This window comes from Amblyomma mixtum, chromosome 3 (assembly GCF_055824585.1).
Source record: "Amblyomma mixtum isolate Tamu chromosome 3, ASM5582458v1, whole genome shotgun sequence".
NCBI lineage: Eukaryota > Metazoa > Arthropoda > Arachnida > Ixodida > Ixodidae > Amblyomma > Amblyomma mixtum.
Window position 1 is genome coordinate 396,561,824 of NC_143014.1, and position 144,179 is coordinate 396,706,002.

Here is a 144,179-nt window from a genome sequence, read left to right on the forward strand (position 1 = left end):
ATATCGAGCCTGCATGCCGGCCGGTCAGCCTGGATACCGTCCGCTGGCGTCACAAAAATGAGGTAAAGATTGTTCTTCACGTAAATAACAAACTCTGGGAGCAAGAAGTGTGGAAAAATAGATCATTTTTGAGGATCGTTGAACAATACCGAGTTGCTGGTAGAAGCAGCAACTGTAATACGAGCAGATTTCTTGCCACAACCGCCGCTCAGCTGCCGCTGCCCGGCCGCTGCGGTCTGGCTCGCGCGCCTGGCGTCCGCTAGCTCCGCTACCGAGCGCATCGCAAAAATGACCACACTGTTTGTTGTGAGACGATGCTGCTGATAGTAAAGCGATGCCAAGAGTAGGCATTTTATTCTAACCCAAGCTACCTCCGAAGCCCTGTCCACCGCGGCTTCGATGCGAAACAGGCCTAGCGACGACCCGGGCAGCCAGAGAGCAGTGCAGTTCGTCGCCCGGCGCGCCCGCGTCCAGCGCCGTTGCCGCAAGCGCGCTACACGGGCAGGCATGCTTTGTGGCCGCTCGAGTACAGCAGGCAGTCTTTCTGATAGCAACGCTTTTTTGTTTTTTCTGGTGCGAACTTCGGAAGCCAAGCAGCGCGCAGGCGCTGGTGTGCGGTGCCAAAGTGTTACACCGGCTGTGGGCCGGGCTTGAGTCTAGCGGCGCAGATGCTTGCCGCTCCGTGTGTCCCTGCTTGCAGTAGGCGGCAGTTCGCAAGCGGCGACTGGTGCGGCGCGCCGGCCAAGTTTTCGCACATGTGTCAGCTTAATAGCTAGCAGACTCCATTCTGAGCAGACAACGGTGCAGCTCGCGAAGATCGGTCATTTTTCAATTACCTGCTGACGTGACGTCAGTTTGACGCCACATTCGAGTCAACATAGTGCTTTGACCTCGGTCAACTATGTCTCAACAGGCCTCACTAAGACGCCATGTTGTGTTGACGACAGAAGCCTCTGATTGGCTGCTGATGGATGACGTTTGCTGTGAGTTGAGGGGGACGCGCGCAGGGAAACCGAAATTTAGTTTTTTTCGCTATTCAATCAACCCAGATGATGAAACGAACCAAGGTATACTATAGAATGAAGGGTCAGAATTCCAAATACACACGTCGTTCAAAATTTTCGGAAAACATTTCACGACCCCTTTAAGGATGGGAATGAGACAGCGAGTTGTTTGCTCTGATCCTTCAATTTTCTTGACTCAATTTCTGGCTTGCCTGGCCAGGGCAGGGAGAGCATCGAGATCGCCCAATGCTGCGGCCCCGCTCACGGGATGCCCGACCACCCACCAAACGCAACGGGCTCCGTCCGCCGGAGACAGGAGAACCTAACACGGGGTCAGCTACCTGGGGCCCCTCCACGACAGGGTTTGTTTCCGACCAGCCAGCTACTCCCCGTCTAGTGCTTTTCGCGTTTTTTCAGACACCGGAGGTATGTGTGATGGATCCGGCCAGTAGGGGCTTTGGTCGTCGGCCTAACGGCCACCTAGCCCTCGGCGTGATGACTTAACACCCCCGGGGGGACCCATCTGTGCTTCCAACGAACCAACCAACCATGCACTTATTTTCTCCCCTAGCTTGCTCTTCTCCTACTGAGGAGGGAGTGTTGAACCTTAGCGGCCTTGAACCTTAGTGTACAAGGCCGGGCGACCGGGCCACAAACCAAGAACGTGGCTTAAAGTGAGATGGCCCGGGCCTACTCCGCCTGTACTCCACAACATCGACGGTTTTTACCGGACGCTCTGAGGTCGTACTATGCCCCCATACCTCGGCGTCCCGCAAAGGCCATTACAGCCCTGCGGCAAGCCGTGAGGCCCCTTCCCCGAGGCGTAGTTTCAGAGCCTGGCTACTGTGAACCCCCGCGCGGACCTGACAGAGGTTAGATTGAGCTAGGGGAAAACAAATGCCCTGCCCGCACCGTCCTGCGACTCAACGGGCTGCGACACCTGACAATGAACAGGTTTGGGCGACCTAAAAGGAAATAAAAATAATAAGCCCTTGCCTGCAAATGCGAGTGAGATCAGCTTTTATGAACGCATGGAACTTCTCGCAGACTCCAAACGTAGAGAGGACTCGGATGGCGGGAAAGAGAAGAGCGCCGAGCGGTACTTCCACTGCCAGCGCCGCTGCTACCCTCTGCGGCCTGGCAAGTCCGTGTAGTGCGGTAGGTGGTTTCTGTATGCTTGAATTAAGTGTGAAATTTGCTTAGCGCATCATTACCAGCAGCGTTATAAATCATAATCCGCGGCTCAACTGTACAATTAGCAGATGTATGCCTGCAAGAGCCCTTCACTCTGAGGACAGCTCTTTGTTCCACATAGGCATATTTCTGTTGTTTGATGTATCAGTCTGGACCTTAGAAAACGAGCTTTTTTTTCATGCAGCCTCCGTCCGAATACGGCTCCCACAGCCGGGATCGAACACATCACCTCACGGTGTGTTGCACAACGACATGTATTCCTTGAGCAAAGACGTTGGATTAAATGTCTTCCATCCGAAATCTAAGCAACAACTGCAACAACCACCAGTGCTGCCCACGGCGACGAATGCAGGAAGCAGAGTGCGGAGGAGGTAAGGAAGAGAATCACTTTGTGAAATGCATATGGAAACTGTAGCCATTCTAATGAACTGTTCGCAGCGAGAACCAGTCTCCTGTTTAAGTACACCAACTTTCAGGCATTGAGCTGTTCTTTCTTTTTCGTGCTTAGAACACATCTAATTTATTATTGAGCGCTCATAAACATTGGGTAGTTGACAGGTAGAAAAGGTTCATTTTTTCCCTTTTTGAAAAGAAAGGGACGAGCACATTAGAAGCGAGGGCAAAAGAGAGTTCATGAGTCGCTCTCGTCGTAATTTTTAATTCATAGCCGATGGCGTGAGGGTGAAATACCTGGGAGAGCCTAGGGTACTTCGTGACGTTTCAAGAGATCTGTCGGGTCGGACATGTTTCAGCACGTATAAGGACTAGCCCATAGGCGGTGGTTCTCCATAGGTAAAGTAATACAATATTAATCAGGAACTGTTAAGGCAAGGTGATGCAACCTCTCCAGAGCTACACAACATGCGTTTGCAGGAACTACTCAAGGAATGGATTGTAAGAGCTGTGGATAAATGTCAAGGAGCAACTTTTAGAAATATTCATTTATCTGGAGACATTGCCCACTTAAATGGCTGTGGGGGTGAATTGCATAGCATGATAAAGAATTGAAATACTCAAAGGAGAGCGGTGAGCGAAAAATTGAGATGAAGAAAACCAATGTTGAACAATCAGGGCAATCATGGAGGAAAGGTTTGTGGTAGGCATCGAAGTATTGCAAGCGGTGAGAAAACACATCTATCTACGGCAGGTATTGGCTACATGTGTGGATTATTATAGGGAAATAGCCAGAAAATGAGAACAGGATCAAGTGCATTTGGCAAATACTCCCAGGTCAAGAATAGCATGTTCCCAATAGCAGTGAAAAGGAAATATGTAACATTTGTATTCTCCCAACGCTGACCTATTTGGCAGAAACTTGGAGATTAAAATACAGGCATAAAGAATAAAGAATATAGGTGCAGCTTGTGGGTTTCTAAGTGGACACAGGCCACCACCCACCGCGGGTTCGAGCTTCGCGCGAGCCAAGGGCCCCGATCAGCCGTCACCACACACCACTGGGACACCGCTGCAGCGCACTCAACCTCCGCTGGGAGGAGAGCGATTCGCCGCAAAGAAATAGGCCTCCAAGTTCACAAAGGAGACGTTTATTCACGTCGTCCTTCAGCAGTACACACACACTCAATAGTCACCCCGTCCCGGGGGCGCGCGAGGAGCAAGGCTCCGCTGCGCGCACGAAGCGACTCGAGCAATATGCGCCGCTAGCACGCCGCTGCAGGAGAATGTCCCCGCGGCAGTGCTGTGATCTCTCTCTCGTGTCGACCGTTGGGCCGGTTGCGAGAGAGAGTGGGCAATCAACGCAAGGTACGCCTGTCTGAGGTCGCTGGACCCCGCTGGACAGGCTCGAGCCGCTGCAGGTCAGAGGACACGTGCGGGCGAGCTCGAGTAAGCACTGGTCCGAGCGGCAAAGGCCGGCAGGGACAAACAGTAACGTACGCACCTTTCGCTGTCTCGGAGGGATCTCTCTCTCTACTACTGGTGGCTACGGTGGGGGGGTACGCTCGCATTCTGCCAGATCTCTCTCTCTCTCTGGGCCCCGCTCGGACGGTCGCGCAGCGCGCGGCCGCCCAAAGCGGGTCCCAAATTCCCACCAAAAGGCGCCAATGGCAAAGGCCCTTGGGGAGCCGGGGCGGAGCTGTGGCTAAATGACAGTGATTAGTCACCCAGCCACCTCTCCACCGCCTAAGGCGGGAGCAAGGGAGAGAGGAGAAACAACGCGGGAGGCCGGCACAGCCGTGCAAAGGCGACGGCGGAAAGCCAGGATTCCCACATCCCCCTCTCCTTAAATGCCCTCCTACCCATCGGCAAAGCACGCGGCCAAAATAAAGAAATCAATAAAGAAAAAAATAAGCTACACTTCAGTTCCAAAATAAAGAAATGAATACACACAAAAAAAACTAGCTACACTTCAGTTTCAGCCAGAACAACGTAAAAAAAACAACGCACAGACAAAGAAAAAACAAGGCAAACAACACTTGCATACGCTTCAGTAAATCAAAACAGCTTGCAGATTATATACACGGTACACAAGAAGATGTGAATACAACTGTACAACTATGTTACAGGTGGATGTCAGCCTCAAAGTTCGATGGCGCGGCCCAGTGGGCCGGTCGGCGACTCACCGCTCGCAGACTTCAAGTTGAACGGGTTGGGAGGGCCGACGACTGATGGCGGTCTTCTTTCCGTTGATGTAGGGTGCTTTGATGACGACGGGGCCGCGGCAGAGCACTGACCTCGCGCCCTTGGACACGACATCACGTTCGGGCACAAGAAAGTTAGTGCACCCCTTTCACGCCGGCTGAAACGGGCGAGGACGTTCGGCGGCGTCCAGATGTGTAACCTTGTCCACAGCGAGGGGTCCTTCTCATCCTCGCGCTCACGCAGAAGGACACAACGTCACAACTCACAGGCGTCGCCTTGGCTCATGGTTACGCGCGCACACAGCCACAGCCACAAACACGCATACACCGGCACGTGCGCGGACGCTGGTCGGCGACAACGACCCCCCCCCCATCAGAAGCGTCCAGAGGCGCCGCGGCGAGGGTCAAAGGGTGCACTTTCCGCCCCCCATCGCCTCAAACGCCCCGCCAACTTCCCCTCCATACGGGCCGCACAAAACTCGCACCGCGACACACGGCTCCTTAACGAGCCAACCACCCACAGTCGGGCCGGAAATGAGAAAAGGCGCGCTGTACAAACGACACCTAATCCAATCTATTCCTTCTAGAAGATAAGAGCAAGCACAAGCGGGCTGAAGTTTGCCTATGTACATCTCGGTACGTTAGAACGAAAACAGACGTACAAGCGGGAAACTAAAGTGGCTAGAAACTGACTAAAACAAAATAAATAAATAAACACACAAGGCAGGAACTGAGCATGCTGCAAAAAAAAATCACACACCGTGCTTCGCCTTGGTAGGGCCTGACGAGAAAGCTCGCCAGCTAGCTGAGGCTGCGTGCCTTCGGTTGCGGAAAAGTCCGCCGTCCGGCATCAATCACACCGGTGACCGTCGCCTCAGATTGTACCGGTGCTCAGTACGCTTGCGTTCCGCAGCACCAATTGTGCCTTTGCGCTTGCCTTTGATACCAATGGGTACCGGCGCAAGCTCGTCAGACCGTGACGCGTAGGCCTTCAGGTCTATGAACCCCTGCTTGCTCCTGGGGAAAGGCCCCATCAAATCGCAGGTGGCCATCTGCCACGGACGCACACTGTCAATCGGTTTAATCATTCCAGGCGGCTTGCCGCCCCGTGACTTTACCGCTTGGCAGACATGGCAGGAACGGCATAGCGGAAAATGTCACGCTTCATGCCGGGCCCCGTCACCGATTGACTCAGTTTTTAAAAACTTAGGAGCCACTCAGATGACCGGCCAGTGGTTCGTCATGAGAGAATCTCAACAGTGCGCCTCTCAGACTTTTGGGGATAACCACCTAGAACGGGTCGATGGACTCGTCATCGGTGGCTATGTATTTCAGCACGAGCCCGTCATGGTCCAGCAAATATGAATCCCCGGGGTTCGCCGCGACACACGCTGGCTTCTTCCCCCCTGCGCCCGCTACAATACAAGTAGCGTCACGGCGCTCCGTCTCCCTGAGACCGTCGCTCACCTCGCGACAAAAGGGGTCATTTTGCTGGGCTTTCAGTAGCTCTTACGGCTGAAAACGATTCCAGTCATCCCAGAGGGGAGCATGGTCTCGTCCCCACTCAGGTTTGCAGCCAAAATTTCCGTTCGCGTCGGCACCTCCGAGGCGCTCACGAAGAGCTTTGCCTCTCGTCCGCTTTGCGAAGCGCTGCTCGCCTGGTTAGCGGAATGGGTTAACCCGTTTGCGGGCTCCCCCTCCTTGCCGCCCGGCGGCTCGTCCGCTGTTTCGCCCCCTCCGCCTACAGGCGTCAAGGCGCCGCTGGCGAGTGGGGCACGGGATAGCGCGTCAGCTACCACGTTCGTGCCCCCCTTTCGGTACTGCACGGAAAAGTCGTAATGCTGTATCAGGAGAGCCCAGCGCGCCAGCCGAGCCGCAGGCTCGCGGAGCCGCATCAGCCAACTGAGCGCACTGTGGTCTGTCTGCACCACGAATTGCGTTCCATCAAGGTAGACGTCAAATTTACGCAGTGCAAACACGATGGCGAGGCACTCCTTCTCGGTCACGGAATAATTCCTCTCCGAGGGCAGCAAGGAGCGGCTGGCAAAGGCCAGCGGTTGCAGCTCACCATCGAATACCTGTAGGAGAACTGCTCCTAAACCCAGATCGTTCGCGTCAGTCTGGACTACGAACTGTCTGGCCAGGTCGGGTAGCCTGAGCTGCGCTGTCTCGGCAATGGCACTAGACAGGAGGCGAAAGGATCGCTCTAGCTCGGGCTCCCATCGCCACGCTGCAGTCTTTCCCAAGAGCTAGGTCAAGGGTGCCTGCACGCGGGCACAGGACGATAAAAGTTGGCCATTCCCACACAACGGCGCAGGCCGCGTACGTCCTTGGGCGCGGGAAATTCGAGTATGACTCGAAGTTTCTCCGCATCTGGCTCAATGGAGCCCCGGCCTCAGCGACTGCACCCCTGCCTCAGTGGAGGCTAGGGCGGGCTGCACGAACGAGGGAGGCAAGGCTCCTGGTTGTGGGTTTCTAAGTGGACACAGGCCACCACCCACCGCGGGTTCGAGCTTCGCGCGAGCCAAGGGCCCCGATCAGCAGTCACCACACACCACTGGGACACCGCTGCAGCGCACTCAACCTCCGCTGGGAGGAGAGCGATTCGCCGCAAAGAAATAGGCCTCCAAGTTCACAAAGGAGACGTTTATTCACGTCGTCCTTCAGCAGTACACACACACTCAATAGTCACCCCGTCCCGGGGGCGCGCGAGGAGCAAGGCTCCGCTGCGCGCACGAAGCGACTCGAGCAATATGCGCCGCTAGCACGCCGCTGCAGGAGAATGTCCCCGCGGCAGTGCTGTGATCTCTCTCTCGTGTCGACCGTTGGGCCGGTTGCGAGAGAGAGTGGGCAATCAACGCAAGGTACGCCTGTCTGAGGTCGCTGGACCCCGCTGGACAGGCTCGAGCCGCTGCAGGTCAGAGGACACGTGCGGGCGAGCTCGAGTAAGCACTGGTCCGAGCGGCAAAGGCCGGCAGGGACAAACAGTAACGTACGCACCTTTCGCTGTCTCGGAGGGATCTCTCTCCCTGGGCCCCGCTCGGACGGTCGCGCCGTGCGCGGCCGCCCGTAGCGAGTCCCGATTTCCCGCCAAAAGGCGCCAATGGCAAAGGCCGTTGGGGAGCCGGGGCGGAGCTGTGGCCAAATGACAGTGATTAGTCACCTAGCCGCCTCTCCACCGCCTGAGGCGGGAGCAAGGGTAAGAGGAGAAACAACGCGGGAGGCCGGCTAGCCGCGCAAAGGCGACGGCGGAAAGCCAGATTCCCACATCCCCCTCTCCTTAAATGCCCTCCTACCCATCGGCAAAGCACGCGGCCAAAAATAAAGAAATCAATACACAAAAAAAAAACTACACTTCAGTTCCAAAATAAAGAAATGAATACACACACAAAAAAAAACTAGCTACACTTCAGTTCCAGCCAGAACAATGTAAAAAAAAACAAAGGAAAAACAAGGCAAACAACACTTGCATACGCTTCAGTAAATCAAAACAGCTTGAAGATTATATACACGCTACACAAGAAGATGTGAATACAACTGTACAACTATGTTACAGGTGGATTCCAGCCTCAAAGTTCGGTGGCGCGGCCCAGTGGGCCTGTCGGCGACTCACCGCTCGCAGACTTCAAGTTGAACGCGTTGGGAGGGCCGACAACTGATGGCGGTCTTCTTTCCGTTGATGTAGGGTGCGTTGATGACGACGGGGCCGCGGCAGAGCACTGACCTCGCGCCCTTGGACACGACATCACGTTCGGGCACAAGAGAGTTAGTGCACCCCCTTCACGCCGGCTTAAACGGGCGCAGATGTTCGGCGGCGTCCTGGTGTGTAACCTTGGCCACTGCGAGGGGTCCTTCTCATCCTCGCGCTCACGCAGAAGCACAGCGGCACAACTCACAGGCGTCGCCTTGGCTCATGGTTACGCGCGCACACAGTCACAGCCACAACCACGCATACACCGGCAAGTGCGCGGACGCTGGTCGGCGACAACGATCCCCTCATCAGAAGCGTCCAGAGGCGCCGCGGCGAGGGCCAAAGGGTGCACTTTCCGCCCCCCCATCGCCCCAAACGCCCCGGCAAACTTCCCCTCCATACGGGCCGCACAAAACTCGCGCACCGCGACAAACGGCTCCTTAACGAGCCAACCACCCATAGTCGGGCCGGCAATGAGAAAAGGCGCGCTGTACAAACGACACCCACCGTTTTCTTCTTGAAGATAAGAGCAAGCACGAGCTGGCTGAAGTTTGCCTATGTACAAGTCTGGTACGTTAGAACGAAAACAGACGTACAAGCAGGAAACGAAAGTGGCTAGAAACTGACGCAAGCAACAAATAAATAAACTGATAAACACACAAGGCTGGAACTGATCATGCTGCGAAAACAACAACAACAACAAAAAATAACACACCGTGCTTCGCCTGGGTAGGGCCTGACGAGAAAGCTCGCCAGCTAGCTGAGGCTGCGTGCCTTCGGTTGCGGAAGAGTCCGCCGTCCGGCATCAATCACGCCGGTGACCGTCGCCTCAGATTGTACCGGTGCTCCGTACGCTTGCGTTCCGCAGCACCAGTTGTGCCTTTGCGCTTGCCTTTGATACCAATGGGTACCGGCGCAAGCTCGTCAGACCGTGACGCGTAGGCCTTCAGGTCTATGAACCCCTGCTTGCTCCTGGGGAAAGGCCCCATCAAATCGCAGGTGGCCATCTGCCACGGACGCACACTGTCAATCGGTTTTATCATTCCAGGCGGCTTGCCGCCCCGTGACTTCACCGCTTGACAGACATGGCAGGAACGGCAATAGCGGAAAATGTCACGCTTCATGCCGGGCCACGTCACCGAATGGCTCAGTTTTGCAAAAACTTTGGAGCCACTCAAATGACCGGCCAGTGGTTCGTCATGAGAGAATCGCAAAAGTGCGCCTCTTAGACTTTTGGGGATAACCACCTAGAACGGGTCGATGGACTCGTCATCGGTGGCTATGTACTTCAGCACGAGCCCGTCATGGTCCAGCAAATATGACTCCCCGGGGTTCGCCGCGACACACGCTGGCTTCTGCCCCCCTGCGCCCGCTACAATACAAGTAGCGTCACGGCGCTCCGTCTCCCTGAGACCGTCGCTCACCTCGCGACAAAAGGGGTCATTTTGCTGGGCTTTCAGTAGCTCTTACGGCTGAAAACGATTCCAGTCATCCCAGAGGGGAGCATGGTCTCGTCCCCACTCAGGTTTGCAGCCAAAATTTCCGTTCGCGTCGGCACCTCCGAGGCGCTCACGAAGAGCTTTGCCTCTCGTCCGCTTTGCGAAGCGCTGCTCGCCTGGTTAGCGGAATGGGTTAACCCGTTTGCGGGTTCCCCCTCTTTGCCGCCCGGCGGCTCGTCCGCTGTTTCGCCCCCTCCGCCTACAGGCGTCAAGGCGCCGCTGGCGAGTGGGGCACGGGATAGCGCGTCAGCTACCACGTTTGTGCTCCCCTTTGAACACTGCACGGAAAAGTCGTAATGCTGTATCAGGAGAGCCCAGCGCGCGAGCCGACCCGCAGGCTCGCGGAGCCGCATCAGCCAACTGAGCGCACTGCACCCCTGCCTCAGTGGAGGCTTGGGCGGGCTGCACGAACGAGGGAGGCAAGGCTCCTAGTTCGATGAGCGGCGTGGTTTCCACAGGGAACCGGGCCAGCGCCTCGCCGTTCCCAGAGCAGAATTGACTGCTCGCGGGGCACGGCTGCTGCTGTTCGAAACTGCCGGTTGCGGCAGCGTGACACGAACTGCCTTCGCACTGGGCGGAAAGCGTGCACAGCTGAGGCATGTGACCAGCGGATGCACCGCAGGGTGCTTCCGATACAGCTCCAATGGGAGCCGCGTGGTCGACATTTTGGGTTGTGTCGCCGTAAACCCCAATGGGGGCCGCGGCCAACAACGGTGTCTAGCTGTTCGAAGGAACAGCAGCCAGCGGATAAAACGAGGCTACAACTCCGTAGGGAGCCGACATGTAGCTGCCGAGTGCCCCGCTGGGGGTGTTAGACATGGTGCGCAAGCGTGATCGTCAAGGCGACCTGCTCGGCTAATGTGCCATCAAAGGCGTAAGCGCCAATGACTTAGCACGTTGGGCGCCAGTTGTGGGTTTCTACGTGGACACAGGCCACCACCCACCGCGGGTTCGAGCTTCGCGCGAGCCAAGGGCCCCGATCAGCCGTCACCACACACCACTGGGACACCGATGCGGCGCACTCAACCTCCGCTGGGAGGAGAGCGATTCGCTGGAAAGAAATAGGCCTCCAAGTTCACCAAGGAGACGTTTATTCACGTCGTCCTTCAGCAGGTACACACGCACTCAATAGTCACCCCGTCCCGGGGGCGCGCGAGGAGCAAGGCTCCGCTGCGCGCACGAAGCGACTCGAGCAATGTGCGCCGCTAGCACGCCGCTGCAGGAGAATGTCCCCGCGGCAGTGCTGTGATCTCTCTCTCGTGTCGACCGTTGGGCCGGTTGCGAGAGAGAGTGGGCAATCAACGCAAGGTACGCCTGTCGGAGGTCGCTGGACCCCGCTGGACAGGCTCGAGCCACTGCAGGTCAGAGGACACGTGCGGGCGAGCTCGAGTATGCACTGGTCCGAACGGCAAAGGCCGGCACGGACAAAACAGTAACGTACGCACCTTACGCTGTCTCGGAGGGATCTCTCTCTCTGGGCCCCGCTCGGACGGTCGCGCAGTGCGCGGCCGCCAAAACGGGTCCCGGATTCCCGCCAAAAGGCGCCAATGGCAAAGGCCCTTGGGGAGCCGGGGCGGAGCTGTGGCTAAATGACAGTGATTAGTCACCCAGCCGCCTCTCCACCACCTGAGGCGGGAGCAAGGGTAAGAGGAGAAACAACGCGGGAGGCCGGCTAGCCGCGCAAAGGCGACGGCGGAAAGCCAGATTCCCACATGCTTTGTGCTCACACTGCATTTCGAGCATGCGTTAATTTCACAGTAATCGTGTATTATTTGTACCTGTACTTAAATACAAAATTGAATGCTTTCTGTGCACCCTATGAACAAAACTTTCAACAATAACACAACCGGTCAAAAATACTACTTTTACCCACTCAGTAGATTTCTGACGCAGTAAAAATATACTATATTCAGTTCGGCGTAAAATAGGGTAACAAGTTTATGTTCTCCGACGACGGAAGGAATCACTGAACCGCCGTCACAAGGGTACGGTCGATGACCCTTTTAAAGCGAAATCATTAGGAGGCAGATCCCTAAGAAAGCACGGCATTGTCATCAATGAGGAGGCCGATGATGTCGCAGTGTCACGTGACATCACTTAACCGGGAGAAATGTCGGGACATCACAAGCGGTGGCCGAAACTGTCGTGAGCACACTGCAAGTGTTCCGACACGTGCACTAGTTGGCTTTCCTTATATAGTGCGTGTCTCTCTTAAGACTTTGGACATTTTCTAAAAATAGGCCTTTTCAGCTACAAGAGCGCTTTTTTGAGGCACAGCATTATCAGGAGTGTGGTACATCAAAATACTGCTGAGTCGTGCTTACTAGCAGGCTGGTTAACTAAATAATAAAAAATCAAGTTTTAACTATTACTTTTAGGTTACTTAATTACTGACGAGCATGTTGGCCACCGTAAGTATCATCCATATCTGTATTTAGAATTTAGAAAACGCGGTTACCCTCTGAGCTGTGGCCATTAAATTTCGGCTATTTCGATTAGTTACGTGCACTGGAGAGGTTGCTTTCCCTGCAAGCTTCTCGAAAGTGCATGTATTTTGGCGCGTTGTAGCCATGTTTTGTTGGGCCACAGCGCTTCACGTAACCGCATTTTCGAAATTCTAAAAACTGATGTGGATATTACTTATGGTTTGCTGCACGCTTCCGAATAATTACGGAGCCTAAAAGTAATAGCTAAAAAATTAAGTATTCAATTTGAGTTGACCAGCCTGCTAGTTAGCCCGTCTTATCTATATTCTGTACGGAGCCGCTGACAATACCATGCCGGAAAATGCGCTCTTCTAACTCAAAAAGCCTATTTTTAACAATTGTGTAAAATCTTGGGTGAAACACCCAGCACCTCGCTTCATCCTTTCCAATTATTCTCGCACGGTTAGTGTCTATTTAATAAAAACTAAACTTGGTCTGAATAATCTTGCAGTTCGCAGAAATATTTCACGCCTGAGTCTTTTCCACAGCATCTTCTTTCATAACGAGACACTAAAACAGGACTTCTTTCCTTCTATACCATCATACCTGTCACCACGTGTTGATCATCCGCATAAAGTTTCCATCCCAACTTGTAAAACGAATGTACTTTTTTATTCTTTCATACCAAAGACTAGCACTGAGTGGAACCACCCTCCACCCCACATCGCCTGCATTGAAGACGCGTCATCTTTCAATCCACTTATCACCGAGCATATCATCGAACAAGCGTCTGCATCATGATTTTTGCCTTTTGCCTGTACTTTTTACTATGTATTTTTTCTTTTTTCACCAACACCATCTATAATGCCCTGCGGGTCCTGAGGGTATTGTAATAAATAAATACGCTCCGAGAGAAAATGCATTATTTTGCCCATCGAGAGGTTTCTGGTACGAAGACTGCGCGCCCCGAAATTGTCGCACAACTGCAGGACGAGTGGCGTTCGAACGTGCGAGCAATCTACAACCAGACTGCCAGTCGCAGCCTGCGCCAGGCATCGGTCAGGAGTCGAAATCTCAACTAACGCAAAAAGGGGGCCTTTAGGAGCCAGCCGGCCCAGCGATTGGGGTCGTATTCGATTGCAGGTTCGGACCCGAAGGTGCAGAACACGCACTTTCCGGCCATGTGCTATCACGTCCTTCTCGTGCACTGTAATTAAGCGGTGGTTGTCTCCCCTCTACAAGTTGTCGTAAACGAAGGGACGACAGAATAGGAAGTTTTTATTGACTGTGTCCCGAAACACCGTTTAGAGGACGAAATTTTCCTACGGCAGCTTGTAGTGTGCAGGAAATATGTTCACAAAGACAGCACATTTGTTAGAACTTTAGTATAATTTGTACGGATTAATATCATATTTACGAATGTACAATTTTAAAGCATTCGCAACATGTTTTGTCACGTATTTGAAACGTGCTCGAAACATGCTTTAGGTGGGGTACATATTTACAGCAAACCTTAAGGATACATTTCAAATACTAAGCAAGAAATTTCAGGAACCTCTTTCGTGCGTAGATTTAGAACATTCATGAAGGAAATTATCTTTAAAATGCAATATAAATATCCCGTCGTAAATTCAAAACGCGTTAATTTTCACTAAGGAATACCGTTCTTCTCCTCTTCTTTTCACTCTCAGTCCTCGGAAACACTGACGATTGCGTGCTGCTCAATAACACGTCCGCCTACTTCCTCGGCAGCGTATTGCTCCGCACTGGTAGGGAATGCTGGCACGCGTAGGGAAATTATTGACGTCTGACAAACGGCCATGCTTGGTGGACCTTCTACCAGCTCGGTCGCGGTCACAATCGCAGGCATCGGAAACTGAGCATTGCTGACCTGTGCACTGCTTAATTGCTCAGCGTCAATGTGTGAAGCAGCTGCCGAGCTTGGTGCTGCCTTCTCTTCCTTAGGTGCCCTCACCACAAGGCCTATGCTCAAATCTGCTCCATGTGGCGGACAATGTGGCCAACACTTGCTTTCAGGAACCGTGTCCTCATAGCTGTCCATAAGTGGTGTTCCATCCTGGTCCTCTTCACCCGACGTCTCCACAGTCTCAGCAAGGCTTGACGCTGCAGCTGCAGGCGCTCCCTGGTATAGTGACTTCTTGGATTCTCGCTGAGCAGGCCCGGAAACAGCGGAATTGGCTGCAGTGGGCGAGTGCAGGCGCCTGGCAGCCTCTTGAATCAGGAACCCCGGCAGCACCGCCTTGAGCTCGGGGGCAGATGTCTGACCAGGTACGCGTCCTGGCGCCTTGTTCCCACCAAAATCCTGGTCGGCACTTCTGGGCTGCACACTGGGAGCAGCCAGCAAACTAGGAGCGCTCTGCAAACTGGGGCTAGGTTGCATTGGTGTCGGCTGTGGAAAGCGAACTGTTCCCGGAGTGCAGTTCTGAAGATCAGTGCCTGAGTAGTCGCTGTCCGTGGGTGTCATAAACTGGCTGGATCGGTCACGAGACTCTTCTGTCTCCCTTGAATCGCTTGCCTCATTTTTGCCACTTGCGTCTTCCTCAGGCGAAGGCAGCATGGAGGAGCCTCCTGCGTTCCGGCCAGTGTTGTCAAGGTCAGGGCTAGTTTGCGAACACTTCGAAAGTGACATGACAAGTCTGAGCCTCCGAACTGTTGTATATGGTGTTGGCTGGACGACCTCACTGAGTTCTGTTGGCTTCGGGCAGGTGCCGGCATGTTCTTCCCAGGGGCCCCTTTGATGAACATCTGGCGTGGAAACAATAGGTGGGAGGTCCACGGGTCGCCGTTTCAGGATGGAGGCCACTTCTCTTGTTGATGCGTGCGCCGCAGGGTTTTTCCAGCGTGGATAGCCCTCCCACAGGGTTACGGGAGGCGAGCACAGGATCGATGCTCCACCATCCTCTAGCCGAATTTTCGAGGTGTAGTGGCTGACTGCCGGATTAGACACTGAGGCACACGATTCACTCTCAGCCACCCTGTTGGGAGGAGATGACACAGCGGGTGGCATTGAGAACTCCGTAGCATCTATGGTGGCACTCACAGCAGCCAGGAGGGGCGTGGTGGCCTTGCGAGGCACACGAGTGGGCACCATCACTGGTTCACCTGACGGGCTTCGCCTGCGTGCCGCTGCATTCAGCTGCGATGCTGTCAGTGGCATCGGCCGCATTAAGCTCTGCACAAGCTTTAGTGTGGCGGATACCTCCTGCCGCACCTCGGGAAGGTATGACCGCAGCATGCTGCCCTCCCGAATTGACTTCTGGAAGCAGCCGGTCAGCTGCAGGGCAGCGTGATGATGTGCGCACTGGAGGAAGTACAGCACACTGTGGCGCCTCCAGGTGGGCTCAGCCTGACCGGAGATGAGACTGATCAGCCGCTCTTCGTCCGCGGCAGACGAGATCACATGCAGAAGCAGCTGCAGCTGCTCACGGTTTTCCGGCACTTTCAATTTTCTAGCCGGCGCTATAATGCATACCAGTAGCTGCTCCAGGCTGGACAAGTGACCGTGCCTCCGGATCAGCTCAAGGACGCCGATGACTTGACGGTTGGACAGGAGCACGTCCATACGCAAGGTCTTGTGCTCGTGCGCGGGGGCCATTTGCCGGTTATCGAGGCAGCGCAGGACCAGCTGGGACAGGCAGTGGACCAGCATTTGCACGGTGAGGTCCCACAGAGCGTCCAGAAGCGGTAGCAGTTCAATACTGACCTGCTGCTCCACCTGAGGCACGCTCTCCACCCCTTCGTGATGGTTGCCATTATCGACGCACCAGATTCCCCGGTAAAGGCGCCGCACGTCAGTGCTCAGGACAGAAGCAGATGAGAAGGGCTTCAGATTTTCCTTGACCGGTGGATAGCTGTGGAAGACGAATGAGGAGATGCCTAGCAGGACGCAGTAGGAGGCGACCTCAGGCCCCCAATGCTCGAGTCCACGTATGAGATATATGTTGGTGGCTGTGTGTATGCTTGGTGGCGGGTAGCACACTCGCAGGGGACGGCCAGGATCGGCTGCATCTATGAGGGTCGCCTTTACCAGCACGTTGTAGATCAGCAATTTTCTTCTCTGGTCACTCGCCTGCTGGCACCAGTTGTGGAGGGTGGTGTACGGGTAGGCCAGACAGCCGTCGCTCACCGGGTGGTCTAGTAGCACCCCGGACGGCCACAGAACGAGCAGCACCGACAGGTCTCCGAAAAGGAGGCCCGCTACGCCGTGCAACACAGCCACCAGCTCTGACTTGGTCCTTTGCATGCCCCGGGCTTCCGCCAGCAGCCGGTGCATGATGCGAAGCTCCGCAAGGTGATTCGGGTTGCGCTGATCGGTCGTCACGTCGTCCTGACCAGAATAGTTAAGCAGCAGCTCGCGTATTCCTGTAGCAGCGCTACCGCTGGACGATGAGAGCCTGCGAGGAAGACTAAGTGACACGAGCCGCGTGGCAGAAAGGCTCGGGCTCCCGGTCGGCTCGAGATCAGAGTAATAAATGGCGGCTGGTTTAGCATTGCACGAAATATGTGAAGGCAGTTTTTGCAGGTGGACACCACTGCCCCGGACAGGTGCGCACAAAAGTTTTCGGAACGCCGAAGTCACGGAAAACGTCATTTTCCTAACTTGCTAGAAGCGCAGCCATGCACTCAGGGGTGCATTGCGCAAATCGCGCTGAGAACTGCAAAACACGGTTCACTTCACTGCGGCATCCTTACTGTGCGGATTAATTGGGCTTTGTGGTAATTTTCGTGTTTCCAAACTTTTCCGGGCACCTTTACCTTAGAGCGCGATTGAGCAGAGCTTCGAGTTCTTCAAAGGTCCTGCAAGTCTAGGTGGCTTCGGCAATATCTGCTGATAATGCGAGTTGTCGCATACTTTTTATTGCTTGTCGGAAATGAGCGTCGAAAATCATCGTTGGAATGAGCAAATGCGGAATAGGACAACTCCGTTTCAAGTAGCGGTTCAGGCTGCATTCCTCACTTCAATGTGACTAGAGAAAAGTGATTTCCCAAGCGCTTTGGCCGGCATCGTTCGCACTCAGCAGGAATCGGGGTGCGGAAGTATCATTTGCACACCCATGAAGATCGTCCGGTAGAGCCAGCCAGGAAAAGAAAGTTCATGAAGAACTGAGAGGATACAGACAAATTTACGAGAGAAATTTTACCACCACCCATTTGTGACGTCACCTGTTGAACGTCACCTGGTGAAGGCGCTTCAGGGAATGGGGTCATAGAGTTTCTTACTATTACCTAGACGGAAAGCTGGCGGCGCTGCACTTCAGCCACCATGGACGCTCAAAGCATCATGGGGCGGTTGCGAGACAGTCGTAGTTTTTCGGGAACACGAAGTGGCACTACTGAGATGTTTCATTCCGAAAACGCTGTTCGTGTGTGGGCAGACGACTTTCGCGCGAATACAGTGTGTAAAAACCATAGTAGTGAAACCGCCACGACACACAACGCGAATGAAAGGTTTCACTTTTCCAAAATGTTATTAAAAAACCTTTGAAGTATATAAGCAACTAAATTTTTTTAAAACATATTTCCTTTGAAAAGCGCAGCTGTTGAGCACGAAATATTAGTTTTTATAATGTTCAATACCTGGCCAATAGGAGAGCTAGCCATCCCTTATTTTGGGCGAACTTTGCACTTAAAGGCTTTTCTGCTCGTTTATTGCAATTTAGAGACAGGATATTTAATGTTAGGACATTCGTATTTATCGAACAGCTTTATTTTTGCATTATTTTTTGGCCAAAAGTTGTAGTTCTGCAGTCAGTAGCTCACCGCCCCATGATGCTTTGAGCGCCCATGGTGGCTGAAGTGGTCACGAGGGGCCTCTATGCAAACTCCCATAGACGGCTCGCCAGCTTTCCCTCTAGGTATAAGAAACTATGAATGCGGTAGTGGTGGAGGAACTTCATCTCACCTCTACTGTTATGAGGGCTATGAGCGCATGCGCACTGTTGTTGTAGCAGCCGATGCGCGGCTGGGGGCGTTGTCTGCTTTCCACGGCGCCATGAAATGAAAATTGCTCTTTGAAAATTGGTTTTTGGGGAAAGGGAATGACGCAGTAATTGTCTGAAATCTCGGTGGAAACCCGAACCGTGCCGAAAGGGAAGAGAGCAAAGTTGGAGTGAAAGAATAAAGAGAGAAAGAGGTGCCGTAGAGGAAGTCTCCGGAATAAATTCCGCCACCTGGGGATCTTGTGTACTGACATTGTACAGCTCACAGGCACCTTTGCGTTTCGTCTCCATCGAAGCGCAGCCGCCGCGGCCGGGTTCGAACGATTACTCTGGCTGAGTAGCCGAGCGCCGCAAAGCAGTTCGCGCTGCTAGCGAGCGCTGTAAGTCCGTCACGTTGCTGCGCATTTGCGCCAAATTTGCAGGCGGCTGTACAGAAGCGTCCGTTTTACCACCACTGCGACACGCGCCTTGCCATGGCGGGTGTCGTGTCAACGGCATCTGAAGAAGAAATTTTTAGATTACATTTGTTGCATTTAAAGAAGCAAAAATGCGCGGAGATCTCGCAACGCGTTTGTGGACCTTGGGCCTCGCCTCTGCATAACTTTCTAGACTGAGCACCCTTGAAGGAATTTGTGAGTGCGAATTATTAAAGCTGCATGCATGCCTCTTGACATTGAGCTTGCGCCGTCGAGTCAGCTTACAAGATGTACCCTGAAAGGATATGCGGCGTGCACCCCGAACGTCTTTGGCGGTATTACGAAGCAATTAAAGGACACTATCGCGATGAAAAGAAATGCCAACACGGAACGCGTAGCTTACGGCACAATCAGCGCAGCCTCGAACCGCTAGTCCGAGATTGCGCCCCACGCGGAGCACGAATGCATGCAGTATTCGTGCGCAGTGAATGCCCAGTCTGAAGTATCGGCGGCAACGATGAGGTCGACGATCTCATCATCGCCGCACTTCAGCTCCCTATATAGCGACATCCCTCTTGCCCAGGAGGACGTCCGTGAGGTGTTCCAGGGTCACCTCCGTCAGCAACACCCGGATACACGCTTCGTGCAATGACAGCGCATCCCTGTCATTGGCGCGCGCATAGAGAAAGATATTGGTAAAGAGCGGACACTCCCATAGGGCCCAGCGGCCCATTTGACTGCAGCGCACCAAGCGGGCGGAGTCTCATAACATCCGGTTTCGGTTTCAACGCGCGCAGTTTGAATGGCTGCATGCGCTGCGCCTCGCTGCCTGGGACGACTTCCGGTTCCGGTTTCAGGGGCGCGCGGTTTGAATGTTAGCATACGCCGCGCACCGCTGCGCCGTTGGCAGCGTATAATTAAATAGATTTCGAGTGCTTTTGACCAGCCATGAACGCAGCTGCATCACAGCCTTTGCCAAATATTAGCACTCCACAAAAGACACCAGGTTTTGAGTGAAATGAGAACATTTATTTTGTGCAACATAAACAAAGCCGTGGGATGCGGAAGATGGTTCCTGGCCTCCTGCTCATGGTGATCCTGTTGCGGCACCACGGCACACAGCAGGTGTTGCCGACGGGTGGCATCACCTGAAAAATTCGCAAGTATGGTCATTCTCAGTCACCTTATATTGTAACTCTGTAAACAGTGAAAAGGTGCGAAAGCGGCGAGGGAACGAAATTACGAGCGGAGTAAACATGTTTTTGCGAAACTCGCGTGCTGAACGTCGTTGCGCAAAGTACAATACACATACCGTACTACACGGCAGATACCAATCAGCTTTTTGCAAGCATTTCTACATTCCCCGACGTTATTGTCTACCTTCTAAAACCTAGGTGGACAGCAGAGTACGCGGTTTGTTCGAGAATATTTCGTACAAAGACGGCCACAACACGGACTACGAACCAGAAGTACACAATGTGTTAGGGGCACTGAGAAATACACGGGTGCAACGTATGTTTTAAGAAGCATAGAAAATTAAACTATCGACGCAACAGTTCTTGGTTTTCAAGCTCTTTAGAGTTTAGAAAGCCCGACGCGTTGCCTTTTTTTGCCGGTTTTCAAAAGCGCATCCCTGTGTTGTCAATGCACGGGCGAAATGTGCGTTTCCACAAGCGCAGATAACGGACTCTTTCACACGTACTACATACATACATACGTACTACAAGAGTAAGGTTTTTGAGCTTTTCGTGCGTCATCTTTTTTTTCCACCAGTCTTGAAAACTACGGTCCCGTACTTGCTGCGCGGGAACGGTCGTCTTCGCCGTTCGCCCACTTTCAAAAAAGTACATTTTAACCTTACACCGACAAATGTCACCCATAAGAAGTTACATATTGTCGGGGGCCATACAAAAACGTGACGTCCCGAGAAAGCGCGAAACCAAGCAAAACTAACCGCTAGGCACAGCGCGTCGGGCCACAGGCCGTGGGCAGGTTTTTTTTTTGTTTCTACGCACCGACCGGCGAGGCTGCATCATGCAGCATCATTCCTCCCGCCGCTCCCGCCACGGCGTAGCATGACACAGCGTGCGCGCGCCCTTCACAACTGCGCCGGCGTACTAAGCTAGAGTGCTCGAAATGCAGCGTAATTTTGCATAAAGTGCTTGAAATGTAGCGTACTTTTGCAAAAACAAAACATTCCTTCCTTGACGTTGTCACAAACTGCAAGAATGCCGTGAAGAACAGCCGGCTGGCCACAGAGCGAGCGCGCCGCTTCACGAACTGCAGACAGGCAACGGCGGCCGGCGCGGCCGCCTAAATTGCATGCAATACAGCGTACTTCCACAAATAAACATTTCTCACCTTGCCGCCGTCATAAACAGGAGGAGTTCTGCGTCTAAGGGCAAGAGAGACGAAAAAAATTGCGGTCTGCCCGCACGAACAAATACGCCGCACGCTTTCACGCGCACAAAACAGCCCCCACGACGCTCCGTTGTCTGCCACTCGGATGGGTCTGAGACGCCGCGCCGGCTACCCGCCCGCGCGGGCGCGCACGTTTAGAGACTGGTGGCGCCATCCTGGAGTTGGAAGATTATCTAGTGGAGGAGGAGGATTGCGCGTCATTTCCTGGGGCCAGATTTCGCCGAGTGTCCGCTCTTTACCAATATCTTTCTCTATGGCGCGCGTTCCAAAGGATGATCATTCGAATGCGCGTAGGCTGCTCGTATCCCGGGGAAAGACGGGTAAACCATGGACTTTTGCCCAGCGACGGGGGCAATGGTCGAGGTGCAATATAGATATTAAGGCGAAAGCTTTTATGGGCTCACGGGTCGGCAAATTTGAGCTGGTTTTGTTCGTCCTCAGAAAGTATCCGCGCATTCTGTCAATGACACTAGAGTTACGATTTAATTAGCAATTCATGAAGAGATAAGTTTTGTTTATAACGAAATTCCAGATATAGAGAAGACGTAGTAGGTCGTAACGCGAAATTACCACGTGATCAGCACATGCGCATGTGACGTCACAAAAGACGTCGCAGGTGGGGTGACTGATGACGTCACGGGTGGCTCCACTGCTCCTTAGCTGCGCGCGCGCTCGTCACTCCCAGAGAGCAGATGTACTCAGTCGCTCCACTCACGAAGTATTCGCGCCTGCCGACGTTACCGTCGAGCTCAAGCCTTCGCCGCGCCCGGCCGCACCTCCTGCCTGCCCTTTGGACGAACTCGAGGAACCCCGCGCGCGGCCACCCCATCGGCCGTCGGCCGCTTCGGCGGCCGTGTAGTCTACGCCTACCGGGACAGCTTCTCCGGGTCGTCGTCGTCAGCTGCAGCGGCGGCGGCCCCTTCTTCCTGCATACTCCCAGAAGCTGGCACAGCGGACACCGATGGCGGCGGCCTGCCCACCACATCAAAGACTGCTGTGTTGATCATGCATGCGAGAGCGGCCTTCCTGCTGCCCTCTACCCATCCCACGCGCACTGGTGGACCTCATCGCGCCGCTATTCAAGGCGGTTTCCAGCGAGTTCATTCTGCTGCCCCCCTGGTGCAGCCTCCAGCGGACTACCCGTATTCTGTGCTCCTGCTACAGCCCGCTGGCCCTCGTTGTGCTAGCTTCCTAGCGCCACTGCTGTGTCCACAACCCCCTACGAGCCGGCAAAAACGCCGGTACTCAGCGCCCCCCGCCGCGCTACTACATTGGAGCAGTTTTCTGCGGTCTTCACCTGCTGTCGCGCGGACCAACCAACGTGACAGCTACATGTTGACAGCCCTGGCTGCCCTGCAATCCTTGTTGCGCCTCTGGCTAGCCTTGCGGCTGGTTGAAGGCCATGCTGCTTGCTTCCAGCAAGCCCCCGACGCGCGCGCGCCCCTCCCAGCGCGCTGCCGTTCATCTCCTCCCCCCCCCCCCCCTCCCCCGGTGCTGATCCTTCTGTGGCTGCGGTTGGCCTGGTGGCTGCGGAGAGCCAGCTGTTCGAGGAGCCCTGGATTTCAGCAAGCTCAGCGACGATGGAGACACCAATCCCCCTAACCACACCCACCTCCCAATTCCCTTGCCCCTGGTGCCAAGAGTGATGCCATTAACTGGCCAACATACGTCGGGACCAGTATCCCCCCCCCCCCCCCCCCCCCAGAATATCCAAAGTATCCACCATCAACGCGTATATTGGCTCTGGTCTCTCCTCGGTCGGCCCCCGGACTGAACGAACGCTCGATGGAGTTCCAGTGTCTCCTGCGACCAAGCGCGCTCGTGATGCAGAACGGGAACGACTGAAACGCCAAGAACAACGTGCTTCTGGTAAGTAAACGACTACCTCAAACATTAAAAGCGGCACGAAGGTACGTGTCAGAAAGGTTTTCGCCTAAACGCACGTAAGGTTACTGAAGTGCTCCCCTGAGTTTTTTGGAGCACCTGCTCCTGTGCAGATTATCATCCTGTCTATAGTCTCAAGGCGGTCTTGACTTTCCACTTGCTCATTGCCAGGAAGTGCGCGCGTGACGTGAACACTCCGTGTGTGCTACCTGGATGATATGCGGCAGGACGCCTCAACCAGCGCAGCTTATGCAGTGTGCCGCTCGCGCGATTTAGAGACAGGACGCTACTTCCGCGCGGCTTTATATATACGCGCAACGTTTTTCCGCGCTGTGTAAATATGGGCTGTGATCGCTCGTGCACGGTTATGCTTTGGACAGTACCTGCAGACTCTCACGCGCGGGCTGTGCGAACTTGCTCAGCTTTTGCACTTTGTAAATACTGCACATTGCTCTCCCACTTCTCCTCGCTGTCCCCTACCAGCCACTTTCATTTTAGACGGCGGCAGTTCCAGTGCACAAGATACAGAAAGCAATTGCCGCGGCCGGCAGCGCTGTTTCCTTTCCTTTCGTATTTTTCTTTCAGTAAACCCCTAGAGCGCGGTGCTGGAGGGGAGCGGCGGAGTGCTCGCGCTGCGCAAATAAATGCAAATTAGAACAAAATTCATACGAATGCAAAAAAAAAAACTGTGCGCTCTGAGGCTCCGAGAAGCGTGGAGAACTCCGCGTATAAGTCACTGCTTTTGTGTTTGCAAAGCCATCCATGCGATCCGGTAACGCTCACTACCTACGTGCGTATCAGGTAACGCCGCCACAGAAGCAGACGACTCCACTCTCTCAGCCTTCTCTCCTGGCGCTGCTCAAGTAGAATGCTCAAGCACACGGCTTTAACTTGCGCAGGGCATGCTACAAGCCCCATGAACGGCTATGGGGACTCGGGAGGCAGACGACGCGCCTGGCCGTGCATCCGTTGCTATAGCAACGCGGCGCATGCGCAGAGAACAGTGGAGGAAGTGATGAAAACCTCTCCCGCACCAGGGACTCGTCTTCTGCCATGGAGGAATGTCTTCTGCGTTCTTCCGCTTGACGGGATTGCTTTTCGGGAGCATAATCTTCAAGAGGAACTTTTTGCAGGACAGCATATCGAGCGCGATTTGAAGGTGATCACTTCATGCTTAAACTCCTTATATTAAACCGCTCTAAAGTGGTTTATTTTCTCTTTAAAGCTGCGGATAATATATGAGCGTTGCTAGGCGAATGATCCTTCGATCATGCGCAGCCATATTTGTTGCGGACTAAATGACCGTCAAGGCAGGAAAAAATTGTTTCATCCCGAACAGCAGCATCGTTTTGGATCCTTGAAGATACACGACCTGTTTAGCATCGAACTCGGAAGCCTTGATCAGCCTTGGTTATGTACCAGAAGGACAAAAACCGTGCGATATTGGGAACCTAAGTATAAAATGCTGCACAGCGAATAACTGAGGTGCATCAAGTCATGCTATAACCGAAGACATTGATGAAGCGGCTTGAAGACACGCTGTTTCTCGGGGGCTTTCGTTGAGGTATTTACGTTTTATTTGAAGTCATCTGTGCTTGCCCATGGGAACCTCTTTTTGGTGCAGCGATCAAGTCTATGCATAAGGTCCAGCGTAGCAGGTGCTCTTGGCAACATTTTTAAAGCTTTGTTGACAGAACCATAGCTAAGTGCTCAAGGGACTTGTTTCTAAGGGCATTCCGATACGCGGATATAGTCGACGACTGTGAGAACTTTGTTCGTATTGTGATCGACATATTGTGAAGTTATAACGCTGTTTTTTCTCTCGGTGCTAATTTCGTGCAGCCATTTTTAAGCATGAAATGCTTTTAGCTCCCGTTGTCGGCAGTGTGGTGACGTCACGCCGAGACCGAGAGCCATCATCCGGGTACTGAAATCCACTCATCCGGGCACTGAATTCCAGTCATCCGGGCACTGAAATCCACTCATCCGGGCACTGAATTCCAGTCATCCGGGCACTGAATTCCAGTCATCCGGGCACTGAAATCCACTCATCCGGGCACTGAATTTCAGTCATCCGGGCACTGAAATCCACTCATCCGGGCACTGAATTCTAGTCATCCGGGCTCTGAAACGAGAACATCCGGGCACCGTACGAGACTTAACGAGATTTAACGAGACTCTCTAAGCCCTCCTACGCGACCGGCATGCAAGCGCCGGTTGGTCTCCAAATGAGACAAAAAATAACTGCTGCCAGTGCCTTCTCAATGTTTATCAAGATATCAGTGGAGCTGTGGGTTTGATAATGCACGGAATTATAATTTCCGATTTCTAATAACGCGTGCAAAAAGCACATAAATGCCACGTTACACTTCGTTGTCATACGTGATCCGGGGGAGAAGCGCTGCGTTCAAAGGGCAAGGCATCGCGCCGAACGGGTGGTGGCGTTCCTCCCTTCCTTTACTGTGCGGTTCGGGTGTCCACCGAGATGGCAGAGAATTACTGCGCCATTTCCTTTCCTCAAAAAAACCTTGCGTTCAAATGGCAAGGCATTGCGTTGAACAGGTGGTGGCGTTCCTCCCTTCCTTTACGGTGCGGTTCGGGTGTCCACCGAGATGACATTAGGCCCGTAAACATTTCATGCTTACTCTACTCTCGTTTACGGGAGAGGCAGAGATTTTTTTTGCGATAGTTTTGTTTATTTTGACCGCGTTTTTTGTTTCGTTAGTTGGTTTGGTTTATTGGGGTTTAACGTCCCAAAGCGACTGAGGCTATGAGAGACGCCGTAGTGAAGGGCTCCGGAAACTTCAACCACCTGGGGTTCTTTAACGTTTGGTTTTGCAGTTTTGAGACTTATAAATGTCTTGCATGAAATTTTCTTCTCAGTCTAAACATGCGTACGGCAACTACATCGCAAAAATTCGTACCTGAATATTTCCGCTTTCCAGGAAAAAAATGTACGCAAGTCTTGACCTGTAGCATGCCAGTAAAAACGCAAATAATGCTGAACCGACCTTCTGCCACTCGTTGACTCTGCTGACTTTTCACAAAAATCAAGGGAAAAGGTGTATCGTATAAAAAAAGTTGAGATATAACAATGTCATTTTTCAAAATAGCAATATTAATATTTCTATCAGCTGAAAAGTTATTGCACAAAATCATCAAGAAATAAAAAAAAAATATGTTGAAGCAGCTGCAAAAACGCAAGTTAAACGAATAAGCTAGGCCACGGACGATCGACGACGGTCGTTGTGAAAGTGGTCTTAACCACAATGCATCCTAATTCCTCACGCCCTTGGGTATAGGAAACTCTAGTTTATTTTTCGTTTGCGTATTGCATGTTGGAGGGTGGTGCCGCAGGCTATGACACTGTGTGTGCTGCCGCATTTTTTTTAGTCTTCATCTTTTCTTGCGTTCTTCGATGTGGAAAATGGTTCGACCGATCTTCGTCGTCGTCGCCAGTGCGCCCTACGAATGGACGTTCGCCACGTCTCAGTCACCTCGAGGGCGCGCGTTCCGCTGCCTCGCGCCCACGCATTCGGGTTCTGATTTCTGATTCGTGAGCCAGCGCAGCTCGTCCGGCGTGCAGCCGTGCTCGCAGTCCTAATGCATTTCGAGAAAGCCGACGTGGAAGGTGGCCCGGGACCGTCGCGTGTTGGCGTAAGCCGCCATTCTTCTAGATTCGCCGCTAACCGTCGCCGACGCTCCTTCTGTTTTCCCCCTCTTTTTTCCTGCAGTCTTCGCACCGCGTGGGGGACGAGGTCTGCCGCACTACGGACGAGGTCTCCCGCACTACGGACTCCGAGAACGACGAACGGGATTCAGCAGCGGGTGAGTGAAACTTAACGGCGCGCTCAAGCCAGCACTGAGTGCGGTGACCGGGGTCGCGCGTCGGGCGCAGTCAGCTGTTCGGACACTCGAACGCGGGCTCTCTGGCATCGGCGAGCTCAAACAGCCCGGAAGACCGCCGACCATACCTCAGGGACTCTCTGCAGCCAATAGGTCGCTTTGGTGGAATTTCGCGACGCATGCCTCCGTCGTGGTATTGGCGAGCTGGTGTGTACGAGAGCGCGCGTCGACCCGACTTGGGGCGCCGCTGTGTTCTGCTTAGCCGCGCGCGCAGTGCGACGCAGCGGTGCTACAGGGGAGGCTCGGCAGAAGTGCCGATGAGAGAGGACGTTTGCGGATATTCTAACAAGCCGACGGCACGCTCCCTGGTCGTGGACCGGCGCGTGTAGACCTTGGCGCTCGCGCCTTCTCGGCCACGGCGCCGCGTCCTTACACGAGACGGGAAAGGCACGCGGCTTCACCAAAGGGCGTTCTCGAGCCGTGGGTTCCACAGTTATGAATTTGAACGGGCTGGTGCTGCGGCAAGCCAATGCGCGTTCACGCTTTGAAGCCACGGGTCAGGTCTGTCGCGGCGCATGTAGCGAAACCGACGCGCCCGCTCTCCTTTACAGCTAATCTTATCCACAGGCGTGACGTGTGATTACGTACGTGTAATTCGAGCCGCTCCTTGCTGCCGGACTGACTCGACTCGGCTACTCGACTCCCGGACACGACTCGATGGCGTTTACATGAACCCGGTAATTGGTTTCCTACTCGGAAGACTTAACTCGACCCTGTCGATTTCGTGTAAACGCCGCTAGCGGTCGGGGCGTATGGGGCACATTCCCTGGTACTACTGCTGGAAGTTTGTTAACAGCAACGATTAGAGGCGCCCAGTCGGAGGTTTCAGACACTCGTCTGGTGGTCGAGGTCTGGAACACTCAGACGCAGTACGACATCACAGAGAAGCTTTCCGTTAGCAGCGATTCCCCCGACGATTACCTTCCCTTGTCTGCTCCCTCTTTATAGATTGCGATTGACTTGTTCGGTACCGGCTCATCGTTCCACAGGTGTAGCCAAGCCTGAGGGCTCCCCTTTTGAAATATCGTGAGCTGTACGCGCAGGTTTTTGCGTATCCCTAATTGCCTATATTTGCGACCATTTCTAGCCAAGGCCCCGATGGAACGCCGGAGAGGAAGTGTCATCGCCGTTGTTAAGTGCTGGCGAACTTTTTCTTGCCTTTCAAAAGCACTCTCATATTTTTAGGAATAGCTAGCGGCGCCTTTGTTTCCGCTGCTCACGGCCGCCTCATACGATCACATACCCTGTGCGCGGAACACAGGTTCCGTTTCTAGCAACGCATTGGGTAAGCGTATACGCACAAAAGGGAGACGCACAAGCGTTGCTTCCAACTAAAGTCTGGTTCGCAGTAGCACATCTTTGTCGTCTTAGTTCGTCTCGATGCCTGATGGGATTTGGCTTGCGCGAACTGCGGGGGTATGTGATCCCGCCAGATTTCATTGCTCTTTGTCGCGGATCACTGAGGCCAGTGTATAACACCACTGTCCACTTCCATACGGGGATCACGGAGTCCCTTTCGGGTTCAATCTCACGAGTTTGAATTGAATGGCGAGAAAAGACTGTTCCATTTTTAAGTCCAATTTTCTCAGCCGAATAAACATCGACATAACAAAATAAAAACCACAGAATCAATTTTTACTGAGAACACATTGGACGAGTTCTCCTGAGCGTCTCCTCAAAGTTATCGTTTTCTTTGGCCTCCGAGTGTTTTTGCTTCCTCACTAGTGCTCGGAGAAAAGCACGTGCTGCCGATATTTTTATGAATTCTCGGCAGGTAGCATTTGCAGTAACAATCCCGTCCTTGCATTTATTTTCTTTTGTGATCAATTGGACTCTGGTCCTAGTCAGCGCGAGACCACGGTCTGAACTACGACAGACACTCAAGAGAGAAGCGGCCAGTGCGCCTCACAGGACTCTCCACTTAATGGCATCGACCTATTGTAATGATCATCAACCGGCTTGCACCTGACAAAGGCAACTGCCGGATGGTTGACTGCGACGTCATTGACAACAAGCAGCGCGGCCATTGGTTGGAGGGTGTATTTTGAGGACCACTTTAAGATTGAAGTTCAGAATGGCGCAAAAGACACACACACACAGGAAAAAAGGGAATGACAGAAAGAGCGCCAACTACCAACTGAGTTTATTGCGGAAACACCCTCTTTTATAAGGCAAGCCATATCAACCACGAACCGGAAGCAGAAAAAACACATATTCATGGTTTGAATTCACATTTGAAACACCATCGGCAGAAAAAAGCCACAAGAACAAAAAAGCAGAATCTAGAACTACACGTGGCCGTCTAAGAAACCCAGCTCCAGGCGGCAGAGTTTAATCGATGAGGTGCTAATGCAATTGGACCCAGCTTTCTGTATATGATATGCTTCTATAATCTCTCTTTCAAACCTTTCCCTGCCTCTGCCGATAAACGTTGCCTGTTCCAGCATCGGTCCGCAATCTCTGCATTCCCTACAGTGATCCGGCAGGTTGCCCCTGTCATTGTTTTTAATTGTTCTTCTGTGCTCGCTAGCTCTCTCGTTGAAACACCGGCCAGTCTGGCCAATGTAGGCGGATCCACATCTGAGCGGTATGCGATATACGACTTCGGACTTGCATTCAGTGAAGCGTATCTGATGTTTGATAGCGCATCTTCGGGGTCGTCTGTTCATCATGGAGCAAATGTTTGCAAGCTTGCATGGTGCTGAAAACAACACATTTACACCATATCGACCCCCTACCTTCTTGATATTGTGCGCTATCTTATGCATGTACGGAATTACCACCATAGGCCTCTTGTCTTCCTGCTTACTTTGCGTATCACCGCTAGAAGTGACCTTGATTCTTTGTAGCAGAGGTTCACATATCGCTGTTATCATCAGATACGGGTAGCCAGCGCTACCCAGTCTCACTAGCTGCTTGTCAAAGCCGGCCTGCACACAACGATCGCAGGATTTCGAGAGCTGCGTGTAGGCACGTGATGGCTATGCTGCGTTTAACCAGTTTGGAGTGGGCACTCCTGAACGGCATGAGGTTTTTCTTAGATCGGGGGTTGTACACCCAACGCACATGGTCATTTTTTTGAGAAATCAAACAGAATGTTCAGGAACTGGATTTTACCCTCTTGAGGCAGTTCCCAAGTAAAGGTAAGGCCTTGAGAACTGTCTCTAAAAATGTTAAGAACATCAGCAACAGCGTCGTCAAAGATAAAAGGAGAGGTCCCGTCAAAAAGAATAAAATAATCATCAACAAAGCGGAAAACCCGTCTAACAGGTGTTCCGTTCAACTGCGCACTAATGCGCTTGTCAATAAATGATAAAAAGATGTCGGTTAAAATAGGGGCAATAGACGAGCCAATGCATATTCCATCTCTTTGCAAATAAAACTTCTGGTTAAAAACAATGACAGTAGAGTGCAGATAAAATTCTAGCAACGATATAAAGTGGTCACTGGTTATGCCACAGCCGTTTTGAAAATCGACTTCATCAGACTCGTTTAACTTCTCACGAATAGCTGTAAAGAGGCCATCGTGAGGAACAGAGTAATAAAGGTTTTCTACGATGGCCTCTTTACAGCAGAGATTTGGGACCGATGCTGGAACAGGCAACGGTTATCGGCAGAGGCAGGGAAAGGTTTGAAAGAGAGATTATAGAAGCATATCATATACAGAAAGCTGGGTCCAATTGCATTAGCACCTCATCGATTAAACTCTGCCGCCTGGAGCTGGGTTTCTTAGACGGCCACGTGTAGTTCTAGATTCTGCTTTTTTGTTCTTGTCGCTTTTTTCTGCCGATGGTGTTTCAAATGTGAATTCAAACCATGAATATGTGTTTTTTCTGCTTCCGGTTCGTGGTTGATATGGCTTGCCTTATAAAAGAGGGTGTTTCCGCAATAAACTCAGTTGGTAGTTGGCGCTCTTTCTGTCATTCCCTTTTTTCCTGTGTGTGTGTGTGTCTTTTGCGCCATTCTGAACTTCAATCATGAACCAACTAGTTGCTCGCCGTCCTTCCCGTATGAGGAGTGGTCCGGAGAGAGCGATTGGAACACTGTAGGGCGTGACTCTCACGACAAGGTGCACTAGCACCGAAAGAAGTTAAGCACTGGGGTGAGCCACGACACAAGACGGCACTGGACAGTAGAAGAGTTATGCACTGGGGTGAGCCAGGAAACGATACGACACCACACGGCACATGACAAAAAGAGCAGAACACTGCAGTGGAGGGACGACTATGGGGGGCCAACCACTCAAAGAGCAGTGGCCGGTCGTGAATGGGGTATGTTCCAATGGTGGCGAAAGGAGCACTGTGGGCGTGACACTTAGGGCGAGGTATATAGGATAGGATATTGTCACGTAGTGGTGACTGCAGTACGGCTAACAGGAAAACAGCGAGAACGTCTTCGAAACGAAACGCTTTATTCGGGCTGACTTGCGGCCGCAAGGAACTGAATCACTCGGCGACGTCGGCGTAGCAACAAGCGTGCTCGGCGGTCGTCGAACAGAATGCCCGCCGCTGTCGGCCGTGCTCTTTTTAAAGCCGGTAGCGAATCTTCGAGATAAAGCTTTAGAAGTTACTAGAACATTCTGGCACAAACTAGAGTCGGCTCCGTCCGGATGCGATCCATCGAGATAATTCTAGGCGCGTCTTGCGTCACAAACGAAGCGATAAAGCGGCGTGCCGGCAGCCTTGAAGCATCAACAAATAAACACAACAAACAAACGCTACAAAGACTCGCGGCATTACTCCCCTCTCAAAGAAGCATCGCCTCGATGCTTTAGAAAATAATGCGGCTATCAACAATCAAAAACGGATTGTGCAAAAATAAACACCGAATGTGGAAACACAGCGTCCTTTAGCGTGCATGATAGGGCTTTAGGCGTACGACATGGACTAGTTCGGGTCGTACGTGGCGTCGCTGGGATGCAGTCATTTGGTCAGGGACGACTTCATAGTCCAATTCACCTAGCCGACGAAGAACCTTGTACGGGCCGAAATAGCGTCGCAAAAGCTTTTCGCTCAATCCTCGGCGGCGAATGGGCGTCCAAACCCAGGCTCGGTCTCCTGGCTTGTATTCCGCGTTGCGTCTTCGTAGGTTGTATCGTGTGGCGTCGGTACGCTGCTGGTCTTTTATTCTTAATCGGGGAAGTCTTCGGGCTTCTTCTGCGCGTTGTAGGTAGGCGGCGACGTCGACGTTATCTTCTTCGGTAACGTTCGGCAGCATGGCGTCCAGAGTGGTCGCGGCCTCTCTGCCATGGACGAGCCTAAAAGGCGTCATCTGGGTGGTCTCCTGCACTGCGGTGTTGTAGGCGAAGACTACGTAAGGCAAGATGACGTCCCTGGTCTTGTGTTCGGCATCGACATACATCGCGAGCATATCGGCAATGGTCTTGTTGAGGCGCTCGGTCAGTCCGTTGGTCTGCGGGTGGTATGCAGTTGTTCTCCGGTGGCTGGTTTGGCTGCAATGGAGGATGGCTTGCGTCAGTTCCGCCGTGAATGCTGTTCCTCTGTCAGTGATGAGCACATCGGAGGCGCCGTGTCGCAGAAGAATGTTCTCCACGAAAAATTTGGCGACTTCTGCTGCTGTTCCGTTCTGTAGGGCTTTTGCCTCGGCGTAGCGGGTCAGGTAGTCGGTCGCTATAATGATCCACTTATTTCCAGATGTAGATTTCAGAAAAGGGCCAAGAAAATCCATGCCGATCTGCTGAAAGGGCCTTGAAGGTGGTTCAATGGGGTTCAAAAATCCTGCTGGTCGGGTTGGAGGGGTCTTTCTTCGCTGACAATCTCGGCAGGTTCTCACATAATGCGCGACATCGGCAGACAGTCGGGGCCAGTAATACTTGTCTTGAATGCGGCGGAGGGTGCGAGAAAACCCGAGATGTCCAGCTGTCGGCTCATCCTGTGAGGCCTGAGGAATTTCTCCGCGCAGACTTACAGGTACAACAAGGAGGTAGGCTGTCTTGTTCGCTGCAAAGTTTTTCTTCCCGAGGACATCGTTCTGTAAACAGAATGAAGACAATCTTCGCTTGAAAGAGGCGGGGGGTGAAGAAACCTTGCCTTCCAAGTATTCGATTAGGCATTTGATGTCGGGGTCCGAGCGTTGCTGTTGTGCAAAAGAGCTGGCGGTGATGGGTGCCAGGAAGGCGTCCTCATCGTCGTCCGGCGGCGGTGCATCTACAGGGGCTCGTGACAGGCAGTCGGCGTCAGAGTGCTTGCGTCCGGACTTGTAAACGACGGTTACATCAAACTCCTGGAGCCGCAGGCTCCATCGAGCGAGGCGGCCGGAGGGGTCCTTCAACCTGGCGAGCCAGCACAGTGCGTGGTGATCGCTGACCACCTTGAACGGTCGTCCGTACAGGTAGGGGCGGAATTTCGACGTAGCCCAGATGATGGCAAGGCACTCCTTCTTAGTTGTCGAATAATTAACTTCGGCTTTGGACAGGGAACGGCTGGCGTACGCGATGACCTTCTCCACTCCGTGAATTTTCTGAACGAGGACAGCGCCTAGGCCCACACTACTTGCGTCGGTATGAATTTCAGTCTCAGCGTTTTCGTCGAAGTGCGCGAGGATCGGTGGCGACTGTAAACGACGCTGAAATTCCTTGAAGGCTTCCACTTGCGGCGCTTCCCATTTAAATGGCACGTCTGCCTTTGTCAGGTGGGTCAGTGGCTCGGCGATGCGTGAAAAGTTCTTCACAAATCGTCGGTAGTACGCGCACAGTCCGAGAAATCTGCGCAAAGCTTTCTTATCGGCCGGTGGTGGAAACATTGCGATAGCAGCGGTTTTCTGCAAGTCTGGCCGTACTCCCTCCTTGCTAACGATGTGGCCTAGAAACAGCAGCTCTTCATAGGCAAAGTGGCACTTCTCTGCTTTCAAAGTTAGGCCGGACGATTTGATTGCGTCTAGTACTTTTCGAAGCCTTTTTAGGTGTTCCTCAAAGTTCGAGGCGAAGACAACGACGTCATCTAAATATACCAGACACATCTGCCACTTCAGGCCTGCCAGCACTGTATCCACTACTCGCTGAAATGTGGCTGGTGCGGAACAGAGACCAAATGGCATCACCTTGAACTCGAAGAGCCCATCTGGAGTGATGAATGCGGTCTTCTCGCGATCTCTTTCATCGACCTCAATTTGCCAGTAGCCGCTCTTGAGGTCCATCGATGAGAAATACCTCGCGTTGCAGAGCCGGTCCAGTGTGTCGTCGATGCGAGGGAGGGGATATACGTCCTTCTTTGTGATGTTGTTCAAGCGCCGGTAATTAACGCAGAATCGAAGTGCACCGTCTTTCTTTCTCACTAGAACAACAGGTGCCGCCCAGGGGCTCTTTGAAGGCTGAATAACGTCGTCGCGCAGCATTTCTTCCACCTGGTCCTGGATGTCTTGTCGTTGTCGCGGCGACACTCGGTAGGGGCTCTGGCGGAGAGGTCGGGCGTGCTGGTCGGTTATAATGCGATGTTTGGCAATCGGCGTTTGTCGGACCTTCGGCGATGACGAGAAGCACTCGCTGTAGCTTCGAAAGAGATTGCGAATCTGGTCTTGTCTGTTCCGGGGCAGGGCTGGGTTTATGTCGAAAGTGGACGAGTTCTCTTGGTCAGGCGAATCTTCTACGGATGGGTCGAAGAGCGTGAAGAAGTCTCGTACGTCGGATATTTCGTCGAGGAATGCAATCGTCGTTCCTCTGTTAACGTGCCGGTATTCTTCGCTGAAGTTAGTCAACAATACTTCGGCTTGTCCTTTGCGGAAATGTGCGATGCCTCTTGCGATGCCGATTCCACGGTCGAGAAGCAACTGCATGTTCCCCTCGATAATGGCTTCAGTGTTATTCGCTTCTGTGGCGCCTACGGTGATGATGACGCTTGAGCGGGGTGGGACACTCACGTGTTCCTCCAGGACACTGAGGGCGACGTGATGTTCCGGAGTTCTCATCGACGGGATGGCCTCGTCCGTGGAAAGTGTGATCATCTTGGATCGCAGGTCGATGATCGCTTGATGCTCATTAAGGAAATCCATGCCCAAGATCACTTCGCGGGAACATTGCCGTAGCACTACAAAGGTCGCTGGATAGGTATGTCCCTTGAGAGTCACTCGCGCTGTGCACCGTCCTGATGGCGTAATGAGGTGGCCCCCTGCGGTGCGAATTTGCGGTCCGTCCCAAGTCGTCGTTACTTTCCTCAGCTGCGCAGCGAATGGTCCGCTCATCACCGAATAATCGGCTCCTGTGTCGACTAGAGCAGCGACTTTCTGGCCGTCGATAACCACTTCTAAGTCGGATGTCCTGGCTCTGGAGTTACACGTCGTCCTCGGCGTCGGGTTACGGCTTCGTCGGGTATGTGAATCGTGGGTGGGGCGTGTGGTCGGAGATTTCCTTGATGGCGGCGTAGTTTTGAAGGCGGTTTGCGTCGTGGTCGAGGTTGTTGTATGCGTCGTCGGCTTAGTAGGTGCGGCGTCTTCATACGGCGTGGTCGCTGGAGGATCTTCGTCGTTCCCTCGGCAAGCAACCTGACCTCCACAAGTTGCTTTGTTCCGTTTCCCCTACGGGGGCTAGGGGACCTTCCTCGGACAGCCGCGGCGTAGCTTCGGCTCGGTGAAGGAAATCGTGCGGTGGACGGCGACGGGGAGCGGGAAAAACGGCTTGAAGACACGTACTCCCCTCTACGTAGGTAGTCGTCAATTTCCTGTGGTCGCTGGCCGGGGAGCGGTCGAGGGGCGTCGATGGCGAAACCTCGCAGCCCGATGCGTCTGTAGGGGCAGTGGCGAAGTATGTGCCCGGCGTGGCCACAATGGAAACACAGTGGGCGGTTGTCGGGAGTCCGCCACTCGTCGCATTTCCTAAAGCTGTTGCGTCGGTCGTAATGTGGGCGCGTAGGAGCTTGGGGCCGTCCTTCTTGTAGAGCTGGTGCGTGTCGAAGAGGGCTTGGGGGGTCTCGTCGAGGAACAGGACTGAGTAGTGCGGCGGCGTAGTTCATGGCTACAACGGTGTTGTCTGTGATGGGGAGCCAAGTGCGTGCTGTACTTCTTCGCGGATGATGTCCGTGAACGACGCCACCTGAGTCTGCTGCGTCGGCTGTGAACAATTTCGCGTATGAGATCACGAAGGTTACCTCCACTTGCAGGGGTATCTTCTGGGGGGCTCGCCGACAGTACTTCAAGTGGTCGGTTGTAGTGTCGGGTACGGGCGTTCAGGGTCTTTTCGATGCTTGAAGCTTCAGCTTCAAAATCGGCGACGGTTGTTGGAGGATCCCGGATCAGTCCAGCGAAGAGTTGCTCCTTCACGCCTCGCATTAGGAAGGAGAGTTTCTTTTCTTCGTTCATGTCAGGGTTGGCGCGCTTGAAAAGGCGTTTCATGTCTTCCACATACGCCGTCACGGTCTCGTTTGGGCGCTGAAATCGCGACTGCAGCAGGATCTCCGCTCTTTCCTTGCGTACGACGCTAGTGAACATAGCCAGTAGTTGCTTCTTGAAGGTCGCCCAGGTCGTGAGGGAAGATTCGTGGTTTTCGAACCACGTTCTGGCGGAGCCGTCCAATGCAAAATAAACGTTACGAAGCTTAGCGCTGTCGTCCCAGGCGTTCACCGCTGCTACACGATCTTACCGTCTTTGTCAAAAGTAACCAGGCTGCATGGCTTGCTTCTAGCTTGTATAGTGGAGCCCTTGAGACTTTCCTAAACATCAAAACGTAATGGAAGGTAAGAAGACCCCCCAGTCCTTACCTCTAGCAGCCATTTCAGCTTCAGGGAATCTGTAGGGGCTCCACTGTCCGAGCTAGACGCAAACCATGCAGCCTGGTTACTTTTGACAAAGGCGGTACATGTCCAGCCAGTCTTCCCCATCTTCGTGTGGTTCACGAAAAGTCGGTGGCTCACGGGGCTGGCGAAGCACGACGGGCGTTGGCTGTGCACCAGGTTCCATCTTGGGGGGCATAGTACCCCGCACCTCCACCAGATGTGACTGCAGTATGGCAAACAGGAAAACAGCGAGAACGTCTTCGAAACGAAACGCTTTATTCGGGCTGACTTGCGCCCGCAAAGAACTGAATCACTCGGCGACGTCGGCGTAGCAACAAGCGTGCTCGGCGGTCGTCGAACAGAATGCCCGCCGCTGTCGGCCGTGCTCTTTTTAAAGCCGGTAGCGAATCTTCGAGATAAAGCTTTAGAAGTTACTAGAACATTCTGGCAAAAACTAGAGTCGGCTCCGTCCGGATGCGATCCATCGAGATAATTCTAGGCGCGTCTTGCGTCACAAACGAAGCGATAAAGCGGTGTGCCGGCAGCTTTGAAGCATGAATAAATAAACACAAAAAACAAACACTACAAAGACTCGCGGCAATATGCATTGGTGGGAAGGGGCATAAGATAGCACTGACAGTTTGTACAGCCACTTGACACTGTGCTCTGGCAGAAGTGGAAGTCAGACGGACTGAAGGCGATATTCGCGGAGAGGACAATTGAGAAATGCATATGAGTCGGGAACAGTAGTATAGTACACGAACAGAAGATATAGTACACGCACTCGCACACACCACCAAAAAAAAATACCCGTCACGATGAAAAGACAAAAGCGCCAGCGCTGGACTGTTCGAACCCTTTCGTTACACGATGACATTGTGGGCTACTTGGCGTTTTTATCTTCTTTGAGACCCTCGTACGGAAGCGTACAAACCTCTGTAATCGCACATTTACTTCCTCAGTGCGTGTGTGTAGCAAAGGAAAAGCTCTCCTGCTTAGAGAGGGCCAGCTTTTTTTCAATTTTAAGCTTTTTGAGCGGGTTGAATTTAGTTCGAGGCGTAATGTAGCACTCATTATAGGTGTCTGAAGCGTTTTAACTTTATGGTCGCTGAAGCACAGCGCATATACCATGAAACGTTGATTTCTCCAGTCAGCTGCGGCGGCAGGGGGAAGATCGGCACAGGCACAAGGCTAAATCGATATCTCCCCCCCCCCCCCCCCTGCCCTCGTCGGCTTCGGCATGCCGTTCCCGGGCCTCAGCGGCGCGCTTTTCGCATCGTCACTTTCCATTGTGCGTCGGTGACTTTAGCAGTGTTCATGCCTGGCACTACCCATGGGGAAGCGACGGGGCCCAGTCGGGATTCATCTCCTCGATCTGTAGCTAGGTGGTCTTCATTTCAGCGCACACACTCAGGTTACACAGCGAGGCTCAGCAGAGTGGAATGGTTGGCTTTGTTGGTGCATCATTGTTTAAACACTGTAGCGCAACAAAAGAAAACGGACACATCGACAGAAACGAACAGCGCCAACTTCCAATAAGGTTTACACTCCAGAGGCATCATAAGGCATCATGCAGGCTAGAGAGGTTTCGCCTGCTCACGTGTGTCCCATAATCTGTGAATTTTACGAGGGAATAAATATTTCCCTGAGAGGGAAAGGAAGTCTCCCGATCCCCAGAGTTTTCAGAACATACTGAGGAGCCTTAACTTGCTTGAAATCTGTATCTTTCTGCAGGCCGACACACAGCACTTCCCTGCCCCCCCCCCCCCCCTCCCACCCCTCCTCTTTCTATTGAGGTGCCCAGATTTAATTCATAATGTCTGGCTGTGTACTAAACCGTCAACTGTAAGCACTTGCAGTATGATTATCCCCAAAATAAAGTGGGCAGAAATTGAGCTACGCGTGAATTTTAGCGCTCTGGGAGCCGAAAAACACCCCAAGCAGCCCAAATAGCCCACATAACCCGCTACGAGAACCTCTGCTTTAGTCGAACGTCTTATGCGGCATTTGTAGCTTCTGTGTCGGGTTCTTGGATGCTTTCGTTCTTTCGAACCCGTTTACCTCCATGGTTGGACAGTAGTAAAAATTCTAAAACAATTCGCTCAAAACCCCCTATTGGCACGCAACACGGTAGGCGCAGCTCCCGGTTTGTTGACACACAGTTAAAGAACCCCAGGTGGTCGAAATTTCCGGAGCCCTTCACTACGGCGTCTCTCATAGCCTGAGTCGCTTTGTGACGTTAACCGCGAATAAGCCAAACCAACAGTGGCGTCATAGCAGGCCTCACATTGGCTCTCTGCACTTTTCTCATGTTGACTGGCACAGCCCTTGTACTTTGCTGTTTCTATTCGAAACGCGTTCTTTCTAGCGGTGTGGGGTACCCTTATTGGCTGATGTTAGTTGGGAAGCGGCGTTGGGCATTGACTCCTGAAAAAAAAAATCTACCATAGTTTAGGTTCCCGCAATTTGCTCATTTTGAAAAAAAAAAAAAAAACGATCTGATTTGCTCTCAGAGTTGGGCAGCACGAGCGTGCACAAGGCAGGTAGTGTGGTTTGGAAGTTGTGAGCACTATCCCACTTTCGTCGCCTTACTGAGAGGCGCCGAATGTTTCGGTCTTCGTGTCGTCTCGACTTCTCTTTTTTATGTTGACACACAACGTCGTGTGTAGAAGACGGCGCGGCCCATTTCGATCGCTAGTGCGATAATGCATTCGCTTTCCGCGGAAAAAAACGCAGGTGTGCTGCGCTATGTCAGTGCACGTCAAAGAACCACAGGTGGCTGAAGGTAATTCAGAGCCCTCCACTATAGTCTCTGATAGTCCGTGTTGCAGCTTTGTGACCTTAGACCCCACGTACCACACACCTCTGCGCGCAGGTGGTGCAGCAAAAGCCCGGTCAAGGGAAAGTCCTTTTGTCCGAAGCAAGTGTCGCCAGTGCCCAGTTATCTGTCGCCCCGAATAAAGGCACCTTTTGGCATTGTGAATGCGCGAACTCTTTGTAAATTCGAGGCACATTTTTGCTAAACGCATCACGTGGTCCGGGCTGTGACGAACAGCGCCTCTCACTACGCCGATGAACATTGAGCAACACAGAGTCCGTGTCGCGTCTAACGATTCAGTGTTTGGGTGCGCAGGCTGCAAGAAGTCCGGCAAGGGACGCGGCAAGCACAAGGGCGGTAAGCGCGGGAGCCGCGCCAAAAACTTCAACGAGCTGCGCCTGGAAGGTAAGCACGCGCACCGACATTATTTTTGGTATCGAGACACTGTGGACATGAGCGTTGGATACTGAGGCAGTGCAATTACTGGGCTTCATCATAGTCTTCACCCTATGTCCAGTGCCCCCCCATATCCCTTGTGCCAGCTGCGGCCACCTTATACCAGCGAACTTCCTATTCTCACATCTGATTTTTGTGCTGCCCCCTGCTGCACTTGCGTTGAATCCAGTCCGCTACCCTTACCGACCATCGGTTACCTTGTCTCCGTATTACATGCCCATTTCTTCTTCTTGATTTCAACTCGGATGTCACTAATTAGCCTACATTTCCTGGTCTACTCTGCTCCTTTTACATGTCTTTTAACAGTCGCTCCAAGTGGCGCAACAATTCCGCTGCTCTGTAGCCAGCAGCCTCCAAATGGACGCCTATATCGCCTCATATGAGCCAAGGAATCGCATTGCAAACGCGGTAAGCGTTTTCTAATCGTGTGTGTGCGTTTTTTTTTCCAGACTATGTGCCGGAGGAGTGTATTGAAAACCTCGGTAGGTGTCTTTCGCTTTCTTGTATACCTCACTTTCACCTCGCAGGATTTTTAGACTCGTTTTTAATGCACAGCGTATCATGATTACATTCCATTTTACTTAGTATAACACAGAGTTAAATAAACATTGCTTCGGTGCTGTTTTAGCCTTGTCCTCCTTGTGCCATTAAACTACCAACTAGCTAATTCGTTTAAACTCCCATAGCTAATTCGCAAGACGTGAACTTAAAGGGACCATGCAAAGAATTAAAAGCCGCTTGTAAATGTTAGAAGTGATGCTCAGAAGCATTGACACCAAGTGTGAGTCTTCTGAACTGAGCCGGCAATTTATTATGAATTTTTAAAAATCGTGTTTTTTTTAAATTCGCGGGCCGTTTGGTGTCCTCGTAGGGAGCCATTTTGGAACCAAAATCGGGAAAACAGACGTCACTAGACCCATGACGTCGGCAGGCCACCAAACGCTGTCATTCGCTCGAGCCGCGGCAGCTACGACGTCACGGGCACACTTCCGGTAGCGGTGAAAATCGTCTGCTCATGCCGCCGCGCGACCCCCTCGGGCAAGCGCGAGCCAGCTAGGCATCGCCTTCGCGCGTATGGTTTCAATTTACCTCTGCCGCCTCTTTCTGTCGCGAGTTCGGGAGCCAAGAAAGCGCAGAGACCGGAGAGACGCTGCCGACGTACGCTGCTCCTCGGGAGTGCAACCGGAAGTCGTAAACCGAACGTCAGCGAATGACGTATTCATGGGCGGAGCCCAGTCCCGGAGCTGTTTTCTTTATTTTTTTTATGGTGCCCCGCGCGTACGAGTTGACGGGGGAGAGGAGGAGCGTGATTTTTAATCGTCTATAACTTCATTGTTATTGATGCTAGCTCAAATTCTTGCGCTGCGGTGACGAGTGATGGATTGCCTATCTTTACGTAATCTCAATAAATTTATTTCATAGTCCCTTTAACGGCGTGAATCTTGCACCTTTTTTTCCAGCCTATGTAACGGTGGAGAATAACGGCAGCCGTGTTCTCTCCATGGGTGTGAGGTCAAATGGCACACACGCGAAGAAAATTAGCGTGGCAGTTGCGCGCAATCTGCTTTCATTGGGTTGTAGAACCGTACAACTCATCAGCAATACCTTGCTGCGCTCTTGAGTGTTGAGAGTCTTAAACAGCAGTTATATTTTACTGTTCGTGCATACGCTTGGCCTCTGCTCTTTCTGACGCCCCATTTCACTTCTTTTTGGCGGCCTAGATCGTTTCTCAGGTTTGAAATACTTTTCAGAGAACCCACACGTACGCCTCTCGCGTGTCGCGCCTTGTATCCGTTTATTTTGCGGTGAAGTATCTGGGGGGCATGCCGCGTGAAGGTGTACTCCGCCCCTCGTGGATTTTGCTGCGCCAGGCGGCGAGTCCTAGTAGTTTACGTGCTGGTTAAAAGTACACGGCAACAGTGCCCACGCTGTGGCGGGGAGGGGCTTAGAAGCAATTCATTGCGACGAAAAATACAATGTTCAAAAGACGGAGGGAGGTGGAGGGCGAGTGGCAACGGTGAAATGGGATGCACGACGCACCACGGGCGCCATTCTCACGGAAAACTGTTTCCATTTTGCAGAGAAGAGAGACAGCTGCAGTCTGGCAATCACCATGAGATACAACGTGCGCTCCGTTGACCTTACGGAGCTTTCTGGTGACATCGTCAAGTTGGTTTTCAAGGGGAAGTGAGTGGACCAGACTCCTTCGTATTTCAGTAACTCGCTTCCAGTGTATGCGCTCGTCCGCACGTTGTCTTCAGACGCGAAAGCTTTTTACAGAATTTACAGAAAGCCTTTTATAGAATAACAGAAGGAACTGCCCGCGTACGTCTTACACGCTCCGAGCATTCTTAGAAACTTGGCATTATTGTCCTGCGCGGCTTATTTCCCTATTAAATTTTTTAACTGACCTCCTAGAGTACGAGGAATCAACCAACGCGTGGAGTGCCTTTCAGTCAGTCGTGGAGCGGCTTCGCTTTCGCTTTTATTTTTTATTTTTTTTGGGGGGGGGGAGGGGGTTTATGAATAAAGTTTCATTCGCTGAGAACCTAGCCGCAAATTAGGCCCACATAAATAAAAAAAACGCGTGGACTCTGCTTTCGCAGATCACTCCGAGTATTATTACTCCTCCGGTGGCACAGCGGCAAGCCGCCACGCGACTGGCTGAAAGGCACTCTCGTTGACTCCTGCTACCTGCGGGAGCCGGGACGCCTAATTCGATTTAATCGGGAAATTGGCTGCACAGGACAGTAATTCCAGGTTTCTAAGAATGCTTGGAGCGTGTAGACTGAGTTCCCGCGGTAAAAAAAATGCGCTCAGTGTTCTCTTTAGTGTTCCTTGAAGAGTAGAAGGCGACAGCGTTATCGGGCCGCTGCCGGCGCTTATCGGCAGCTGCTCGCGGGTAGAGGGCGCCGGTTTCACGCGTTGACGGAGCAGCTGCGGAAGGCTTCCGCGCTGGTGCTCGGGGCAGTTGCTGACTGATCGATTTCTTGCGACGCGACATGTCGCAGAACTCCTCAACCAATCCGTGGCGTGGCGTGGTATGGCGTCACGTGACTTGACATTGATATCCGGGTTCTTGCTCCGCCGCGAAATTCAAGCCATGGCGGGCGGCAGCCGCCCCGTTTTAGGCGTCCGTGTTCAAACATACACGCTTCGGCGGCAGCATTGCGCCTTCTGCTGCATGCGCTGTTTTCTACTTTTGGCGAGACGTTCGTGTCTCTCCTGTGAAATTTTCCTCAAAGGCAATCTGTGACGTCGTAAAATATTTTTCTCATTCTTATGATAAGCAGCACCTCAATTTCATGTGCGGATAAAAACGGAAACGTGGAAAGAGATGTCGGAGTTGTCTTGAACATTTACGCAGACAAAGGTTATGTGTGCTTATACATGCATGCTGCCTTTCGTGATATCAGGACGATTACTGCGAGTAATTTTTCCTGATTGACAGTTAAAGATATGGTTATTCGCGATTAAGTTGCTCTCACTATGCGTTGTTAGGTAACGCATGTGTCCTTGGCCTTTCGTCCACATGCGGGAGTAGAGGTACAGTCTGTTATACATGGTGAGCCGAACACAGGAAATCGGCTCTCGGTGGCGGCATTCGTTGTGTGCACGCCGCTGGGTCCGGCGACGCTTGCGTGGCTGGCTATACCTGCCGCCACCGCAAGCACATGCGCACACAAAGGCACCTCTGGTTTCGTCGTTAGTGCAGTACAGCTTTCGGGGTTTTCAAAGCCGTTCACACCCTCATGTGCGAGCTGAAGGCGGAGAGGGCACTCCACCGCCATTTCTCGTTCGGAGAGACTCGCCTGTGAAAACGCTCGGCGCCCGTCGAGAGTCGGCCAGAGCAGTCGCGTCGCCTTCGCCAGTGTGAACGCGCCTCAACTCCAATTTCGCCGGTCATGTACGATATATCGAACTGTGCGCCGCGCTCCTACAAGTGGCGCTTCTCCCAACAGCCCTCATCGATGACTTTTTTCGCGCGGAGTTCTGCGCGACCTTGTTCACCTGCTGCAAGCGCTATAGCGCTGCGAAACCATGTTACGAGGTGAACGTGAGGTGTGGTTGAGAGTGGTCCCCGATCTCTTGTATTTGTTTTCCACGCCACAAAGTTGCCATGTGGTATAGCGGCGGCCCTCGCTGTAGTGCTACGCTCGCTACGCCGCCGAAGGAGTTGCGCAAACCAGCTTTACCCTAATTTTATGAGCGAGTATTCTACCGCCTGTTCCGTATTTATCTGTCCGTGTTAGAAAAAATTGCGCTGCGCAATCTACTGAACTATATGGGCTCAAAACGCCAACTACAAGGTAGCTTATGATAGTCTTCGTCTTTCGATATGTAATTTAACATCTAAACTTGCCTGCATTTTCAGGAATCGGCGAAAAACTGCATTCGGCTGCGGCAGAACTTTTCGTCCAGGCGAGCAAAGAAGCCACTTTGACAGGCTGCGTCATCTGGCGAGCGGTGAGGCAACCGATGTCACGGCTTGGGGCGGGAATGCGCACCTCGCGCGGTTTCTTCGGATGTGCGTGTCGTCTGCTCCTTGAAATTAACGCCGCTCGCCAGATGGCGCAGCCTGTCAAACTGGCTTCTTTGCTCGCCTGGACGAAAAGTTCCGCCGCAGCTGAATGCAGTTTTTCGCCGATTCCTGAAGATGCAGGCAATTTTAGATATTAAATTACTCATCGAAAGACGAAGACCATCATAAGGTACCTTGTAGTCGGCGTTTTGAGCCCATACAGTTCAGTAGATTGCGCAGCGGAATTTTTCGTAACAGGGACAGATAAATACGGAACACGCGGTATTTACAGTGTGCTGGCAACAAGACTAGGCATCTTATGATAGGAAGTGCCTAGTTCCAGAGAACCTTCCGCCACGGATTAAGGTCAGGCATATCAACGCCCAGTGACCGGCGCGTTGCCAGCACGCCGGCGGGCGGCACGCCACTGCAAGAACCGTCTCACTAGCGTGGTTGACGAGTATTCTTGCTTGTAGCTTACAGATAGGCTTATCTGCTGCCATTTTTTGTACATCAAATTATCGGTACATCGAACTATTTCCAGATCCCCTTCGAGTTCGAGATATCCGGATTCGACTGCGCTTTATATTATGATGTTAGAACGTGCCGCTGTTGCGATCGCGTATGAATCCAGGCAACCAATTTTTCCATACGAAACGCATGAAAAAATTTCATACGCCAAAGTGTGCTCAGTCATACTTTAAAGCGATAGCTGTAAGGCTCCCGTTCCGCGGTAAATACGGCGTCCGACGTTCTTGTGTCGCGAAACTCCGAATTGGTCGAAAATGTTTGACGTCACATGTGGAGTGATTTAAACAACACATAAATCGTGATTACTTTCCGGCCGCGGCGGCCGAATTTCGATGGAGGCGAAATTGCAGAGGCCCGTGTGCTGTGCGATGTCAGTGCACGTTATAGAACCCCAGGTGGTCGAAATTTCCGGAGCCCTCCACCGCGCGTCCCTCACAACCTGAGTCGCTTTGGGACGGTAAAATAAATCAAACCAAACCAAATCGTGATTACAAGTTCGCAACAAGACCCAGCGTCATTACGACATATAAGCATATAAAGCAAGTTAACTGCGCAGAAAACGAAACGGTTAATAATGGTGGAGAACTGTACGTTTGCCCCTTGGATTTCTAGTCAGACACGCTATCCCTAGGCCACGGAAGCACGTTCTTAGGCTTGGCTAAAGCGAGATTTTATATGTATGTTGTGTGGTTTTTCACATAACTGTGGTAGTTTACGACTGTGCGCTATTGAGTCTGTGTGCGATTATAGAGGCACTAATTAAGTAAGTTGTGATTAAGTGAGTAACAAAGTGCATGTCGGTGAGGGGTGACTGTACACGAACGACCTTATGCTTGTGTCACGTGACATTGGTGTTCTAGTGATCTGGCACGTGATCAGGCAATATGCTAATGAGACAAGTGTCCGCAGTCGCTGACGCGACCCATTAACGCTATTGCCTCATACCCTTAAAGGCGGAGCTTAAGTGTCCCCCATATTTTGGCCACACCTCTACATGACCCCCCCCCCCCCCCCCCCTCCGCAGAAAGCTTGGCGTGCAGTTTTCAATCTGCTGGTGCCCCTCGAGTCTCATGAGCTCGCATGTGGTCGCGCGGACTGACAGTAATTTTAGGGCGGATAATGTATTTGCTGTAATCGCTCTGCGGCCCTCAGACCGACTGGAAGAGCGACCACTCGCGTTCTTACATGATGTGCCTTAGGCATCAAGGAAGAGCGTCTCAGTACGGCTCTCTTTACTGCTCAGTGACGAGGACCGAGCCCATTGTGCTTACTTGCAACATGAGTAATGTCACGGGGATTTTACATTTGTCATGGGACCGTCAGACTGCGAGCTGTCGAGCTGCGACAATACAAAATATGTGCAGTCGGGCCTCGTTATAACGAAATAATGTATGTAACGAAGGAATAACCACTCCCCTTGGAAGCCCATTTGACATCTCGTTTTTACGAAGTGAAATTTTCTTTCAGCGGGAGAGAACGAACTTCGAGTGAACCCCACAAGCCATTTAGCGCTGAGCCTGTAAATTCGTAACGGTGCTTAACACGTGCATGCCTGTTCAGAGTAAAAAACTGCAGTTGCTCCGTGCGCAAACCTCCTCGCTACGTACGGCCTACTGCGAGCGCGCACTGCTTCTCTGGTTCCGTGTGCACATCAGTTGCCATTTTCGCACCGCCGTGGTGGCTCAGTGGTTACGGCGCTCGCCTGCTGTCCCGAAAGACACGGTTTCGATCCCGACCGCGGCGGTCGAATTTCGATGGAGGCGAAATTCTAGGGGCCCGTGTACTCTACGATATGTCAGTGGACGTTAAAGAATCCCAGGTGGTCGAAATTTCAGGGAGCCCTTCACTACGGCGTCCCTCATAGCCTGAGTCGCTTCGGGACGTTAAGTCCCAATAAACGAATAAGCCATTTTCGCATTATGGTCTCAATGTTAAACCTGTTCAGTAGTGCGCTAGATGAGCATAACGGTATCGAGAAGCAGCGGAAAATGAAAGCGTAAAACAATTTCCGTTGACCAGAAGGCGGCCATCATCAAAGCTTTCGGTCTGGCAGGTATGCATATCCCTGTCGTGCGAATAAGTGTTGTCGCCCGAGTGCTCGTGAGCTATGCTGCGAAGCCAACCAAAGCAGGCACTCGCGACGAAATCGGTGCTACGCGCCCTCTTTTATAGCGGCACCAAGAACGAACGCAGCTGAACATTCCGAATAGGTCGGTCCTCGAAGACCCATCCACCTTGGCTCTGAAGCTCATGCGGCCTGCGGAAGGCATGCGCGCGCGTTGGCAAGGCTGACTTCCTCGGTTGGTGTACGCATATTCGGCCACGTGGTGGGCGCTCGGTTCAGTAATGAGCCCACAACGCACATCGGCGGCACGCTAAACGTCGTCTTTGTTGTTCTCGTTATGTACGTAAGCCCGCTGGCATGCGACAGTTGCAACCGAGGTCGCGTTTGCAATGTCGAAGCAGTAGCTATAACGAAGAAATCCCGGAGATTCTCCAACTTCGTTGTAACGAGGTTCAGCTCATTATTGATAAATAATACTAGTACCAGCACCCTTTCGCCGGCCGCTGCGGTGGCTCAGTGGTTATGGTGTTGCGCTGCTGACCGGAAAGACGCCGGCTCGATCCCGGCCGCGGCGGTTGAATTTCGATGGAGTTAAAATTCTAGAGGCCCGTGTACTGCGTGATGTCAGTGCACGTTAAAGAGCCCCAGATGGTCGAAATTTCCGGAGGCCTTCACTACGGCGTCCCTCATAGCCTGAGTCGCTTTGGGACGTTAAACCCCATCAACCAACCACTACTCCTCTACGATTGAGTTTTTTTTTTACTATACCGTAACTACGAGCCATGCATAAAATGCGAATTTCAATCTACCTTGAGGAAAAACACAGCGCACTCCTAAGACACGGACAAAGAAAGGCAAGAAGATACAGCGCTGACTTCAACTGGTTATTTTATTGTGGAGCAACATATATATACGTTCGAAAAGTGGGCGGGAAGACATGAGTAACATCTGCTGTGTTTGCACGCGACCGAAAGATAAACTGCAATTGAAAATAACATGAGGGCAAGGGTGACCCTTGGAGGCAACAAAAAATGAAAACTAGACAAGATAGAGACAAGTGGAGGGGCGATTAAACGGATCACGCTTAAAAGGATGACGCTTAAAAGGATGACGCAAGCAGGCAGTACAAGAGACAAAAAACACTAGGAGATGACAAGTGAACAAAATGCACTAAAAGGCCAAAAAGGCCATCAAAAATTTTTTAAAACCGATAAAAGAACCAAAAGGAACGTTGAAAGCAGAAGACAGAAAACAACCTTGTCCAAAAGGTAAAAAAGGCTAAAAGACGAATTTCGAATCCTACACATTAAAATTGCTCTATGCCTGGTCTTAGGAGTGCGTTGTGTTTTTCTTCAAGATGAACTACCAACTAGCCCGCTCTTCCACCCTTTCAATCTACCTGCTGGTTATGTGCACGCATGGAATGCTTAGTTCATTACTCCGGTGCATAATTTTGGAATTGCCTATTAACTTGAAACTTGCACATGACTTCAGAATGAACTGCAAGTTTATATCAGCAGCTAGGAAGCGCCCTGAACCCCCCCCCCCCCCCCCCCGCTTTTCTTTCTTTTGGTGGTGCTTTTGTTTTTCTTTTGTGAACATTTACTCTGTGCTTTTCCTTATCGTTGTTTCTTTTTTTTGTATTCCTATGTGTTTTTATTGCGAGAGCTTTCGATTACTGGTTTGTGCTCATTACGGATGCCTGATGAAATATATTTTGGATTGGACAGCATACTATCATGTCTAGAGTGGAAACATTTTGCATGAATTTCTTGTACTTTCAAAATAGACATGCTTTTGATTTTATTTGATCACCATTTTTTAGTGCTAAAACAGTGAGAACGAAAAGCTGATGCAGACCTTAGTTCGAGGCTGGCCAACTCGCGAAGATGCTAAGCGTCAGTGTTAGCATCTTCGCGTGTTGGCCAGTTTAAATCGTCTGAGTGCCGCCATGAGAGCGGTATCAAAGGGGATAGGAGGCACACCAGCGTGTGAGTGGCGTTAAGGCAGCACCATGACCACCGGTCGACCGTCAACCAGACAGCACGGCGGCACGTAAGGACTTGCGAACAAGCTGTGGTTGCCTGAGACGATATCACTGCGTCCGTGTTCTCGGAAGGTGGAATTCTAGGGTCAACCTCTTCTTAAGGCAAACGCGCCTCGGAAGCCCTCTTCGTTTACATGAACCCGACCGCCGCAGCGGTTCGAGTCAGGCGTCGAGATGAGCAATTCCCCCCCCCCCCCCCCCCTCCAACTCGACGACTGGGCATTTACACGAAGTCGATACCACTTGCGGCGCGCCCTCGGAGTAGAAAATCGGCTCCTGGTGCACTTCTGCCCAGCACATTATCCTATTCCCAGGCCTGGAAGCGATTATAAGGGGGAAGGACCCAGCGAGTCAGCCCAGTCCTTGCTGTCGAGCTGACTCGGGCCGACCCGACAGATCGACTCGACCCGAGACTATCGAGTTCATGTAAGCGCCTTGGTTGGATCAGGTTTGCACAGCTACAGCAGAGTGCAATCTCCTGCCTTCGAAATCTGCTTCGTTTGATACTGAATGCGCGCACTAAAAGTACGCGCTGATTTGTGCGAGCTTATGGGAAGCTGTTGAGGTGGAAGCATTATAGCGGCCATATTGCACAAATGGACGCTATGCATTTAGGGATAAATTTGACCTCTTTAGTTTGTTTTAATAGGCAGTAGTTATAGCTCTTCTGAGACTTGCGCCTAAAAAGGTTTCATTTGGTTTATGGCGAGTTTAAAGTCCCAAAGCGACTCAGGCTGTAGGGACGCCGTAGTGGAGGGCTCCGAATAATTTCGTCCACCTGGGGTTCTTTAGCGCGCACCGACATCGCACAGTACACAGACCCCTAGCATTTCGCCTCCATTGAAATGCGACCGCGGGATCGAACCCGCGTCTTTCGGGCCAGCAGCCGAGCGCCATAACCGCTGAGCCACTGCGGCGGCTGCCATAAAAGCGATCGCAAATTCCAAGTTCCCTCTTGCACATCTTTTTACTCGTCCGTAGAAAGCTTACGCGGGACTCCATCGCGTTAAGTGCAAATATATTCTATAAAGCTTTGTGGGTTTCTAAGTGGACACAGGCCACCACCCACCGCGGGTTCGAGCTTCGCGCGAGCCAAGGGCCCCGATCAGCCGTCACCACACACCACTGGGACACCGATGCGGCGCACTCAACCTCCGCTGGGAGGAGAGCGATTCGCCGCAAAGAAATAGGCCTCCAAGTTCACAAAGGAGACGTTTATTCACGTCGTCCTTCGGCAGGTACACACGCACTCAATCGTCACCCCGTCCCGGGGGCGCGCGAGGAGCAAGGCTCCGCTGCGCGCACGAAGCGACTCGAGCAATGCGCGCCGCTAGCACGCCGCTGCAGGAGAATGTCCCCGCGGCAGTGCTGTGATCTCTCTCTCGTGTCGACCGTTGGGCCGGTTGCGAGAGAGAGTGGGCAATCAACGCAAGGTACGCCTGTCGGAAGTCGCTGGACCCCGCTGGACAGGCTCGAGCCGCTGCAGGTCAGAGGACACGTGCGGGCGAGCTCGAGTATGCACTGGTCCGAACGGCAAAGGCCGGCACGGACAAAACAGTAACGTACGCACCTTACGCTGTCTCGGAGGGATCTCTCCCTCTGGGCCCCGCTCGGACGGTCGCGCGGTGCGCGGCCGCCCCAAAGCGGATCCCGAATTCCCGCCAAAAGGCGCCAATCGCAAAGGCCCTTGGGGAGCCGGGGCGGAGCTGTGGCTAAATGACAGTGATTAGTCACCCAGCCGCCTCTCCACCGCGTGAGGCGGGAGCAAGGGAAAGAGGAGAAACAACGCAGGAGGCCGGCACAGCCGCGCAAAGGCGACGGCGGAAAGCCAGGATTCCCACATCCCCCTCTCCTTAAATGCCCTCCTACCCATCGGCAAAGCACGCGGCCAAAATAAAGAAATCAATACACAAAAAAAATAAGCTAGACTTCAGTTCCAAAATAAAGAAATGAATACGCAAAAAAAACTAGCTACACTTGTTTCAGCCAGAACAACGTAAAGAAAACAACACACAAAGAAAGGAAAAACAAGGCAAACACTTGCACACCCTTCAGTAAATCAAAAACAGCTTGCAGATTATATACACGGTACACAAGAAGATGTGAATACAACTGTACAGCTATGTTACAGGTGGATGGCAGCCTCAAAGTTCGGTGGCGCGGCCCAGTGGGCCTGTCGGCGACTCACCGCTCGCAGACTTCAAGTTGAACGGGTTGGGAGGGCCGACGACTGATGGCGATCTTCTTTCCGTTGATGACGACGGGGCCGCGGCAGAGCATTAACCCCGCGCCCTTGGGCACAACATCACGTTCGGGCACAACATCACGTTCGGGCACAACAGAGTTAGTGCGCCCCTTTCACGCTGGCTGAAACGGGCGAGGACGTTCGGCGGCGTCCTGATGTGTAACCTTGGCCACAGCGAGGGGTCCTTCTCATCCTCGCGCTCACGCAGAAGCACACAAGGGCACAACTCACAGGCGTCGCCTTGGCTCATGGTTACGCGCGCACACAGTCACAGCCACAACCACGCATACACCGGCAAGTGCGCGGACGCTGGTCGGCGACAACGATCCCCTCATCAGAAGCGTCCAGAGGCGCCGCGGCGAGGGTCAAAGGGTGCACTTTCCGCCCCCCATCGCCCCAAACGCCCCGCCAACTTCCCCTCCATGCGGGCCGCACAAAACTCGCACCGCGACACACGGCTCCTTAACGAGCCAACCACCCACAGTCGGGCCGGAAATGAGAAAAGGCGCGCCGTACAAACGATACCCATCTTTTGCTTCTAGCAGATAAGAGCAAGCACGAGCGGGCTGAAGTTTGCCTATGTACATCTCGGTACGTTAGAACGAAAACAGACGTACAAGCGGGGAAACGAAAGTGGCTAGAAACTGACTCAAACAAAACAAATAAATAAATAGATAAACACACAAGGCTGGAACTGAGCATGCTGCAAAAACAAAAAAAAATAACACACCGTGCTTCGCCTGGGTAGGGCCTGACGAGAAAGCTCGCCAGCTAGCTGAGGCTGCGTGCCTTCGGTTGCGGAAAAGTGCACCGTCCGGCATCAATCACACCGGTGACCGTCGCCTCAGATTGTACCGGTGCTCCGAACGCTTGCGTTCCGCAGCACCAGTTGTGCCTTTGCGCTTGCATTTGATACCAGTGGGTACCGGCGTAAGCTCGTCAGACCGTGACGCGTAGGCCTTCAGGTCTATGAACCCCTGCTTGCTTCTGGGGAAAGGCCCCATCAAATCGCAGGTGGCCATCTGCCACGGACGCACACTGTGAGTCGGTTTCATCATTCCAGATGGCTTGCCGCCCCGTGATTTCACCGCTTGACAGACATGGCAGGAACGGCAATAGCGGAAAATGTCACGCTTCATGCCGGGCCACGTCAGCGAATGACTCAGTTTTGCAAAAACTTTGGAGCCACTCAGATGACCGGCCAGTGGTTCGTCATGAGAGAATCGCAAAAGTGCGCCTCTCAGACTTTTGGGGATAACCACCTTGAACGGGTCGATGGACTCGTCATCGGTGGCTATGTACTTCAGCACGAGCCCGTCATGGTCCAGCAAATATGAATCCCCGGGGTTAGCCGCGACACACGCTGGCTTCTGCCCCCCTGCGCCCGCTACAATACCAGTAGCGTCACGGCGCTCCGTCTCCCTGAGACCGTCGCTCACCTCGCGACAAAACGGGTCATTTTGCTGGGCTTTCAGTAGCTCTTTAGGGCTGAAAACGATTCCAGTCATCCCAGAGGGGAGCGTGGTCTCGTCCCCACTCAGGTTTGCAGCCAAAATTTCCGTTCGCGTCGGCACCTCCGAGGCGCTCATGAAGAGCTTTGCCTCTCGTCCGCTTTGCGAAGAGCTGCTTGCCTGGTTAGCGGAATGGGATAACCCGTTTGCGGGCTCCCCCTCCTTGCCGCCCGGCGGCTCGTCCGCTGTTTCGCCCCCTCCGCCTACAGGCGTCAAGGCGCCGCTGGCGAGTGGGGCACGGGATAGCGCGTCAGCTACCACGTTCGTGCTCCCCTTTCGATACTGCACGGAAAAGTCGTAATGCTGTATCAGGAGAGCCCAGCTCGCCAGCCGACCCGCAGGCTCGCGGAGCCGCATCAGCCAACTGAGCGCACTGTGGTCTGTCTGCACCACGAATTGCGTTCTATCAAGGTAGACGACGAATTTGCGCAGTGCAAACACGATGGCGAGGCACTCCTTCTCGGTCACGGAATAATTCCTCTCCGAGGGCAGCAAGGAGCGGCTGGCAAAGGCCAGCGGTTGCAGCACGCCATCGAATTCCTGTAGGAGAACTGCTCCTAAACCCAGATCGCTCGCGTCAGTCTGGACTACGAACTGTCTGGTCAGGTCGGGTAGCCTGAGCTGCGCTGTCTCGGCAATGGCACTAGACAGGAGGCGAAAGGATCGCTCTTGCTCGGGCTCCCATCGCCACGCGGCAGTCATTCCCAAGAGCTCGGTCAAGGGTGCCTGAGCGGCGATGAGTGGCGTGGTTTCCACAGGGAACCGGGCCAGCGCCTCGCCGTTCCCAGAGCAGAATTGACTGCTCGCGGGGCACGGCTGCTGCTGTTCGAAACTGCCGGTTGCGGCAGCGTGACACGAACTGCTTTCGCACTGGGCGGAAAGCGTGCACAGCTGAGGCATGCGACCAGCGGGCGCACCGCAGGGTGCTTCCGATACAGCTCCAATGGGAGCCGCGTGGTCGACATTTTGGGTTGTGTCGCCGTAAACCCCAATGGGGGCCGCGGCCAACCACGGTGTCTAGCTATTCGAAGGAACAGCAGCCAGCGGATAAAACGACGCTACAACTCCGTAGGGAGCCGACATGTAGCTGCCGAGTGCCCCGCTGGGGGTGTTAGACATGGTGCGCAAGCGTGATCGTCAAGGCGACCTGCTCGGCTAATGTGCCATCAAAGGCGTAAGCGCTAATGACTTAGCACGTTGGGCGCCAATTGTGGGTTTTTAAGTGGACACAGGCCACCACCCACCGCGGGTTCGAGCTTCGCGCGAGCCAAGGGCCCCGATCAGCCGTCACCACACACCACTGGGACACCGATGCGGCGCACTCAACCTCCGCTGGGAGGAGAGCGATTCGCCGCAAAGAAATAGGCCTCCAAGTTCACAAAGGAGACGTTTATTCACGTCGTCCTTCGGCAGGTACACACGCACTCAATCGTCACCCCGTCCCGGGGGCGCGCGAGGAGCAAGGCTCCGCTGCGCGCACGAAGCGACTCGAGCAATGCGCGCCGCTAGCAGGCCGCTGCAGGAGAATGTCCCCGCGGCAGTGCTGTGATCTCTCTCTCGTGTCGACCGTTGGGCCGGTTGCGAGAGAGAGTGGGCAATCAACGCAAGGTACGCCTGTCGGAGGTCGCTGGACCCCGCTGGACAGGCTCGAGCCGCTGCAGGTCAGAGGACACGTGCGGGCGAGCTCGAGTATGCACTGGTCCGAACGGCAAAGGCCGGCACGGACAAAACAGTAACGTACGCACCTTACGCTGTCTCGGAGGGATCTCTCCCTCTGGGCCCCGCTCGGACGCTCGCGCGGTGCGCGGCCGCCCCAAAGCGGATCCCGAATTCCCGCCAAAAGGCGCCAATGACAAAGGCCCTTGGGGAGCCGGGGCGGAGCTGTGGCTAAATGACAGTGATTAGTCACCCAGCCGCCTCTCCACCGCCTGAGGCAGGAGCAAGGGAAAGAGGAGAAACAACGCAGGAGGCCGGCAAGCCGCGCAAAGGCGACGGCGGAAAGCCAGGATTCCCACAGCTTTTTTAGAAGGGGTTGAGAAAAATCGCTTGAAACAAAATTTGAGAACTACGCGCAGCCTGGGTCTTCAGTGCACTGATAGTGCACACATTGGTGACGCTTTAACTGCCTCGGCTGGCGAGTGTCACTGTGCCAGCGGAGAAAAAAAGTCGAGCTAAGACTTCACTCCTTGCTTCAGCGTACCTGCGCGCCGCAGGAAAGAACGCCGGGCTGCTGTATAGCAGCCAATGGCCGGAATCGCAGCCCTTCATCGCGCAACTATAGCTCACTGCGAGTGAGATTGGTGGTGTCTCAAGGCACAGTGGCATATCAGAGCTCTTGTGAAATTCCGCAAGCCGGGCTACTGTAGCCAACCTCGCCGTTGCTAGAGAACCCGGAACACGGCCTAACTCGCTGGGTCTATATACAGAGTTACTACAGAGACACTGTGCTTTCCATATGCCTCGTATTCGCTGGCCGCAGGAAGGCCTTCGCCCGTTACCTGAGCCCGGCGATAGCCGCTGCCAACTTGAAGCGCCTCCAGAAGCACGTCGGAGGGAAGCTGCTGCGAGTGGACAAGTGCGTGACGCGCAAGACCGCCACCATTGGGAACATGCTGGACGTCTTCCGGCTGCCGTATGACTGTCCCGTGCGCCGCCTCAAGGAGCACTTTCCGGGGGCCCGAGTTCTCATCATCAAGAATGGGTGAGCACCTTGCGCATGACTGACACAGCCTCCATTTGTGGATGCCAGTTGGCACAGAGGCTGTACAGGATGCATTGCTGTCTTATAACCTGTAGGTGAAGAAAGGCCAAATCGCTGAGAAATTTATGTGGCGGTGATGGAAGGCGCATGTCAGCAGCGTGGCCAATCGCGCGCCCTGCGCCATCCGCCGATTAAGTCGTGTCCAGAACCGTGCTATTGCGCACGTTTCCTTGCTTGCCACTTGTAGAATTGAAATGCAGGCATATATTTTGGTGCAGTGACGATATGATGTTTGTTGCAAGTGAGCGCTTTTTCGTCGCGGCTGTGCGCGCATGCTGTACTCACCTCATGGTTTCGTGCACGGCATGCTAGCAGGTGTCGAGGGAGTTCCGAACGAATACATGACACGCTGCCGCTAACATGCCGAGCGACCATTTTGTTGTCTGCACAGGCTGAGATCGCGGAAGCGACCACGGTGTTATTGTCGGATAAATTCCGGGCAGTGTGGTCGAAATTACTGGCTGGCTATAGATGTTGTGCAGCTCGGGTTGTTTGCCTCTTCTAGATTCGCTCGTCTCGAGTTTGGCAGCGTGGACGAAATTCGACGAGCCCTGAGAAGACCCGGGTGTACTTCTCTTGATGGGCACACCGTACGCTTCGGTCTCGTAAAGGAGCTCCCGGAAGAGGACGGTAGGTCTCATTTTTGGCAGCTCTGCTCGATGCTATAGAGTACTCGATGCAGGGCTTGTTGGTTCATGCTACAAAGGAGGAGGAGGAGGAGGGAAGGTGCGGGGATCTGTAGGAAGGACGAAAACGAGAAAAAAAACAGGAGATCAATGGGCTTCACAAAGCAGTAGGTGTATATAAAAAAAATGGCGAAGAGAGGAAAGTGAACCAGGATAAATGTGAAAAGAGGTAGGGACAGAAGAAGAGATAAAGAACGAGTGAAATCAAAATTTAAATAAGGTAAAAAACGGAAAGCAATCATGGCAGGAACCAAAACACGAAAGAGAAAAACAGAACCCGTAACTGCCCGTGGCCGCTTCCTGTCTGAGTGGACCTAGGTCTACGCGCTGGACCAATGACCGTGGCTCGCCTTTCTTTTACCCCCGCATCCATCACATTTTTGAAGGCGTACCTTTTTGTTGCGAAAGAAACACTACGCTAGTCGCTGAGTCATTTCGCGGAACTCTGAAAAGGCCAAGCTGCGCATGCGCGACGAGCGGGTGACGTCACACGGGGCACAGCTGGTGCGCCGGGGCCGCCGCCGCAGCAGCCGCCGCCGCGCCCTCTCCATCGCCTCGCCGACAGTCTCTCTCTCTCTCCCTCTTCCTTTCCTGAAGAAAATGAAAATTGTATTTAATTTTCTTTTCCTTCATTACTTCTCTTTCTTCTTTCACTCCCACTTGCTACCTTCCTCTACGGTGCGGTTCGGGTGTCCACTGAGGTGACAGAGAATTACTGCGCCATTTCCTTTCCTCAAAAAGCGTTGCGTTCAAAGGGCAAGGCATCGCACCGAACGGGTGTATGCGTTCCGCGGACTCCCTGGCAGCGCTACAACACGCTGTCGCGTTCCACTCCTAGAGGAGAAGCTTAAGCATCATTAATTAGCAGTTAATTAGTGTTTAGTCATCAATCAGTAATTAGCCATTAATTAGTAATTTGTCATTGTGTATGACGTTATCCAGTGGTGACATCTATCGACGCAGGTCAATTAAATTTGTCCCCAGTGTACCTTCAAGTCAGGGAAAGAGGAACGCCGACAAAAAGGTGGTTGTTAAAAAAGTGGTCTTTCTGGCTTCTGCAGTGATTTTTTTCAACATTTAGAGAGTTTTATCTTAAAAACTGAGAGATAGTTCGGTGCTGTCTGTTGACCTGGATTGCACAGCAAGTTGGACATTACGTACCTCATATACATCAATATTTAAACGATTAACTTAAATTAACTAATAAACTTTTTTACTTCAGGTTTTAAGGGCCAAGTTTTTATTGCGAAACTGATGGCCGTCAACATAGTAGGTGAGCCCTGATTTTTAAATTTTCTTAATCGGCAATGTGGTTCCAAATATCGAACGCCAAAAATGCGGATTTGAACACTTGTTTGAACACTTGTTTTGAACACTCTCATTACCCAATTATAAAATGAAGTCGCTGCGCGTGGTATCATCGCCGAAATCAAGTTAGCTTCTTCTGCATCATCAGACACACCAGCTGAGCCTGCATCTGATGCGTAAGAAGTGCGAAGGAAGTCCTTTTATAAATGTGCAATGCAGGGTAGCCTACTTGAAAATGCTTTATTTTTGACGTTCGTTATTTCGAAACACATTGTCGATTAAATAAACATAAAAACACAGCTCACCTTCGATGTTGACGGTCATCAATTTCGCAGTATAACTTTGTCCCCTTAATTAAAAATAAAGGTTAGTTAAATTTCGAAAATATTCTAATTTTGATCCATACGGGGTACATAATGACCGCCTTGCCGTACAATCCAGCTCAGCTTACCGCACCGACGTATCCCACACAATATTTAAAATAACAATCTGTAAATGTTAAAAAAATGACCCTGTATACGGAAGCCTTGTTTACTCTTGAGCGAAGAAAGGCTGGCATGCATACGACCGTCGTGGCTGGATAAATCTAAGGTTTGACATCTTGTCTGGTCGGGTAGTAAATTCGCGTCACAAAGCAAAACAGGGACGCTCACCAGAGGCGCCTTCCATATACGGCGTCGAGTATAGAGTAGAAACGCCTCTCAGCGGAGGTGTCCGCTGGCGCATTGGCGTGGACGTCTCGCTAGTGCAGCTGCGCTAGTGCCTTGCATGCCTCGATGTGTTTTTTGAACGGCGCAGATGAAGACCTCCGCCAGCAGTACCGCAGCGACGGTGGCGACGGCGGCCATTCCTCGTCTGGCCGCCGCGGGTGGCAGGGCAGCCGGGCCTACTGGCACAGACGCTGGCGTGGCAAAGGAGGAAACCAGGGCAGCCGGTGCTTCTGGAACCGCCGCGGCACATACTGAAGGCAATAAAAGAGTGCGCCGGCTGCCTGTTGTGCTTGTCTGGCGGCAACACAAGCCAGCAAAAACGAGTTGGCTTGCAAGGCCTGGGGCGTACGCAGACAGTGTCAGTCAAGGGCATGCCATATGGTTTTTGGGTTGGCTCGCGTGCCCACCCGGGCCGCTGCTCCAGAAGCGGCCACCTCACCTGACATGTGCGCCGCCGAACGTCGTCTGCCTGTGGCTGAGCGCGCTCAACTGCCGCGTGGCTAACTTATCCTGTCGCCTTTGCAAGCTACTCTTTAACCCGTTCCTGGCATCCCTCGCCTGCAAAAGCCTTCTTCTTCTTATACATTTAAATGCATTAAATATTCCTGGTGAGCTTCGCTGAAACATCCTGTGTGCCTGTAAGCAAAAACAGTACTCTGAGGGGCTTCTCGCGTTGAAAACTGACAGGAAGTCGCAGGGGAATGAATACTTTTTATGGTATCGTTGTGGCCGAACCTTAAAACTGTCGCCACACTTACACCTACACTTACACTTTTGCAGGGTTAAACTCTTCATCGTAAAAGACTGCTAACGATGTCACTGGATCCAGGAATGCAAACCATGGTGGACATTGCTGTCATGGTTAATCGTGGTGGCCAAAGTATGCGCAGCTTGACAAAGTGATTCTGTTGCTATGCTTGCTTATCGAGGACAGCCAAGCTCAAGGATCGCATCGACACGGAGACTTATGCATCTAGTAGGGCTATCGCCCGAAAACCCGAACCCACGCTATGGGAGGCCTCTCTGCTCAATTCTGACCTGGACCGCCAAAAATGGCTGGTCGCCAGGGCCCTTGATGAAGCCTCGTTCAATGCTGTCCTGTACTAGGGACTCACCCGTTGCTCTTGTGGATAATAAAGATGTTTTCAACAACAGCGGCGTGCCGTTCAGGAGGAGAAGAGCCAGAGCCTTCCCAGAACGGACAGTACACTCCGCGGACACGAGACACATCTCTCCGTCTGATGGAGTGGAGCGCAGCTCTTGTGCGCCCGTTGCTACGTTTAGCGGCGTTCCTCGGCGCACCGAGGATAACGAGAGCAGAGCGCAGCGGAGTACGAGAGTCTACGATACCGAAGAGCGCAAGGAGGAAAGCGGTAGCGTAAATGAAGGCCGGCGACCGGCGGCAAAAAGGAAAGTATTGTTCTGGAGCACGCGTCGAAGGCTTGTATGCGCTACCGCCTTCGGTGTGTCATGGCGATCGTCTCTTCCCTCAGAACTGGCTGAATGGGCTCCTTATCGAAGTCATGTTGAAGGGCAGCTGTGCCGCCGATGCCCGCAGCATTTTGCCGCGCTGTTTTAATTAGCATGTGCGGAATCGTCGTCCTTCCGTTTGCGACCGTTCAACAGTGGTGTGTGAGGTTTTGCGTTAAATGGTGCAGCGTAAGAGCAAATAGCGGGTAATATTGTGTGTTACGTGAGCAGCTACGAGCGCGACTGATGACCAATTCCTCAAAATTTAGGGAATCTGGAGGGGACAAGGGGAGACTGCGAATAAGGTATTGAATCGCGCTACATAACTCGCTGAATTTAGTCCCTTGTCAGGCGGCGAATTTGATGTTATTTCCGACGTATGGCATTAGCCTGAGCTGACATACTTGCTTGCGTCGTTGTCACGTGACTAATTCTGTAATGTCATTTAAAAATGTTTCCAGTGGGAATTCGCCGAAAAGAGGCTCAAGTGTAAGCTCATCGGCGGCGGAACGCAGTGCGCGCTGCCGAAGTCGAAAGCCAGGACCGGCTCTATTCAGCACTGCGTGCTCCGTATGCGGTCTCCTATATTCGAGTACCGCTGCAGCTGCGCTCACAAGTCGCATTGCCGAGAATCGTAATCGTCGGCTATCTTTTTTCCCCTCTTTCAATCCGCGCAGCAGGCTGTCGTCGAGACGGGTTCGAGGGGTGGTCACGCTTTTTGTAATGTGTTGGTGAAAGGCCTGTCACACTAGCCCGACATGACGCCGACGCAGACCCGATGACGACACTGATGACCGGCCGGCCGATCGCCAGACCAAGCTGTCACACTAGGCCGACAGCGACACCAACACGAAAGACGGCCAGATGTCTTCGCAGTGTCACATGCTTCGACGCCTGCGTTGCCGACAAAACTAGTCTGCCGACCATTGGCGGGTCTTCGCGAGAAGGGCGACACGGCGCCCCCTACGTACTCATAACGGACAGGTGAACAGCGTTTACAGCCGAGTTGACTCGGATCATCCTGCGCTACAGTCAAACAAGCCGCCAGAGGAGGACCGCGTACCATCCCCAGGCAAACGGCCTCACCGAGCGCTTGAACAAGGCCCTCGCAGACATGTATGTTGACGCGAAAAACAAGACATGGGATGTCGTCCTCACGTACACCGTCTTCGCTTACAACCCCGCAGTGCAGGAGACCGCCCAGATGGCTCCTTTTCGGCTTCTCCGCGGCACGTAAGCAACAACCACGCTCGACGCCATCCTCCCAAAAGTCACCGAAGAAGAGAACCTCCACGTCGCCTATACCTTTAGCGCGCAGAAGCAGCCCGACGGCTTGCCCGGCTATGGTTCAAAGACGAGCAGCCCAGCGAGGCCGACGCTACAACCTGTACGACAACATTACGCAGAGTACAATCCAGGTAAGAGTCTTGGTGTGGACACCAATCCGCCGTCGAGGCTTTAGCAAAAACTGTTATTTCGGACCTTACAAAATCCTTATACGAATAGATGAACTCGACTACGAAGTCGTTGCCGATGGAGCGACGTCATCGTAGCGGCGCCGCTCACTCCCAGAAGTGGCGCGTGTTGTGCGTTTGAAACGCTATCACACGCTTAATGGACACTACAGTTTGCATTTTCAGCGTGTATTTTAGTTGGTTTATTAGGCTCGCTGATACGCTAATGTTAGCATTCGCGGGTTTATTTTCGCTACCTTTTGTTTCATTTTTAAGCATTGGGTCAATGCTTATTTGAGGGGGGTGATGTCACGAAGCTACGTAATGCTTGTTTGTTTGTTTGTTTGTGCTCAAAGCCGCCTGCACGCGGCTCTATCGCTTTGTGACGATAGATACGACCAGATTTATCTGGAAAGTTTGTAGCGCTGCGCAGCTATACTTTCATATTCCAAACTGTTGTAGGTTCTTTCAGCGCCTCATCTCGGAAGCCCTTCCGAAGGTTTAAATAGAGGGCGGGCGGCCGAGAGCGGCGGTGATTCTGTTTTTCGACGACCGCTATCGCCGCCGCCACCGAGTTTAACTCTTTTTTTTGGCACAAGCAAGCCCAATAAAGAGTTCATTAGCGCACTCTTCTTCTCTCTGTCTATGACGTTGTCATAAACCACGTGACGCTATTAGTAGGCAATACACTAACATAGATACATCGTTTTACTGCGCAGGGCCGTCCACCCTATAGCTTGAGCACGCGAGAGGTGTGGCTGCGCTCTTCGGACGGACACGGCCACGCATGGAGGCAAAGTGGCGCAGGCCTAGAGGGACCCGGGGCTGCTAGTGCTCCTCGTCGCCCGCCACTCCTCGCTTCCTCTGACGCGCACATGGGACGGATACACTGGCGCCGTGAAGAGCGCAGCCATGCCGCTCTCGCGTTCAAGCTAAAAGCGGGTGACCCTGTACATCTTAGCGGAATCCAGACCTTCCAGATGATAAGCAGTCATCACCGCTTAAAGAATATTCGTTCCGCAATGAGTAGCATTCATTTTTTCCCCGCTTTTAGTAAGGGGATGAATTCGCTTGGACTCCTGTACCACTATTAATATATCACTGCCGAAATTTGTAATCCTGGTGGAAAAATCGTTACGTAAAAATTAAATGATATTTAGCCGGATGTAACATCACTCACTTCGCTGCATAAAACAGCATCTCCATAATATTCACTATGTTTAGCTATACCCTTTTCTGGCAAAAGCGTTGTGTAATTTAAATATAGCAGAAACCAGGAAACTGAAACTGGGTTTTGACCAAACAATGACGTCACGACAGGCAGTCCTAAGATGTCACGAGTACTGTCACAAAGCCTATCGTGTGCGCGTTGACTGGCCGAACTAGCGACTGTAAGTGAGAGCTTGAGTCATTATTTGACTGAAATGACCAAACGCAAGCTCGAAATTTTCTCCTTCAGCAAACGCAGGGCGAATATCGACGGCCGTGCGTCCAGTGATGTCACACACGCAAGGATGTAAGCAGGAATCTACCTGATTGAGGCCACGAAATGGGAAATTTTAAAATTCGTTTTTGCAGCAACAAAATACCGCCCCGCTGCTAAATATGGCACAAAGAACAAAAAAAAACAGGAGAACGTACATAGAATCTTCAATAAAATCTGAATAGGTAACAAGACGCCCCAGTTGCCCTTTAAAGGGACACTAGAGGGAAATATCAAAATAGACAAGACTTATTCGCTTTGGGACGTTAAACCCCATAAACCAAACTAAAATAGACAAGACGGATAGATTTCTCCTCGGGAACACTACCGATGTTTTGTGTGTGTGTGGAAAGGTGGCTGCGTTGCTGATAAAATCGCAAATGAATGAAAGTCCCGAAGCCCTTCCACATTCAAACCGCCTGCGAAAAATGAGTACGGTTGCGTCGTTTCTGTGACGCATTTGCAATGGAGCTCTCTGACCAATCAGAGGCGCCACAAAGCTCCAAACTCAAATAAGCCCATATAGGAGTTAGAAGGGAGTAAGCTGTCTTCTAGAACATCCCTTTTAGGGGCAAGGTATGCTTCCCCAAGTCCCCGGGTAGATTTCGGTCACTATAAATGTACGGAGTGCTTGGAAACGAGGCATATTCCCACCGAAAATCATGGTAACTGGATGCGGGTATGGCGATAGAAGGAAGCTTTTAAACACGGCACCAACGATTTTGGAGCTAGCAAATAAAGGAGGCCGAAACATGGGTTAAAACCTTTGTAACTGCTAGACATGTTTTGAAGATGGAATCTGTCTCCGTTGCCAACTGTGAGTGTTCCCTGCCAGAGGACCACCTGACCCCGCTGTCCCAACGACGACCGACCCCCCTGCATTGTGAGATAAAACCTTTTTGTACAAAGACCTGCCTCGAGTCACTGCCTGTGCGTCCCCGCGCAGAGGAATCGCCCACAAAACCTACCCCTGGACTTGGGCAACATATCCTGCGTGCCCCTAAAAGAGGGTGCACCAGAGGACAGCTTACTGCTTTTTTTTTGCCGCAATACAGGCTTATTCGTGTTTAGAGTGCACACCATCATTAGGTGCACATAGCTCGAAAATCAAGCCTGTAGACATGCCTATACACATCAAGCCATGTTGGTTCCTTCTTCGTGCAAGCAAGGAAGAAAGGAGCAACTTTCCGGTCACTTGAGAATGGAACCCCATCCAACCAGACTCTGTGCCACTGAAATTTAAAAGGAAGAAACAGCGCGAAGGAACATACGAAGGAACGACAGACACACGATGCCACTGACCTTTGAGGATAACACTGCATATTTATTTACTTATTTGGGAATACTGCAGAGTCGCCTGCCTCCAAGCAGGAGTGGACACAAAAAAAAACAAATACAAGAATCAAGAATACACGAATACAAGAAACAATACAAGGATACAAGTACAACTTCACCCCAACATTTTCAGGTTTGTAACGAACTCTTGCGCACTGGGACTGTCGACAGTATTCCTAGGCAATTTATTTCAAGCGCGTATGGTTCTCGGAAAAAATGAGTACTTAAAGGTATCGTTTAGGGGGCTATATTCACGAATCATTTTCCCGTTATCAAAATGCGAGCTTGTGCGTAGTGTGTGAGTGGTAATGAAATTATGATTGTTGATTTCTATTATATTGTTATATATTAAATACAAGTATTTTAATCTGCATTCGGAACGCCTCGCTCGTAGTGCGTCGAGACCAAGATAATCAATCGTTTCTGTCACGCTGTCAGTGCGTTTACATTTATTGCAAATGAATCTGGCCGCGGTTCTTTGTACCCTTTCTAATTTGGAAATATTTTTCTTTGTATAAGGGTCCCATAGACACGAGGCATACTCCAGACATGGCCGGACCAACGCTTTATAGGCTGCTAGTTTCACGTGCATGGGGGCTTTTGAAAGCTTGCGTCTAATAAACCAGAGAGATTTAAAGGCTTTGGTGCAGACTGTATAAATATGAAAACCCCAACTCAGATTGTGTGTAATAGTAACTTCGAGGTATTTAACAGACGGCGATTCCTTAAGTGCAGTGCCATTTACTGAATAAGAATGTTGTAAAACGGTTTTGTTCCTGGATATGCGGAGGACTAAGCACTTATCAGCATTTAAAAACATGTTCCACTTTGCGCACCAAAGTGAAACGTCAGCAAGGGCTTTGTTAAGTTTAGTTTGGTCAGTTGCACATTTAACCGAGGTGTAAAGAACGCAGTCATCTGCGAAAAACTTTATCTTAACATCACTGTGTATGACTTTCACGATGTCATTAACATAAATAAGGAATAAAATCGGTCCCAGAACCGAGCCTTGTGGTACCCCTGATGTCACCTGCAGTGCCTCCGAGCAGTACTTGTCAACTTGGACGTACTGATACCTGTTTTCTAGGTAACAGCTAATGAACTCGATAAGTCTGCTATTTATTCCCATGTCGTAAAGTTTCTGTAACAATTTATTATGTGGCACTTTATCAAATGCTACGCGGGCATATCTGCCCGCGTAGCGTCCTGTATCTCATATCGGTACGATTAAAGTTCTTGACTAGAAGAACCTGCATGCAGAGCCGGTTATCAGTGCAATTCAATAATATACCTTTATATCTCTGTCTCTCTCATTAGGGAGTTTTAGTATTGCGGGCTTTGCGTAATTGCGTGCATAGCGGAATAGCGGGTCCGGAGTGCGCATGCGCAGAACGCTAACGGGGAAATAACGTTAGCGTACGCACGCAATTTTCAGAATTTAGCGTTGCGGCTTTTGCGCCCTTAGCGTGGAAACATGGCGGCGTCCTTTCAAGCGAGAGCCGCCCGCTTCAGCCGATTCAGCAGCTCTTGCGATTCCGGTCGGCATGTTTACCGGCAACTACTGGTGTTGTTGGTTTTCGCTATGACTTACCTTGCTTCGACGATAAAGTTTAAGCTGCAATTCAACCCAGTTTTTGAGATACGCTCTCGATTCTGGAGCGCGCAAGCCTAATGGAAACTCAAGCTGCACTGCTACCGTCTGCAACGGCCCGAAACGCAGCAGAAACCTAGCAAGAACGTCTGGAACGAGACAAAAATAGATTTGGAGGTTTTTCGCGATGCTTTATGGACTTAAATTATGTAAAAAGAGTTTATATTTAATTTACATAAGTTTTTTTAACATTAGACGTAATGTGATGGCAAATATTCTTGCTCCAACTATAGTGCCTAGAATACAGCTAGTGTGACGAGCGCAAGGGCTCCGCTATGGGAGAGGATGGCTGCGTTTCCGATGAAAGCCCACTGCAGGCGACAGATGGCGCTGCTGGTCGGGAGGGCACTGCCACAGCAGACGACGCGGCACTTTCGCATCGTAAAGTCACACGTTTGAAAGCTGTTGCTGCTGTGCGCCCGTTATTGTCTGCCTTGTGTCCGTATCTGCTCATCACCGAGGCACAGGGTTAATGTTTGGTGCCACTTCATCACGTGCTATCGACACAACATGTCCAAACCAAAGAGACAGAGCAAGGAGAGAACGTGTTTCGTCCCGCTGTGTACAAGTGGGTACCGTTCGAATAAGCAGCATGTTTCTTTGTTTACTGCTCCCACCGCCGCTGCGCGATTGCTGGAGTGGGAAAGACTGATAAAAAGAAAGGACCGGCGGTTGACACCAGCATCCGTGGTGTGCGAGAAACATTTTGAGGAGCAATACATTGAACGTTCATTCAAGGTGACTGTGAACGGCGTGGTGAACGAGATAGCTCGAGAAAAACCGCGTCTAACACCTGATGCCGTGCCAACATTGTTTGAGCAATATCCCAAGCATCTAGTGCCCAAAAAAGCACTCAAGAGAAAGGTGAGGAACCTTTGTTTGCAGGAGCCTACTCCAAAACGGCGCCGAAACAAATCTGAGCCGTTCGATGTGACCGATAGCAGTGCAAAAGATAATATTGACAGTTCTGCCTGTCATGACGATGCCGCTGCCGGCATCAACCCCGTCGAAAGGGTCGGTTCAGAGAAAGAGTCACCGCGGCCGTCGCAGCCAGGCTGTACAGCTGCCGTCAGCCGAGAGTGGCCACACATTTAGTGATATCTGCATCCCGATTGCATGGATGAAAGTCCCAAGTGCGTCCGGTGAAAATTTGTGCTATGCTTTGTGCGAAGCCGAAGCAAACAATTTCGAAACTTTGTTCATTGAAAGAATGGTTACATTTAGCAAGGCCTTGCCTGCAGGGGGGACTGTTTTAGCCACTGTGCACTTGCGAGGAAGGGAGCACAGCAAGCAGGTGCTTACAACGCGTAGCGAGGCAGAATTGCTGGTACAGAAAGTTTCTGTGATGGTCCTTTGCTGTGGGAGTGGCATAAAGCCAGTGTCAAGCAAACATGTCCAGTACAGGAAGATGTACTTTGCAGCAAGGTGCTTGCTAACAACGGAAACTGAAGGAAGTTCCTGTGCCCAATGCAAATACTAGCGAGTGCTTGCTCAAAACCGAATGTGCAGGTTGAAGAAGCAGAAAAGGACCAGCAGTGAGAAAAATAAACGCCAGAACATCTCCCGCAACTTGAGAAGGACAAAAAAGAAACTTGCCAGTGTGCAGGAACAAGTGGCTCGAATGAAAGAAGAAAATAAATCAATCACCGAAGAGGCTCTAGAAGCTAGGATTCGGGCTCTCCCTCAGAAACAGCAACTTGCAGTCAAGAACTGCTTCGCGGCTGCTCAACGAAAATCAGTCAGAGGAATGGCTTACTCTGACGAATGGATTGTTGAGTGCATAATGATGCGGATGCGCAGTCCCAGACTTTATGAACATTTGCGGAAAGAAAAAGTCATGGTACTTCCAGGTCGAACCTGCCTTAAGAAATATCTACAACGCTTCAAGGGTTGCTTTGGACTGAATCCTAAAGTGTACGCTGCCCTCGGGGAAAAAACAAAGGACATGGATGCCTTCAGCCGTCATGGTGGTCTCGTAATCGACGAACTGAAGTTGTCAGAGCACCTTGATGTGAAATATAACGGTGAGTTTTACTCCCATGTCCACAATGCATGAAATCATCGGTTTAATTTTCAGGTGCCTAGTTCCAAAGGCACATTCCAATTTAACTTTAGAAAATCAATGCTCAACCTGAATTGCTGCATAGGTAAAAATTTGGAAATGGCGTAAGAAAGAATAAAGGGCTCAGTATTATCCCTTTTTTTTTTGCAATTCAGGTGGCATTGAGGGTTTCGTTGACCTTGGCGACCAATCATCAAGTGACCAAAAAGGCATTCTGGCGGACCACGGTATGATTGTACTGTTCCAGCCATTCACAGGTAAGCTGTTTGAAATTACATTTTCTAGATGTACAATTTTAGCACTTGCCAGCAACACATATCCGTATTATTCTCACTTGCCCCTGTTTCAGGAAACTGGACGCAGATACTTGGAATTTTCGCTTCCAGGGGGAATGTGAAGGCGCCAACTCTTGCAAAGATCATTGTAGAAGCCACTATTCTTTCAGAACAAGCTGGCTTATTTGTAGACACTATAACATGCGACGGCGCCAGCTGGAACCGGAGCATGTGGCGGCGCTTGGGTGTACAAGGTGAGATTGCCATGGAGATTTGTGTCATGTGAAGAAAAAAATAGCCAGGATAGAACAATATACGGAATCTTTACTGTGCTCATTATATTAAGCCTTCGCTTGATAAGCTGACGCTGTAGCTTGTATCAAATATATTGAAGTATGTTGAGTATTCATCAGTGTAAGGATGATCGCCCTAAAGATAACTGTATGACTTCGGTAAAGTTTAGGAGCGCAAAACAGTTATCACAGTACCTCTTCTTTAATAGACAGCTGTATAAATTTTTTGTTCTGTCGGCGTTCAGGTGAATGTTTTATTTCTGTAAGTATTTGCTATGTAGACTCCTTAATTTGGTAATATGTCTATCCACTATTTACTACTGTCGTTGTTTTATTAGTATTTCCTTGTTATATTTCTAGAGGTCATGTGAAAAGCATTCAGTTACTTATAGAAGAAATCCAATTACCACCTTTTTTTTTAGTCTGTGCAGATGGCCGCATCAAGAACAGCACACAGCATCCTGTGGACCCTACAAGGCAGCTCTTCTTCGTTTCCGATTTTCCTCATTTAATTAAGAATGTTAGAAATGGATTTGTTCACAAGGGCTATTTGACACCATCTGGCCCAGTTCACAGTGGAATAATACAGGCAGCCTGGGATGCAGATCGTGACAGCGTAACTCTAAAGGCCATGCCTAGCATTACACATGCACATATCAAGCCCAACTGCTTCGATAAAATGAAAGTCAATCTCGCTTTCCAGCTTTTTGGGGACGAGGTTATCAAGGGGCTCTTTGTGCACAGAAAACATGTCACCTCTCAGTACAAAGTAGTGCAGCCAACTGAGGATTTCATTCAACTGTTCAACAAACTCATCCGAGTTATGACAGCAAGAGTGAGCACGAGAGCATTAAAGCCTGACAGTCCAAATGTAACGTTCATGCAGGAATTTTTAGACTACTTAGAGCAGTGGGAGGCCAATGCTAAGCCAGCTGGAGGAGGCTTTTTGACCGGAAGTACAGCTGCAGGGCTGAGGATCACAATTAAAAGCACTCTAGAGCTGTTATCCCACCTCACCACTGTTGCAGGCTTCAAATACCTTTTAACTGCACGTTTGAGCCAAGACAAACTTGAAGATCTCTTTGGGATAATCAGGCAGTCTTCAGGATGCAACGACCACCCTACTGTATCACAGTTTCTGATAACTGTCAACCTTTTGTCATTTTACAACCTTGCAAGGTCACCAAGAGGAGGCAATTGCTCTCCTGCAGTTGTTAAATCCCTTTTAACTACTGCTGATGTGCCTGAAGTGGCAGGCAAGTCCTTTTCAGAAACACTGGACAGCCTTCTCGACAGTGGAAACATTGACGAAGCAGAGAATGTTTTTCGATCCATTCAGCTTGAAGATGACCATGAAGGATATTCTGAAAAAAAGAGCAACTCAGCTTTAGTTTATTACGCTGCGGGCTACGTGGCTAGAAAAGCTGTTGCTAGAAATCCGTGTACCAGCTGCGCAGCCCTGTTGTGCACCACCCGAATGGATGCACAGAACGATGCTGACTCCTGGTTCACAGCTCATTTTGATAACGGTGGGCTGATTTATCCAACTGATGACTTAGCAAAGGCTGTAAGGGTCATGGAGGATGCATTCACTGCTTTCTTTAGTAAAAATAAGCTGCACGAAGGCAGCATGCAGGAGTTTGCGCAGTGTCTGCACTCTTTGACATTTCCTCAGCTAGGGTGTCCCGAACACGGAAAAAATACTTTAGCAACTGTGCTTAAGTTCTACATTCTTTTGCGACTTCGATTCCTTGTGAAAGGTTTGAACAGAGAGCGTCAAGGACAAAGGCAGCGGCAGAAGTATTTGAAGCTGCGGCACTGCCAATAGTTCAAGGTAAAGCTGAAAAGTCGAATGCCGGTTTGCATAATTTGTATTGAGCTTGTGTATTTTGTATTGTGTATTTGTACTGTCTTGTGTTGAGATTCCGAAAAAAAGAGCTCTTTCTCTGATGAAATAAAAGCTGAAATCGTTCCGGGTATCATTTTTTATTCCCAGATTCTTGGCCGATCCCCCAGAGTGGGTATGTGCCATTCTGTCGTAGGCTACAACAACAACAACATTCCCGGATTATTGATATGTAAACACACATACACGCACTAAACTGTATGACTAGGCTGATAACTGCTATCGTCTGCTTTTTCGCAGAAATGTCAAAGCAGAGAACAAAATACAGAACAAAAAACGGAACCTGGCACGCGCACAACGCTGCGTTTTGTCTTCTGTAAATATAAAAACAAAAGACCTACAACATTTTCACTCAGCAGTGCTGACAGAAACTGTTAATAACGCCTACGAAGATCCGGCGGGGTAGATATCAGTGGTTAAGACGAACATTCTCCGAAATATGTTGGCATCCGGCGACGCTTACAGGCAAGCGGGCACACTGGAGTGCTGAAGCAGCACACTCGCGCCTAGCAGCGCCCCCGCACGGCTGGCGGCGGCTTTCATTGCCATCCGAGCCATCCAAGCGGACGCCCTCGGCACACTAGCAATATTCTAGGCACTATACTCCAACGGCTTGTAGTTAACAGCGCCATTACTAGATGGCGCCACTGTTTTACGTTTTTATTTCATTTTATTGTAATTTCGGGGTCATTTTGCAGACGAAAATGAACACTGCACTAATAATTCGTATAAAAAACTCGGAAATATTATAATTTGGCAAGTTAGCGGCCGTGTCGACCATTTTAGAAGGACCATTAGCATCCATGTCAAGCAGATGGCGTTTAACGTTTTCAAAACGCTATGCTAAAACTGTCTGTGGGGATAAGTTGCTTGCGGCACGCTAACGTAATTTCCCTTAGGTCCGCTATCACGCTAACGCTATACTAAAACTCTCTATTATCAGGCTCCTCGACTGTTTACCACTGTATTGCTCCATGCGGTGCGAACGGCTCGAAGCGTCAATGCATTGTCCATTGTGCTATTGTTGATAACCGGCTCCGTCACACTGCACACTGGGACATGCGAGGTGAACGGCACCAGGTTTCATTGCATTGATAGTTATTGCAGTCGCCGTAATCACGAAAAAGAAAAAAAAGAAATGCGGTGAATAATGTCCGACATGAATGAACTTGGCTGCCCTGTATATAAATGCCCTGTCCGAAGGCGGCCAAGAACGTGCGCAGACTACCTTGCGAGAGGTGCGGCACGACGGAAACGGTTCATTCTTCAGGGTCTAAAGCCCAGTATTTGCAGCATGCTTTTCCAGCCGGCATCGTGGGTTCACTTCCTCTTCCTGACGTCACTGGCGTGGCAGGTGCTGGCAGCTCCCTCCACTCATCAGACGCATGAAGGCGAGTTGTTTCCCTGCCTAATACACAGCTAGGGTGTTCCAGCTTTGCGTACAGAAGAAAAGGTTGCACGCTTGATGGTGAAGAATTAAACTTATCTCGACAACTTATCTCCGATGTATATCGGAGTGCTTTTATATCTGCATGCATGAATTTTAAACATATATATGTACGTAAGATGTTCTCTAACCATTTCTTGTGCATTTTGCTTTTGCCCTTCCTGCTTGGACCAAAAAGGTCTGCAGTATCATGTAAATAAATAAATAAATAACTCCCTGCAGTCATTGCTATATAGTAAAAACCCACAGATTTCAATGCACGTCTGTGTATTGCGGCGTTTTCAAGAAACGTGGAAACTTTGCTGCTCAAGTGCGATTGGAAGTCGCAGAGTATATACTCACTGTGCTCCCACGTAGCCGTCTTTTCAAGAGTGGTGCAACAATGGGGCCCAGTATGAGCAGCCCTCCAAGTTGGTTCCTTCGTCTCAAACAGCTTGCAGCACCCAGTGGCTAAATAGCTTTTCTTGTTAACTTTTTTTCGCACTTCACTGCGAGATAATGTGTAATTTTGATTTATATATTGTCGCGTGCGCATATTTTGAGATATGCGTCATAAGACTTCGTTGCAAGTTTCTGAAGGTACAGAGAGCCGTAGCACAGACCGCGGAGGAAGGTTGTAGAGAAGAAACAGATCAACCTCTAGCTGCAAAATATTTTGTGTTCGTTCATGGGAACATGCTGGGAACACAGAGACTTGGGAAGTATGTTTGGATTAACGCTAGAAAACCGGACTTTTCCCTCGTGTCCGACGAGGATACGTGGCTGTTGTGACTGTGGAACAAAAGCACGATTCGGAGAACCTGTCGAGCAGGCTGTAAAATGGTATAACGCTGTTGTAAAGGAATAACTCATGCGAAGAAATTCAGTGCCGGTGTTCCTGCGGTTCAAGAGGGCCGTCGAACTGCCTACTGCTGAGACGCACGCCTCGGAAGGGAAGAAACTGAGGACGTCCCTTTGCTGACGGTTGTTTCTTCTGACGCAGGCAGCCGCATCTTGGAAGCGCAGGGGCTTTTCGAAGGCGACATTGCGCTGCCTGAAGTGGCCTCGGAAGACGTGAGCCGCCTCTCTATCTTTTTACTCGCCGGGGGTTCAGTGTTGCTGGAATAAATAGGTGAACACGTGACCCAGGTGTGTGTGCCACTAACTCGCACGTTTAGGGTCGGAAATACTCGAGATGACGCGAAATTGGAAAACGTGATCAACTCCACGAATGAACGGACCCCGCAACCTAGAAGGCTTGCCATCGCTTTTAATTTCTGTTGATGTTTCGAGCTCTTCACGCAATACCTTAGGCCCCTGTAAGGACAGCAAAGCAGAAAACAACCATTTCAAAAACCATTTTCAAAATTCACAAGCCGCACTTCCATTCATGATGGCCGAGCAATTTTTCAGTTGCCTCTCCGTGACTCCATCATGATGTTTGCACTACTGATTTTTCTGCCAAAGATATAGATGTTTCCATGATTTTTCTGTAACAAGGTTAATGCAGTGCGCGAATACCCTGTTTAGAGTGTGTGATGCTTTGCCTTTATTGATGTGATGCTGTGAATGCTATTTTCTTGTGACACATATTTCTGCTGTTCTTTTGTTATTTCGTGAATGAGAATTTTCACATTTAGCCTCTGTTGCCGTGACGAGTTGGGGCAGTCGCCTCGTCAAGCTGCTGGTAACAGAAGCATTTTGCGTCAGCTCCATTCTTGTGCCTTGCAGACAGAAAAATAAATGTTCATTTCATTAGACTAATTAAAAACCCATATCTTCGTTTTTCCGAGGTTTACACACACAAGCATATATATCTATATATATATATATATATAATGTGCCATTAAACCGAACACACACACACACACACACACACACACACACACACACACACACACACACACACACACACACACACACACACACACACACACACACACACACACACACACACACACACACACACACACACCTATATATTTATTTATTTATTTATTGTACCCTCAGGGCCATAGGCATTACAGAGGGGAGTGGGTTAATTAGGATAAAGAACAATGAATACAATACAGTGAAAACAGGTAGTACAGAATAAATTTTCTCCAAATTAAAACAAACAACATTCACAAAGCGTAAATAACATAAAATCAATGTACATAACACAGTGGAAACAGATATAACACATGAATCAACTTCTTTCTGAATAAACAATGTTAGCTATTGCGTCGTGAAAGGTTTTGTTATCTGCAATGGCTGCAATATCGGGGGGAAGGCGGTTCCATTCCACAGATGTGCGAGGAAGATATGACTGAAAAGAAGATTTGGTGTGGCATGTTGGGATGCCAACCTTGTGGCGGTGATCGATGCGACGTGAAATGTATTCTGGGGGTGATATGAAATAGTCGTGAAGCGTAACGTGATGATATAGCTTGTGAAATAGTGTTAGGCGACCAACTTTACGGCGAGATTGTAACGATGGGAATGACACGTTAGATTTCATGGCTGTGATGCTTGCCGTACGGTTGTAATTTGTAAGAATGAAGCGAACGGAATTATTTTGGACTAGTTCCAAGGAATATACAAGGTTATCATGTGTAGGGTCCCATATTGATGCTGCGTATTCTAGTTTAGGACGTATAAGTGTTTTATAGAGTATAAGCTTAAGAGATGAGGGAGCGGCTGAGAAATTGCGACGTAAGTACCCTAACATGCGGTTAGCGTTATTAATAACGTAGTCAATATGAATAGACCATGTTAAATTTTGAGTGATATGAATACCTAGGTACTTGTATGTTTTTACCCAATCAAGAGGAGTGCCGTTAAGATAATATGAAGGAAGAGCGTTAGGTGCACGGGAAACACGCAAAGCTTTACATTTATTGTTTAATTCCATATTCCATGTAGTGCACCAGTCTGACACCAAATTGAGGTCTGACTGGAGAGTGTCAGTATCGTTAACGTTATTTATTTCCCGAAATATTACACAATCGTCAGCAAAAAGGTGAATGTTGGAAGATATGGTAGAAGGAAGGTCATTAATATAGATTAAGAATAGGAGTGGTCCAAGGACCGATCCCTGTGGAACACCAGATAGCACGTTAGCAATCGGTGAATTAGTGTTATTAGCATGCACAAATTGCCAACGGTTAAGAAGGAAAGATTTAATCCAGTCGAAGACGTTAGGATTGAGATTAAGATGGCTCAATTTATGTAGCAGCAATTTATGACATACTTTATCAAAGGCTTTGGAAAAATCCAAGAAAATGCAGTCAGCACAAGATGAGTTGTCAAGTATGCGATATAGCTTATCAGTAAAGGCAAGTAATTGAGTTTCACACGAGTATGTTTGACGAAAACCATGTTGCGCAGGTGTGAAAAATGAATTCTCTTCGAGAAAGGTAACGACATGCTTGAAAATGATATGTTCTAGTAATTTGCAGCATGTGCTAGTGAGCGAAATGGGACGAAAGTTTTGAGGGGAGTGCTTACCACCGGACTTGTGAAGTGGAACCACCTTCCCAATTTTCCAGTCGTTAGGAAGGCTTGCTGTGTCGAGCGACTGTTGAAAAAGTTTGGTTAGTATAACTGAACTATAAGCACAAGTATTTTTTCAGAAATTTAGCGCTAATCGCATCAGAACCAGGTGAAGAATCATTTTTCAGGGATTCAATTAATTTGGCTATGCCAGGTGGATCGATAGTTATAGGTGACATTGTCGGGAACCTGTGGTGCTGTATGTGAGGCAGATTAACGCTTGAAATGGAGGAAAAGCTTTCAACGAATGTGTTATTCAGCACGGAAGCACAAAGATCACTGGGGATAAGGTTACCGGAGGCATCTTGTAGTCTAATTAATGGGTCGTTCTCAGGGTGTATAACGCGCCAGAATTTCTTAACACTCGTTTTCAAAATAGTTGGTAATGTGGCAGACAAAAAGGTATTCTTTGTTCGTTTAATCGCGTTGACGTAAGCGTCGGAAGCAGACTTGTACTTCGCCCATCGCGCGTTAGATGGTGAAAGCTTCGCGCGGCGGTATAAACGTTTCTTTTTGTTAGATAATTGTTTGATGTGAGAGTTGTGCCAAGGTGCTTGTGGATTAGAGGTGACGATGCGCTTAGGGATATACTTATCAGTTAGTTCGTGAACCTTCGTTTTGAATGATATCCAGTTTTCTTCGACAGAGTAGTAGTCGGAGTTAGCAATAAAGTAATCAACAAATATGCCCAGTTCATTGTTAATAGCGGCAAAGTTGGCGCGTTTGTAATCTAGAATGACCTTTTTTATTTTGCTCGGTTTTGGACGTGGTATATTAATGCAAAAATTGAGCAGAACGTGATCACTGATGCCTGGAAGATATGTTATATCAGTAGCTAACTCTGGATTAGTTGCTAGAATTAGATCAAGAGTGTTCGAAGCGTTATTTACTGTCCTTGTGGCTTTTGTTACTAACTGAGTTAGCGAAAACATGGTGCACAGTTCTAAGAATTCTTTACCTTGATACGAAGGGGAAGATAAAGAAGGCGGCTGAGCAGTCCATGAAATAGTTGGAAAATTAAAGTCTCCAAGAAGAAAAAGTGGTGATGAAGGAAATCGTGCGCGAACAAGATTTATAGCATCGTGAAGTTCGTTAGTGAATGTATACGAATAAGAAGGAGAACGGTAAAAGACGCCAATAATCAGTTTAAGATGACCTATCACTATTGACGCAAATATTAGTTCTAATTCGCTGAAGACTTGGATACATGAAGATGGAATGTCTTTAGAAATAGCAAGTAAAGCACCGCCGCCACGTTTGGCTATTCTATCGCAACGATATACCGAGTACCGATGAGCGTTTTGGAAGATTTCGGAATCCGATACATGCGTTGGGAGCCAGGTTTCGGTTAGCGCTATAATGTCAGCTGAGCATGTGTCTATGGCAGAAGATAAAGAAGTATAATATATATATATATATATATATATATATATATATATATATATATATATATATATATATATAGAAGAAGGGGTCACAATATTGCAATTATCTTCATTTAATACCGACAGTTTCGGACGGAGGACCGTCCTTCCTCAGGGTATACACACGAAAGACCACAATTTCTAATTTTCTAGGCACCGTACGCAAAAGGGAGAGGTGAGACCACTCTCTCTCCCGTTAGAGGAAAGGGACGCAAAGTCGGTATAAGACGCAAGTGCTCCAGTCCATTTAGGGGGAAGAGGGTGAGAGTTGCGAAGGGCAGGGAAGGGGAAAAACATTTATACGTAAAAATATAAAAAATAAAGGAAGCAAAAGTAAGATTGAAAAATAAAAAATAAAAATAAATATAGGAAGGCAACGGCAGAGGCTTGGGTAACAAAGCTATAGAAATAGATAGGGAGGGAACTAGTTGCTTCTCAGAAGGCGCCAGCAAGAATGTTTGGAGAGGAGCTCCCTTCGGTGTGGGTGGTGAACCCAGCAGCATGAACAAAAACAATATTCTAACAAGGAAAGTACAAAGCAAAACCACAAAGAAAACAAAAAAGAAAACACAAAAAGAAAAAAGAAGAAAGAAACAAGCGCACGCACGCATATGTACCCCTCGTTGAAGGTGTGCCTGAGTCTTCCTGTTCCACGCGCTCTGAACCGCCGACGGCGAGGAGCCAACAGAAGGTTCGTCCACTGGTTCAACGCTCAGGCGAAAGTCTTTGTGGAACAGGTGCGGAGGCTGTGTCACCAACGGCGGCTTGGCAAGGACGTGGTATATCTCAATCACGCACTTGAAGAGTTGCCACCATGGAGAGTGCTCGCGGCCGATGGACATCATCTGAGCTTCGAGGGCGTGGCTATCGTGTGCGAGCACCTGAAACGCGCCCTCGGTGCCAGACCCCCCGCTACGGGATGGAGCGTTCGTGGACAATCGATGGCGACGACCCAGGGAGGCAGCGGCGCAAGAATAGCGCCATCACTGGCTCGTCCGAGAACCCAAGAGGCCGAGACACCCCCCGTACCGCCACGCCGCCGCTACATGACGAGACAGGCCTGCACCGAGGCGGCACGCCACAACCCTACGCAGCGCAGCGACTGACTCGCTGCCGCCACAGGTACGGCCCGCTCCCCAGAAACTCACTCACCGTCATTTCTAAAAATCTGGAAAACTATCGAAAAACGAATTAGATATGAATCCCACGCGACCACTCTAACTAGCTATTCAGAATCGGAACCCATACCAAAAATCTCTGCCTCTCCCGTAAACGAGAGTAGAGTAAGCATGAAATGTTTACGGGCCTAATGTCATCTCGGTGGACACCCGAACCGCACCGTACAGGAAGGGAGGAACGCCACCACCCGTTCAGCGCGATGCCTTGCCCTTTGAACGCAGCGCTTCTCCCCCGGATCACGTATGACAACGAAGTGTAACGTGGCATTTATGTGCTTTTTGCACGTGTTATTAGAAATCGGAAATTATAATTCCGTGCATTATCAAACCCACAGCTCCACTGATATCTTGATAAACATTGAGAAGGGACTGGCAGCAGTTATTTTTTGTCTCGTTTGGAGACCAACCGGCGCTTGCATGCCGGTCGCGTAGGAGGGCTTAGAGAGTCTCGTTAAATCTCGTTAAGTCTCGTACGGTGCCCGGATGTTCTCGTTTCAGAGCCCGGATGACTGGAATTCAGTGCCCGGATGAGTGGATTTCAGTCCCCGGATGACTGGAATTCAGTGCCCGGATGAGTCGATTTCAATGCCCGGATGAGTGGATTTCAATGCCCGGATGAGTGGATTTCACTGCCCGGATGAGTGGATTTCAATGCCCGGATGAGTGGATTTCAATGCCCGGATGAGTGGATTTCAATGCCCGGATGAGTGGATCTCGGTCTCGGCGTGACGTAACCACACTGCCGACAACGGGGGCTAAAAGCATTTCATGCTTAAAAGGTTTGCGACTGCAGCTTACCCCGGCGATGACAACCCTTAACGCAGATGAGGACGCGGAATGGAAACAGATTCTACATGACAGTTCATTACGTCTTGTGGACCTAATTATACGGCACAGCCAACGAAAAGCTTTCGAATTCGAGCATGCCGAACAATCCTTACGTCGTGAACCGGACCTTACGCCGAGAGAAATAACTCAGCTAAAAGAATTCGAAGAACGAAAGAAAAAAGACACAAATATGCAGAAACTTAGCAAACTCCGGCGAGACGGTGTGACCCCGGCGCCACGTTCACCAATTCCGCCTTCTACTAAAAGCACGCTAGGCCCTGAGCAACCTAATACTAGCCGGTCTTCCATCGAGGCTGACAACGTTGTGAACGTATCGAGCCATCCACTCTCTCCTTCGGAACGAAAGTTGCTCTCCAAGGGTTTAACTTTCTGCCCCACAACCGGAAAATTCAACGAATTCCAATTATATCAGGATCTGGATAACTTTGCAAGGAATCTACGTCTGCGCGAGTACTTCCGAAACCGCGAAAGCAACCGTGAAATCAACATACCCGGGACATCAAACCAATCATGGACTCCAAACGAACACAGAGATAAACATCTAGATATGTACATCGCCGCCGTTCAAAAGGATATCGTCGCCTCATATTCAAAATCAAAATAAAAAAAAGTCCCGAACAACCTCTCATCCGAGGAACGGCGGGCCCTCGACTCTTTAAATCAGCGATCTGACATTGCCATCAAACCGGCGGACAAAGGCGGTGCTGTTGTTGTTATGGACAAGTCCGAATACATAACAGAAGGTTTCCGGCAATTGGAAAACGAACATTTTTACACGCAGCTAACCAGTGATCCCACAGGTCAGTTCGAAATCGAAATTAAAAATAAGTTAAAATCACTTCATCAAGATCAAAAGATATCCGGGGAATTTCTTAAAGCAATGACTCCAGTCAGACCAGTCCCTGGACGGTTCTACCTACTCCCGAAAATACACAAACCCAACCGTCCGGGCCGTCCCATTGTGTCAAGCAACGGCACACTCACCGAAAAAATATCTAGCGTCCTCGACTTCCTTTTGAAGGACATTATACCAACTATCCCGGCCTACATTCAGGACACAAATCACTTTCTCAGAGTGGTATCTAACCTCAAAATTCCCAACCAAAGCTTCTTGGTTACAATGGATGTGACATCTTTATATACAAATATCCCCCACCCAGACGGCATACGCGCGACAGTGGATGCATACTTGAGGACAGATCCCCCCGTTCATCTTGATGAGGAAACTCTCTCTGCAATCCTAGGCTTAGTACTGAACTACAACAACTTTGAATTTGAGGGAAGACACTATCTTCAGGTCAACGGCACGGCGATGGGAACAAAGATGGTTCCGGCCTACGCAAACTTATTCATGGCAGCACTGGAAACAGAATTCCTTGACACTCAGTCCTTGAAACCACTCCTTTATAAACGTTTCCTGGACGATATTTTTTTCATTTGGCCGCACGACGAAGCCAGCCTCTTGGCATTCATAGCTAAGTATAACGCATTTCATCCTTCCATATCGTTCACCCACAGCATCTCTACAAAATTTATAAACTTTTTGGACGTTCAAATAGAGAAAAAAGGCAGCGTGCTTAGGACAACCCTCTACAAAAAACCCACTGACCGCCAGCAGTACCTACATTTTAAGAGCAGCCACCCACGGCACTGCAAGACTGGCATACCCTACTCACAGGCTCACAGATACCGACGGATTTGCTCTGAGCTCGAAGACTTTGACCGCCATGCTGAGCAGCTAAAAACAAATCTTTTACTTAAGGAATATCCAGCGTCCATCGTCGATGACGCTATCCTGAAAGCTCGTGGTTTAGACAGGAATAAAATACTAAATTCCCCAAAATCACGGGATAGTGAAAGGCCAAGCAACCTTATTCTCACGCATTCATCTAACATTCCACGGGTTAATAGTATCCTATCAAAACATTTTAATATTATCCAGCAAAGCAGTCACTTGTCTCTCATTTTTAAACAACCACCAAGAGCAGTATACCGGCGCAGCAGGAACCTGAGGGACATTCTAGTTAAGTCCAAAACAACGCCCAACTCCAACCCGAGTCCTGGATGTCAACCGTGCCGTAAGCCACGCTGCAAGGTTTGCAGTCATATGCAGACTACAACCATCGCTAAAGGCACATTCTCCGATTTCACCTTTAGGATTAGGGAAACCCTAAACTGCGACAGCGCGAACGTAGTATATATGCTACACTGCAGCGTGTGTGGCATGGAATACATCGGTCAAACGGAAACACCGTTCAGGTTGCGTTTCAACAACCACAAGGCCCATACTCACGCGCTGCCAAATCTTCCTTTTTCCAAGCATCTGTGCCTACCCCAGCATGCAATGGAAAACATTCACTTCATCCTTCTCCAATCGGGTTTCCAAACAAGTCGCCAAAGAGAGCAAAGAGAGTCGTATTTCATACATAAATTTCGGACACTAACACATGGAATTAATGAAAACTTGGGCAGTTTCACCTTCCTCAAAAGCCTAACTAGCTAGAACAATTTGCACGTCTGGAATCCCTTCTCTTCCATGAAGCCTGCACTCTCCGGGGTCCCACGTCCCCATTCTTATTTTTCTTATTTTTCTTATTTTTATTTTCTAAACATATGTACTCTTTAGGTTCCTTCTCACCCGTCCTTTCGGCCCCTTCTTTTGAAAAACCAGTCCGTACTCGAATGCCTTCGCGACGAAAAGAACGAAGGGAATGGCCTACTGTGGGACGGACGCCGCGGCACTCGGCTGCGGGATCGGGTTCCCGCACGGCGTCTGGCCGGCCGCCCTGCCTCCCTCGACCGCGGCGCCGCGCTTCCGCCGTGCCGATCACGGGCTTGTCTTAAACAGTTCTAAATGTTGTGGCTGACAAGTAACTCACGTTACAACGGTCCGAAACACCTGCACCGCTGGGGAGCGGTCCGTTCTGTGATGTAATGTACTGTACATATGCATGCGTGCGCTTGTTTCTTTCTTCTTTTTTCTTTTTGTGTTTTGTTTTTTGTTTTCTTTGTGGTTTTGCTTTGTACTTTCCTTGTTAGAATATTGTTTTTGTTCATGCTGCTGGGTTCACCACCCACACCGAAGGGAGCTCCTCTCCAAACATTCTTGCTGGCGCCTTCTGAGAAGCAACTAGTTCCCTCCCTATCTATTTCTATAGCTTTGTTACCCAAGCCTCTGCCGTTGCCTTCCTATATTTATTTTTATTTTTTATTTTTCAATGTTACTTTTGCTTCCTTTATTTTTTATATTTTTACGTATAAATGTTTTTCCCCTTCCCTGCCCTTCGCAACTCTCACCCTCTTCCCCCTAAATGGACTGGAGCACTTGCGTCTTATACCGACTTTGCGTCCCTTTCCTCTAACGGGAGAGAGAGTGGTCTCACCTCTCCCTTTTGCGTACGGTGCCTAGAAAATTAGAAATTGTGGTCTTTCGTGTGTATACCCTGAAGAAGGACGGTCCTCCGTCCGAAACTGTCGGTATTAAATGAAGATAATTGCAATGTTGTGACCCCTTCTTCTACAAGTATTCATGGCCCATTGAACGACAATACCTGCTGCAGCTATATATATATATATATGAGAGAAGCCAACAGCCACAGATATATATATATACGGGGTGTCCCAGCTAAATTGGACCAAGATTTATAAAAAAAAAACTAAGCGTTCATCACAACTGAAATTGCGTGGATGTTGTTAGGGTTTATCTAAAGTTACAGTAATATTTTTGCGGTCCTCCTATTTGAATAATTAGTCGAGATAAAAACTTAACTTCGTAAATATAGCTTGAAACATTCAGGTGGCAATAGGAAAGTTGTGGAGCTCCACAAATATTATCCAACCCAGGCACTTCCAACGAGATAGAATTAGCGTGGGCCGTTTTTATTAGGGAAAAACGGAAGCCCGCGGAGTTTAAAAAATACCACGTGACAGCGCGCTCCGTGCGCCCGAATGCGCCGCAATTACAGCGCTCTCATCCGTGCTTTGTGAAAACATCACTCCCTTCGCGCCTTTCGTGCTGCCAAAGACATGTAGGGTTTAACGTTGCGATTGGTTCTAAGATAGGCGCCAGTGGGTTCGGGCGGCAGTTGAAAGAAAGCGCGGCTCCTGTCCTTCAGCGTTATTCACACGACGTTATCAGGTTTGTTATAGCGTCTTTTCTTGTTGGGATGGTGGTCCCAAATTCGAACTCATGTGATTGTCATCGTTGACCCGCATGTATTCTGCCAACGTGACAGCGCAATTATCGCCGCAGAAACGGGAGCCGTGCTTTCTTTCAACTGCCCCCGTACCCACTGACGCTTATCTTGGAACCAAGCACAACGCGAAGCTCTGCCTTGGGCAGCACGAAAGGCGCGAAGCGAGTGCTTTTTACAAAGCACGGATGAGAGCGCTGTAATCGCGGCGCATTCGGGCGCACGGAGCGCGCTGTCATCTTTTAAACTCCGCGGGCTTTCGTTTTTCCCGAATAGAAACGGCCACGCTAAGTCTATCTCGTTGGAAGCGCCTGGGTTGGACAATGTTTGTGGAGCTCCACAACTTTCCTATTTACGCCTGAACGTTTCAAGCTATATTTAAGAAGTTAATTTATTTATCTCGACTAATTATTCAAATAGGAAGAGCGAAAAAATGGTACTGTAACTTTAGATAAACCCTAGCAACATCCACGCAATTTCAGTTGAGAAGAGCGCTTAGTTTTTTTAAAAATCTTGGTCCAAGTTAGCTGGGACACCCTATATATATATATATATATATATATATATATATATATATATATGACAGAAGCCAACAGCCACAGAAACCAAGGGGCACAGGGGATTTTTTTAATTAATTTATTTATTTTGTGGTGTTGATCAATTTAGAATATTACTGAATATGTCATCGCTTAAAGGTAATTGATTAGAAAAGCAGAAGAAAAAAAAGCAGGAATATATATATATATATATATATATATATATATATATATAGGTTTGGTTTATGGGGTTTAACGTCCCAAAGCAACTAAGGCTATCAGAGACGCCGTAGTGGACGGAAATTTCGACCACCTGGGGTTCTTTAACGTGCACTGACATCGCACAGTACACGGGCCTCTAGAATTTCTCCTCCAAAGAAATTCAACCGCCGCGGCCGGGATCAAACCGATATATATATATATATATATATATATATATATATATATATATATATATATATATATATATATATATATATATATATATATATGCGTGTTTGTGTGTGTGAAGGGATTTACAAACTACGAGGTGTTTTGCCTGAAGGTTGAGTGTAATGTGCACTGCATACTGATTTGGTCATTGTTACTTGTAACATGACTATCTAGTTGCCGCCTTAATAGGCGTCGCAAGTCGAGCGCAATCGAGCCTAAACGAGAAATAGCTGTGGGGACTGGCATTCAAAAAATCTTCAGACACATGTGCAGCAAAGAGAAAAGTGCGCAGTTTTCGACCGAGTTTAACTAAGCATGAATAAAGTAATGGTTACCTGTCTTTTACGCACTCGAACACAGTACTTTTATGGACTAAACTGCACATTGTAGTAGGGGTCCAGATTTTTCCTAAAGGAACACTGAAAACGAACTACAGGGCGACATCTCTACACTGTAGCGTTCTAATGACGAAGTGGCTACGTTCACCAAAAAAGAAGCTTTGACAAGCCAGGAAAGGGCAAAACAATGAAATCTAGGTGTCGCCATCACCGGTCGATATCACAAGCGAACTGCAGTGACGTCAAGACAATTTTTAGCCGCGGATCCCTGATGCCAGGTTACACCGTCATGCACTTCTTATTACCATGGAGTCCTTTTCGACCTTGACGTCACGAGTTGGAATCGAGCGGCGGGAGAAATAAGTATAATACAGTTTAAAATCAAACTTTCCCAGAAATAAATGCGCCTGTTGCTGTCAACAAACGTAACCCTTCTAAAACTGGTCTGTAGAATTCCTATAGACTTCTTATAGACTCCATTGCCTTCCTATGATCCCTTTTGTCGGTTAATAGCCTATAGACTGCCCATCGACAAAAGTCTACCAAAAGTGTATGGCCACATACCTGTAGATGGTCCTCAGCCTGCAGAAGTTGTATTGTGTAATGACTAGTCTGTAGGATTTGTCTATAGAAAGTCTATCGACTTTATAGACGAAAGTCTATGGACAGTCTATGAACTGTGTAAATAAATTTTTGTAAGGAAAGCTCAGCTATAAAGATCCATACAATCTATTTTTACTAAAAAAATGGGTGCAGTTCTCCTCAGTATTCCTTTAAACACCTAACTTGCACCGCAACACGCGGGTGTTGCATTGTTTCGCCTCCACCGTAAACAAACGCAATATCAATGAGGAAAAAGCTCAAAGGGACGGTATTTCCAACTCTGAGGTATCGTTTATTTGCCCTCACCCCCACTTACGTGCATGCAATTCTACACTGACGATATCACTTTTATATGAGCGGCATCGAATCGTATGCGTTCCCACCCTCCCTAATCTGTGTGCTTGAATTCTGAACTGCCTGTTCCTGCAACTTCCGCTACTGGGGGTGCTCTTATGTGAAAGGCGGTTAAACAAATTTTGCTACTCTCAGTAAACTTCCGCTCACTATTTTTCTGTGCACGAAATTGAACTCTGTGAATATGTTATTTGTTGTGTATCGGTCGAACACGCGTTGATCTTCGCGGCTCGAGCGGTACTTGGGTGGCTTGGCCTGGACTCGCCCCAGGGGTTGCTTCTGGGCTAGCAGACAGTGGCTGTGGCTGCCTAGCTGTAGGAGGAAGCCTGACGTGGTAGTCCTCACTTGTGACTGGCTCAACTTCGAGCCGCGTCCAGGCGCTCCTCAATTGGTTGCGGTGCCTGTGATGACGCTCGCCGTTGTTTAGCTGTACCACGTACGACACCGGACCTCTGACTGCCACAACCCTGGCAGCCTTCCACCTTGGACCTGGACAAAAGCTTTTAGCGTAGACCGCGTCACCGATACGAAACCTCTTAGTCTCCTGTCGTTGGAACTCAGGCGCGTGTTGCCGGTCCGGATGGAGTCTGTCCAACGCTGACCTCAGTCTTCGTCCGAACATTAACTCTGCTGGCGATTTTCCCGTGACCGAATGTGGCGTCGTGTGTTGCTTAAACAGAAACCGGGAAATCTTGCACTGCGTCGAACCTTCCTGCTGCTTCTTCAATGCTTCTTTAACTTCTCTTACCATCCTCTCCGCCCTACCATTGCTGGCTGGATGATAAGGTGCAGTGAAAATAGCACGCACGCTATTACACTTCAAAAACATTTGCAACTCAATGCTAGTGAAAGCTGTGCCGTTATCTGAAACGATAACGTCTGGTACACCATCTGTCGCAAGCATCTTCCTTAGGCTGTTTACGACAGCCGTAGCTTTCATGGATGGCATGATTTCGACATCAGCCCAATTGCTGTACGCGTCTAGCACGACTAAGAAAACTTCTCCTTTAACTGGGCCAGCGAAATCAATGTGCAGTCGACTCCAAGGCTGATCTGGCTTGATCCAGAAATGAACTGGAGCCTTGGGATCGCTTTGACGGTTACTCTGGCATGGATGACAGTGCCGAACAAACTCCTCAATTTCGTGGTCCATCTTCGGCCACCACATGAGCCCTCTAGCTGATGCTTTCATGGCACTCATCCCTGGGTGATTTGCGTGCAGGAGTTGCAGCACATTCTCTCTTGCTGCGGTTGGAATTATGACGCGGTTCCCCCAACAAGAGCACGTCCCCAGGCGGTCTTGGCTCGTCCTCGTCTCCCGGGGCTGGTAGACGACTGAGTGCATCGGCGTTGGAGTTGTCTTGGCCTCGTCTGTACTCAAGGTGATAGTTATACGCAGACAACAGTAAAATCCAACGAAGCATTCGGGGCGACACAACTTCGGGCACTCGCTTGTCCGTGTTAAACAGGCCGAGTAATGGCTTGTGGTCTGTTATCACTGTAAATTCTCGTCCAGCTAGGTACTGGTGGAACTTTTTTACGCCAAAGACCACAGCCAAACCCTATCAATCTGAGCATAATTGCGTTCACTGAAGCCAAGAGTGCGAGAAGCATAAGCTATGGGCTGCTCCTTCCCGTCATCCGCACGATGGGCTAGCACTGCCCCCACCCCCACAGGCGATGCGTCGCAGCACAAAATTAAAGGACGCTTGCAATCGTAGGGCACAAGTACGGAGTATGAGCTGAGAAAATTTTTCAGTCTCTCAAAAGCCCGCTGATGCTCACCTGTCCACTTCCATTCGTGGTCACGGTCGAGCAGTCGATAAAGCGGTTCGGCCGCTTCCGTCCTGCCCTTGAGGAAACTGCTGTAGAAATTCAGCAATCCCAAAAAGGCTTGCAGCTCCTTTTTGCTTGCGGGCACAGGCGCTTGCTGGATGGCGTCCGTCTTGCTTCGGCTGGGATGTACTCCTGAGTCATCAATCCTGTGTCCCAAGAATTCGATGCTCGTTTGGTTAAATTCGCACTTGTCCTTGTTTACTCGTAGCTGTGCCTTCTGTAGACGCGAGAGCACAGTCTCTAATCTCTCGGCGTGCTCTTCGGCGTTACATCCAGAAATTAATATGTCATCCAGATAAGCTTTCACTCCGGGAATGCCCGCTAACAGCGTGTCGATGACTCGTTGAAAAACCCAAGGTGCGACCGAAATACCAAACGGCAGCCGCTTAACCTTGTAGTACAGTCCCTTTATCGTGTTAACTGTGAGCACCTCAGCAGTCTCGTCGTCTAGCGTAAGCTGCTGATAAGCTTGGGCTAGATCAAACTTGGTAAAAAACTTGCTTGAGCTTAGAGCTGTGAGCATTTCAGCTGTAGTGGGCAAGGGGTATCCACTGCTCTTAATAGCTTTGTTTACGGTACTGCGATAGTCGCCGCAAAGACGTAAAGTTCCATCTTTTTTTCTTACCACTACCAGTGGTGTTGCCAAGTTGGAGTAGCTGACGGGCTCCCATACACCTTGTTGCACCAAGCGGTCCACTTCGTTGGCCACGTCGTCCTTGAGGGCCAGTGGAACTGGTCGACTTTTGAGGAACACCGGTTGGGCGTCATCTTTCAGTTCGATGTGAACTGGCGGTCCGTTGAAGCCAGGAAGGTCCCTGCGAAACACCTCGGGAAATCGTGAAGGCACGTCCTCCACGTTTACTTGCTGTATTCCCCGCAAGCCAATACCTAACGGGTTAAACCAGTTTCGCCCAATCAGGCTGTTGGCTTGCTTCTGTACTACGAGCAAAGGTAGCTTTGCCTTCCTGCCTTTGAATTCCACCAAGACACTTGCTTGACCCAGCACGGGTAACGCCTCCTTTGACCAGGTTACGATTGTTGTTCCAGAATCTTGCAGTGGTATTTTACCGTGATTCCTTTCAATAACCCTGAACGTATCTTCACTTACAATTGAGCACGATGCGCCAGAATCAACCTCCATCGGAACGTCTTGCCCTTCGATCACTACTTGAACCATTAACTTCTGTTCTTGCTCATTCACTTCGCACAGGGAAAACAACGCGCTCATTTCGTACACGCCCTTGCTCTTATCTCCTTTCTTCTTTTGCTCATACGCTGTCTTCCGAGCAGTTCTACTATCGTCTTTCGACCGACATGCCTTAGCTATATGTCCAACCCTTTTGCAGTTGAAGCATGTCACCTTTCTAAAACGGCACAAATGTGGAGCGTGCTAACCGTTGCACCGGTAACAGCTGGACCTCTCCGCTGGGGTATCTTGCTTCGCACGGGTTGCTTGTACCATGTCCTGGCAGTACGTCTCGTATGGACCGTGCTTGCGTATGTCTCGCTGTTGCTTAGCGGTTGCTTCTGCAGTTGTGGCCAAGTCATACGCAACCTTAAACGTAAAGCTGTGTTCTGCGAGAAGTCGCTGTTGAACCCCTTCGTTCCGGAGTCCGCATACGAAACGATCCCGCATCATGACGTCCAACGGGAGCTGGGCGCTGCCAAAACCGCAGTCTTCGGCTAGCTTCCGAAGCGCCGTGACGTAGTCCGCAACCGATTCCTCGGCAGCCTGGTTTCGTCTGTAGAACAAAAACCTTGCATACAGCTCCGAAGGCTTTGGATGCAGGTGCTTGCGAACGGCAGTCTTGATTTCTTCGTAGGTTGCTCCTGTCGGTCTTTCTGGCTTCACCAAAGTTACGATGAGCCCGTACACTTCTGCGCCGCAGCTGCTCAACAGGACTGCTCTTTTCTGCTCTTCTTTCGTTATCTGGTTCGCTTCGCAGAACATTTCCAGGCGCTCGACGTATTCGTCCCATGACGCGTTCGTACCGAGACGATACTCGCCGATCCTGCCGACGGCCATCGCCGGCGCTGCCTCGTCGCCAACTGTTGTGTATCAGACGGACGCCAGGCTGGAACTGAACAACGTTTATTGATACAGTGCCTTTTTATAGGCCGATGGACATGTTATCTGCGGACGACTGCTTGCGTGGCTGATAAGCGATACATGAAAATGCATTGTTTAAAACATGCGCATGCGCTATCAGTACACCACATTATTACACGGAGAAAAGCCGAACAATAGCACCACATGAGAGATGGGAATGACGTAGCTTAATGGCTGGCGGGCCATTGCCCCTTTCGACGTCTTCTAGTCCGTAACAATACTACTGGCGGCGCGCCTGCACTGCAAAATCTAGTTCACCCATATGAGCGACTCTGGCTGCGGCAACGTCTGTCGCTCACGCTCCACGCTTTGCAAGCTGAAATGCCGTGACTTTTATTGTAGTATAACCTGCAGCATAACTTTATTGTGCAGCGGGCTGCGGTTCCTGAAGCGGCGAAGCTGTGGCCTGAAGGTGTCATTCCTTACACCATCCACCAGAGTTTAGGTGAGTGAGCATGCCAACGAGGTGTCATAATATATGAAAATGTGCATGTAGTCAGGGAAATTTGCACGGAGGCTAGGGCGTGTGCCTAGGACGGGATGACCGATGCAGCATAAAGAATGGCGCGCGCACGCACGCGCGCACGCACGCACGCACGCACACACGCACACACACACACACGCACACACGTACACACACACACACACACGCACGCGCACACACACGCACGCACACACACACACACACACACACGCACGCAAGCACGCACACACACACACGCACGCACGCACGCACGCACACACGCACGCGCACGCACGCACACACACACACACACACGCGCGCGCGCACACACACACACACACGCACGCACGCACGCACGCACACACACACACGAACTTTCCAAATTGTGGTGTTATATGTATAACCTAGGCCATAGCGCGCATTTGTTTCGAATATTATGCATGTTTTATTCTAGCACCCATTGAAATCAGACCAATCTTGAGAACCGGGTGAACGTGTCCTTTGTACTGCAAATGTTTTGGAAATAAACAACTCTCTTATATCGGCGGGTGCTGTTGTGCCGCCCGTCTCTTTCCATCATTCCCAACAACTCCTGTCTGCATGTGGCAGCGATTGCGACACAGCTCGGGAGTGACGTCATCACTTTCTAAATTTTGCGTCACCCTGTCACTTCTCATGCCAGCGGCCCGGGTTCGATTCTCACCTAGACCCGAGCTTTCTCTCTCATGATGTCATATGACCGATGACGTACGTCACAGCGGCCAACTTCCGGCGACACATTTTGCAGACACCTTCGGCATGAACATCGCCATCTAATACCTTCGACTAGTAAACGGAAAGAAGGCCCAACTCAAACGACACATATCTTGGGAGGCACTGAATTGTGGCCCAATAACCGCGAGATCGCGTTAGCAAACTTAGCGGCATTAGGTATGTTCGTCAAACGCTTTACTTTTACAATTCAAACAGTCATTTCTGAAGATATTTGCCGACGTAGGACAATTCATATTCGTAATAAGGGAGTAATTACTCATTGACGTCCACCCGAGCGCAGCCATAGGGCTACAAAGGAAAGCTATACAGCATTCTCAGAAACTTCGTAGTTAAAGAAAAATTCGTCCTGGTCCGGGGATCGAACCCGGGACCACCGCTTCACCGGAGCAGTCGCTCTACCAATTGAGCTAACCGGGACGGCAAGCTTATGGTAGGGCGAGAGCAAATTGATAATAACTCGAAGTGGGAACAGTGTTTGATCAAATGTTTTAGGGTAATCCCCCAAGGTGGAGTAGGTTTGTAATAAGGGAGTAATTACTCATTGACAAAGTTTCTGAGAAAGCTGTATAGCTTTCCTTTGTAGCTATATGGCTGCGCTCGGGTGGACGTCAATGAGTAATTACTCCCTTATTACAACTCTACTCCCCCTTGGGGGATTCCCCTAAAACATTTGATCAAACAATTCATATTCTCAACGAAATGACACGCTAGAAATTACAGTGGATCTCGCAATAAAAATACAAACGAAAATTGATTATACAACAGCCAGGTTTCCGAAAGCCTTAGGGAAATGAGCGCCTCTTTAGTACTAAATTGCATTTCACAGAGTGTACCCCCCCCCCCCCCCCCCCTGTTAGATCTTTCCAAAGTGTCAACCAAGATCGCTGATGTTCCACTATTCGGCTACGGTTGTCGAAGAGGCAAGGATATTTGGTGCAGCAGATCCAGTCACCGATTAACGAAAACCTACGTGACTGCGAGGGCAACAAATGGGCGCGACGTTCGTTGCTGCAGTCGCCCAGGCGGGAACCATTGTTCAGGGAGCGACCCTCCTCTTCTTTTTCAGACAGTTGGCTGCCCTGCTCGCAGAACCTCTGCGTCAAGGTTGCGCGCGGGCCCTTCAATGACAGTGTGTGCGTCATTAAGCCGCCCTCTTTCGACGATAAGTGCGCGAGCTGCGACTGGCGCCTCCCCGAATTGTTGGTGAGCGCCTGCTGCCCTACCGGAAATGGACACAGAGGGCGAATCGCAGTTGCTAGAGCACCTTACCGTGTTCTAGGGACACAGTGACTACTTTCACTGCAACCGAAGATTTTCTTAGCTAGAAATAGTTACAAGATGAAATACAGGCAGCGCCACCACCAGGCAGTCTTCTTTTCGTGGATCTCTGAGGCTAGGCAAGGCCGCCATCCATATCAAATGGGGTTCACATAGTCGCTTTTATTCGTAACGTCTGGAGTGCAGTGGAAGGAAAAATTTTCGGCCCCTAAATTTAATCTTTCGAGTAATCATTACGTATTTTGCTGCCAAACAAGAATCGGTATAGTCAGAAAGTGCCACAGAATGGATTTTGTCTTAAAACAAAAATTAGATCTCTTTGTCCTCGTGTTCCTTAAGGAAGCGAGCATTTATCCTGGAAGCTTCAGTCCACCTTGGGGTCATGTTTGTGGCGTCCTGAGCCTTAGCCGTTGAAGGGGCCGGGGCTGGCGTACGCTACGAAAGGATTTTGCTTTCTGCACGTTAGAGAAAGTGGCTTCAAAACAACAGCACAGTTCTTATTTGCGCTGTGATGCTGCAGGGATAATAAGCCGAATCGAGTGGTGCTTTCAGTTGTGATCGTGTAGACAGTGAGATTCGCTTTTTGAACCCATGGAACTTCTCGCAGCCTGAAAACACAGGGAGGGCTCGGGTGGTACTTCCAAGAGCGTCGAGTGGTACTTCCACTGTAAGCGCCCCTGCTACCCTCTGCGACCTCTCAAGTCCGTATAGCGCCGTATGTGGCTTCTGTATGCTTGAAATGAGTGTGAAATTGGCTGAGCGCATCATTATCTGCTGCGGTGTAAATTATATCAGCTACTTAACTGTACAATTAGCAGATGTATATCCGCAAGAGTACTTCATTCTGAGGACAGCTCCTTCTTTCACATTCATATATTTCTGTTGTTGTACGTATGCTGGACCTTAGAAAATGAGCTTTTTGTTTCATGCAGCTTCCGTCCGAATGCGGCTGCCACAGCCGCGACCGAACACATCAGCTCACGCTGTGTTGCAGAACGACACGTATGCCTTCAGCGAAGACGTTGGATTAAATGTCTCCTACCCGAAATGTAAGCAACAACTGCAACAACCACAAAAAGCGCCCACGGCGAGAATGCAGGAAGCAGAGTGCGCACGAGATAAAAAAGAACGTCACTTTGTTCAATGCATATGGAAACTAGCCATTCTAATGAACTGTTCGCAGCGAGAACCAGCCTTGACTTTAACTACACCAACTTTTAGGCATTAAAGTGCTCTTTCTGTTTCGAGCTTAGAACACAGCTACGTTGTTATTGAGCGCTCATAAACGTGCAAAAGCTGACAGGTAGAGAAGATTCACTTTTCCATGTCTAAAAAGGAAGAAAAGAAGATGTTAAAAGCAGAGGTAAAAGAGAGTGCATGAGTCGCTGCCGTCGTAATTTTCAACTCTTAGCAGCGGGCGTCAGGATGAAATTTCTGGGAGAGCCTAGTGTACTTCGTGACGTTTCAAAAGATATGTCGGCTCGGTGATGTTTCAGTACGCATAAGGACTAGCACATACGCGGTGGTTCTACATAGGAAAAGTAATACAATACTAATCAAGAACGGATAAGGTAAGGTGACGCAATCTCCCCAGAGCTATTCAACGTGTGTTAGAGGAGGTACCCAAGGTCTGGATTGTAAGATCTGGGAACAAAAGTCAAGGCGAAAATTTTAGCAATCTTCATTTGGCTTGAGACATTGCCCACTTGACTGACTGTGGGGGCAATTTCATCTCAGGATAAAGAATTCAAACACTCAAACGAGAGCGTTGAGCCAAAAATTGACATGAAGAAAACTAATGTTCAACAATCAGGGCAATCATGGAAGAAAGGTGTATGATAGGCATCGAAATATTGGAAGTGGTGAGAAAAAACATCTATCTACGGCAGGTATTGGCTGCATGTGTGCATTATTGTAAGGAAATAGCCAAGAACATGAGAAGAGGAGCAAGTGCTTTCGGTAAATACTCCCAGGTCAAGAATAGCATGTTCCTAGTAGCAGTGAAAAGGAAATATATAACATTTGTATTTTCCCAATGCTGATCTATTTTGTAGAAACTTGGAGATTAAAATATAGGTATAAAGAATGAAGAATAAAGGTGCAGCTTTGTGCTCACACTGAATTTCGAGCATGTATTAGTTTCACAGTAATCTTGTGTTATTTGTACCTTTGCTTAAATACTAAAATGAATATTTCCTATGTATGCTACGAACAAAACTTTGAACAATAACGCAAGATGTCAGAAATGCTACGCTTTCCCATTTAGTAGATTTCTGACGCATTAAAAAAATACCATATTCAGTTCGGCTTAAAATAGGGTCATATGTTTAAGTTGTCCGACGACGAAAGGAATCACTGAACCCCCAAAACAACGGCTTGGTCGATGACCCTTTTAAAGCGAAATCATTAGGAGGCAGGTCCCTAAGAAAGCACGGCATTGTCATAAATGAGAAGGTCGATGATGTCGCAATGTCACGTGACATCACTTAACCGGGGGAAATGTCGGGACATCACAAGCGGTGGCCGAAACTGTCGTGAGCACACTGCAAGTGTTCCGACACGCGCACTAGTTGGCTTGCCTTATATAGAGTGTCTCTCTCTTAAGACTTTGGGTATTTTCTAAAAGGCTTTTTCAGCTACTAGAGCGCTTTTTTGAGGTATAGCATTATCAGGAGTGTAGTACATCAAAATACTGCTGAGTCGTGCTTACCAGCGGGGTGGTTAACTAATAATAAAAAGTCAACTTTTTAACTATTACTTTTAGGTTACTTAATTACTGACGAGCATGTTGGTCACCGTAAATATCATCCATAACTGTTTTTAGGATTTATAAAACGCGGTTACCCTCTGCGCTGTCGCCAGTACATATCGGCTATTTCGATTAGTTACGTGCACTGGAGAGGTTGCTTTCCCTGCAAGATTCTCGAAAGTGCATCTATTTTGGCGCGTTGTTGCCATATTTTGTTGGGCCACAGCGCTTCACGTAACCGCGTTTTCAAAATTATAAAAACTGATGTGGATATTACTTATGGTTGGCTGCACGCTTCCGAATAATTAGGGAGCCTAAAAGTAAAAGCAAGAAAATTAAGTATTCTGTTTCAGTTATCCAAGCTGCTAGTTAGCACGTCCTATCTGTATTCTGATGCACTGAACCGCTGACAATACCATGCCGGAAAATGCGCTCTTCTAACTCAAAAAGCCTATATTTTTGTGTAAAATCTTGGATGAAACACCCAGCACACCCTCCAAGAGACAACGCAATATTTTGCACGAGAGGTTTCTGGCGCGAAGACTGGGGGCCCCGAAACTGTCGCACAACTGCAGGACTGGTTGCGTTGTAATCTGCGAGCAATCTATATCCAGACTGCTAGTCGCAACCTGTTCCAGGCATCGGTCAGGAGTCGAAATGTCAACTAACGCATACATGGTGGTCTTTAGGAGCCAGCCGGCATTGCGAGTGGGGGTCGTATTCGCTTGCAGGTTCGGACCCGAAGGTGCAGAACACGCACTTTCCGACCATGTTCTATCACGTTCTTCTCGTGCACTGTAATTAAGCGGTGGTTGTCTCCCCTCTACAAGTTGTCATAAACGAAAGGACGACAGAATAGGAAGTGTTTATTGACTGTGTCCCGACACACGGTTTAGAGGACGAAATTTTCCTACGGCAGCTTGTAGTGTGCAGGAAATATGTTCACAAACACAGCCCATTTGTTAGCACTGAAGTATAATTTGTACGAATTAATATCATATTTACGAATGTACAATTTTAATGCATTCGCAACATGTTTTGTCACGTATTTGAAATGTGCTCGAAACATGCTTTAGGTGGGGTACATATCTTCAGCAAATTTTAAAGATACATGTCAAATACTAAGCAAGAAATTTCAAGAACCTCTTTCGTGCGTAGATTTAGAGCATTCATGAAGGAAATTATCTTTAAAATGCAATATAAATATCCCGTCATAAATTCAAAACGCGTTAATTTTCACTAAGGAATACCGTTCGTCTCCTCTTTTTTTCCCTATGAGTCCTCGGAAACACTGACGATTGCGTGCTGCTCAATAACACGTCCGCCTACTTCCTCGGCAGCGTATTGCTCCCCACTGGTTGGGAATGCGGGAACGCGTAGGGAGATTGTTGACGCCTGACAAACGGCCATGCTTCGTGGGCCTTCTACCAGCTCGGTCGCGGTCACAATCACAGAGAGCAATGGGCTCTTCCGCTTGAGCAGGCATCTGAAACTGAGCATTGCTGACCTGTGCCTGGGCGACATGAGCACTGCCGAAGTGTGCAGTGCCCAATGGAGCACTGCCGACCTGTGCACTGCTTACCTGCTCAGCGTCAATGTGTGAAGCAGCTGCCGAGCTTAGTGCTGCCTTGTCTTCCTTAGGTGCCCTCACCACAAGGCATATGCCCAAATCTGCTTCATGTGGCGGACAATGTGGCCAACACTTGCTTTCAGGAACCGTGTCCTCATAGCTGTCCATAAGTGGTGTTCCATTCTGGTCCTCTTCATCCGACGTCTCCACAGTCTGAGCAAGGCTTGACGCTGCAGCTGCAGGCGCGCCCTGTTATAGTGACTCCTTGGATTCTCGCTGAGCAGGCCCGGCAACAGCGGAATTGGTTGCAGTGGGCGAGTGCAGGCGCCTGGCAGCCTCTTGAATCAGGAACCCCGGCAGCACCGCCTTGAGCTCGGGGGCAGATGTCTGACCAGGTACGCGTCCCGGCGCCTTGTTCCCACCTAAATCCTGGTCGGCACTTCTGGGCTGCCCACTGGGAGCAGCCTGAAAACTAGGAGGGCTCTGCAAACTGGGGCCAGGTTGCATTGGTGTCGGCTGTGGAAAGCGAACCGTTGCCGGAGTGCAGTTCTGAAGATCAGTGCCTGAGTAGTCGCTGTCCATGGGTGTCATGAACTGGCTGGATCGGTCATGAGACACTTCTGTCTCCCTTGAATCGCTTGGCTCATCTTCGCCACTTGCCTCTTCCTCAGGCGAAGGCAGCATGGAGGAGCCTCCTGCGTTCTGGCCAGTGTTGTCAAGGTCAGGGCTAGCTTGGGAACACTTCGAAACTGACATGGCAAGTCTGAGCCTCCGGACTATTTAATATGGCGTTGGCTGGACGACCCTACTGAGTTCTGTTGGCTTCGGGCAGGTGCCGGCATGTCCTTCCCCGGGGCCCCTTTGATGAACATCTGGCGAGGAAACAATAGGTGGGAGGTCCACAGGTCGCCGCTTCAGGATGGAGGCCACTTCGCTTGTTGATGCCTGCGCCGCGGGGTTTGTCCAGCGTGGATAGCCCTCCCACAGGGCTACGGGAGGCGAGCACAGGATCGATATTGCACCATCCTCTAGCCGAATTTGCGAGGTGTAGTGGCTGACTGCGGGATTAGACACTGAGGCACACGATTCACTCGCAGCCACCCTGTTGGGCGAAGATGACACAGCGGGTGGCATTGAGGACTCCGTAGCATCCATGGTGGCACTCATAACAGCCAGACGTGGCGTGGTGGCCTTGCGAGGCACACGAGTGGGCACTATCACTGGTTCACCTGACGGGCTTCGCCTGCGTGCCGCTGAATTCAGCTGCGATGCTGGTAGTGGTATCGACCGCCTGAAGCTTTGCAAAAGATTTAGCGTAGCGGATACGTCCTGCTGCACCTCGGGAAGGTATGACCGCAGCATTCTGCCCTCTCGTATTAACTCCTGAAAGCAGCCGGTCAGCTGCAGGGCAGCATGGTGATGTGCGCACTGGAGGAAGTACAGCAGAATGTGGCGGTACCAGGTGGGCTCGGCCTGATCGGAAATGAGACTGACCAGCCGCTCTTGGTCCGCGGCAGACGAGAGCACATGCAGAAACAGCTCCAGCTGCTCACGGTTTTCCGGCACTTTCAAATTTCTAGCCTGCGCTATAATGCATCCCAGTAGCTGCTCCAGGCTGGACAAGGGACCGTGCCTCCGGATCAGCTCAAGGATGCCGATGACTTGACGGTTGGACAGGAGCACGTCCCTACGCACGGACTTGTGCTCGTGCGCGGGGGCCATTTGCAGGTTATCGAGGCAGCGAAGGACCAATGGGACAGGCAGTGGAGCAGAATTTGCACGGTGAGGTCCCACAGAGCGTCCAGAAGCGGTAGCAGTTCAATACTGACCTGCTGCTCCACCTGAGGCACGCTCTCCACCCCTTCGTGATGGTTGCCATTATCGACGAAACAGATTCCTCGGTGAAGGCGCCGCACGTCAGTGCTCAGGACAGAAGCAGACGAGAAGGGCTTCAGATTTTGCATGACCGGTGGATAGCTGTGGAAGACGGAGGAGAAGATGCCTAGCAGGAGGCAGTAGGTGGCGACCTCAGGCCTCCAATGCTGGAGACCACGTATGAGATATATGTTGGTGGCTGTGTGTATGCTTGATGGCGGGTAACACACTCGCAGGGGACGGCCAGGATCGGCTGCATCTATGAGGGTCGCCTTTACCAGCACGTTGCCCATCAGCAAATTTCTTCTCTGGTCACTCGTCTGCTGGCACCAGTTGTGGAGGGTGGTGTACGGGTAGGCCAGGCATTTGTCGCTCGCCCGGTAGTCTGGCAGCACTCCGGACTGCAGCAGAACGAGCAGCACCGACAGGTCTCCGAAAAGGAGGGCCGATACGCCGTGCCACACAGCCACCAGCCCTGACTTGGTCCCCTGCATGCCCCGGGCTTCCCCCAGCAGCCGGTGCATGATGCGTAGCTCCGCAAGGTGAGTCGCGATGCGCTGACCGGTTGTCACGTCGTCCTGACCAGAATAGTTAAGCAGCAGTTCGTGTATTCCTGTAGCAGCGCTATCTCTGGACGGTGGGAGCCTGCGAGGAAGACGAAGTGACACGAGCCGAGTGGCAGAAAGGCTCGGGCTCCGGGTCGGCTCGGGATCAGAGTAATAAATTGCGGCTGGTTTAGCATTGCACGAAATATGCGAAGGCAGTTTTTTGCAGGTGGACACCACTGCCCCGGGCAGGGGCGCACAAAAGTTTTCGGAACGCCGAAGTCACGGAAAACACCATTTTCCCAACTTGCTAGAAGCGCAGCCATGCACTCAGGTGTGCATTGCGCAAATCGCGCTGAGAACTGCTAAACTCAGTTCACTTCACTGCGGAATCCTTACTGTGCGCAGTAATGGGGCTTTGTTGCAATTTTCGTGTTTCCAAACTTTTCCGGGCACCATTACCTTAGAGCGCGATTGAGCAGAGCTTCGAGTTCTTCAAAGGTCCTGCAAGTCTAGGGGGCTTCGGGAATATCTGCTGATAATGCGAGTTGTCGCATATTTTCCATTGCTTGTCAGAAACGAGCGTCGAAAATCATCGTCGGAATGAGCAAATGCAGAATAGGACTACTCCGTTTCAAGTAGCGGTCCAGGCTGCATTCCTCACTTCAATGTAACTGCTGGAGAAAAGTGATTCTAATTTCCCAAGCGCTTTGGCCGGCATCATTCGCACTCAGCAGGAATCTGGGTGCGGAAGCATCATTTGCACATCCATGAAGATCGTCCGGTAGAGCCAGCCAGGAAAAGTAAGTTCATGAAGAAGTGAGAGGATACAGACAAATTTACGAGAGAAATTTTAGCGCCGCCAATTTGTGACGCCACCTGTTGAACGCGGATATTCGGATAGCCACGCGAGGCAACAAGACACATGGCGCATAGACGAGCAGCGGGTAAACGGCACTATTGAAACGCTGTACGACTTCGTACTAAAAGACATACTGCTCAGTGGTGAGTTGATTATCCTTAGACTTTCAATTAGGGCATCGTATCCCCTGCGATGGGTTTCCTTTCCCGGCCCCTTGTATAATACGGGGCCGAATGCCTCCGGTGAATACAAGAACTTCGCATGCGATTTTTCCAAACGATGTTTTCCGCGAAACGATGAGGCAGTGTTCAATATTGCAGCGAGCATTGCTAAAAACAGGTCATCTGCATGCCTCCCTTTGCTCTGTAATGCAGGAATATTGTACAGACAGGAGGGCTGCGATGGTTTTGTCAAGATAACTTCTCGAACCCTCCGAGGGAGGCACTTCTTTCCAGCGACGAACTACGAACGTGCGGGGCCGCGATATTACGAAACCTGGGGAAAATGATAATTCGGGCAACCCAGACAATGTGTTGCCCACTTATATAGCACTCGAGCTACAAATGCCAGCCGATTCCAACGACTAAAATGGGCTCATGGCGGATCGCCCCGCTGGACCAATTTCATTGACCTGTGTTGGTCATACTGCGAGCCACCGCACCATTACGGCACGGCCACAGATATCTATACTGATGACGTGCAAACACAGGAAGTCGAGGCTGCAGCTTCGAACTGCATTTGTCCCTGTTGCGTGGGCGAGCAGGAGCGCTGGCGCATGGTTTCACTCGGTCGGTTGTGGGGTTACTGCGGTGGGTACAGGCCATTAACCAGCGTGGTTTCGAGCTTTGCGCGAGCCGATGCCCCCACCAGCCGTCACCACATACGTACTGCCGGGCAATGCTGCGGCGCACGAAACTTCCACTGGGAGGAGGGCGGCGGAGAGACGCGCAGCAAGAAAACAGGCTTCAAAGTCCGCAAGGGAGGCGTTTATTCACGCTGTCCTCCAGTGACACACACACAGTGCATCACCCTTTCTTCAATGCTCCAAGCACACCTGTGTGTTCCCATTACAGGGTCACTAAATGCTAAACGTGTTGCGATGGCCACGCAGTTATGTCGGCCGTTTAAAATGCAGTACTTACTCGTGCTTCTACTTGCCTCGTCTTCCGCCCTATACACCGCAATAACCTATATTTGACGCTGGGGTCCTATAATCGACCATTCGCCTTTTTGCTCATATTGTGCCGTAAGGCTGACGTGTACTGCAGGGCGGAGCCCGGTTACGTAACTACGGAGTCTCGGTGCTTAAAATGACAAGGAAGGATAAAAACTGACAGAAATAAATACCGTCGTCTGCTACTTCTGGCGCCAAGTACGAAAAAGTACGCCGCTCCGGGATGTTGCGCTTATCCTCTGCATTAGAATCTTCGGTGCTTACGCGTGGAGCGGCAGTGCAAGTGGGCGAATAAGTTAGGGTTTCTTGCTCTTAGGGTCTTTGGTCGGGCGCAGTGAGACTTCCCCATAGTCGAGCTGATAGAGCGCTGAAGTCGCTTCGTTACAGCCGTTGTATTTTAAGTTAAGTATCATGTTAGCACATGAGGCTACGATTCGCTCGGAACAACGATTCCTGCCGCCGCGGTGGCTCAGTGGCTATGGTGCTCGGCTGCTGACCCGAAAGACGCGGGTTCGATCCCGGCCGCGGCGGCTGGAATTTCTTTGGAGGAGAAATTCTAGAGGCCCGTGTACTGTGCGATGTCAGTGCACGTTAAAGAACCCCAGGTGGTCGAAATTTCCGGAGCCCTTCACTACGGCGTCTCTCATAGCCTCAGTCGCTTTGGGACGTTAAACCCCATAAACCAGCCAACCAACAACGATTCCTTCGAGGTGTATTACTTTGTTGTAGACAGTTTCGGTGTAACGATGTTTAAGTATGATTGAAACCCTAGTGTGGAACGTAGCCGGTGCTACCATCGTGTACTAGAGCGCATGCGCGGAGAACTCGGAGGCTCCAGCACGCATGCGCAGGTGCTCGGAGCCCGCGCACTGCGGTCGGGCGAGCCCTACCGCTGTTCGGTCGTCTGCTTACTGGAAACCTGCAGTGCCGCTAACAGTTGTCCGAGTGCAGAAAAGGAGCTACAGTGTAGTACTGAGTTTAAGGGGGCAAATGGAGCTCAATGGCACGAGGCGATAGGCGGTCTCTTTGTGACTCCGTCGACCTCTCATTGGCGGCGGGATACGCTTTCATTGCTGGAAAATTCTGACCTAACGTATTTTAACCCCCCTACCCCGGTTCTAACTTAGTAGTGTGGTGCCGACATCGAGTCAACTGGAGGCTTTGCTTCGGTGCTTATTAGACTTTTACCTTTTGTTGTCGTCTTCCTTGCGCGATAAAACTGCACTCCTCTCCTGCTGCAAAAACTATCTTGATATTTGTGCGTATCGCTTCAATTCCTTTTGAGTGGAATGAGACAAACCAGGGCTCTAATGGGTTTTACTGCACAAGGGAGGTTATGGTTCCTGACCGATAGATTTTACATCGAGCAATGGTGATGTGACCAAAGACCCCTTTTCAAGCATTTCACCCCAGGAGAGCCGACCACGATGCCGGCGTAAATTTTGAACCCATTAGAAAACCATTGGAACGGTGTAATATACAACAGTCTCGGAAGGGAACTGCAGTTCACAATTGGTAGCGAGGTGCAGAAGTGGTAAGAGAATACGTGTACTTAGGACAGCTCGTGGCCGCACATCCGCATTATGAGATTGGAATAACTAAAATAATGAGATTGGGGCCGAGCGCATTTTGCAGGTTCTCTAACAGCATGAATGGAAGTCAAGAGTATTCATTCAAGAGTGATGTATATAACAACTGTATCTTACCGGGGCTCACCTCTGGCGAAAAAACGTCGAGGCTAACGAAGAGGGTTCAGCTTGCAAAAGTATGGAAAGGAAAATGATAGGTGTAACGTTAAGAGACAGGAAGGGGAACGGAGTGGTACCGGGAACAAGCGCATGTTATGGGTATCCGGGTCGAAATCCAGAGGAAGAAATGGGCTTGGCCAGAGCATGTAATGCTAATGCAAGATATCCAGTTTCCAGGTGTCCGTGTGCAAACATGCGCTTTAGTCAAGGTGAACCTCTGAAAACGTCGTCTGAAAAGTCTGTCAACGCTTGCAAGACACAAGAAACAGCGACAAGTTTTACAGATTCTTTTTAAATTGGAATGCTTTAGGGCAGTCTCTCCTGGTTCCTGCAGTACCTTCATAAAAGGCGTGCAAAATATAAAACTGTGATTATCGTCCGTACAGTGTTCCGATAACAGCAGATAAGTTCGTGTATCGCTTTCGCAGGCACCAAGCAGTACCACTATTTTTTGACCCGAGGTCGTCACTGCGTATTGCTGTTTCAGTAAAGCAGCCTGCGTCCACCAGTTGTGTAGCGAGTGAGTGCACGCCGAACTATCCTCTCCGGTCCTTTTTCCCCTCGAGCTAAATGTAAAACACCGTTCTGGGCCAATATTCTGGCTGGCTGTTGTTTGCCATCGGCGATCGGTGGCTGCAGCCGCCGCCAGTAGTCGCTGGTGTATGGTACGCAGCTGCGTAACTTTAACTATTTGTTTAAATACACGTCCTGCAATAGTGTAGTTGAAAACAAATATCCTAATTATTTTTGTGTTTATTTAAGCCCACTGGGTTCATGTAGCGCATTTACGTTGCCTCTTTACTGTGCCGTCTGATGCGCAAGCTCGACGTTTTACTTATTTTTCGTCGCGTTCTCTTTTTCGGCAAAGAGCAAAAGCGTCGCCAAGCCTTTTGCAGCTGCCGGCAGCGCAGCTTCCAGCGCCCTCACTTCTGCTGCCGCCCACTGTCACAACCCAACTGACTATCGCATCGGACGCTTCGGTCCGTCAGGTGTCGTCGAAAGGGACGTTTTGGAAAGTAACTCTACAGTGGCCGGATGCAATTAGGAAGTTCGCGGAAATAGGGTGGGCGTATGATAAGGCTAGTTGGAGAGAGATATGGGAGAGTCATTTGCGCCTCAGTGAGCGTACTTGGGTTGATATTAACGATGAAGACACTCAATGTCTGGGACGAACCCGAGGGCGGCAAAAGGAATTGACAAATTTGTGCCAAAAACGCGGCGCTGAAGACATAGGCCCTCGGCGTTCATTGTGTTCATTGGCGTTGGCGTTGACGTTTTACGCTCTGCGATAATTTTAAGGAAATGAAGTGCGCATAACTGGTTCCCCGGTGTCAGTGGACAAGTATACATTCTTGTCAGGCCTGCGTCTCGTCGTGTCCACGTACGCTTCTGCATCGCCCAGCATTTCATGCTTACTCTACTCTCGGTAACGGGAGAGGCAGAGATTTTACACAATGTGTTATGCCCGTAAACATTTCATACTTACTCTACTCTCGGTTACGGGAGAGGCAGAGATTTTTTTTTTATTCGAGACGTTTCCCAGTATGCATAATGAGAAAGGCCCCGCCGCGGTGGCTCAGTGGTTACGGCACTCGGCTGCTGACCCGAAAGAGGCGGGTTCGACCCGGCCGCGGCGGCCGAATTTCGGTGAAGGCGAAATTCTAGAGGCCCGTGTGCTGTGCGATGTCAGTGCACGTTAAAGAACCCCAGGTGGTCGAAATTTCCGGAGCCTTTCACTACGGCGTCCCTGAGAGCCTGAGTTGGCTTGGGACGTTAAACCCCAATAACCTAACCATAATGAGGAAGGGAGAGAAAGTTAGAAGTTGTGTAAACAAGCCTCGCTTAATAGGTGGCAAAAGTTCTCGATAAAGCGATTATCATGAGTCCACTTGCGATAGTCTCCTGCAACGTCCCATCGCAGGCCTACCTCCCTTTAAAAGCGTCGTCTCGCGGAAGCTGTAGCCGGGCAAGTCCACAGCATGTGTTTTGTAGCGATATCTATACACTACTGTAGCTACGTACGCCAGCCGCTTCGCCTCTTCAGCATGGTCGCACTTTCGCCGTGGTTGCATCACGGCCGTGGTCGCACCGCCTTTGAGCCGTTGCCTAGCAACCGTCGCGATGGACACCCGAACCCCACCGTACAGGGACGGAGGAAGTGGAAGTGAAAGAAGAAAGAGAAAGGGTGGCCGTAATGAAGAAACTGAAAATTGTATTGGAGGAAAGGAAATTACGCAGTAACTGTCTCGCATATCTCGGTGGACACCCGTCAGCCGTTTGTAGGGGAGTGGAGGAAGTGGGGGTGAAAGAAGAAACAGAAAGAGGGGCAGTAATGAAGAAAATGAAATTGAGGAAAGGAAATTACGCAGTCCAGGGACGAAGATGAACAAGGAACGCCCAGCGAAACATATAGCGGCGAAAGACTGACTTTGCAATTAGACTCAGTGAGTTCCACTCGGCCAGCTGTAGCTATCGCGTCACTCCAGGTTTAACCAGAGCTAAACCGCAGCCAATTTTTTTCATCACACTGGTCTGGCACAGAACCCCAATGCGGACACTTGTCAGTCTCTTCTGAACGTTTGTCACGCCACCGATGATGCACAGAAGGTGTCAGAGCCGCTCCTGCCCGAATCCGGCGGCGCACAGATACCTTCTCATTCCGAGTGAGACTACGGTGGAGAGGATACGAGCACGGAGGAATTAGAGCGCGTGTTCGCAGACGCCAAGCCTGCTTCCCGGAAACATGGTATAGGAACTGATCTGTGGGAAGAGGGGAAGGTGGCAGGATGTCTGATTTCTCAAAGTGTCTCATTGTAAACACATCAATATTTTGCGTACCGTGAGCATGGCCGCGAATCCACTGTGTACGCACAGGACAGGACAAGAAGACTTGTTCAGAAAGAAAAAGGAGATAGTACCAGAACTGGTTTTTTTCTGATAATTGAGAGGCTAGCGCGGGCGAAGAAAAAACGCAGAGCGCCGAGAGCTCTGAATCACAAGCTTCGCGTTGCTGGGAGAGGCTTTCACCACTCGGATCTCACCCTCGCTGCTCCTTGCGCATGCGCGACTGTGACGCAGCGCGGCGCGTCGTCTGCTTCCCTGGGCGCCGCGGTAGCCGCGGCCCCAAAGCCATTCGCGGTGTGGAGGCATCAGATTCCACGCCGGCGTCAACGAATATGCATAGGAGGTGAGCGTTGCCTGATCAAACACAACAGCAGTGACGAAGGTCTACGCCGAGACCTCCCCGTTTCTCAGCGCCGCTGCGCTAGCATCTATTTTGCTTCCATGCATTTATTTGCGAAGAGCGTGGCACTCAGCCTCTCTCCTCCAGAACAGCGCGCTGGATAAGTAGCCTTGGAAAATAACTCTGTACTCTTTGTATGCCTCGTAGTTGGTGGTAGAGCAATGCGAACACCTGCTCGCACAGTTCTTAGCGGCCGTAGCCGATGATTCGCATTGAATTTCGATTATGTTTTGGCTGTCGAAATTAATCGGCAGAGTGGCGCTATGAATCTCTGAATAGAGCGGTTAGAGGCTGTGCCCAGAGGCTGTACCAGAGGAGAAGACCGGATTGCTGAAGATGTACGTGTACGGCGAGACTTGTGCACCTGTGGCTATCCTCTACACGTCATGGACTCTGTACAGCGTCAATTTGAACGTCCCAGGCTGCAGGCAAATGCCGCAACCCAGAAACGAGCCGCGATTCCCTATGTCCCTGGCGTCAGCAAACCTTTGGCGCGCAGATTACGGTCATACGATGTGAAGACCGCGCATGCACCCGCTCGAAAGCTGAGGAGTCAGCTTGTGCACGTCAAAGATAAACTGAAGGAGGAAAAGTTCCCAGGTGTTATTTATTCGATCCCATATGCGGACTGCCCGTCTGTGTACATTGGCGAGTCGGGTGACTTTGAGCGGAGACTGCGTGACCACACGAATGACGTCAAAAACCGGCGCGCAGATCAAAATGCGCTTGCCGAACACTCAGTATCCGCCAAACGCAACATAGACTGGGCAGAGGCACGTGTGATCGAATAAGAAAAGGGCAAGATATCACGCCTCTATCTGGAATCGCTGATTATTCAGACGACAGCGCATACGCTTAATCGGAATGACGGGAACTTGCCCCCAATCTATGCCAGGTGCCTGGGTTCGCTCTTGCGCCGTGTATAAAATGGACAACGCAGCTACGTTCTGCCTCATTGTGAACAAGGCTCCCGTTGGGGAGCCGAAACGTCATCTCATCTTTTCTTTTGGTCGGCGTTTTCAAATTTCGTCATGCTAATTGTGCCGCGAGCCACGCGCTCCGTGTTGGAATTTTTTTTTGTCGTATTTGCTTCAGTGTCTTTAATACCTTCAAAGCCGTTCGCGGTGCACGCCGTATCCTAATTTTAGAGTGTGCTTTAAAAACTGACTCGACGACGCAAGGACAATGTCATTCTTAATGGAGAGCGAAAAACAAAAACAGAAGCTAGAAAGCAAAGGTGTATATGTACAGTAAGGTCCACTGTTAAAGGGAACAGGCGATCGCGCGACCTCCGCACTTCGCGAAGCGCTGCCTCCGAGAACTTGTGGGAATTGTCGGCACAAGATGCATGCGCAGTAAGCATAGTGGCTGGTCATTCCGCGCATGCGCCTGATGCCGCTTATTCTCGCCGCATCTAGGCGGCAGGGCTTCGTGAAGCGCGGAGGGCACGCGATCGCCTGTTCCCTTTAACAATGGACCGTAGTGTACATCTTTGCAATATATACCCTGTGTTTCAAGAAAGACAATAAAAATTTTTCAGCAACAGGCTTTTTTGGTTAAGAATATGGGTTTTACTGGGGCACAATTTTGAGCTGCCTTTTCGTTATTTCAGACAAATAATGAACAAAGCTTTCCCGTACGATCGCCAGTTTGGGCAATCAACGCGCACACAATAGGTTTTGCGTCAGTGTCCGTGAAATAATAGGTCGGTCTGTCGTAACGTCATCATTTGTGGATACCGAGTTTCGGCTTCGGCTTCCTGGTTTCAGCTTCTTAAGATACTTCTACTTGGTATTTTTAAAAACTGTATTTTGCACTGAAGCAAGGCCACTCTACAGAATGCGATGTGATTATGTTAATCCAAAATCTGGAAAAGAAACCACGGAGTAGACCCTTAATTCATTTTCTCGGGCGGGACCACTTTCAAACATACGGCTCCTCAGATTTTCAAATTTCGCGGTGCCCTATGATTGGTCCACGGCGTTGATGACGTCACGACCCTCTCGATCGTGTTTCTAATTCGCGGGGAATCCTTATACCACTACTGACGCAGCGGTGCAGATGTTAAGCGATGCTCCACCGCCCAGCAGGCGGCTGCTTAATTCAAACTCGACCATCGGTGCGGCTTCGGAGACCCAGGTCGCTCATCCCGAGCTCTCGTGGGGCTCATGCACAGCGCCACGGTGGGCAGGTGGCAACTGCACTGAGTTTATTCAAATGAATTTCCACTTACCAAGGGAAAAGGTGGGGGGGGGGAGGGGTGAGGTAGCTCACAACACCATAGGAGGCAGGTTGCCACGTGCCATGGTGGCCAGGTTGTCATGACGTCGCAAAGTCACGTGACTTCTCTCGACCAATCGGAGAATTGTGTGACCGAGAAGCCGGAAGATTTGAAGCGAAAGTTTCACTGCGCTTAGTAAAGCCAAGGTCACCGTGCTTGCGGATTTCACCTTCATTTGACCTTCAGATAAAGCAAAGGCGGGTTTTAAAGCGAAAGCTTTACTGCGGCATGTTCCGCAAGTTTCGCAGACCACGTCGCTTTGACCTTGAGCGACCTTCGGTTGCTCCAGAGCTGCGCCCAAACAGATAAATCAAAGGAAAGGAAAGGTGCATAACTGTCCCCTGGGAAAGTGGACACCTTACTCGCGCTTTAAGCTACGAAACCGATCAAGAGCCGGAGCTTCGAAAGCAAAGGAAAGGCGCATAACTGCCCCCCCCCCCTCCCGCCGAAACAGTGGACACCTCAGTCGTGCGTTAAGCTGCGTGGCGGTAGTGACAGATGTGCGCTGCACGGCTCGGAAATGACAACGTTGTGGCAGAAACGCGGCACTGAAGCCATAGGCCGTCGGCGTTCATTTCGTTCAGTGGCGTTTAGCAACGTATTAAACTGCGATGATTTGAAGGAAAGGTGCGCATAACTGGCTCCCTGGGTCAGTGGACGCCTGAATCGCGCTTTGAGGTACGGGGGTGGGCCTGCCACGGTGGCTCAGTGGTTGGGGCGCTCGGCTACTGAGTCGGAGTACCCGGGTTCGAACCCGACCGCGGCGGCAGCGCTTCGATGGAGGCGAAACGCAGAAGGCGCCCGTGTGCTGTGCAATGTCAGAGTACATTAAAGATCACCAGGTGGTCGAAATTATTCCGGAGCCCTCCACTACGGCACCTCTTCCTTCCTTTTTTCTGTCAGTCCCTCTTTTATCCCTTCCCTTACGGCGCGGTTCACGTATCCACCGAGATGTGAAATACTGCGCCATTTCCTTTCCCAAAAAAACAATTATTTTATATTACGTGGGGTGGTCAGAGAGAGATGTAGGCTGCAGGCGTTAGCGCTGACAGTGTTATAGCAGACATGCGGCACTGCACTAATAGGCCGCAGCGTTCACTGGGCGGGCCAACTCACGCGGTCAGCCATTAACTGTCACCTGCCAGAGGGGCAGGGTAGGCGCGCTGCCTATCCAGTGTCCGGAACGGACTCAACGTTACAGACGCCAAGCCGCGTACAGTTGCCCGATGCGCCACAGCTTTCGCTCTGTAACCAGGTTCACCGGTAGTTGAACCACAGCTAATTTTTTTGTGAGGCCACAACCTAAATGCTATCGCATCAGAAGTGCGTAACGTTAAATGATGTTTCAGGCTTCACTCGACAAGCACGTCTTATTTGCGAAAAGTTGCTGAGGCTCTCGGCACTTGTCAGAATCGGTCATGCGCATTTCCGAGGGACAAACTGATGACACTGACTACACTCTGTGTGTGGATGGACAGGCGGTTAAGGATGCCAAGGTATACTAAATAAAAAGAAATTACATCACATCAAAAGCACAACGCACAATCAAACACAGATGACCACGTGCGGGGGTGTGCGCTGAACTCTGGTATGAGTACCTCTCAGGGAAATGTAGTTTTCAACGAGGCTCTGTCGGCATGCGGGGAAGGTTGAGCCCTTCAACATTTTTCTGTGCATAAACCCAGCCAGGTAATACACAGTGCAGTCAGCAGCCTCTGGCTCTGCACATACCTCACCAAACGCTTCATCGCACTCAACCTCCGCGGCAACTAATCCATCCAGTTTGCATTTTAGCTGCTGAAGACGAGTCTCTTGTTTTCCGTCCATTTGGAACGCAAGCTTTAGATCAGCCAACGTAAGCATATGTGTTTCCCGAGCTTGCTCTACCTCGCAGTTCCCAAGCTTTGGTGGCTTGATCAGGCTGTACACTGAATGCATGTTATATAGCTGAAGAAATGTGGGTAAGGAGGGATGGTCATTCTGACCGCCTGCATGGCGGATTGTCCCAAAAAACGCTCTAATACATCCTGGTTAAATTTTCCAGTCAGTACGTACTTGAAGCCACACTGTTTGAGCAATCTTGTCAGCTCTAAAGCTGACAAAACTGTGACACGCAAGCCTGCTACAGTCTGCTCTGTCACAAAATGATCGCGAGATATCCTTCCGGCCATCACTTCCCCCTCCCACTTGTTGAGCCAGTACACGAAGGAGGCGAGAACTCTGAGATCTTTGCTGCCTGCACTGATGCCTTCTTTGGGATGATTGCGATTGAGTGCGCCAAACAGATCGTTAAATTTCAACGTGAATTCTACCGTGCCACTGTTTTCCTTTGCGAGTAAAACTCCAGCCCGCTGGCCACACTTCGACTGAACAGCTATGTAGCGAGTTTTACGCGCATCTTCTCCGTGTTCGACGGATTAATATGGGCATATGTGAGCTTGTGGCAAACACGGAAGTGTCCAGGCTGCTTTTGGTCTTGAACAAAAAGCTTATCATAGTGTGCCCATTGGACACGGCCACCAGGAAACTTTAGAACCTTTTGGGAATGCAGACGGTTGCGCACACACTTCATAAGATGCGCAGCATCCGAAAAGACAAATATGCTACGCTTGTCATCAACAGGGAGGAATGAAACAGCTTTTACCCATCACACAATACACAGGAGTGTATGACGGAAAATATAATAGCCAAAAAAAGACACGTGGCACAAAAACAAGCGCAGCGATCACTACCTCTCCTCCAAATGCAGTCGCCGGCACACACGCCGCCCATAAGCCCGCTGACCCCCTAATCTGCTAGCGCCATCTCACGACGCTCCCAGCAAACACGAGCCGACGGTCGACAACATCGCCTGCCGGAAAGGCGCTGTCGTGAGCCGAGCGCTACAGCGCTTTCAGTGTTTCTCACTAGATGGCGACAAAACACAACGCACTACGCGACTGCTCTGCGGCGGTACGGCCAACTATAAGCGTGACGTGGGTGCCCTTTACAGCGTACGAAACGTAGTGAGCGTTGCGTACGCAATGTCGCTACGTACGCAGCAACTAAAAGTGTCTAATTAGTAGGCTTATGTTGCGTAGAACGCTGAATCTTAATGCATCATCTGGAACAATGTGCGGCGAACAGTTGGCCCAAGTATTTTGCACGACACTCGGAAGAAATTGGCGCTACTTTGACACCAGCCAGGCAGGAGTATATAAACCGGATCGACATAGTTTGGTGTGGGTATGTGTAGACCAAACCTCCCGCTGTCACCTGCAGCTTCCTGCCATTCCCTTGCGGGATTTGGCGTGTATGTCCGGTTGCGGTTTACCGCGCCGTTCACGCTGCGCGAGCACCGTCGGTGTTTGCAGTGAACACTCCGCTTGAAATTTCGCGCCATCATGGTGTGATGGCTGCTGACTCGGAGATGTACCACCTCGGCGGCGACGTCTTCTTTGAGGTTTCGGCCTCGGCGGGTGTTTGCAAGGGAGGAGTGCGAGACTTGACCTCCGCACACCAATTATTTTCTTGGCGGGGACCGCCAAAGATGATTTCTCGCCATCATGGTGTGATGGCTGCTGACTCGGAGATGTACCACCTCGGCGGCGACGTCTTCTTTGAGGTTTCGTGCCTCGGCGGGTGTTTGCAACGGAGGAGCGCAAGGCTTGATCTCTGCACATCAATTCTTTTCTTGGCGGGGACCGCCAAAGTTGATTTCTATCTTTATTGGCGCTTTGCTTAGCTTATTTAACCTATTTATCACCGACGCTCACGATGTATTCTCGCTTTCCTTCTTTACTGAGTTTCCTCCCAGCTCTTCAGATGCACGGAAAAGCGGCAATACCACCGAACGCATAACCGCTTCCCTTGACACCGACAGCGATGACTCTTCCGACTCTGATTTCGCCGGCGTCTGCTCTACCCAGCCTTGTGTGCCGCGCGGACCTTTCTCCGTGAGCCTGTCAGTTTTCCTTTCGTTGACATGTTTTGTAGTTTTGTTTTGTTGTGCAGTTTCTCTTTTGCCTTTTTATGATGGCGTCTTTCCGTTTCATTTCCTTTAACGCGCAAGGTTTTCGGCACCCCGACAAACAGCGGGAAGTCCTCCACCTTGCACGTGCGCATAGAGTTGATGTTTTGTTTTTGCAAGAGTGCAATTTTCGCTCTCCTTCTGATGTTTTGTCTTTTCGTTCGCGCTTCAATGTTGACGCCTATTTCTCCTTAACGGACTCACGTTGTTGTGGCGTAGGCGTCGTTTTTCTCTCGCCGGCCTATAGAGCAGGTGCTCACTGTACCTTTGGCGTCGAGGGGCGCGTGATAGTGGTGGACATTTTTCTCGACGGACGCACGATATTTACGCGCCAGTTACGCGCGGTGTGACGAACAAGTTCTTTCGGGGGATTGCTCCACACTTTCTTCAAAACATGCCCCACGTATTGCTTGGCGATTTCAACTGTGTTTTGGACACTCAACGCGACATCAGGGGGCCCGGCCAGGGTGCTTCCAACTACCACGCGAAAGAGCTTGGGAAGCTAGTGCGGTCGCAACGCCTAGAGGACGCGTGGGTCGCCCTCCACGGCGACCACTTTCAAGCCACGCGCGTCTGGGGCCAGAGCGCGAGCCGGCTAGACCGGGTTTACATCCCCTCCGCTCTGAAGCCTTGCTTGCTCCAGTGCGCAGTCCTGCCTTTCCCATCGGGCCGTAAGTTAAGCGACCACTTCCCCGTGTTGGTTGGCTTGCGAGCAGCGCCTGGCCGTTCAAACAACCCCCTGATGTGGCGCATGGATGCCGCGGTGCTCTTTGATGAACAGTGTCTTGCTGACATTCGCACTGAAGTATTTATGTCCGTTGCTGGTGTTGAGCGAGTGTCTCCCGCTGTTTGGGACGCGCTCAAGTGTGGTTGGCGCGATGTGCTCGTTCGCGCGGGAAAAGCGCGGCGCGTTCGCGTCACGACCGCGCTGAACGACACTCTGCGCCGCATGCGCATCGTCCGCGATGCCGGTACCCTTACTTTCGCGATGCGAGAGTATCTCGAGACGTTGCGCGTTCGATATCACCGAGTCCTTGCGGACAGTTCGCGCGCGTCCCTCTCTGCCTTTTCCTCTCGTTTGCCGCTCGACGATGACGCTGACCTCGGCCACGCCCGTGCCATTAGCCGTCGCGCTGAGAAAGGTAGTCGCGTGGAGGCGGTCGCGTTAGCGGACGGCTCCACGTCCTCCGACCCAGCTGTTAATGGCCGCGTTTTCGGCGAACACTTCGCGGCACTCTTTACGTCCAGAGGGCTCGATGAGCAAGAGGATTTTGAGGACGCCGTCGGCTCGTTTTGCGGGCCCCTCCCTCAGCTCCCTGAGGACGCTAGCGCGGCGCTCACGTCGCCCGTTACTTTAGACGAGGTTCGAGCAGCCTTACGCGCCATGAACCAGTCCACCGCCCCCGGCCCGGACGGACTAGTGGCCGGTTTCTATTCGGCTTTTTTCGAAGTCCTCGGCCCCTTGTTAGTTGACCTCGTAAATGTCCTTTTTGACAGCGGCTCCTTTCCTCCCTCGTTCAGTGTGGGCCGTGTTGTTTTTATCCCGATGGAGGGTGGCACTGCGTCTAGCCCTTCGGCGTGGCGACCCATCACCCTCCTTAACACCGATTACAAGCTCGTCGCCACCTTGCTTGTCCGGAGGCTGCGTGTCCACCTGCAGGACTTGGTCAGTCCCTACCAGTCCTGCGCGGTGCCCGGACGGTCGGTGTTTGCCTCGCTCACACTGACGAGGGATGTGTTTGAGTATGCCTGCTCCAAAGGGGTCTCGGGAGCCTTTGTCGCTCTGGACCAAGCGAAAGCTTTCGACTGCGTGGAGCATGGTTATTTATTCGCGGTACTCTGCGCTTTCAGTTTTCCAGAAGATTTTGTTGACATGCTCCGCTCTCTTTACGCAGGCTTCAATTGCCAGCTAGTTGTGAACGGCAGCATCGCCGCCTCTTTTCCAGTGACGCGGGGAGTGCGACAGGGGTGTCCGCTCTCGCCGGCCCTCTTCGTCCTCGCACTTGACCCGCTGCTGCGTAGAGTTGCAACGGAAAGGCGCATTCGGGGCTTCCCGTTGACCGGGCAGGAGACGGTCGTTGTCTCCGCGTATGCGGACGACATATCCCTCTTTGTACGCGACAGCGACAGTTTCAGCGCTTTCTTGGCCATTTTCTCGCAATACGCAGCTGTCTCCGGAGCGCAGTTAAACACGACCAAAAGCCACGCCCTCCGCTTCGGCCAGTTCAGAGGTTCTCTGCCAGCAGACGTTCCCTTTGTGAGCGCGGTGCGCGTTCTCGGCGTGCTCTTCGAACCTACCGGGGTTTCTCCCCGCGTTTGGGACGACGTCGTCTCGCGAGCCACACGCGCTCTCTCCGACGCGGCGCGTTTCAAGCTGTCGCTGCACGCGAAGGTCGCCGTGGTTAAAACACGGGCGTGCGCTTTTGGCTTTTACGTCGCGCGCGTCGCGACGATCCCGCGTCGAGCGGCGGATCGCCTCGCGTCCCTAGTGGGGACTTTTGTGTGGGACGGCAGTACGCCAAGTGTTGCCCGCCACCTCCTACACCTTCCGACGAGCAGGGGAGGCCTCGGTCTTCCCTGCATTCCGACTGTGGCGCGAGTGCTCGCGTTAAGGTTAGTCGAGGCCTTGCTGGCGAACGATTCCTATCCGGGCCGCTCGCTCATGCTTTATTGGTTAAGTACGGCACGGCGCGCTTTTGTACCCGGGCAGCACTTGGGCCCACAGGCGGAGAGGCCTTTGGCCTTTTACCGCGCTGTCGCAGGCATGAAACAGGCGCTTGACGCCGACCTCCCCGACGTTGACGCAAACTCGTGGCATGCTCTAGGCTGTCGGCAGACGACCAGCGCGCGACAGCTGCCTCCAAGTGGCGCGCTTGGGCGAACGGTCGGCTGCCGCACGAATTGCGGGACTTTGACTGGCTCAGGCGCTGGGGTGTCCTCCCAACGCGCCAGCGTCTAGCCAGGTGGGGCGTTGTGCCAAATGCAGAGTGCGCCAACTGTGGGGCTCCCGAGAGCCAGTCGCATGTCTTTTTCGAGTGCGTTGTTGCCAAAACCATGTGGCGCCTTGTGTACAGACTATTTCAAGTGCGCCAACACTCCCGTGGCAGGCGGCGCCGTGGCTGCTTCGAGCAGCTTGTGTACATTGCAGTGCTGTTTGTTTTGTGGCGGCGTAGGTGCCTCGCCGAGGCGCGCCGCACTCCCGCCCGTGCCATGTACCCGGCCTTGCAGAACCTGCGTCTCGTCGTCTGGAAATACCTGTCTGAACGGCTCGAAACAGATGGCGAGGAGCGGTTTCTCCGACGCTGGCACACGCGCTTCTATGTCGTTAGCGAGGGTAGGCTCGAGATGCCTCTCATGCCCTACTAACCCCCTCCCCCCCCCCCCCCGCTTTGAGTTTATGGGCCTTTTCGGCTTGTTTTGTATGAATGTGTGCCCCCCCCCCCCCCCCCCCTACTGTTTTCGTTATCATATGTACCCCTGCGCTCTGTGTTCGTTTAGAAACGATTAGCAGGGCACACTGGGTTTTCGCCTTCTTTGCTGTGAAATTGTAGGGGAGACTTAGTCACTCCCCCCTCCCTTGTTGCAATGTTTTTAGTTTTGTATATGGAGCGCACAGCATTTTGTGTTCTGTTTTGTATGGTCCCTTAAGGGACGTCATGTATGTTCTGTATGTATGTAAGTACACAATAAATTCTCTTTGTGTACCTCCTGCCATTCCCTTGCGGGATTTGGCGTGTATGTCCGGTTGCGGTTTACCGCGCCGTTCACGCTTCGTGAGCACCGCCGGTGTTCGCCGCGAACACTCCGTTTGAAATTTCGCGCCATCGTAGTGTGATGGCTGCTGACTCGGAGATGTACCACCTCGTAGGACCTACAAGAAATCCATGGCGACGACGTCTTGTTTGAGGTTTCGGCCTCGCCGGGTGTTTGCAACGGAGGAGCGCAAGGCTTGATCTCTGCACATCAATTCTTTTCTTGGCGGGGACCGCCAAAGTTGATTTCTATCTTTATTGGCGCTTTGCTTAGCTTATTTAACCTATTTATCACCGACGCTCACGATGTATTCTCGCTTTCCTTCTTTACTGAGTTTCCTTCCAGCTCTTCAGATGCACGGAAAAGCGGCGATACCACCGAACGCATAACCGCTTCCCTTGACACCGACAGCGATGACTCTTCCGACTCTGATTTTTTTATTTCTTATTGAGAAATTTGTAGCAAAATACAACTTTGCCGTGAAGTCGAGGCTAAAGGTGACGTACAAACAGTGCTGCCAACACTAGGGATTTTATCCTAGATCTAGAGAATTTGGACGTTGTTTAGGGGAAAAAGGGTTTTTTGTATAATCCAGAGAAATTTAATTTGCTAGGAGAGTTTTTTGTTTCTCTCTCAAATTGGGAAGACAGTACAAGCCTTTCGTTGTTTTTTCTCCACAACTGACGGAGGCTCGCACAACACCGCCGCGCACTCCAGCCTGTTTCACATGCAAGTGAAAATGCTTTGTTGCTGCGGCGCAAAAGCTGTTTAGAGCCATCGCGGCGGCTCCAGCAGTCAGAGCGGCGATTCTTCCAGCAAGTTATAAATTTTTTGCAGCACTGCACTGCTCAGTTCTCAGTCGTTTGCATGCGAACCAGCCTTCACACGTAGGTAATCGGACGTGTATGGTCCATGACGCGGCCAGTGACACCCGCTGCTGTGATCTGGCGGGCCACCGCCTTCCCTCAACAGGCGCGCCCCTTCCTCACGCTGTGTTTGGAGCTCGCTGCACGACGTGAAATTCCTATTTAGCAAGCATATCTGCATGTTTATTGTAATAACTAGGAAAGAACAAGGGCGTCATTTTTGTTTGAGAAAGGAGCGCCTTGCTGGTCCAACTAGGGGAACCATTCCTAGTTCTGCCGCCGCGTTGGCTCAGTGGCTATGGTGCTCGGCTGCTGACCAGGAAGACGCGGGTTCGATCCCGGGCCTCGGCGGTCGAATTTTGATGGAGGCGAAATTCTAGAGGTCCGTGTACTGTGTGATGTGAGTGCACGTCAAAGAACACCAGGTGTTCGAAATTTCCGGAGCCCTTCACTATTTCATCCTTCATATAGCCTGGGTCGCTTCGGGACGTTAGACGCCCCAAAACCATAATTTCTAGTTACACCACGACGAACAAAGTGAGTTGAGGCGCACAAAAGTTGAAACAGTCATTATTTAATTGGCACATTGTTTAATCATTGTTTTAACTGACTCAAATTGCAGCATGCTAAGTCCGCCACCGTCTAGAGCAGCTGCAGCAGATGGAGAAGCAGCTTTTATGTCGCAGTTTCCTGACATTCCTCAAGCGACCGCCAGTCATTTTGCACATGGTATCCTTCGGCTGAAGTCGAAACCTACACAACGTGAGGAAAAAAATTCAGTTAATTCCACATGCCGATGCATGTTTACTAATATCTTGCGTACAGTGAAAAGAAAAACACATACACGATATAGAGCCGTTGATTTGTAATATCCAAAGAGCGCTATACGGTTTATCTTGTAGCTTCATTTAGAAGTTCTTCATTTTAGATCCTTCATTCAAATTTAGAGCTAATTTGCTTATCAACGACTGGTAATAGTGTAGCTGCATGATAAAACGTGCTACTGAACTACGCATAAATATATTTTTTTCTCAATTGAACGCTATTTTTCGTACCTAGGGAAATCTAGAAAATATTGTTTTTGGAAATTGGGGGAGAACCGGCGCTGGAGGTTGGCAGCACTGCGTACAAGTCCCCTGACTGGGAATTCGGCCCCGCCGTGCAACACAGAAAAGGAGACACAGAGCAGCACACACACAAAAAGAAGTCGGTCAACAGGTCGCGGATATAATACTTCGATAAACGAAGAGCAGTAACACAGAAAATGCAACCATTTGCATGCAACAATCGAACAGATTCAAGAAGATTTAGGGAGAGAACACTGCGCCAACTTAGGGCCATAATCGCACATTTTCCAATAAGTACAACTTTGACGTTCCTCTGAAGTTTGACAATGAGGTTGATTGTTCTAGAAGATCAAGTATGTCAGGGTAACTGTTCAAAAAGTTTGGGATTCGCCACTTTAATAACTGTACTCCAGACCCGGTCCTTATTCGAGGTTTCAGAAAATTCACATTTCGGAAAACGTAGCGAGGATCTGTGTTAAGGAATGTGTGTAGAAGCGCAGTAGAATGAGTTTTGAATAGTCCGCATATAAATTCGGATAGTCGTTGATTTTAGAGGGCTGTAATGCTTAATGTGTGAGCTTTTTAAAGTATAAACAGAATCATATCTAGAGAAGTTGAAAAATGAAACGAAGACCTTTCTCCATGCTTGTTTTTGTACCAGCTTCCCATACCAACCAGCAGCACTGCACACGAGACTGTACAACAGAAAAATACAGTTGTTTTTTCAAGTACTCTGTGAGTTAAAAATCCGCAATAATGTAATTTGACCATCTTTGAAAGTTTTTTTTTTTAAATTCGACCCTCAAACGGTTAAGATGGCAACCACTGGACTAGAATTCGTGTCATAACGCATAACGCTGAGACCCGCAATGCGAGAAGTAGATCTTAACGCTCTAAAATATGGTGACACTTTATCAAGCGTCCGTATGACGCTCACAGCAATCCGAACGCCGCCACATCAGACAATCCTCCTAATGTCGTTCGTCCGTATATATTCGCCATTGGCCGACCTCCATGTGGCGTCGGTTTTCCCAACATTTGTACCAAAAGTGTGGCGCAGCCGTTTGTCGTACAGCGCTAAGGGTGGTGTCATTTGCGTGTGGTGTCAAAGAACTCATTGGCCGAAATAAACTGAGTTCGAAAACCGCAACCAAACGTCCACGTCTTGTGTCCACGACATGCGAACTCGGCCAACTTCATCGCCGTGCAGAGAGAGGTGCGAACGCTCGCGGTCTGGTGCGCAACCAATACGCAAACACAAATTTATCCATTCATTTATTCAAATGCCTTAAGGGCCCACTGGTTCATTACATATGGATGGGGGGGGGGGGGGGGGCATAAATCAGAGCACAATTTTTCAAAGACGAAACACCATTTCAGGAGGTTAATACGGCAAGTTGAGAAACAACAGAACAACTAAAACACTGTTACAAAAAATGCACAAACAGCAAAGAAAGAGAACGTACTGGTTTGCGAGCAAGTGATATAGAAAGCAAATCTTGTTACTGAACGAGCTGGGATTCCAAGTAAGTTAGCAGTTCGGACTGCAATGAGGAAAACTGGGTTATAGTAGCAATACCGGAGGGCAACTCATTCCATTCTTTTATTCACAAGGTGAAAGGCGAATTCTTGTACTTTTCCGACCGAGCGAAGATAGGGTTAACTTTGTAGGCATGATCGGTGCAAAAAGGCGAACAGCCGAATTAATATTTAGTGCTATGTCGTTAATATATATTAAAATAAAGGCGGACCTATTACTGAGCCTTGAGGGAAATTCGTAGAAAACAACTGTAAAGCATGTGCAAACATTACGGGTAAACAATGCACCCACGGAGAGTAAAGGTTTCGCATTCCCACACGAAAGCAGCCCTAGATGTCTCTGTCGCTTTTTAGGGGGGGGCATCGAGTATCGTTTAAAAATACACCATACTCTAAAAATGTATTTTCGGTGCCAATACTCCGATGCTTTTATTTTTGGGAAGCGTTGCTTAATTCCGATACACAAAATGTATCGAAAGATAATATCGCAGATACATGCGTCTTCAATACAGCCTATGCTTGGTCCCCTTACAAAAATGCTTCTGGAGACAGTGTAGGAGTTCTCACGAGCAGACTCAACATGCCGTGTTGAAATTGTGTTGGGACTAGGATGGCCTAGTGTCGGTGAATTATTGAAGCCGAGTTGAAACTCAACGGAAAAATGGCCACCTTGCTAGAGTTGAGCCTTATCAACAGAATTTCTGCATTGCTTTCTTGTTGAACGCGTGTTGAAGTTCCTGTTGTGATTCAAAACATGAGTCTGAATCTCGGCTGTGGTAAAGAAAAAAAATCCTAAGAATACATATTCGTATTGAGCCAGATAAACCGACTGCCGATGCAATTTTCGGACGTATGTTCACATTTATTGCTGCAGTTTCTCCTTAACGTGACGCTGACATCCCCAGTCACGTAGTGCTCCACACATACGCAAAAACACACACGTGTGTGTGTGCGTGTGTGCGTGCGTGCGTGTATGTGTGTGTGTGTTTATGGTTTATGGGGGTTTAGCGTCCCAAAGCGACTCGGCTATCAGGGACGCCGTCAGCACCCGAGCGCCGTAACCACTGATCCACCGCGACGGGTGTGTGTGTGTGTGTGTGTTTGTGTGTGTGTGTTTGTGTGTGTGTGTTGTGGTTTATGGGGGTTTAACGTCCCAAAGCGACTCGGGTACGAGGGACGCCGTTAGTGCCCGAGCGACGTAAACACTGAGCCACTGCGACGTGTGTGTGTGTGTGGTTTATGGGGGTTTAACCTCCCAAAGGGACTCGGGTATATGAGGGACGCCGATAGTACCCGAGCGCCGTAACCACTGAGCCTCCGCGACGGGTGTGTGTGTGTGTGTGTGTGTGTGTGTGTGTGTGTGTGTGTGTGTGTGTGTGTGTGTGTGGTTTATGGGGGTTTAACGTCCCAAAGCGACTCGGGCATGAGGGACGCCGTTTGTACCCGAGCGCCGTAACCACTGAGCCACCGCGACGGGTGTGTGTGTGTGTGTGTGTGTGTGTGTGTGTGTGTGTGTGTGTGTGTGTGTGTGTGTGTGTGTGTGTGTGTGGTTTATGGGGGTTAACCTCCCAAAGGGACTCGGATATATGAGGGACGCCGTTAGTACCCGAGCGCCGTAACCACTGAGCCTCCGCGACGGGTGTGTGTGTGTGTGTGTGTGTTTGTGTGCGTGTGTGTGTGTGTGTGTGTGTGTGTGGTTTATGGGGGTTTAACGTCCCAAAGCGACTCGGGCATGAGGGACGCCGTTAGTACCCGAGCGCCGTAACCACTGAGCCACCGCGACGGGTGTGTGTGCGTGTGCGTGTGTGTGTGCGCGTGTGTGTGTGTGTGTGTGTGTGTGTGTGTGTGTGTGTGTGTGTATACACAGGGTGTTACAGGGAAGATTTTAAATAACTTTAAAAAATAGCTGTTCGGATGTCAAATTATTTTTATTGCACGAAGTGATCAGTGGTGTAGACGGCGCTATAAAATGGGTTCCGTGTGCTATTGAAGAAAACAATTACCTAATTTTCGTTATTTAACTTTTTAGTTTTAGCGGTTCAATGTCTGTTTGTAATTAGGAAATTGTAGAGGATCGTCAGTCAACCCGATATCCTTCGTTAGACGTAAGAAAATGTAATTGCGCCCAGTACTACAATGCTCAGAATCTCCGTGCCCTCCAGAAGCGCGCAACGGGCTCCGTGCGGCAGCTGAGCGCCGCGAAGTCACGCCCCGTGTTGACGTCACTCGCAGTTGTACATGTCACACGCAGACCGCGCTTTATCTTAGGCCCGAACAGCGGCTATAGCGACGTCGTGTTCATCATCTGCTGGGGCCTCTTCGCGCGCACAAATGTGACTTGTCATCGCGAGCGCCGAGTGCGGCCGCGACCTGCGATCCCGCGAATGCATTGCCCGTCGCGAAATGGTTTCGCCTTGTGGAACCTCCGAGGTCGTTTTTGAAGAGCCTTTTACGGCTTCTGCGCTCGAAATGAGTTATCGATTTCGCAAAACACAGCCAAACATAGACTGTGGTCGCAGTCATGAAACATTTATTTGTGCAGGAACGCTGAGGGGCTCAGAGCAAATGCTCAAAACGGTGGCCTTGCATGCCAATGCATAACTGCGCGCGATCTTTCACTGAACGCACACAAACGCACAAAAGGACGTTGGCCAGCGGTGCGGTGATTCTGGCCGTGAGATCCTGGGTGCTTGTTGGAGCCGTTTTATACACTTCACCTTTTACATACCCCCCCCCCCCCCCCCTCAAAAAAAAAAAGTCCTATGGGGTCAAATCTGTTGACCTCGGTGGCGATGGAATGGGCCCGCCGCGCCCAATCCATTGCGGAGGAAAGTTCACGCCAAGAAAACGCACAGCACGAGAAGAATGTGTCCTTACAAAAATGCTTCTTGAGACAGCGTTGAAGTTCTCATGAGCAGACTCAACACGCCATGGTGAATTTTTGTTGTGACCAGGATGGGCTAGTGTTGGTGAATTATTGAGGCCGAATTGAAACTCATTGCAAAAGTGGCCACCGTGCTAGAGTTGAGCATTCTCAATGAAATTTCTGCATTGCGTTCATGTTGAATTCGTGTTGAAATTACGGGATTGAATCAACACGCCATTCTGAATCTTGGCTGGGGTAAAAAAGCAAAAAAATCCTGGGAATACATTCGTATTGAGCCAGATGGACCGACTATACCAATGCAATTTTCTGCGGTATATTCATATTTATTGCTGCAATTTCTCGTTATTGTGAAGCCGTCATCCCCTGTGACGTAGTGCTCCCCAGATAGGCACAAACACACAGACACGTGTGTATATGTATACATGCTGACACTCTAGCCTTACACATCCATCAAATAAAGAGCATGGAACAGTACTGCACACGAGGCTTTGAAGAAAATTTATTGAAAAAACGAAATACGCAGCTTACAAAGGCCTATATATGAGTCGAGGGAACAGAGGACACGGGCCGTGCTGAGGCAGCGTGGCACAAGAGGAAAAAGTCTCGAAATTCGAATTTACAAATATAGGCAATCACTTTGTATGAACGTCATTGGTACAAACTGAAATGAAGGGAAACGAAATGAAATAAACTCCCGCGGGAGCTCCGGCCACAAAGCACGTTTAATACTGTGCAGTAAGTGGTCCTTTGGGCTCACATGTATAATGAGAGACGTGGGCCTGCGAATTCGCAAGCAAAACAAAATTAGCAGTACAGGCCTAAATTTCCAACACACACTGCGGGCGGGCAGCTGAGAGAAAAGTCGCCTGAAGTGTGGCAAATGCATAGATTAGTATGCTGTCACTAGTGCCACGGTACCCTTTCCGAGTTGGATATGGCGGGTCGACCGCCTGCGGAGGAAGCTTTGCTCGCCAAGGGTAAAGAGTTGGCTATCTAGGTAGCCCCATAAAAGCGCCGAGAGACGCGCTAGCATCGGGAACATGAACCGACGGGGTTGCCACGAGTGTGCGGATACGTTCCTATTCTGCCAAAGGATCAGGCCGATGGAGCGCATCAAGAGTCGCTCGAACGCCCCGCGTGGTTTCCCTTCGCGCGACACAGGGATGGAAAAAGCGCGCGACACAGGGATGGAAAAAGCGCGCGAAGCCAAACGACGGAATGTCCTATCCACAACACACTTTTCAAGAATATGCGTTTGTGACTCGACCTGGCCACAGTTTACGCAGCGCGAGTCTGGAACCACACCCCAGGAGTGGAGCCTCTCTTTGGTGGGGAGGACGCCCCACTCGACGCGCCGCCGGAAATCCCTCACCACGTGCGGCAGATTGCTAAAATGGACTTCCACCCACTTCGGGTGGGGCGCGCACGTCTGGCGAATGTCTAGCGGTAACTCGGAAAAACAAATGGCCTCACAAAGCTTGGATGAAGTCATGTCGCGCCAAGCTCCATCTGGAAACATCTCTTGCAACTGCGTATACATGCGTGCCGAGGCGGCGTAGAAGGCAAAAGGAGTTAGCGCCGTTGGGGCGTTGTTCCCGAGACCACGCGGTACCAGGACCCGCCGCCTACTTCCGAGCCAGTATAGCAGTAAAGGCCGCCTAACATAGTCCAACTGGTCCACAAGTTGTGCTGTTTATTGGACGCACAGCACCCGGTAGAAGGTAACTGGACACGGAATACTCCAGCCGCCATTCTCGCGGGCGAGGCGAAGGTGGGTACGTGAGACGAGCTCTGTCTTGCCTTCCCAAAACCAGCTGAAAACCAAGGTATTAAGCTCACGAATGACAGGAGTGGGAGGCAGTGCCACACGTGCCCCAAACCAGAGTTTAGAGCACAGGACATTCTTCACAAAGTACGCCCTCTCCGCCAACGGCAAGGGAGACGCTGATACCGCGGCCACTTGCTGATGCACGGTGCTCAGAATCCGCTGCCACGTGCGCGGAGAAACGCCGCCCGCCCAGAAAGTCACGCCAAGAATGGTGACGTGCTCGGTGAGGGCAAGAACCCCCGGCAACGAGTCAACGGGGCGTCCGAAACACAGCGCCTGACTTTTACAAGAGTTCAACTTGCCGCCAGAGAGAACGGCGTACTCAGCATACTCGCGCTAGAACCTCAGGCGGCTGTCTGTATCGCGTAGCAGCAGGGTGACGTCATCTGCGTAGGCAACGACTTTGACATGCGTGGCGCCCGGCAGCGGCAGTCCGCGTATCCCAGCGGAGCCCTGCATGCGTCGCAGCAGTGGGTCTATCGCGAGGGCGAACAGGACGGGCGAGAGCGGGCAGCCCTGCCTGACACGCCGCGTGACGGGAAAGCTCGGCGTGGGAACGCCGTTAAGCAAGATGTCCGCCGTTGTCGTCGCGCATAACTGTCCTAACAATGTGATCCAGCCAGCTGGGAAGTTATAACACGTGAGCACTTAGAACAGATAGGCGTGTTCTAGGCGGTCAAACGCCTTCTCTTGGTCCACGTTGACTACAGCACCGCTACCCTCGCGGTTGTTGATGTTAGCAATCAGGTCACGAATAAGGCTCAACGGAGTGAAGACTCACCAGGGTGGAAATTTGGGCAAGTCGGTATTGATCCATAACATAAGAGAAGCTCAAAACCAGGACGACGGACAAAAGGGGAGAGAACACACACCAACAACACAGGCGCTAGTGAAGACACTGCGGCCCGGAACGGAGCAAAATTGGTGGGAGCTAATTAGCTTCGGAGGAAAGCGGTTGACTCGGGCGACAAGCAGGGCTGCGAGGATCTTATAATATAAGTTAAGCAGCGTAATAGGTCGCCAGCCTGACGGATTGCGCCTGTCTGCACCGGATTTTGGGAGCAGCGTTATACGACCGCGGCCAAAAGAGCGCGGGATAAATTCTCCTTTGAAAACAGCATGCAAAGTCGCTACAAGAGCATGTTGGATGTGGGACCAAACCACTCTGTAGAATTCTACTGGAATGCCGTCGGTTCCCGTGGATGTGCCAGAGTTCATCCTGCGCGCAACTTCCCACACTTAGCTGCTTGTGATTGGGCGCATGATTGATTGCGCTTCCTCGTCGTCTAGCCGCGGGAGATCGAAGGCGAAACAAGCCATGCGCTTGACAAATTCGCGGCCTGCACCATATTGCTCGCGGCAAAACAGTTCCGAGAAGAAATTCCAAAACATGCGCTCTACATCGCGCCGTTCAGAGCTCTCCCATCCGTCCTCGCAGAACACTGACGAGACGTGTGACGACACTTTCCCCGTCGCCCCTGCATCACGTGCAAGGCGCAAGACATCTGGGTTCCAAATGGGGCGGTGGTGGGCCACCGAAGCAACCGCGGCGCGCGACTGCTGACATAAAAGTCGCGAGTACCGTTAGCGCTGAAATTGGAGGTACGCTGCAAGCGTGACGGTGCAAGTTAAGTTAAAGAAGATAAGCTTGTCTTCTTTTGCCTCCCAGTGGCTAATAAAACTCGCCGCATTTGTGTTTGTCACCTTTGGCCATTTCATAGCTTACAACGCCCGGCGCGTTCGCTGCAACTAGCACTCTCACGCTTGCAGACTGGCTCGCGTGGGCGCCGCAACCACCGTTGACATATCGGCCTGCCGGTGCATTGCGGTCGTCGCGCCTTGCCAGCAGCTGATTTCGTTCACTCAAGCCACGGTTGAGAGCAGCACAATCGTGGCGCGCGAGTGCGCTAGTCACGTGACTTTTTTGTATTTCGCGGGCTTTCTTTGGAGCTCGGAAAAAAGATACACGTGAGGCTTTCTTTATCGCAAATCAATGGAATGGGCGTTTCTGAAGGTGCTCTCCAACTTTGGTATTCACATTTGCTGTCTAAAGTCAATATTTACGCGTTTAGAAAAATTATCTTAATTGCTAATTAATTAATTGCAAAACTAAAAATTCCCTATGATGCGCAAGCCGGTTGGTAGACGTATGTAAGTAGTTTGCCTGGCCTACCTCAAATATTTCATTTTTTAACCCTTGGCTAAAGTTAGCGTGGACACCCTGTATACCAGGTGTTTCAAGAAAGACTATCAAAAATTTGCAGCAACAGGCTTTTTTGGGTAAGAATATGGGTTTTACTGGGCAGAATTTTGAGCTGACTTTTCGTTATTTCAGACAAATAATAAACAAAGCTTTCACGTACGATCGCAAGTTTGGGCAATACACGCGCACACGATAGGTTTTGCGACAGTATCCGTGAAATAATAGGACGGTCTGTCGTAACGTCATGGTTTGTGGATACCGAGTTTCGGCTTCGGCTTCCTGGTTTTAGCTTTTTTAAATACTTCTACTTGGTATATTTAAAAACCGCATTTTGCACTGAAGCAAGGCCACTCTACAGAATGCGATGTGATCATGTTAATCCAAAATCTTCAAAAGAAACCACGAAGTAGACCTTTACTCCATTTTCTCGGGCGGGCCCACTTCCAAACATACGGCTCCTCAGATTTTCAAATTTCGCGGTGCCTTACGATTGGTCCACAGCGTTGATGACGTCACGACCCTCTCGATCGTTTTCCTAAATCGCGGGGAATCCTTATGCCATTACTGACGCTGTGGTGCAGATGTTAAGCGATGCTCCACCGCCCAGCAGGTCGCTCGTCCCGAGCTCTCGTGGGGCTCATGCACAGCGCCACGGTGGGCAGGTGGCAACTGCGGTGAATTTATTTAAATGAATTTCCACTTACCACGGGAAAAGGGGGGGGGGGGGTAGGTAGCTCACAACACCATAGGCAGGTTGCCACGGGCCATGGTGGCCAGGTATATTGTCATGACGTCGCCAGGTCACGTGACTTCTCTTGACCAATCGGAGAATTTTGGGACCGAGAAGCCGGAACTTTTGAAGCGAAGGCTTCACTGCGCTTGGTAAAGCCAAGGTCACCGTGCTTGCGGATTTCACCTTCATTTGACCTTCAGATAAAGCAAAGGTGGGTTTTAAAGCGAAAGCTTTACCACAGCATGTTCCCAAAGTCTCACAGACCACGTCGCTTTGACCTTGAGCGACCTTCGGTTGCTCCAGAGCTGCGCCCAAACAGATAAATCAAAGGAAAGGAAAGGTGCATAACTGTCCCCTGGGAAAGTGGACACCTTACTCGCGCTTTAAGCTACGAAACCGATGAAGAGCCGGAGCTTCGAATGCAAAGGAAAGGCGCATAACTGCCCCCCCCCCCCCCCCCCCGGAACAGTGGACACCTCAGTCGTGCGTTAAGCTGCGTGGCGGTAGTGACAGATGTGCGCTGCATGCGGTGGCAATGACAACGTTGTGGCATAAACGCGGCACTGAAGCCATAGGCCGTCGGCGTTCATTTCGTTCAGTGGCGTTTAGCAACGTATTAAACTGCGATGATTGAAGGAAAGGTGCGCATAACTGGCTCCCTGGGTCAGTGGACGCCTGAATCGCGCTTTGAGGTACGGGGGTGGGCCTGCGACGGTGGCTCAGTGGTTGGGGCGCTCGGCTACTGAGTCGGAGTACCCCGGTTCGAACCCGACCGCGGCGGCAGCGCTTCGATGGAGGCGAAACGCAGAAGGCGCCCGTGTGCTGTGCAATGTCAGAGTACATTAAAGATCACCAGGTGGTCGAAATTATTCCGGAGCCCTCCACTACGGCACCTCTTCCTTCCTTTTTTCTGTCAGTCCTTCTTTTATCCCTTCCCTTACGGCGCGGTTCACGTATCCACCGAGATGTGAAATACTGCGCCATTTCCTTTCCCAAAAAAACAATTATTTTATATTACGTGGGGTGGTCAGAGAGAGATGTAGGCTGCATGCGTTAGCGCTGACAATGTTGTAGCAGACATGCGGCACTGCAGTAATAGGCCGCAGCGTTCACTGGGCGGGCAAACTCACGCGGTCAGCCATTGACTGTCACCAGCCAGAGGGGCAGGGTGGGCGCGCTGCCTATCCAGTGTCCGGAACGCACTCAACGTTACAGACGCCAAGCCGCGTACAGTTGCCCGATGCGCCACAGCTTTCGCTCTGTAACCAGGTTCACCGGTAGTTGAACCACAGCTAATTTTTTGTGAGGCCACAACCTAAATGCTATCGCATGAGAAGTTCGTAACGTTAAATGATGTTTCAGGCTTCACTCGACAAGCACGTCTTATTTGCGAAAAGTTGCTGAGGCTCTCGGCACTTTTCAGAATCGGTCATGCGCATTTCCGAGGGACAAACTGATGACACTGACTACACTCTGTGTGTGGATGGACAGGTGGTTAAGGATGCCAAGGTATACTAAATAAAAAGAAATTACATCACATCAAAAGCACAACGCACAATCAAACACGGATGATCACGTGCGGGGGTGTGCGCTGAACTCTGGTATGAGTACCTCTCAGGGAAATGTAGTTTTCAACGAGGCTCTGTCGGCATGTGGGGAAGGTTGAGCCCTTCAACATTTTTCTGCACATAAACCCAGCCAGGTAATACACAGTGCAGTCAGCAGCCTCTGGCTCTGCACATACCTCACCAAACGCTTCATCGCACTCAACCTCCGCGGCAACCAATCCATCCAGTTTGCATTTTAGCTGCTGAAGACGAGTCTCTTGTTTTCCGTCCATTTGGAACGCAAGCTTTAGATCAGCCAACGTAAGCATATGTGTTTCCCGAGCTTGCTCTACCTCGCAGTTCCCAAGCTTTGGTGGCTTGATCAGGCTGTACACTGAATGCATGTTATATAGCTGAAGAAATGTGGGTAAGGATGGTCATTCTGACCGCCTGCATGGCGGATTGTCCCAAAAAACGCTCTAATACATCCTGGTTAAATTTTCCAGTCAGTACGTACTTGAAGCCACACTGTTTGAGCAATCTTGTCAGCTCTAAAGCTGACAAAACTGTGACACGCAAGCCTGCTACAGTCTGCTCTGTCACAAAATGATCGCGAGATATCCTTCCGGCGACCACTTCCCCCTCCCACTTGCTGAGCCAGTACACGAAGGAGGCGAGAACTCTGAGATCTTTGCTGCCTGCGCTGATGCCTTCTTTGGGATGATTGCGATTGAGTGCGCCAAACAGATCGTTAAATTTCAAGGTGAATTCTGCCGTGCCTTTAACATTCTCCAGTCCCACTGTTTTCCTTTGCGAGTAAAACTCCAGCCCGCTGGCCGCACTTCGACTGAACAGCTGGGTAGCGAGTTTTACGCGCATCTTCTCCGTGTTCGACGGATTAATATGGGCATATGTGAGCTTGTGGCAAACACGGAAGTGTCCAGGCTGCTTTTGGTCTTGAACAAAAAGCTTATCATAGTGTGCCCATTGGACACGGCCACTAGGAAACTTTAGAACCTTTTGGGAATGCAGACGGTTGTGCACACACTTCATAAGATGCGCAGCATCCGAAAAGACAAATATGCTACGCTTGTCATCAACAGGGAGGAACGAAACAGCTTTTACCCATCACAAAATACACAGGAGTGTATGACGGAAAATATAATAACCAAAAAAAAAACACGTGGCACAAAAACAAGCGGAGCGATCACTACCTCTCCTCCAAATGCAGTCGCCGGCACACACGCCGCCCACACGCCCGCTGACCCGCTAATCTGCTAGCGCCATCTCACGACGCTCCCAGCAAACACGAGCCGACGGTCGACAACATCGCCTGCTGGAAAGGCGCTGCGTTCAGACACCTAGTATTATGGTCTCTGGAAGGGGTAGTGTGACGGGCGCCAGCGAGGGAGTGCTCAGTTTAGCGATGAAGTGCCTAGGTGGCGCCACTACTAGGAGGGGAGCTAACACCGGTTCAGCGCAAGCACGGAGAGCTCCGCCACCGCGTTTCTGCCAAAGTACCCGATTTCTGGGCGTTAATTCTGCATTTTTTTCGCATATTCGGCATAATAAATTGTCGAACAGCTACACTTGATGGCGTGAGATATGTACTAGGCCGATAAGATCGCGTGTAGCCGGCCACGTAGCTCTCACTTGCGTAGCGTGTTTGGGGCACGCAAAAATAAACAGGCACCCTTCCCAGACAACACTGAAATATCCTGAGGACATACTGAGGATGTTTTTCTGAGGACATTCTTTATCCTCAGGACGTCCTCAAATGATCCTCAAAATGTACTGAAAAGGTCCTCGTGTCCGGCCTCAGGACATCCTCAGAACAGCCTCGGAAGGATATTATATGATGTTTTGAGTACATTCTGAGGAGGTTATAGCTGGTCAAGCTGCATTGAAAAAATGCGAAAAATTCATGAAAATCATTTATTTGCTGAGCTCTTCAGTTGCTTCACTGCTGTTTGCCGCCATCCCTGTGTGCTGTGCCGGTCTTTTTACGTCTCTTCTGAGCTGCTGTCTTCTGTGCTGCCTAAAGAAATATAAATGGAAAGTCAGCAGTTGATTATGTGCAATTCAGTTCAAGCATTCAAGCACGGAAGCAAAAAGTTCTTAATGCTACTAGTACAATAATGTGCTGCAAATATGACTTGTAATATTTGAACATACAAGTTACAACTTACAGTGCAACAGTGCCCTTCAGCATGAGCAACTGCCATAAAAGTTAATCAACGCAACATGTATCCCTGCTTCTACACCTAAACGACGGTACTGTTCTCCCGACATTTCGGAAAGGTCACTCGACTTTTTCGGAGTTTAGAGAGCTCGGAGAGAGTTCGGAGTTTACGAGTCGGAGAGCTTAGCTAAACCACTAAGCTCTCGCCGATGAAGGAAGTGAAGAAAAACACCTGTGGCTGCGGAGCACTTTCAAAAGCGACGTTGCAGCGGCATGCGACGACCCAGATTCTACTGCCACGTTTGAAGCTTACGTCGAAAGTCGCTATGCCCTCATCATCGCGTTCGTGATCCGCTTCAGAACCAACCTAGCCATCAACCTGAGAAAAATGGTCTTGACTGCAATCAGCGCTTGCATCTACAAAATCAATACTGCCCCAGGTTCAATGCCTTCGCTTCTGAAACGACTCCTCGACACGTCCTGTCTCGCAAAGAATGTTTGCTTACACACAGAATTCACACTCAAACTGGTTGCACTGTTTTGGCAATTGATCAGGATCAGCTTCGGCACACGCAGCGAGCACAGGCTAGCGTCAACGCTTCGTTTTCTAATGCGGCAACATTGCCGCGCATGACTATCGGCACATATCGTGAAAATATACAAAGGCATCACTCACTTTTCTTTGCGTGTATCCATGATTTGCGCACAACAACGCGCACGTGCGAGTCACTTGCGTCTTGCGTGAGTCGATGTTGTGGATGCAGGCTAGGCTTGGCTTGAATTCAAACTGGCCACACACAAAAATGATGATGGTGACTTTGCGGTCGGCATGCGATTTTATGACGAACGGAACGATTGATTCTATGAAAAACAATTTTTTATTGCGAAACTGCAAACTATTTATCGAAATTTGTCTACAAGCAACACACAGATGGGCTCCAAGCACACCAGAATTCAAGCCTGTGGCTCGGGCCCTTTCGCCAAAGGAAAAGCTAGCGGCATGGCTAGCGACACTGTTTACATCAACGTTTTTAGGAGGGCTGGAAACGATTAGCAGAAATGATAAGCACGATAACATCATCGCATAAAAGAACGGCATTCGTAACTGCGATCGAGACACCAGAACTCAACGATTTTCACAGGGCATCAACCAGCAGCGATGCGGGTTGTACGACGTTGCATTACCCGTGCCCGAATCGGAGCAGCCCAAACTTTTTTCTGTGTCGTTTGCACTTCGTGCGCAGCAAGAACGTCTTTACATTAAAAAGCCTGCATGAATGCGCAGCATTCTGAATGCGGTTACTCTTGTTTCCGCGCGCAGAAATTTGCGTACTAGGCTTGCTGTCGTTAACCAAACAAACCTTTTCTACATGAGGTTGTCAAAGGGAGAGAAACTGTTCAGACTAAAGACTAGCGCCGCGCAGTAATGCATCTGGAAAACTAGGACAGCATAGAGCTATATATTAGAATTCAAGTTACATGCATTATTTTGCTGGTGATTTTCATGCATGCGTGTTCGCAGATATGTCCTCGAGAGGACATTTTGAGGACCACGAACCCACCCGTATGACCTGAGGACATCGTTCTGAGGACGTTTCCAGGACAATCCAACCTAGGACATTATGAGGACATACTGAGGATGTTTTAGAAGCCTTGAGGACATTTGGACCATTTGAGGACGTCCTCAGGATGTTTGGTGTTGTCTGGGTTCCTTCCCGGGAGTTATCACAGCTGTTTATTCAGAGCAGTCGTTCATTAATGACGCTGTTTTACGCCTAGATATGATGCTAGAGACGCTGCTAATAGCCATCGAACTCGCGATTCATGTGTAGCAGCAAGGAAGGTTGTGCATGAGCAGGTGCCAACATTCGTACATTATTGAAACGGTGCTAAAACACGATCAAGAAACTTTAAATTTCAACACGCACAAACTTATTAGTCACACGTGATTAACGCAACCGTTATGCTACGCTTCAAAAGCCTTAGAATGGACACTGACAAACTATTATCGGGCTAGCTTACCTCGCCTAAGAGATTCTCAACTTTTTTTTTCAGCTTGTCTTTAAAGGGAAGTATTTCACAGCCAAGAACACTAATATTATTTATAAGCAGGAAACTTCAGAGAAACCATTGGATTCAGGAAAGCAGTTTGCTGAGCACATAAGTACACAGCAACACAAATTCATAAGCATGTTTCAGGTCAGTTTATTGCTCGCAGATATCAAGAATTGTAAAAAAAGAGAATAAAGGGCACTCAGTGGCATCTTCGAAGCTTTAAAACTTTTTGCCGCTCCCTCTGTGCAACCCTTTAATTATATTAAGAGCCTTGGTAAAGAAGTGCAGCCGTGTCACCACAAATAATTGTATGAATACTTCGGGGCGTCTGGAAACAGAGTGGACACGGCGTCATCTGTTAAACTCGGCCTATCCCGGGGTACTTCCACCACTTCGTCGTTTATGATGTGCTGATGAACAGGGTGAATGTTTGGGCGAGTTGGTTGCTCATGATGAAAAACTGTAGCGCTCGAGACGAGGACACAACGAAGACGACAACACAGCGCATGTGTTGTCGTCTTCGTTGTGTCCTCGTCTCGAGCGCTAAAGTTTTTCATCTATGAACTTTTCAAAATGCCGCTCACAAATGCCGCAGTTATCTGACAGCTCTTTATCTGCTCGCTTAATATTACGCGCCCACTGCTCTCTTCTCAAATTATCCTTTGGAGGCCGAAAGAGCGATGCCTTTGTAGGGCAATATTTGTAGCCGCTGGTGCAGCCGGGCACGAAGCAAGTCCGTGGCTTCGGCGGCATGGTTTGCTTCACAGCCGCGTTATACTACTGTTTCGAGCCACGGGTAAACAACGCACCTGCAAGACGACACTGAGGTCCGCACATTCAATCACACACACACACACACACACACACACACACACACACACACACACACACACACACACACACACACACACACACACACACACACACACACACACACACACACACACACACACACACACACACACACACACACACACACACACACACACACACACACACACACACACACACACACACACACACACACACACACACACACACACACACACACACACACACACACACACACACACACACACACACACACACACACACACACACACACACACACACACACACACACACACACACACACACACACACACACACACACACACACACACACACACACACACACACACACACACACACACACACACACACACACACACACACACACACACACACACACACACACACACACACACACACACACACACACACACACACACACACACACACACACACACACACACACACACACACACACACACACACACACACACACACACACACACACACACACACACACACACACACACACACACACACACACACACACACACACACACACACACACACACACACACACACACACACACACACACACACACACACACACACACACACACACACACACACACACACACACACACACACACACACACACACACACACACACACACACACACACACACACACACACACACACACACACACACACACACACACACACACACACACACACACACACACACACACACACACACACACACACACACACACACACACACACACACACACACACACACACACACACACACACACACACACACACACACACACACACACACACACACACACACACACACACACACACACACACACACACACACACACACACACACACACACACACACACACACACACACACACACACACACACACACACACACACACACACACACACACACACACACACACACACACACACACACACACACACACACACACACACACACACACACACACACACACACAGCCTGCACCAAAAACAAACACGGACCACGGACAAATGGTTGCACAGCGCGGCCTGAACACAGCACTGTTGACATGCGGTAGTTCCCCGGCCGCCGCCGACGCCGCTTCCAACTCGCTCCCCTCCCGACTGCAGCGCCCCTAGCGTATTTGAAAGGTTTTCCTCGCGTTTCGTGCGCCTCCCAAGCATGGCGCGCATACAGCGCCCGTCACACTTCCCCTTCCAGACACCATACTAGTATTATGGTGGCTAGACTGATAGGTGGCGTCAACGCCGGCGCGTTCGCGGCGAAAGGGCGCGCCGTCAATTCATGCCGCCACCGCGGTGGCCGCAGCGGCGCTGCGGTCAGCACTTCGATGCCTCCCGCGCTCCCCGCTCCCTGCTCATGCGTGCGCACGTGCGGTTGTCGTCTGCTCGTCTCGACGGTGCTCCCACCAGGGTTGCCAGGTTTGGCTACTTTGCGCCAAATTGACTACTTTTTGGACCTCTTGGCGACAAAAATTTGAATTTGGCTACTTGGCTACTTTTTGGCTACATTTGAATTCGAAGTTGGGACTGAACAATAGACCTATTTTTTCGCCAATGGTCCCAGTGCATCTTTGCTGAAGTGCGTTAGAATGCCACACGTAACACTATTATTCTACGGTGCCTGCCCTGTTGTTGAAAATTTACCTGCAATCATCTCCTAGACATAAAATACTTCTCGCTCCTGTGATCACTTAAAGGGGTTGTGAAAAGAAAATGAAGCTGCCCGGTTTTAATTTTTACTGCTTCCGTAAACATTAGACATGCTGATTCCAAAATATTTCGTCTCAATATTGAGTCTGCATTTAATAAAGCCCGTTCGAAATTGCTGGCTTTTTGCGTTCATGAAACGACCATGCGCCGCCGTCGGCCGGCACACGCACTACTCGGCTACGTCATTTTAAGACCTTCAGAAACGTATAGAGATATCTTTAACTTTCGTTTGCCCTAAAATAATAGCTTTATGAGAAATTCAGAAAGTGAAACAAGGTTTTCCAATCATTTGCACGCGTAAATGCACTCTGTTAAACTGCAACGCGTGGTCATACATCAATCACTGACCTGGGACCAGTTTCGGTTTCGGTTCTGCTTCTCCATCCTCCTTGGCTTCAGTATCAGCGGCTCGACATAGCCTTGCTTACGTGAACCTATCTAGGTGGTGTTCCTTGACAGCGGTGGTTTGAGTCAGAGAACCGAGCTGAGCAAGGTCAGCCCATCTCGACGACTCTCTGTTTACATTAACTCGATACGAACGAGTCAGCTATCGCGGCGCGCATCGGTTCCGCGCTTTTGTTCTTTGCTGCAGAAAAATATATTCCAGAAGCGTGAAGAGGGTTAGGCATATTTTGCAGATGGGGCTGCGAGTCAACCCACCCCTTGCGATAGAGATGAAGACTCGAGTCCACGACCGGGTTCGGAGGTTCACGGTCGGGGCTCCCGCAGGCAGAGGTGTCGCGGGCTCTCGGCATGACTGCTACTTGCCGGGCGCGCGACGTGCCGTTGCGAGCGGCGTAACAACGACTGACAGCAGCTCGCTGCCTGCGCCCAACCGATGTCAATGACAGGCCGCACGCGGCGCGTCGCACTGACAAGGGGCAGAATGCGAGCGCGCAGAGCGCCAGCGTCATAATGACGTGGGGGCGCGTTTCTCGGGGCCGGCCTGTCAGCCTGGATGCCGGCCGCCGGCGTCAGAAAAACACGCTAGTATTTGTTCAGGCTCATAACAAGCACTGGAATAGATGAATGCCAAAAATGAATCATTTTTGAGGATCGTTGGCTGATTCCGAGTTGCTGGCAGTATTTAATTCGGCGATACAAGCAAATTTCATCCCATGACCGCTTTATTTACTGCCTGGTCGCCGCTCGCATAGCTGGCATTTGCTAGCTTCGCTGGCGTCGCGGAAATCGAGTATATCTTTATTTTATTATGGGACAGGTTCACAGTTAAAGGGGTGACGAGAGCAGTACCTTTTACAGCGCTGACCAGTTCCGAAGCTCCCTCGGCTGCGGTATCGATAGTATCGATGCAAAACCAGGTAGGCTTAGCGACGACCAGGGCCGCCGGCAAGCCTCGCAGTTCATCGCCCGGCGCGTCCGCAGGCGGCGTCGTTGCCGAAAGCTCGGCATGCTGCCACTGCTCGAATATAACAGGCAGCCTCTCTGATAGCATGGCTGTTTTGTCTTTTCTGGTGCGAATGTGAAATACAGCGATGGAGTCTGCAGGCCGGCCGGCAAACCTGGATCCCGTCCGCTGGCGTCATAAAAATGAGCCAAAGATTTTTCTTCGTGTAAATAATAAACTGTGGAAGCAAGAAGTGTGGAAAATAGATCATTTTTGAGGATCGTTGAACAATGCCGAGTTGCTGGTAGAAGCAGCAATTGTAATACGAGCAAATTTCTTGCCACAACCGCCGCTCAGCTGCCGCTGTCCGACCGTTGCGGTCCGGCTTGCGCGCCTGGCGTCCGCTATATAGCTCCGCTGCCGAGCGCACCACAACAATGACCATATTTTTTTGTTGTGAGGCGATGCTGTTGACAGTAAAGCGATGCCAAAAGCAGGCATTTTATTATAACCCAGGCTACTTCCGAAGCGCTGTTCACCGCGGCTTCGATGATGCCTAGCGACGACCAGGGCAGCCAGAGAGCAGTGCAGTTCGTCGCCCGGCGCGCCCGCGTCCAGCGCCGTTGCCGAAAGCGCGCTACGTGTGCAGGCATGCTTTGTCGCCGCCCGAGTACAGCCGGCAGTCTTTCTGATAACATCGCTATTTTGTCTTTTCTGGTGCGAACTTCGGTAGCCAAGCAGCGCGCAAGCGCTGGTGTGCGGTGGCAAATACGTGTTACACCGGATGTGGGCCGGGCATGAGTCTAGCGGCGCAAAGATGCTTGCCGCTCCGTGTCCCTGCTTGCAGTAGGCGGCAGTTCGCAAGCGGCGACTGGTGCGGCCAAGGAGGATTTGGGTGCGGCGCGCCGGCCAAGTTTTCGCACATGTGTCAGCTTGAAAGCTAGCAGACTCCATTCTGAGCAGACGACGGTGCCACATTCGAGTCAATATGCGTGCTGTAACCTCGGTCAACTATGGCTAAACAGGCCTCGCTACGCCGCCATGTTGTGTTGACGACAGAAGCCTCTGATTGGCTTCTTAAAATGACGTTTACTGCGAGTTGAGGGGGACGCGCGCTGGGAAACCGAAATTTAGTTTTTTTCGCTATTCAATCAACCCAAACGATGAAACGAACCAAGGTATACCATAGAATGCAGGGTCAGAATTCCAAATACACACGTCGTTCAAAATTTTCGGAAAACATTTCACGACCCCTTTAATGTTCGCCGGACTTGTTCTCCTATCCGAGACTCCGAAACTCTGGCTCTGCTATGCAATGCGGATATTTAGCTTCCTTAGAACTAGCAATAAGAAATTTCATATCTCCAGTCACTGACTGCACCTCCGGTTACTGGGGGAGTGTCTTGCTACTTAGCTGATGCACCTGTGTCCTCAGTTGACTAGTGGTTCAAAGCGAGTTGATCGGCCGCACATGACAGCCCGACAGCCACTTGCATGATGCTGCAGAATTACAGTCGTGATTGAAATTTTTCAAGACACATGGTTTTTTTAGCCGATTAGTGGCGAGCGGGGAAGACCAAAAAGTTTTGAAACGTGATGATGAAGGATCTTGGTATCGCATAGCGATATAGAGCTGGGGAGCCGTAAGTGGCTGAAAAGCAACCCATTTGACCTGGAAAACTTTGGCCAAGGCCGCATGCTTTCTATGCCTTCAATACATATGAACTGCACGTGGCGGTCAGTCTGTTTTGCAATAGAAAACTGAAAAAAAGATCCCAGGAGAAAAGCGGTACAAGAAATAGGCGCATATGAAATCATGCCCTTGTTTACAGAACAGTGAAGAAATTTCATTAAAAAGATGCCATGCATGCCATATTTATATCAGAATGCAGAGTGTTCTGGCATTGGCTTAGGAACCCAAATTATTTCTCCTCTACAGAGAAGAAAAACTCTTCTGGTTACTTTTCCAACATTTTCACTCCCTTTAGAAATTCTTCGCGTGTTTCCGTGCTCCTGTTCCATGATGTTCATGTATTTCCTCCCATTTGATTTGATGCTTTTTTACTTCAGTTATTCACGTCCAGTGTTAACCTGCATTCGGCAAGAATTACAAATTTGTTGCGCTGCTTTTCTGGAACTTTGGCGCTTTTTTGGCGACTTTTGACACTCCGGCGACACGTTGGCTACTTTTTGGCTACTTTTGCTATTTTTGTGGCGCTTTTCTGAGTTTAGGACCTGGCAACCCTGGCTCCCACGTGTTTTTCGCAGTGTTTCTTTTGTGAAGGGTTACTGGTTGGCATGCATGCTTCAGGTCCGTGTCCTGGATCAGCAAATGGATCATCGTGCAAAGAAAGCGAGACAAACGCACTTCTTTGCGGCTAACTGTACGTCTGGCTACGTATCGTCAAGGGAGTCGGGTGAGCGTGTCACTTTTTTTTCTGTGCCAAAGGACCCCGAACGCTTTGAAGCATGGCGACGAGCCGTGCCCCGGGCTGACAAAGCTCTCGACGAGAACTCAGCCATCTCTGAACTTCACTTTGATGAGCAGTATATTGTCCGGCACTTCACGCACGTGATCAACGGAGCAACAGTCAAGATTACCCGCGATCGACCCGTGCTTACAAGCGACGCGGTTCCAACGATTTACCCAAATGCTCCGTCGTACCTTTCCAAGAAAGCCCCTCAAAAGAGGCAATCGAAAACGTCGACATGCGGCCTCCCCTCGAAGCTCCAACGTTGCGAAATGGGTGCCTCTTCCCAAGGCGTAGAGACCGCAAATGATGAAGGGAGTGTTTCAGATCAGCAGGCTCTTGCATCTGAATTTTGCGTTCAAAGATGCGAGCTACCAAGCGTGTATTGGTCCAGACACCAGATCGCTGGTTCTGATAACCTCACGGCTTTCACTGTGTGTGCGTTAGAAGACCACAATCTCTACTTTGAAAAGGTAGTCCTCGTGATGTCGGACACCAGCGCGATTCAAGCGACGGTGTTCGTGCAAGCAACCCAAGTCAGAAGCGTTGAGGTTACCGATGCTAAAATGATTGAAGATCTTCTTCTAGAAGTAGACTCCCTTATTCCATGCAAAGGCTTTGGAAAAAAGGGAGAGTTCGAAGCCAACTCCAAGCACCGAGGGAAGACCACTGCTTCAGTGTGAAGCAAGTAAGAAGCGACAGCCTAATGGACTTGGTATCTTTTCTCCAGCTTACAAAGTTGAATCTTGTAGGCTGCCCAGAACACAAAACAGCACTCACAAACAGAATCATCAAGTTCTATGTGCTCACAAGGCTTCATTTCAACGTGAAATCTCAGAACGCAAAACGGGACAAAACGCGGGAGCGAATGAAGATGTTAAAACTTCGACGAGTGCTCTGAAGTGTGCCTTCTAAGCTTTCCACTTTTTAATTAGCGACTTTTATAGTTTCAGTCATAAGGTACATGTGCAGTATGTTTCTGTGATACATGATGTTCCTGACGATGGTCTAAGCTATTTTTCAACGAGTCACTTTATTTTTTCTGTTACGTGCAGTAAGTCTATGTGATTCATGCATGTTCCTTACCCTCTAAGCTTTCTATTTTTTAACGATCGAGTCACTTTTATAGTTTCACATTTGTGCAGTATGCCTCCGTGATAAGTTCCTGAACGTAGTGTGTAATAAGTCATATTCACATGCTGGTTTGCTTGCGCAGGTACATGACTACTTATTTCTGTGGCGCTCCTTTCGTTGAGAGTTGCGAGATCGTGTGAGACTCGCAAGATTACTCTCTATAGTGAGCGCTTTCACGAGCTAAAAGTGTACGCAGACTCATGATCACTGTAGGCTGTAAAGTCTTCACCTCAGTTTCAGACTAATCTGCGCGGGTGCATCCAGCGTGAACGCAAAAAAAAATCCAGTTTTCTGCACGCGCGGCGAAGCCGGCGCAGCCAGCCTTTCCTGCGCGCAGCGCGCTCGCCGCATCGCACTACGGACAGCAGAGCCACCTACGCATGGCATGAAATGGAAGCGCGGCGATCGCCTCCCGGTCGCGTCACCTACCCCTTCTAGCCACCATACTAGTATATTCGGAAGCTACTAGGGAGAGCAACGGGCCCGTCTATTTCTTTCTGTCCACTTCAGTCCGTCCCTAGCAGCATCCAGCTCTGTCCCTCCCTAGGATTCCCCGTCCCTAGGAACATTTGTTCGTGTTGTTTGTTTAAATAAAGATTCTTGATACGACGGCAGTACAAAACTTATGCATTTTCTAAAAACTTATGCATTTTATAATCACGTTTTTTTTATGTTCTTGTTTCTATATGAAATGAATTTGTTGGCGCGTTGGTATTACTTGTATCCGATCGCGTGACTACTTCGATTTCGCAGGCGCAGATTTCAACCGGTCACGCTGTCATCGGTGGTGTGCTGTGCGAGCCCTAAACTTTGTTCAGCGTGCCTGCTGAACGGTCCCTGAAAGCTGCCCAGCGTGCCTGCTCAACGGTCCCTGAGCGTGCCTGTTCTTTTAGTTTTCTACCTGTTGCGTTAATTGGTGTACTGTAGAGTAATTTTATTGTCTTGTTTTGGCGTCGTTGTATCGTTGCTCGAAGCTACTAACCTCACCTCGGCTACGTTAGGACAGTGGGTTAGGACATCGCCGTTAATTGCGTTTGCGGGGCTCGGGGATTTTTTTCTAGCTGTTGCGCTAATTGCACTTGGTGCATATTCTCCGTTGCTCTATTCTCGCGAGTTTGCGCAGTTGCACGTGCTTTGTTTTAAGTTGTTGTTTGAAGTTTGTTTTCAGTGCTGTGATCATTGTCCTTGCCACCCTCGTGGCCTGATTGGAATGGAAGAACCAAGTACACCACCTGCTGAGCCACCAGCACGAGATAAGTATCGCTGCCCCGTGTGCCAAGCTGAATTCACTTTTCAGCAATCCCAGAGGAGGCATGTGCGAAATAAGCATCCCGAAGCTGCGAGGTCATTAGCTCGTGAGAAAACTTATGCATGTGACCTCTGTCCTAATGCTTTTCTCTACTGTCGTGAATTGTTGCAGCACCACGAGCAGGAGCATGGGTTCGTGGCGAGACGCAGCACTCAGCAGTTCTCTTCCAGTGCAGGTGAGAAAGATGCACGTGTTCTTAACGTCTTTTTTTTTAACATCCACGCACGGAGGAATCTATGTTAGCTTGTGTACAAACGAGCAGGTTTATCTAGAGCGCTCGCGCTGTGTTCTGCAGAGCCCCCCCCCCCCCCCCCCCCCGAGAAAAAAAATAAAGACGTAGTGGTTTTTGTGCCAAAAATGTTGTCCAGCTCCCTAGGAATGACTATAGAATGAGCGTTGGGTCTCCAGAGCACAGCTCTCTAGACGTCCGCTCACCTCTGTACATATGTGCGCATTACGAGCAGGTGAGCAATATGCAAAGCAAATGGTGGGCTTAAACACGTGGTTTACTCAAAAGGCGGTATTTCTATGTGCAGGTGCCATCGCTGAATTTGCCAACGAGCAACAGAAGCATGGGAGGAATCGTTATCCACTTAATGGTTTTTCATGGCTTCCATGCATCTCCTTACCTGCTCCTTTGGTGGGCTCAGTAATAGTGCCTGCTTATATAAAGTGGAATTAACTAAGTCCAGTGCTTAACCTGGGTTTTCTTGTGGTGTGTAATTTTTGATGCATAATGCTTATAGACACCAGCAATTGTTACCAGTTAGACCATGTTTGTGCTTTGACAAATGTGCATTATTTCAGAGGTTGAGAATTGAGACTCAGTGGTACTACAGCTTGTACATGATGGCTGTCTTGTTAGAAGATAAATTTTTGTTCTTACGGCTGGTGAAATACTTAATGTTTCCTTCTGTGAAATGTTTACATTGTTTTACGCAAATTACTTTTACCTTGTAAAAAAAATGTGGACCTGATGGTCTTGTGAAACTTTTATTCATGTTCATAGCATTCTGGCCTGTGTCACCTGAGAGTATATTTGTACACTGCGTATGTTGAGGCAAATGCAAACGATTAAACAAAAAGACAAGACGTGACATGCGTGCGGCCAGGTGGGGCCACTTTACATGCGCAGGAGACCTCTGGTAGACTGGCATACGTGTCTGGAATGTTGAAAACATCTAATGACATTAACAAGCAGTGGCTGTCTAAATTCTTGTAGGCGTAAGGAGCAAATGTAGACTGAGCAAGTTGTGTTCTAATGGTCTGCAAAAAATAAATAATAATGAGCAGGGCATGTAATGAGAAGGCAGGATAGTTGATAGTCGTTATGGGTAACTGACTCGATTCAGAGAGACAGAAACCATATCAGAAGGCGGCAGAAATTGAGGTGGGCAGATGAGATTACGAGGTTCACAGGGACAGTGTGGCTGCAGCTAGCACAGGACTGCATTAATTTGAGTGCTATGGGAAAGGCTTTTGTCCTGTAGTCGGCTTAGTCAGGCTGGTGAGATGATGAAAAAAATTCAGGGCACTTTGACTGTCTGAAGTGCATAGAGGTGAAAGCGTTTTCCGCATCACTTTGCCTATGTGACACTGGTGACGTCACACAGAATTGATGACGAAGCAATGGCAAATTACTAATTAGTTGCTAATTACTGATTAATCAATAATTAACTGCTAATTAGTTACACTTAAGCTTAACCTTTAGGAGTGGAACGCGACAGCGTGTTGTAGTGCTGCCAGGCAGTGCATGGAACCCCACCACCCGTTCCGCACGAATGCTTTTTGAGGAACCGAATTCATGCAGTAATTCTGTCATCTCGGTGGACACCTGAACCGCACCGGGATGCCTTCCCCTTTGAGAATGCAACGCTTTTTGAGGAAAGGAAATGGCCCAGTAATTCTCTGCCATCTTGGGGGACATCCTAACCGCACCGAAAGAAGAGTGCAGGAAGGGAGGAAGTGGGAGTGAAAGAGGGGCCGTAATGAAGAAAAATTCAGGGGGCACTTTGACTGTCTAAAGTGGGTAGAGGCGGAAGCGTTTTCCGCACCACCTTCGCTGTTTCTGTGGCACTGGTGGCGTCACATATAATTGAGTACTAATTACTAAGTGATGACAAATGAGTAATCAATGGTTAATTACTTATTAATGCCTGAATACTAATTAACTGCTAATTAATGACGCTTAAGCTTCGCCTTTAGGAGTGGAACGCGACAGCGCGTTGTAGCGCTGCCAGGGAGTCCACGGAACGCCACCACCCGTTCGGCGCGATGCCTTGCCCTTTGAACGCAACGCTTTTTGAGGAAAGGAAATGGCGCAGTAATTCTCCGTCATCTCGGTGGACACCTGAACCGCACCGTAGAGGAAGGGAGGAAGTGGGAGTGAAAGAATATAGATAAAGAGGAGCCGTAATGAAGAAAATGAAAATTGTATTTGAGGAAAGGAAATTACGCAGTAACTGTCTCACAAAATTCAGGGGGGCACTTTTTTGACCTAAAGTGTGGTCACTTATGTGTGGTTAAGATGTTAAGCTTCGCCCCTAAGAGTGGAACGCGACAGCGTCTTGCAACGCTGCCAAGGAGTCCATAGAACGCCATCGCCCATTCGGTTCTACGCCTCGCTCGTCGGTAAATTGGTTTTTGAGGAAAGGAAATGTATCTGTCTCTCATTTGTCGGTGCACACCTAAACCTCGCCGGAAGGGAATGGAGGAGGATGAGAGTGAGTGAAGACACCGTATTCACTAGACGCGCCTTTGTTCATTCCAAACCATCGAGCTGGCATGGCGGAGTGGATAGCAAGCTCGTCTCTCACGCCGAAGACCGGGGTTCGATTCCTGACCTCGACCAATTTCTTAATCGGTTTTATTTATTTATATGGCCTGACTAGTAAAGCTAATTAGGCTAATTGGGTAATTAAGCAATTAACCAAGCTCAGTCCCACTTACTTGGAGCAGCACTATACG

At 50.4% G+C, this 144,179-nt stretch overlaps 2 protein-coding genes across 2 annotated transcripts; one reads left to right on the top strand and one right to left on the bottom strand.

Moving 5' to 3' along the window:
• Positions 1-26,695: 26,695 nt before the first annotated feature.
• LOC149357279 (uncharacterized) lies at positions 26,696-58,635 on the top strand. Its single transcript, XM_089576555.1, has 10 exons — positions 26,696-26,749; positions 26,827-26,920; positions 39,854-39,943; positions 40,444-40,476; positions 42,076-42,181; positions 47,753-47,763; positions 49,119-49,167; positions 55,395-55,616; positions 56,182-56,306; positions 58,469-58,635. Exons 1-10 carry the CDS (start codon positions 26,696-26,698, stop codon positions 58,633-58,635), a joined length of 951 nt encoding a protein of 316 aa, XP_089432681.1.
• A 14,409-nt stretch (positions 58,636-73,044) lies between these two features.
• Positions 73,045-89,038, bottom strand: LOC149357280 (uncharacterized). The gene is made up of 4 exons (XM_089576556.1): positions 88,472-89,038; positions 87,638-87,877; positions 86,962-87,229; positions 73,045-73,052 (listed from the first exon to the last, which is right to left on the bottom strand). The coding sequence occupies exons 1-4, from the start codon at positions 89,036-89,038 to the stop codon at positions 73,045-73,047; spliced, it is 1,083 nt and encodes a 360-aa protein (XP_089432682.1).
• Positions 89,039-144,179: the final 55,141 nt, after the last annotated feature.

Coding starts and splice junctions, on each gene's coding strand:
- LOC149357279 (XM_089576555.1), top strand. CDS start 26,696: ATGCATTTCGAGAAAGCCGACGTGGAAGGTGGCCCGGGACCGTCGCGT. Junction 49,168..55,394: donor ACCAGACAGCACGGCGGCAC/GTAAGGACTTGC, acceptor CGCTGGCCGCAG/GAAGGCCTTCGCCCGTTACC. Junction 55,617..56,181: donor GTTCTCATCATCAAGAATGG/GTGAGCACCTTG, acceptor TGCCTCTTCTAG/ATTCGCTCGTCTCGAGTTTG.
- LOC149357280 (XM_089576556.1), bottom strand. CDS start 89,038: ATGGCCGTCGGCAGGATCGGCGAGTATCGTCTCGGTACGAACGCGTCA. Junction 87,878..88,471: donor AGACGTACTGCCAGGACATG/GTACAAGCAACC, acceptor CGGGGAATACAG/CAAGTAAACGTGGAGGACGT. Junction 87,230..87,637: donor TGGCAACACCACTGGTAGTG/GTAAGAAAAAAA, acceptor TCGCGTCTACAG/AAGGCACAGCTACGAGTAAA.